This window comes from Salvelinus alpinus, chromosome 33 (assembly GCF_045679555.1).
Source record: "Salvelinus alpinus chromosome 33, SLU_Salpinus.1, whole genome shotgun sequence".
NCBI classification, from domain to species: domain Eukaryota; kingdom Metazoa; phylum Chordata; class Actinopteri; order Salmoniformes; family Salmonidae; genus Salvelinus; species Salvelinus alpinus.
Genome location: NC_092118.1, coordinates 2,748,575 through 2,877,039, shown reverse-complemented (window position 1 = coordinate 2,877,039; position 128,465 = coordinate 2,748,575). Strand labels below are relative to the sequence as shown.

Genomic DNA, 128,465 nt, shown 5'->3' with positions numbered 1-128,465 from the left:
CTAGTATCATATATTACTTCTTTAGCCTATATTTGAATATTAGGAACACATAATTATATAGGCTACGACATATGATTATCAATATTAAAATATGATTTTTCGTTTCCATAAAGCCTGTGTTAGTAAATGTTTTTTTTTTACAGGCTATACAGTTTGGTCTATACTGTATATTTATCAAAGATTATAAATATCCACATTAACAATTATTTACACCATTATCCTTGTACAACTATTTCTGAAGTGTGTGATGACAAAACCTGCAGACTGCTGCAACGTTTTTTTGTTGTTGAAGCCTCCAGGCTATATATAGGCTTTACTATGCTTCAAGGAATTTAAGCACACATGCGATATAGGGTTATACGTTTCTGTGTGCGTCACCGAGACAAGCACTGATCAAGTGTAGAAAAAAAGTGGGCGAGGTCTTCATGAAACGACTGAAGCTACTCATTTGTTAATCTTTTACGCAAGAAGGACACTTTTTTTAACACGTGGTCATTGAGGTATCGCGCTACACTGGAGGCGTTGGAACTTCCCCAGCACCACAAATAGCCTGCCCTAAAATACTGCATTGCGCACGGCATTGTTCAGCTTTTTCTTCTTCTTTGTTAACGAAATGTAGCCCTCACTCAAAATTGGTTCATTCTCGTGCGCAAATTATCCGACGAGCATCCTATTGTGTTGTTATTCAAACTGTTATGCAACCAACCCAAACCCTTGAGAAAGATAAAGAAATCATCCGAATAACACCCAACCCGGAAAAAACGGTCCACCGACCTCGCAGTGTCTATAAACGAGCGCGTCACTGTAGTCCGCGTGCCTTATTAAATGTGTGATAATCACCTGCACGCAAAGCTGCGCCCGTGTGGCGAGCGCACCTCGTAAATCTGGGCCATAACAGATAAGGGCCTCGCGCTGCAAAATTAGCTGGCTGCTCCAAGGTTTAATTACTTTGTCAACAGGGAATAATTGTAATTGATTTTTGCCTCTCTTTCCTTGTACTTCTCACACCTTCCCCAAGACACAGAATGGGAGACGGCAGGAGACGTACTTTGAGTTCCCACTGTGGGGGAACCTTTTTTAAATGTAGGGTTCCTCGAGGAACCTTATTGAAAATAAAAAAAAGGATAAAAATTCTTAATTTTTTTACCGACATTTAGCAATAATAATAATACAAATAATAGCCTAATAATAAATATGATCTAATGACACAAAACATCCATGGGTCATTTAAGATTTGTCAAATGTATATACCAATGTTGACATTTTAATTAGGTCTATTAAACATGAAACAACAATAATAAAATTGAAAACAATACATCCAAAACAAAACAACAAGCCCATACTTTGGATCAAACACTTTTTTTAATGAATTGATATTATCCATATATTCCATAGATATTATATTTGGAAAGTTTAAGATCTTGAAGTGGGTATGGCGTTACTTTAATGCAACACCTCACACATGGAAAGATTTGATTTGTGCTAATCCAATAATTCACCCTACGGCACACAAGAAGACATACATTTGCACAGGAGGTGTGACAGCAAAGTATGCTATAGTCCAAATTCTGATTTAAACCGATTACATAACCATTGGTTACCAACCACCACAGACAGATGAAGGCATGGTCTGGGTGATGCCCTGGAGAACGCCCTATTGCCAAAACGGTGGATGTTGGATTTGGAGATGATGAGATCAGAGGAGGCTGGTGGGAGGAGGTATAGGAGGTCAGGCTCATTTCTGGCCTCCACTGAAGGCCAGGCACTCTTTCTTGCCTTATATTTTGGCTCAGGCAGAAAACGTCGTTTGATGTAGTGATATTTCGGATAATCTGTAAGCAAGACGTGTCATAGAAATCAAGTGGCGTTGGCATGTATTTGTACTATTGTTAAAGTTTTGTTGGTGACCTGGTATGCAGAAATCACTGAGCATAGATATAATTCTATAATGCAACTTACAGTGCTTTCAGAAAGTATTCACACCCCTTTACTTTTCCCACAATTTGTTGTGTTACAGCTTGCATTTAAAATTGATCAAGTTGAGCTGTTGTGTCACTGATCTACACACAATACCCCATAATGTCAAAGTGGAATTTTGTTTCTAGAACATTTTAGAAATTAATAAAAAATGTCATGCTGAAATGTCTTGAGTCAATAAGTATTCAACTCGTTTGTGCTTAATACATTGCATAATAAGTTGCATGGATTCGTTCCGTGTTCAACAATAGTGGTTACATAATTTTTTAATGACTATCCCATCTCTGTAGCCTACACATACAGATAATTGTAAGGTCCCTCAATCAAGTAGTGAATTTCAAGAACAGATTCAACCACAAAGACCAGGGAGGTTTTTCAATGCCTCGCAAAGAGGAGCACCGATTGGTAGATGTGTAAAAATAATTAAAAAGCTGACGCTGAATAATATCCCTTTGAACATGGTGAAGTTATTAGACTTTGGATGGTGTATCAATACACCCAGTCACTACAAAGATACAGGCGTCCTTCCTAACTCAGTTGCCAGAAAGGAAGGAAACTGCTCAGGGATTTCACCATCAGGCCAATGGTGATTTTAAAACAGTTATAAAGTTTAATCGTTGTGATATGAGATAACTGAGGACGGCTCAACAACACTGTAGTTACTCCACAATGCTAACTTAAATGACAGAATCAAAATAAACAAGCATCTTGTTTGCAACAAGGCACTTAAGTAACACTGCAAAAAAATGTATGAAAGAAATGAACTTTTTGGCCTGAATACAAAGCGTCATGTTTGGTGCAAATCCAACACATCACATCATATTTTCAAGCATGGTGGTGGCTGCATCATGTTATCAGTATGCTTGTCATTGTCTAGGACTAGGGAGTTTTTAGGATAAAAAGAAACAGAATACATCTATAAGCACAGGCAAAATCCTAAAGGAAAACCTGGTTCAGTCTGCTTTCCAACAGACACTGGGAGACAAATGCACCTTTCAGCAGGACAATAACCTAAAACACAAGGCCAAATCTACACTGGAGTTGCTTACCAAGACGACATTGAATGTTCCTGAGTGGCCTAGTTACAGTTTTGACTTAAATCATCTTAAAAATCTATGGCAAGACTTGAAGTCTGGCAACTTGAAGAATTTTTTAAATAATAATGGGCACATATTCTACAATCCAGGTGTGCAAAGCTCTTAGAATTACCCAAAAAGAGTCACTGCTGTAATTGCCGCCAAAGGTGCTTCTACAAAATATTGAGTCAGGGGTGTGAATACTTATGTAAATTCGATATTTCTGTATTTCATTTTCAATAAATTTGCAAACATTTCTAAAAACATTTTTTCACTTTGTCATTATGGGGTATTGTGTATAGAGAAAATCTATTTAGTCAATTTTGAATTCAAGTTGTAAAAACAAAATGTGGACTAAGTCGAGGGGTATGAACACATTCTGAGGCACTGCACAATCTGTGGAAGTTGTGAGAAGATTAGCATATGTGCTAACGTGCATCTACAGGTACAGTGCTGCCATATTTAAAAATGCAGCAACTATTTTTTATTAGAACCATTACAAAGACTTTAGTAATGAGTTTAAACACAAAATCTGGAGTGAATCTGACGTATGGTTCATGAGAAGATGATTGCGGCTGTATTTTTAGCATTAGCGTTACATATGCAAAGAATTAGTTGTTACATTTTTTCTTTTTGAGATATCAATACCAAATTCATCGTGGTTCATCTCGGGGATGTCCATGATAGCGATGACAAGTTTCAAGTTGATAGGCCACTGTGGAGTGGATTTACACTGGTTTAAATGTACATGTAAAATCTGAGTATTGATTTGTCAATAACTCTGCCATCTTTTGACCAATCCCTTAGCTTTCAAATTTGAAAAAAGGGACCAATCTATGCTTGAGTTATTTGACTATGTAAAAAAAAAAAGAACAAATAAATTCTGACAATAACAATAGGTCTTCACAGCTTTGCTGTGAACCCCAATAAGACCATTTATTCATATCACACATATTGAAAGACCCGGGACACACAGAAGTGGAAAAATAGCTTTATTAAGCAAAACCAAATCCGAGGCGACAGTCGCCACCTGATCACGAACCAGCAATCCTTTCTTTTTCAGAACTTATGATTCATGTTCTGAGGGGAAGAGTGGAAAAGCATTCTGTTGTCAGCAGAGCTGCTCAATGGAGTATGCAGAGCGGGAGGTTTGTTAGATTATTTTTTACGACAAAATAAAACTCACTATGAATGTGTCCCAAATGGCACCCTATTCCCTACAGAGCTCTATGGGCCCTGGTCTAAAGTAGCACACTATATAGGGGCAAGGGTGCCATTTAGGATGCTCCCTTTATGCTGCGAGTAGTAGACCAGTCAATCTGGGAAAAAGTGCTTGTTTTTTATTTTTCTTGTTAAAGGCTGTCATCCATGCTAGATCAAATAGTGATCGGTGACAAAGTTAGGCCGGATATGTTAAATTTTGTTTAAGGCCATTTTCAATGGGTTAAAGGTCAAATCTGGTGAAAATGGGCATAATGGAAATTGTAATAGATTTAGGTCAAATATCCTGAAATTATCAACCAAACTGAGTCGATTACCAAACAAACACAGACTATGGAATGGATACGTTAATAGTTACTTTTCGTACAGTTATTATGCTTTAAGACATGCAAGTACACAGAACGGATGAACATTCAGATTTTTTCAGCTACAGTTGTGGTCTATAGCACCACAAAGTACACTTTTCAGATGACCTAGACCAGGGCTCTCCAACCCTGTTCCTGGAGAGACACTGTCCTGTAGGTCCTAATCTAGCACACCTGATTCTAATAATTAGCTGGTTTATAAACTGAACCAGCTTAGTTACAGTTGGGGTTGGAGTGAAAACCTACAAGAGAGTAGCTCTACAGGAACAGGGTTGGAGACCCCTGACATAAACCCTGTGAGAAAACTGCAGTTGACCCCACTGAACCAGGAGAACTTTACCTCGTAAAAATCCGACATTCTGGGCCAGAGATACTGAAACTGTAATGTCATTTTTAAGGGTTGAAATGTACATGCATGCAGCCAAATAGGATAGTCACAGATTGTGACCAAATTTACTGAACATATCAATATTAACCAGGGATGGGCAACTCCAGTCTTCGGGGACCTAGTTGGTGTCACACTGTTGCCCCAACACCTGATTCCAATAGTCAACCAACTCATGATCTTCAGCTTAGAATGCAATTAGTTTAATCACCTGTATTTGCTAGGGAAGGGTAAAATTACCACACCTCAGTAAACAGCACATGACAGCCCACTTGGAGTTTGCCAACAGGCACCTAAAGAACTCTCAGGCCATGAGAAAAAAAGATTCTCTGATCTGATGAAACCAAGATTGAACTCTTTGGCCTGAATGCCAAGCGTCACGTAGGGAGAACACCATGCTTCACCTTAGGGATGGTTTCAGGTTGAGGCAGCATCATGCTGTGGGGATGCTTTTCAGCGGTAGGGACAGTGAGACTAGTCAGGATCAACGGAAAGATGAACGGAGCAAAGTAAAGAAAGATTCTTGATGTAAACCTGCCCCAGAACGCTCAGGACCTCAGACGGGGGGGCGAAGGTTTACCTTCCAACAGGACAATGACCCTAAGCACACAGCCAAGACAATGCAGGAGTATCTTTGGGACGAGTCTCTGAATGTCCTTGAGTGGCCCAACAAGAGCCGGGACTTGAACCCGATCGAACATCTCTGGAGAGACCTGAAAATAGCTATGCAGCAACGCTCCCCATCCAACATGACAGCCTGAGAGGATCTGCAGAGAAGAATAGGATAAATTCCCCAAATACAGGTATACCAAGCTTGTAGCGTCATACACAAGAAGACTCGAGGCTGCAATCGCTGCCAAAGGTGCTTCAACAAAGTGCTGAGAAAAGGGTCTGAATACTTATGTGTGATAGTTTTTTATTTTTAATACATTTGCAAAAAAAAAATTGAAAACCTGTTTTTGCTTTGTCATTATGGGGTATTGTGTGTAGATTGATGAGAGAAAAAAAACAATTTCATTCATTTTAGAATAAGGCTGTAACGTAACAAAATGTGGAAAAAGTCAAGGGGTCTGAATACTTTCCGAATGCACTGTATGTATGCATGTAAATAATCTGTTTATATTAATTTAGTATGTTCAGTGAATTGTCAGTATTTGTAACTATCCTATTTGACTGCTTGAATATTTTATCCCTTAAAAATGACATTACATTTTCAATATCTCTGGACCAGAAAGTCAGATTCTTACGAGGTAACGTTCTTCTGGTTGAGTGGGGTCTCCTGCAGTTTTCCGAAGGGGTCTACATCAGGGCTCTCCAACCCTGTTCCTGGAGAGCTACCATCATGTAGGTTTTCATTCCAACCCTAATCTAGCGCACCAAATTCTAATTAGCTGGTTTATAAGATGAATCAGGTTCGTTACAACTACGGTTGGAATGAAACCCTACAGGAGGGTAGTTCCCCAAGAAGAGGGTTGGAGCGCCCCGGTCTACATCATCTGAGAAGGGTACTTGGTGATGCTACAGACCACAACTGTAGCTGAAAAAAATCTGAATTTTCAATCTTTCTGTTATTCGCATGTCTTAAAGCATAGACATTTATGAAAAGTAACTATTAATGCATCCATTCCATAGTCTATGTGTTTGTTTGATAAGCCACTCAGTTTTTGTTGAGAATTTCAGGATATTTAACCTAAATCTATTACTATTCCCATTATGCCCATTTTCACCAGATTTGACCTGTCACCCATTGAAAATGGCCTTATAAATCTAAAATGAACATGTTATCCAGCCTAATTTTGTATCACCCCATCATTGTTTGATCTAGCATAGATGACCGCCTTTAACAAGCAAACAATTCATAAAACATTTCCAGGTTGGTTGGTCTAATAGGGAAAACAGATGGCAACATTATGAAAAGTACGGCAAAATTGCAAGAATAATGTACATACAAGGGAGGGGGGGGGCAAACGAGGACAAAGTGGGAACGTCACAGGAAAATGTTGACCCTTGTGCATAACTGATTTAAAAAGTTTCCACATTTAAGTTTCCACAGCGAAATATAAACATTTTTAAGAAATGGCACTTTCCAAGAAATCAACTCAGGTTTTGTATGAGGGAATGTGTTTATTAACAGGTATGGCATTAAAATGCAGCGAACTCCACAGCTTGTTGTTCAAGCCCACTTCATACTCACCCTGTCACAGCACTTTATTTTTTTTGATTAATCCCACACACTTATATTATCTACATTTGCTGCTCCATATGAAGATAAGTTGTTTCTGATTCCATAAGCGTTAAACATTTCATAATAACAACCATAATACTACTATTTTTGTTTTGGCAAAGTATGGGGAATATTTCAGTAATATTTCAGCCACACTATTGATATGATGTCATCGTCGTCATGTGATCAGTGAACTCACTGCAGGGCTGTAGGTCTGCTTCCTGTCATGGAGGTCAACTGTAATGAACAGCGAGCGGGGGGCTCTTTTTGTTGTTGCGTACGGTCATCCGTCCCTGAAGCTCCTCCCCTAAAGAGGAAAACCACCAATAAAAGTGAGAGGCTGAGCACCAACCTTTGACTTATGTTCATCTGTGTTGGAGTGCTGCGGGGTGAAGTCTCCCATAGGAACAGATCTAGGATCAGCTTCCCCTCCCCCAACCGTAACCTCGACCATTAATGCTACACTGACCCAAAATCAATGTCCTGGAGCCGCACATCTCTCATCTGGAGAATAACCTCTCCTAGGCAATAGAGAGTAGGGCTATTCAGTTACAGTCCCAGAGTGCCACATCAACATCAGGCCAATAATTCAATAAATACATAATAAATACATTTTACTCTGATCAATGAATGTATGTACAAAAAGTGCTGTAATAAACGGTTCACCCAATATGGATGAAAATACCCTCAAATTAAAGTTTTCACAATCATTGTATCATTTCAAATCCAAAGTGCGGGAGTACAGAGCCAAAACAACAAGGGTGTCACTGTCCCTACACTTTTGGAGCTTCCTGTACAGTGCATTCAGACCCCTTGACCGTTTCCACATTTTGTTACGTTACAGCCTTATTCTAAAATGGATTAAATGGTTTCCTCATTTCCTCATCAACCGACACACAATACCCCAAAATGACAAACCAAAAAGGGGGTTTAGATTTTTGTGCAAACCCCCCCCTGAAATATCAAATTTACATAATTATTCAGACCCTTTACTCAGTACTTTGTTGAAGCACCTTTGGCAGCGATTACAGCCTCGAGTCTTCCTGGGTATGACGCTACAAGCTTGGCACACCTGTATTTGGGGAGTTTCTCCCATTCTTCTGTGCAAATCCTCTCAAGCTCTGTCAGGTTGGATGGGAAGTGTCGTTGCACAGCTATTTTCAGGTCTCTCCAGAGATGTTCGATAATTTTCAAGTCCGGGCTCTGGCTGGGCCAGTCAAGGACATTGAGACTTGTCCCAAAACCACTCCTGCATTGTCTTGGCTGTGTGCTTAGGGTTGTTGTCCTGTTGGAAGGTGAACCTTCGCCCCAGTCTGAGGTCCTGAGCTCTCTGGAGCAGGTTTTCATCAAGGATCTCTCTGTACTTTGCGCCGTTCATCTTTCCCCCGATCCTGACTAGTCTCCCAGTCCCTTCCACTGAAAAACATCCTCACAGCATGATACTGCCACCACAATGCATCACCGTAGGGATGGTAGTTTGGCCGGGCGGACAGCTCTAGGAAGTGTCTTGGTGGTTCCAAACTTCCTCCACTTAAGAATGATGGAGGCCACTGTGTTCTTGGGGACCTTCAATGCTGCAGAAATGTTTTGGTACCCTTCCACAGACCTGTGACAACACAATCCTCTACGAACAATTCCTTCAACCTCATGGCTTGGTTTTTGCCCTGACATGCACTGTCAACTGGGGGACATTACATAGACAGGTGTGTGCCTTTCATAATCATGTCAAATCAATTGAATTTACCACAGATGGACTCCTATCAATGGAAACAGGATTACCCTGAGCTCAATTTCAAAGTCACATAGCAAAGGGTTTGAATACTTATGTAAATAAGGTATTACTGTTTTTTCTTAATACATTTGTAAACATTTCCAAAAACCTGTTTGAGGTATTGTGTGTAGATTGAGAATAGTTTTTTTTAATCCATTCTAGAATAAGGCTGTAACGTAACAAAATGTGTAAAAAGGGAAGGGGTGTGTATACTTTCTGAATGCACTGTGTGTGTATGTACACTACTGTTCAAAAGTTTGGGGTCACTTAGAAATGTCCTTGTTTTTGAAAGAAAAGCAAATTTCTTGTCCATTAAAATAACATCAAATTGATCAGAAATACAGTGTAGACATTGTTAATGTTGTAAATTACTATTGTAGCTGGAAATGGCAGATTTTTTTTATGGAATATCTACAAGTTTATCATTTTAAAAGGCTTATTGATCATTACAAAACCCTTTGCAATTATGGTAGCACAGCTGAAAACTGTTGTTCTGATTAAAGATGCAATAAAACTGGCCTTCATTAGACTGGTTGAGTATCTGGAGCATCAGCATTTGTGGTTACAGGCTCAAAATGGCCTGTAAATAAATAACTTTCTTTCGTTTCGAAAGTCAGTCTATTCTTGTTCTGAGAAATGAAGGCTATTCCATGCAAGAAATTGCCAAGAAACTGAAGATCTCGTACAACACTGTGCACTACTCCCTTCACAGAACAGAGCAAACTGTCTCTAACCAGAATAAAAAGAGGAGTAGGAGGCCCCGGTGCACAACTGAATAAGAGGACAAGTACATTAGAGTGTTTAGTTTGAGAAACAGACGCCTCACAAGTCCTCAACTGGCAGCTTCATTAAATAGTACCCGCAAAACATCAGTCTCAACGTCAACAGTGAAGAGGCAACCCCGGGATGCTGGCCTTCCAGGAAGAGTTGCAAAGAAAAATCCATATCTCAGACTGGCCATTAAAAAGAAAAGATTAAGACGGGCAAAAGAACAGACACTGGACAGTGATATGGCTTATTATTTGCAACTCTGCCAAGAAGGCCAGCACTCCGGAGTCACCTCTTCACTGTTGACTTGGATTAGCTAACACAACGTGCCATTGGGTCACAGGAGTGATGGTTGCTGATAATGGGCCTCTGTACGTCTATGTAGATATTCCATTAAAAAATCTGCCGTTTCCAGCTACAATAGTCATTTACAACATTAACAATGTCTACATTACACTGAATTTCTAATAAATTTGATGTTATTTTAATGGACAAAAAAAATGAATTTCTTTAAAAAACAAAGAAAGGTCTAAGTGACCTCAAACTTTTGAACGGTAGTGTGTGCATGCATGCATATATATACAGTTGAAGTCGGAAGTTTACATAGACCTTAGCCAAATACATTTAAACTCAGTTTTTTACAATTCTTGAAAATTAATCTGAATAAAAATTCACCTGTCTGAGGTCAGTTAGGATCGCCACTTTATTTGAAGAATGTGAAATGTCAGAATAATAGTAGAGAGAATGATTTATTTCAGCTTTTATTTCTTTCATCACATTCCCAGTGGGTCAGAAGTTTACATACACTCAATTAGTATTTGGTAGCATTGCCTTTAAAATGTTTAACTTGGGTCAAACGTTTCGGGAAGCGTTCCACAAACTTCCCACAATAAGTTAGGTGAATTTTGCCCATTCCTCCTGACAGAGCTGGTTTAACTGAGTCAGGTTTGTAGGCCTCTTTGCTCGCTTTTTAATTTCTGCCCACAAATGTTCTATAGGATTGAGGTCAGGGCTTTGTGATGGCCACTCCAATACCTTGACTTTGTTGTCCTTAAGCCATTTTGCCACAACATTGGAAGAATGCTTGAGGTCATTGTCCATTTGGAAGACCCATTTGCGACAAAGCTTTAACTTCCTGACTGATGTCTTGAGATGTTGCTTCAATATATCCATCTATTTTGTGAAGTGCACCAGTCCCTCCTGCAACAAAGCACCCCCACAACATGAGGCTGCCACCCTCGTGCTTCACGGTTGGGATGATGTTCTTCGGCTTGCAAGCCTCTGCCCTTTTCCTCCAAACATAACGATGGTCATTAATGCCAAACAGTTCTATTTTTGTTTCATCAGACCAGAGGACATTTCTCCAAAAAGTACGATCTTTGTCCCCATGTGCAGTTGCAAACCGTAGTCTGGCGGGTTTGGAGCAGTGGCTTCTTCCTTGCTGAGCGGACTTTCAGCTTATATCGATATAGGACTCGTTTTACTGTGGATATAGATACTTTTGTACCTGTTTCCAAGCTGTTTACAGCCACAGTCAACTTAGTGTACGTAAACTTCTGACCCACTGGAATTGTGATATAGTTAATTATAAGTGAAATAATCTGTCTGTAAACAATTGTTCGAAAAATTACTTGTGTCATGAACAAAGTAGATGTCCTAACCGACTTGCCAAAACTATAGTTTGTTAACAAGAAATTTGTGGAGTGGTTGAAAAACTAGTTTTAATGACTCCAACCTAAGTGTATGTAAACTTCCGACTTCAACTGTATATACATATATATACTTTTTTCAGAATATACCTTTATTATTCCCCGCAAACCCTACCACCCTTCCCCCCAAAAACAATAACACTTAGGCTTCTACCTTCAGTTTATACATCTTATACACATTTTACAGACTCAATCTATTTTACAATAGTTATATTTTGTTTGTTTTTATTCCTTCCTCTATTTCTGATGTCCACCCAGTTTGATTTCTATTTGTAACTGTGCTATTTCACAAAATGTCTGAACCTACTGTATACTGTTGCAGGTGTATGAGAAGACCTGCAAAATTGTGCAAAAAAATGGGCAGAAATGGGGAGATTTGATTAACCATTGTCACATCCTAGATGATGGAGGTCAGATATACCCCCTTCCCCTGAAACACCCACAACATGGTCCCCCGTATTGACCATATTCCCATGCAGACTTTTGATTTTGTGCCACCAGGGCCACAATAATATACCCCCTCTCTGAATGTCCGAGTGTGACCCCCTCCCCATGGATTACTGCAGCTAATGTTGCCAACACTGCCACTGACTGAGTGGGGGCACCCCACCGGAATCCCCACCGGCTAGGTACAAGGTCGTCAAGGTTCTCATTAGCAGCTTTGAGAATTTCCTTGTATATTATGCTCTCCCTTTAGGGGGCTTTGGCTTTGCAGAACCAATCCTGCCAAGCAGGCTCAGAATCTTGAGGGGGCAGTGCTGCTCTAGGTCTCTGACTGCATTTTGGCTGCATACATACCGCTTACAGCAGGCCCATAAAACAGTTAGGGACTTCTCCTTAGTATTTGGGTCATTCAGGTGGGTGTCTAGGGTATAGGGTTGTGGACCGTTCCATCAATATAGGATCATAAATAAATAGATTAGATGTATAATTTTTTTTTTTTTATGTAGTTGCCCATGATAGGACAATAAATAAATTAAATGTATCATTTATTTTAAAACGCTGTTCCACCATGATAGGACAATAAACAAATAGGATGTATAATTCATTATAAAAAGTATATCCCTCATCTGAACAACATTGAAAGCGCTCTCACAACTCTTGCTCACAGCAATACATTGGTTCTGGGATACGCAACCATTTCCTTTCTCACTCAACGCCAGTTTCCCAATAACCCCCCCCAAAAAACACACCACACCATCCACACATACTGTGCCTTCTGTTTACTGAGTTTTTATCTTCACCATGTTGAATTAGTGCTTTTGTGTTCTAATTAGTCATATTTGAAGACATATAGAAAGCTATATTTTTTGTTGCATTATTACAATCCATAACCAGGCTAGAATTGTGTGTTTCGTTATTTGCCGCCTCTGAGAACTTTGTCATTTTTAAAATAGCCATGGAATAGTCTTTGTGTCTCTGATCAACAGGTTATCAATATATAGTTTATCGACGATGAGAGCTACTCGTTTCCCTTTTAATCTATTTTCCTTGAAAATTGGATACAGAACTTTACGCCGTTCTGCAATTTCCTTCAGGAACTGGTCATTCATGCCAATTTTCGTGCCAGCAAGTCTTTTACCCAGGCTTTTAACCATTATTTAATCTTTAAAGAAAGCAAATTTGGCAACGATTGGGCGTTCATACCTCTGCCCTTTCTGTCCGAAGTGGTCTACACGTTCTAGTTGGATTTTGTCGATGGAATCTGTAGCGCTGTAAGGAGGAACTCTAACTACAGATTCAGGAACTTCTCCTTCTTTCTCTTGGATACCTGTAATACCAGATTCTCTCTCATGGATCTAGTTTGTATGTCAAGTAAGGCTTCTCTCAGAGCGGTGTTCTCCTTTTCAAGTTCAATAACTTCGGTTTCAATCTTATTGACTGTCCCTTTTAGTTCGTGTCTTTCTCCAATGTCGCAGCTTTTTCATCATTCATCTCGAGGCTTGCCTTCAACTCTTTTATATCCTTGCTGACTAGTTCAAGTATACCCAGTTTGTCATTGATTTTAACAGATCGGTTTCGACCTTTACCATTCCCGGTAGTGAAAATATTAAATCGTCTGTCTGTAGAAGAGTCACGTTTCCGTTTTGAAATCGGTTCCCCTGTCTTACTCTCCGTCATGTTTGGGTGTTGCTTGTTTTCGTAATATTTGTCGATACATTTCTCTAGTCTTAAGATTTTTTTTTTGTGTTGTTATCCAGATTGAAGGTTATCACCCACCAGATTGTGTAGTGCTAAAATTTAGTCTAACTTACCGATATTGCATATTACGTTTTTATCTTGAGGTGCTCTACATAGCTACGTTCAGTCCGCCATCTGCTCCCCTCTATCTTGCATCATCAAGAAGAAGAGACTTGCTTGGGCCAAGAAACACGACCAATGGACATTAGACCAGCGGAAATCTATCCTTTGGTCTGATGAGTCAAAATTTGAGATTTTTAGTTCCAACCGTCTTGTCTTTGTGAGACGCAGAGTAGGTGAATGGATGATCTCCGCATGCGGGGTTCCCACTGTGAAGCATGGCGGAGGTGGTGTGATGGTGCTTTGCTGGTGACACTGCCAGTGATTTACTTAGAATTCAAGGCACACTTAACCAGCATGTCTACCACAGCATTCTGCAGCGATACGCCATCCCATCTGTTTTGAGCTTAGTGGGACTATCATTTGTTTTTCAACAGACAATGACCCAAAACACACCTCCAGGCTGTGTAAGGGCTATTTGACCAAGAAGGACAATGATGGAGTGCTGCATCAGGTGACCTGGTCTCCACAATCACCCGACCTCAACCCAATTGAGATGGTTTGGGATGAATCGTTACAAAATAGACTATTTTGACTTTGCAGCTGGCCTATCTAGCGTAAATCGTTTAGTTCTGGTGCCAGGGCAAGATTCATGACAAATGTCAACCTGCGAAAAATGTGCAGATACTGAACATGACCCATTTTTCCCCCCAGATGAATGACGAAGGGCTGGGAAAAGGGGCGGAAATGGAACCCAGCCTCACAACCCCTCGGGTATTGCTCAGAGCTTGAGGGGAGCCAGACTGGGAAGGGGGCTATGCAGGGGTAGGCTACAGTAAGTCTGTGTCCCAAATGGCACCCTATTCCCTTTTTAGTGCACCACTTTTGACCAGGGCCCATAGGGTTTTGGTCAAAAACAGTGCACCATATAGGGCAAGGAGTATTCAACACTTACCCTACGAGGTCCGGAGCCTGCTGGTTTTCTGTTCGAACTAATAATTAATTGCACCCACTGTCTAAATCAGTCCCTGATTAGAGAGGATCAATAAAAAAATGCAGTGGAACTTGCTTCGAGGTCCAGAGTTGAGTTTGAGGGATATAGAGAACAAGTTCCCATTTGGGGTTTAAAAAAGGCCAAAAGAGTAATTGCTTGACCTGCGATAGTCCTCTGATTAAACGCAACCCCTGCAGGGTAAATAAAACGAGTTTGGGATCAAATAAAAGAAAGAAAAAAAACTTGGAGGAAAACTGGGAGAAAAATTAAGCTATGCTATGCTAAGCTATGTTCGAATACTTATACTAACCACACTGACCGTACTATTTGTGACGTAAATTGAGTGTATAGTATGCTTTTTGGTCCTAGTATGGATAGAGTTAGTATTCCAAAAGTTCCCGGATGTCGTACTACATTAGCCAAAAAACAAAGTATACACGCAGTGGACACTATTTCCTTACTTTTAGGGCCCATAATGCATTTCTTCGGGAATGGGCGTGGCTTCAAAACGTTTCAGATTTGAAGAAAATGGTGGAAAATATGCAGCCAAAGTCCGACAAGAACGCATACAAATTCATTGCTTTAACTAATGACACATTAAGAAAATGTTGAGCAATGTAATAACTTTTTTAATAAGTTACGCTACACGTTATGTTGGCTACGCTATCCTTACGAACCGCATAGCATATTGTAATGACCTGACTAGATCATAAAGGAACAATTGTCCAGACAGAGGTTTGAGTTTACGAATTGACAGTTTATTAACCCAACTTCACACAGGGTACTGTTTGGCCGTAGCCCACGCCAAATAAACGAAGGATACCCCACAAACCAACAGTGACCTTCTCTTGTGAAGGCCAGACGTAAGAGAGAGAACAATGGCTAAACCTGGTCTTAACTTCCAATGCTCCATCCCCCTGCCCAACCCCCCTCCACGCCACTCCGCCAACCACCAGGATGCCCGGCATCAGAACATTCCAGGCATTCCCATGATTGGCAGATAGCAGGTTGATTGGCATGTCAGACCCCGCAAACACTGGGTACTGGTAGTACAACACAACTAACTAACAGCCTAACACATAACACACAGCTGTCTGTGCGGGTCGCTACACAGCCCCTCCCACCACAAAGTCCCTCGTCCCCGAGGGAACAAACAAAGTCTCTGAAGCGACCCGGAGGTCTCCTTTGCCTGCGTGGCCGTGATGGTCGCAGAGTGTCCCGATGTGAAACAGGGGGCTTCATCCGTGGCAGGGGGCTGCCCCTCTGGGACCCAGGGGATGAAGGCAAGGGATATGGGGGACAAGGAAGCGGGAACGGGGAATACAGTCTGTGGCTCCGGGGAACCACGCGGTGACACAGGGAGGGAAACAGGGGGAGTGGGCTGTCTGGAGCCTTGTCTGCGGCACCTGGGGGTGGGTGCCTGGAGAATGTCATTGCCAGAAAGGGTCCCGGTGCAGTGTCACCTTTCTCCCCCTGGGAGGAAGCTACACCCGGTAAACAACCTCCCCTACCCTCTCCAGGACGCTGCAGGGTCCCACCCAGTGACTGTCCAACTTGGGGCATCTGCCTTTTTTCCTTAGGGGGCTGTAGACCCAGACCAGCTCCCCAGCCACAAAGTGCCTTCCCCGGGTGTGCACGTGATAGTTCCTCTTCTGCCTCACACCTGCATTCACCAGCTGCTCTCTGGCGAAGGTGTGGGCTGTCTCCAGGCGGTCCTGGAGTCTCAGGGCATACTCCGGCCCCGAACATGAGGGCTATCCAGGGGCCGACCAAACACCATCTCCGCAGGGGTGCGGATCTCTCTCCCCAGCATGAGGAGGGCAGACGTGCAGGAGGTGGAGTCTTGGACAGCGGAGCGGCATGCCATGAGGACCATAGGCAGGTGCTTGTCCCAGTCACGCTGGTGTTTGGCAGAGACGATGGCCAGCTGCTGTCCAAGTGTTTTGTTGAAGAGCTCCACAAGGCGATCACTTTTTTTATTTTATTTTTTGTATTTCACCAGGTTGGCTAGTTGAGAACAAGTTCTCATTTGCAACTGCGACCTGGCAAAGATAAAGCATAGCAATTCGACACATACAACAACACAGAGTTAAACATAGAATAAACAAAACATACAGTCAATAATACAGTAGAACAAAAGAAAACAAAAAGTCTATATACAGTGAGTGCAAATGAGGTAAGTTAAGGCAATAAATAGGCCATGGTGGCGAAGTAATTACAATATAGCAATTAAACACTGGAATGGTAGATGTGCAGAAGATGAATGTGCAAGTAGAGATACTGGGGTGCAAAGGAGCAAGATAAAAAAAAATACAGTATGGTGATGAGGTAGGTAGATAGATGGGCTGTTTACAGATGGGCTATATACAGGTGCAGTGATCTGTGAGCTGCTCTGACAGCTGGTGCTTAAAGCTAGTGAGGGAGATATGAGTCTCCAGCTTCAGAGATTTTTGCAGTTCGTTCCAGTCATTGGCAGCAGAGAACTGGAAGGAAAGACGACCAAAGGAGAAATTGGCTTTGGGGGTGACCAGTGTGATATACCTGCTGGAGCGTGTGCTACGAGTGGGTGCTGCTATGGTGACCAGTGAGCTGAGATAAGGCGGGGCTTTACCTAGCAGAGACTTGTCGATAACCTGTGATAGACTGCATCCAGTTTGTTGAGTAGAGTGTTGGAGGCTATTTTATATATGACATCACCGAAGTCGAAGATCGGTAGGATGGTCAGTTTTACGAAAGTATGTTTGGCAGCATGAGTGAAGGATGCTTTGTTGCGATATAGGAAGCCGATTCTAGATGTAATTTTGGATTGGAGATGCTTAATGTGAGTCTGGAAGGAGAGTTTACAGTCTAACCAGACACCCAGGTATTTGTAGTTGTCCACGTATTCTAAGTCAGAGCCGTCCAGAGTAGTGATGCTGGACGGGCGAGCAGGTGCGGGCAGTGATCGATTGAATAGCATGCATTTAGTTTTACTTGCGTTTAAGAGCAGTTGGAGGCCACGGAAGGAGAGTTGTATGGCATTGAAGCTCGTCTGGAGGTTAGTTAACACAGTGTCCAAAGAGGGGCCAGAAGTATACAGAATGGTGTCGTCTGCGTAGAGGTGGATCAGAGAATCACCAGCAGCAAGAGCAACATCATTGATGTATACAGAGAAGAGAGTCGGCCCGAGAATTGAGCCCTGTGGCACACCCATAGAGACTGCCAGAGGTCCGGACAACAGGCCCTCCGATTTGACACACTAAACTCTATCAGAGAAGTAGTTGGTAAACCAGGCGAGGCAATCATTTGAGAAACCAAGGCTGTCGAGTCTGCCAATAAGAATGTGGTGAGAAATGCTTATTGAAATTCTCAATTATAGTGGATTTATCGGTGGTAACAATGTGTCCTAGCTTCAGAGCAGTGGGCAGCTCCATGGACTTTACAGTGTCCCAGAACTTTTTTGAGTTGGTACTACAGGATGCAAATTTGTGTTTGAAAAAGCTAGCCTTAGCTTTTCTAACTGCCTGTGTATATTTGTTCCTAACTTCCTTGAAAAGTTCACGGGGGCTATTCGATGCTAATGCAGAACGGCACAGGATGTTTTTGTGCTGGTCAAGGGCAGACAGGTCTGGAGTGAACCAAGGACTATATCTATTCCTAGTTCAAAATGTTTTGAGTGGGGCATGCTTATTTAAGATGATAAGGAAGGCACTTTTAAAGAATAGCCAGGCATCATCTACTGACGGGATGAGGTCAATGTCATTCCAGGATACCCCGGCCAGATCGGTAGGAAAGGCCTGCTCGCAGAAGTGTTTTAGGGAGCGTTTGACAGTGATGAGGGGTCGTCGTTTGGTCGCAGACCCATTACGGATGCAGGCAATGAGGCAGTGATCACTGAGATCTTGATTGAAAACAGCAGAGGTGTATTTGGAGGGCGAGTTGGTTAGGATGATATCTATGAGGGTGCCCGTGTTTACGGATTTAGGGTTGTACCTGGTAGGTTCATTGATAATTTGTGTGAGATTGAGGGCATCAAGCTTAGATTGTAGGATGGCCGGGGTGTTAAAGCATGTCCCAGTTTAGGTCACCTAGTAGCACGAGCTCAGAAGATAGATGGGGGGCAATCTATTCACATACGGTATCGAGGGCACAGCTGGGGGCAGACGGAGGTCTATAGCAAGCGGCAACAGTGAGAGACTTGTTTCTGAAAGGTGAATTTTTAGAGGTAGAAGCTCAAATTGTTTGGGTACAGACTTGGATAGTAATACAGAACTCTGCAGGCTATCTTTGCAGTAGATTGCAACACCGCCCCCTTTGGCAGTTCTATTTTGGTGGAAAATGTTATAGTTGGCGATGGAGATTTCAGGGTTTTTGGTGGTTTTCCTAAGCCAAGATTCAGACATGGCTAAGACATCCGGGTTGGCAGAGTGTGCTAAAGCAGTGAGTAAAACAAACGTAGGGAGTAGGCTTCTAATGTTAACATGCATGAAACCAAGGCTTTTACGGTTACAGAAGTCAACAAATGAGAGCACCTGGGGAGTGGGAGTGGAGCTAGGCACTGCAGGAACTGGATTAACCTCCACATCACCGGAGGAGAAGTTGGATAAGGGTACGGCTAAAGGCTATACGAACTGGCCGTCTAGCACGTTCGGAACAGAAAGTAAAAGGAGCAGGTTTCTGGGCACGATAGCATAGATTCAAGGCATAGTGTACAGACAAAGGTAAGGTAGGATGTGAGAACATTGGAGGTAAACCTAGGCATTGAGTAATGATGAGAGAGATATAGTCTCTAGAGACGTTTAAACCAGGTGATGTCATCGCATATGTAGGAGGTGGAACAGCATGGTTTGTTAAGGCCTATTGAGCAGGGCTAGAGGCTCTACAGTGAAATAAGACAGTAATCACTAACCAGGACAGTAATGGACGAGGCATATTGATATTAGAGAGAGGCATGCGTAGCCAAGTGAACATATGGGTCCAGTGAGTGGTTGGGCTGACTGGGGACACAGCGATTTAGCAGGCCGATGCTAACAAGCTAACAGTTAGTAGGCCGGGGCTAAACAAGCTAGCAGTTAGCAGACCGGGGCTGGCAAGCTGGCAGTTAGCAGACCGGGTTAGCAAGCAAGAAGTTGGCAGACCGGGGCTAGCAGTTAGCAGACCGGGGAAAGCAAGTTAGCCTTTGGGGGACGTTGCGATGGGGGTAAGTCTGTTTTTGCCTCTTCGTGCGGTGACGTTGATAGACCAGTCGTGGAATTAGTAGGGTTCCAAGTAGCTCTAGGTAGCTAGTAGGCTGCGGTTAGCAGAATGGGCCTTCAGCGGACATCGCGCCTGAGGGGCCTGTTGGAATCCTCGGGCAGATTATGTCGGTAGTCCAGTTGTAGAGGATATGCGGGGTTCCGTTCCCCATACCGGCAGTAGAAGGGGTCCGGATATTGTAGCCCAGGAGTGGGCTTTGGTGGTAGCACAGGAGCCCTGGCTGGGCGAGCTTCTCCCTCACTGTAGACAGTGTCCTCTCCTCTCCCATCTGAGATAGCTGGGCTGGGGGGGCGCGACCCGGACTCATGGAGGGATGTGTCGTGGAGGTAGCTGGGGGAATGCAACACACAGCCGTAGGTGACAGGGGGGCTGTGGAAAAGTCACACGCAGATGTGGGACACAGCCATGTGTCTCTGATGCATTAACTGTTGGAGTAAAGGGTTTGTTGGGTTGAGTGAATGTGACATTAGGGGGGCCATGGTGACTGCTGGCCCTCCCTGGAAGCTCAGTGTGCCCCCATTTAGGTCTAACTGGCTGCCTGTGCTCCTAAGAAAGTCCAACCCCAGGAAACAAGGGTCCTGCACAGCCGCCACCCACACAGGATGACGCACAGACCTGCCCCCTACTGTCAGAGTCATCATTCCCTTCCCTTTCATGGGTGCCAGCTCAACTCTGACTGTGCGGAGCTGCACAGTTGTGGGCTCAAACTGAGTCCAAACTGGCACAATATCCGGCCTCACCAGGGTTACTGTGGACCCAGTGTCCACCAGGGCAGAGCAGGGCACCCCCTCCACAGTGACATGACAAAAGTCCCCAACACAGGTCCGGCCCACCACAACAACAGGCTCCATACGTCTGCTTCTGGGGGAAGTGGAGCCTTGCTTCCCCGTCTGTGCCGGTGGGCTCCTCCTGAAGATGATGGTGGTTGGAAAAGAAAGCCAGGGGTCCGCACTACCCGGTCTATGCGGACCCCGAGCCGTTTCCCTGAGCTCTGGGGGACATGGGGCAATCCCAGCGCAGATTGCCTGGCTGGCCACAACTCCAGCAGACCCTGGTACCAGGGCATGTGTTTCGTGCCGCCTGTAGCGACACAGCACGAATGAGTTCAGTCATTTCAGCTACCCATGCAGGCTTTTCCGGCTCTGGGCTGCTCTGCCCTCTAGCCCACACAGTCTCCCTGCACCCCCATCAAAGCCCCAGCCCACACCAGCTCCCTCTCCAAAGCCATCTCCAAGGCTATCTGCAATGACTCAGGATGAGCCAGCTGGGTCTGTATGCGCAGCTCCGTAGGAGAAAGCGCCTGTATGAACTTGTCCCGTGCTAGCTCGCTCTGCACGGAGGGGGGCAAGTGATCATATGCTCTCAATGTCATTAGCTAGCACCGGTAGTGGCTCTCCAGGCTGCCTGCGTCTATTACTCAGTTCGGAGCGCAGCAGCCCGTGCTGTACACACTGTCCATAGCGCCTCCTCAGTGCTCCCACTAAAGCACCATAATCATAGTCTGTCCTCGGGGCGAATCAATATCAAACAGGCCAGAGCATCATCCGTGAGGCATAAAGCCAACTGCAGGGCTCTATTTCATTCGACCACCCCTTAGGGGGTGGTCAAACTGAGCATGTAAAGCTTCCCAATCTGCCTTACCGGAATACTTCGGGGTCTTCACAAATACGGACACAGCCATGTTTGTTTACATCCTGGGCCACAGATTCCTCGCCCCGCCGCGTCGACATCACCTCTTTGGTCCGCCCACCAGAATCCGCGCGAACCACAGTCGACGAAGCACTCATGCCCGCTTCAGCCGTCATCACTCTAACGTCCTCCCTCAAGCGGCATCTGGGCTCCGACGCCCTGGCGATCTCCTCAGCCAGATCCACCGACATCCATGCAAACACACTTCCTTGGCCATAATCGTCCCCTACCTCCACCTTCGGATTCCCTCGAAGCATTTTCAACCCCCGCTCTCACCTACGGTAGCTAGCCACGGAAGTCAGCTAGCTAGCTGGCTAACTTTTATCAACGTTTTTACTTCTGACACCAATGTAATGACCTGACTCGATCATAAAGGAACAGTTTGTTCAGACAGAGGATTGAGTTTAAAAATTGACGGTTTATTAACCCAACTTCACACAGGCTACTGCTGGTCCTTTCACAGAGACGTCAAACATCAACATGCCACGAACGTTAACCACGCACAGCCACAGAAATGCGCTATCCTAGTCCATTACACTCACTGGCGCGCTCCATACCGGGACTGCATCCCAAATGGCACCCTATTCCCTATAATGTGCACTACTTTTGACCAGGGCCCATCTTCCAAGGTAAGAGAAAAAACAAAGGTTCATGATATTTTGGTGGATTGAAGCTACACTCTTAGAGAAAAGGGTTCCAAAAGGGTTCTTCAGCTGTCCCCATAGGAGCACCCTTTTGTGTTCCATGTAGAACTCACTGCAGAAAGGGTTCTACATGGAACACAAAAAGGTTCTACCGGGAAACAGAAGGGTTATACCTGGTACCAAAGGGTTCTTGAAAGGGTTCTCCTATGGGGACAGAAGAAGAAACGTTTAGGTTCTAGATACACTCTTAGAAAAGAAATGTGCTATGAATTGAACAAACGCAAAAGACGGGATGAAAAAAAGAGGTCTTCCAAACTTTCAAAGAATGGTGGATTGACAGCGATTAATTATAATGAATGCCAAAACAAGCCAGAAGAAAGATAGTGGGTGAGGAAAAGACTTTCCATCAAGAGAGAGATGGAAGGATGACCAACCAGTAAAGTGTAAAGGTAAGAAGGCTCTAAAGCTATGATATCCACCTTCCCTCCTTGATGGTTGCCAAACTACAGGTTAAAATGTTTCTATTTTAATAATTAACTGTTTGGAGTTGTTTGGATACCTACAATCAGACCTAGTGTGTAAAGTGTGTGCTCAAAGTATTATCTTCAAAGAATGTGGATGTTTATTGTCTCTGTTCATCTCTCGCCCTTCTCCCTCTCATATTTCTCCAAACAGAGGGTGGCCACGGCCTCTCCAGCCCATCAGGTCAAACTGACCTCACATGGCAGAGGTAAGAACAAGACAAGGTACACTTCACTTGACACCTCTGCCACAGACCTATCATAAACACTGCCATAGTAATGACCGTAAAACATAAGAGCTTTCTTCTGAGAGAAACCTAACTTTACTTGCCCCCCCATCTCCAGGTCTGTCCATCCTTGGTCCCACTGGGGATAAGAACCGGTAGCTTGGTCCCAGATCTGTTTGTGCTATCATGTCAACTCCTTGTCATACCAAACATGACAAGGAGTGGCATGATGGCACAAACAAACTCGTACACAGGCTAAAGTACCAGGCTCATGTAGCGAATGTCAGCTAGCTTGATGAAACCCTTATTGGGTAAATAGACAATGGCAACAGGAGAATGCAGAGGTAAGAGTGGATTACTCAGATATACAAAGAAATGCACTTAACTGTCTTCACTATTTTTGACACAAATGTACTGTCTTTGACAGTCAACTGGATGTTCTGGTGCCTGGATTTTCTGGTGCCTCTCAGACATTTCAAAATATTGATTGGGGACCTCCTTGCTGAGGAATGTGATGGTTTTACTTGAATATTTGAATTATATTGGATATTATTTTGCATTTTATACATTGTGTATCAGGGCTCCCTTGCAAAAAGAGACCTTGGTCTCAATAGTGACTCCCTGTTAAAAGTTGAATAAATACATTGACGTATAATTCTCATGAATCATACTAACTAGTATGATCATAAAATGTTCATAAAATTTTTATTTTCAATCTTATTATTTTCTCACCATTTTCTATAATAAATTCATGTGTGCATCATATGAATAAAATGCATTTCTTAGCACCAAATGTTTGTGTGAGTGAAAATGATGGCCCGACCAAGTCCAATGCTTTTTGGACCAAAATACAGATGTGGCACTGACGTTATCTACAGGTAACTTTGCAAGTAGCAAATGTTGCATGCACACAAACAGTTTGTTTTTCAAGGACCACACTGAAAAAGGGTTGTTTAATGTTTTCATGCGTGATCATGTGCACTTTTAAGCAGTTTTTTTTATTTGTATATATATTTTTTTTTTCATAAATAAAATCAAGCACGCATGCACACACACACACCTCCCTTTCCAAGTTCTCCCAAGGCAGAACAACTTCCATCTATTCCACCCGGCACTGCAGTGATGTGCACGGCAGCAGCATTTCAATCTAGTCTCCCTCTCTCCCCTTTCTACATAACTCACTTTTTCAACCCTCCTTTCCTTCTGTCTAAGAAGAGGGGGATAGGTAGAGGAGGTGTGGTCAGGCAGTGTCAGGGGGTCGTATATCCTGAGCACCTGTCTGAGCAGTACATAAAGCAGGCCTGGGGAATTACACCCTGCTGTCTGCCCGATGCAGCTCAGCTCCTCAAGGACCTTCAGCACTAAAACACAGGGGGGGGGGGAGAAAGTGAGAGTTGGAGAGAAAGTGAAATAGAGAGAGATCATTTCATCAGTAAGAGGCACAAGAAGAAGACAGAAGAGTTATGGCAGGACACAGGGCACAGAGAGGACACTAGAGTTAAAGGGACGGAAGAAAGTGAATCACTGGCCTATCGAAATCCGCAGCAAACTCCCACCCAAGTTTCAGGTCTTCTGATTGGTCCGAGACACAGATAACCAGGCCTCCGTTTCATCTATAGGATCATGGGACATCCTCGCACAAAGTATGCCCTCGTTTCTTGAACAAACAAAAAAGTAGGCAACTGAAGAAAAAAAAAAAAAGGAAAAAAAAAAATCTGTAACCCTATGAAAATCCCACCTCATCCATTTCCTAGTCATACAAATCAAATGAGCATGATAAACGATGCTGCGTTTAATTTATTAACCTGCCAGCTCCGAGTAGTTCTCAGATGTTTTGTTCCGGCTCACTGTGTGCTGTTTTTCTCTCTCTAAACTCCAACATCTCTTTGTGTGTGTGTATGTTGACTCTCAGACTCCTGTGGTTAATTACTGCACTCATACAAACACATCTCATACGCTTCTGTCTCGCCACAGATACATCACCGGACGCAGGGAGTGGAGAGACATTGGCGTTGCTGCAGGTCAGGTTGTGTCTCTCATTCCTTTGTTTTAAAATCAGGTGTGTCTCTGACAGCATTCTGTAAAATAAATAGGGACAGAAGTGTGTGTGTGAAGGAAGGAAATGTGGGAGTGTGTGTCTTCAGGGTGACTTTGAGACGTTTGCCCTCACTGCACAGGACCACAGGGGAATGGCTGGTGTGTGTGCACACGCTGAGATGCATACCTGTGTGTGTGTGTGTGTGTGTCTGTGTGTATTAGTTATAAAGCAGGCTATAGAGGTGTCAGGCAGCTAGTTAATGTTGTTAAAAACTCAATTTCGGCTTTAACATCCCGCGAGGCGCATTGGGACTGCCAAGGTGCTGGGGTGTAGCGAACGAGTTTCGCCACTACATCATTAACCACCCCCTCTATCTTTTAAACTATTTTTATTTCTTAATTCCTTCTCACTTCCCAAAGGCTCTCTTACACGCTCTCCATCCTCACTTCTTAATCTGGTTCTCTTACACTTAAACTCCTCCAACTGCTTCTCGTTCTACGAGGCCTCTTTCCCTCTATCCTCTTAACTCTCTTGTCACTCTTTAATTCCTCACCTCTTTACTCTCTTTTCCCCCTCTTTAAAACAAAACATATTATTTTACCCTGGATCCATCCTAAATGGCACCCTAACTCCCTATAATAGTGCCCCCTACACAGTGCAAGTATTCTGACCCGTTGACTTTTTCAACATTTTGTTACGTTACAGCCTTATTCTAAAATTGATTAAATACTATTATTTTTCGCATCAATCTACACACAATACCCCATAATGACGACGCGAAAACACATTTTTAGAATATTTAGCAAATTTATAAAAAACTAAAATATATACCTTATTTACACACTGTAAGTATTCAGACCCTTTGCTATGAGACTCGAAATTGAGCTCAGGTGCATCCTGTTTCCAATGATCATCCTTGAGATGCAAAAACCAAGCCATGAGGGCAAAGGAATTGTCCGAGAGCTCTGGGACAGGATTGTGTCGAGGTATAGATCCGGGAAAGGTGACAAAACATTTCTGCAGCATTGAAGGTCCCCAAGAACACAGTGGCCTCCAGAACCCAATGGTCACTTTGACAGAGCACCAGAGGTCCTCTGTGGAGATGGGAGAACCATCCAGAAAGACAACCATCTCTGCAGCACTACACCAATCAGGCCTTTATGGTAGAGTGGCCAGACGGAAGCCACTCCTCAGTAAAAGGCCCATGACAGCTCGCTTGAGGTTTGCCAAAAGGCACATAAAGGACTCTCAGACCATGAGAAACAAGATTCTCTGGTCTGATGAAACCAAGATTGAACTATTTTTGCTTGATTGCCAAGAATCACATCTGGAGGAAACCTGGAACCATCCCTACGGTAAAGCATTGTGGTGGCAGCATCATGCTGTGGGGATGTTTTCACTGGCAGGAACTGGGAAACTAGTCAGGATCGAGGGAAAGATGAACGGAGCAAAGTAGAGAGAGATCCTTGATGAAAACCTGCTCCAGAGTGCTCAGGACCTCAGACTGGGGTGAAGGTTCACCTTCCAACAGGACAACGACCATAAGCACACAGCCAAGACAATGCAGGAGTGGCTTCGGGACAAGTCTCTGAATGGGAGAAACTCCCTAAATAAAGCTGTGCCAAGCTTGTAGCATCATACCCAAGAAGACGAGGCTGTAATTGTAGTGCGTGCGTCCTGGCAGTAGAGAAGTCAGGCGCAGAAGAGCAAAGACTGTTACAACGGCGCAGTTTAATGATAAAAATCACCGTGAACAAAAACAATATATACAATGGGACAAAAACCCCAGACATAACGTGCACAAGCACTTACAAAAAACGATACCGGACAAGGACATGTGGGGAAAAGATGGTTAAATACACAACATGTAATTGATGGAATTGAAACCAGGTGTGAGGGAAGAAGACAAAACAAATGGAAAATGAAAGGTGGATCGGCGATGGCTAGAAGACCGGTGACGTCGACCGCCGAACGTCGCCCGAACAAAGAGGGACCCACTTCGGAGGAAGGTGACAGTAATCGCTGCCAAAGGTGCTTCAACAAAGTACTGAGTAAAGGGTCTGAATATGTAAAGCGTCTGTGTAGCTGGTGACATGAGTCAGGCGCAGGACAGCAGATAAGAGTAATGAAAGCAATTTTACTCAATAATATCACAATACACGTTGTATAAATACAAGGCCACAAATACGGACCGCAATACAATAAACAATTACTCTCAAACAAACATGGGGGAACAGAGGGTTAAATAATGAACAAGTCATTGGGGAATTTAAACCAGGTGTAAGACAAAGACAAAACAAATGAAAAATGAAAAGTGGATCGGCGATGGCTAAAAGGCCAGTGACTTCGACCGCCGAACGCCGCCCGAACAAGGAGAGGGACCAACTTCGGCGGAAGTCGTGACAGAATACTTATGTAAATGTGATGTTTCCGTTTTTGCCCAAAAATAAGGCTGTAACGTAAGAAAATCTGGAAAAAGTTAAGGGGTCTGAATACTTTCCGAATGCTTTGTATAGGGGAATAGGGTGCCACTTGGGATGAAGGCCATCTCTCTCTCTATGAGGTCAGTACCGTTACCCTTTCCAGTCTTTAGAGACTCTCTAATTGTCTTCTGTATTGACTATTGGGTGTTGATTCCTGACGTTTAAACTGCAATTTTTTTGATAATTTTTCGTTAAAACAATAAGCAAAATTCATAAAATTCCATGTGAATTCAAAATGTTGCTGCGCTGCTGCCAGCAATGGTTTGGGTGTCATGGTGCGTCCGTTTCAAATGGTTAAGCACTGCACCTGTACTACCATTACCGTACCTCAATTCCACCTCATACATTTTCAAAGTCTTGCCATACAAGGACTTCGTTCATATTGTCGCTTGCCTTTCTCTGCCTTTTCCCCCCACTGTTAACGATGATGCCGTAGTGGTGAAGAGTAGACTCCAAAATAAGTTATCCCTTGACTTCTTGCACGTCAAGATTAGATTCCACTGGGAAGATGAAGTATGTTTGTAACGGAGGAGACTGATTAGTTGCCGTACTTCCAAGAACACAAACACGTGCATCTTTCATAGCGCGCTAGCAAAGGAGGGAGAGCTGGGAGGGGCACAGTATAGGCAGGTCAGCCACCAGAGACAGTCAGAACCGTGCACTATGAAAAACTGTATCTCGCAATGGAATACTGTATGGAGAGCGCGAGAGAGCGAGTGAGAGAGAGACGAATGAAGAGCGCGAGAGAGCGAGTGACGAATGAAGAGCGCGAGAGAGCGAGTGAGAGAGAGATAATCACACCACCATTGATGTGGAGCTGGCTTGCAGTCAAATGGCACTTTGTCTAACCATATTATTCCTTTTTCTATGCTCTGACCTGAGAGAGTAAAGGCAGTACTAACGTATTTCCTGCCACTTCCACTCTCTGTCTGTGTGCCAAATGTCCCCCTAATTCCGCTTTTTGGGGTACATACGCTCCCTCATGGGGTACTATAGACACACACCTCAAACATTTCATGTATGTTTAGTCTGTCCATTCTGTGAGACATTTAGCTTGTGATTATGGTTGTAATGTCACATCCATAACACTGTAATTGCCCACATATAACATATTTCTAGTTGAGTTGCTCTATGTTGAGAGTGTTTAGCATGCAGGGCAGGTCCCAATCCACCAGTGGTGAGTAATAACAGAGGTAGGTGTGTGAGTGTGTGTAGCTCATTTCAGTAGTAGTGAGTGTCGCAATAATAGTGAGCTACGTGTGTGTACTTGTGTGTGTGTGTAGGGCCCATTCCAGTAGTAGTGAGTGATCACAGCCTAACTCGGGGGTCTCATCACTCTGCTAACTGATGCCTAAGGAGAGCGGGTAAGTCCGCTAACGCCAAACACAGAGAGCATTGAGCTAAAACCTCATTTACCTTAGGGCTGGAAGGCAGTTGTGTGTGTCTGCTTGTTTTATAGAATGAAATGTGCATGCAAGAGGCCAGCAGGACGCGTGTGTGTATCCAGAGCGTTGATGGATACAGAAGCACCACCAGAGCACTGTAGATTGTACCAAACTGGTTTACTCTTCAATAAGAATAAATTAAGGCAAAAATAGAACAGTCACTCCAAATCTCTTCCTCACTCACCCACCCACTCCCACACACCAACAGTGTGCATATGGCAGCGGCTGCTGTTAGGAGTTGGGACAGACTGTCAGCAGATGCTAGTCGACCTTTCTACACACTCTGCAGGGTCTTAACCCATTTCAACACTGCAGTGTCTTAACCCATTCTAAAACTGTGTTGTCTCAACACATTTTAACACTACAGTGTCTCTACACCCTGCAATGTCTTACCACGTACGGATGTTTTACAATTTCTGGCAATGGTTTAATGTGCCTGCTTTTATGGGGGGGAGGGCTGTCGGCCAAAAGCAGTCTACACTGGCTAACGGACACACTGCTGCTCCGCACCGTCTTCACACATTTCAACACTGCAGTGTCTCAACTTATTCAAATGGCATTTTAAATCACCCAGAATAGTTAAGGGAAAACACATCCTAAAGCAGGACTGGCACTTAACTGACAGACGCATTGTGAACGTTGCGTCAACGTTGCGTCAATGTTACGGGGTTGTCAGTGGGATGACAGTCAACGTGGCTGTGGCTCTGGCCAGAGCCGAGTAGTGCTTTACTCAGGGACAGTGGACGTCCAGTCCCCAATACAGGCCATTCATTACACTGGCCTCCTATTGGACGGTAGTGGGGGAAGACTGGACAGCACGGAGCTACGGTCTCATCCATCCCAACATCACCGGACACATCCCTGATTCCCATTACGATACACACAGGCCATCAAATACAACACACAGACCATCTTTCACGAAGTATAGTACTGTATATACACAAAAGCACATGTTCTCAATGTACTGTACACACACACACACACACACACACATACACACACCATCGTTCACAACACTGTACACACTCACACCATTGTTCACAATGTAATGTACTGTACGTGTGCACACACACACACACACACACACACACACACACACACACACACACACACAAAATAATTCACATCATACACTTATATTCACTATTTACACACAGCTTTATACATATCACATCTGTAAAGGCATCACTTCATGAAATAACATTTTAATTGGCTTAGTTAAATGTTTTTACTTTATATGTTCCGTTCAGTTATAAACGCTATTTGTATCAGTACGCGAGTGCTTGAGGTAAGCTATCATATAAAGTTCAACATGGTGTTTTTGATGACTGACTGTTTAGATCTCACTCGGTCTCTCTATAGGTGACAGATAACTAACACAGCCTGACTACATCAGTACCACAGGCAGATTACCTGGCTCTCAGTAGGATGTTCGAGGAAGATCTGGTGTAAAAAATATCACAGGTGACAGTTGGGTGTGCATGCAGTGCAACCACAATAGACAAGGACAGACATGTCCAGACATGTCCATACACACACAAACATGCAGGGCCATGTTCCCACCAGCGGCGCACAATCACACACATTCAGGAAACCAGTGCTGTCTGGGAAACTGACCTGCTTGTACATGAATGGGATATTGTAGCAAGAATACTGTCTGTTTCCAAAGCGTCTTGGTGACCTGTGGCCCCGTGGAGAACATCACCTGTGATTCAAAAGCAGAAAACGTTATTTAGTCTTGGGCAACAGCAATCAACATGATGTATATGAAGCTACAACATTGAGGAATAACGACTCATTCCATTGTGACACTTCTATTTCTGTGGCTCATCTAATAATTCCACAACTGCAGTAGAACATTAACCGGTCCCACACTCTTAAACCTACTAAACCCATCTCATACAGTGGCAAGAAAAAGTATGCGAACCCTTTGGAATTACCTGGACTTCTGCATAAATTGGTCATCAAATTTGATCTGATCACCTACAGTTGAAGTCGGAAGTTTACATACACTTAGGTTGGAGTCATTAAAACTTGTTTTTCTGGGGAGCACGAGGCGGGGGACTGTGGCGAGCCGAAGGCGTGTCACGGGTGTGGCTCGGTAGCGCACCTGTGGCGGGACTGCCCGGCTCGCCAGAGGTCATATGCGTCTGTAGTTGGGGGAGGAGCGAGAGCGGGGGATGGGGGAAGAAGAGGAGAAGAGCAGGAAGAAGGTGGTAGCATAGGGGGAAGAAATGCACCGAAGGAGCCGGAGACAGAAGAGGAGAAAGAGGAGAAGAGGGTCGGGACAGAAGGAGAGATGGCCGGGACAGAAGGAGAGGTGGCCGGGAAAGAAGGAGAGGTGGTCGCGATGGAAGGAGAGGTGGTCAGGACAGAGGGAGAGGAGGGGAAGGAAGCAGAAGTGGAGGAGTTGGGACAGAAACAGATACTCCTCGGAATGCTGAAGGAGAGGATAAGGGTGAAGGGGCCGGTGAAGTGTTGGAGGGCAGGGGAATTTGAGAGGGTGTTGATGGTGTTCGAGAAGGAGATTAGGGAAAAGGGATTGTCTGGGGAGCAGGATGGTAGGGCCGGGACAGAAGGAAAGGTGGCCGGGACAGAAGGAGAGGTGGCAGGGACAGAAGGAGAGGTGGCAGGGACAGAAGGAGAGGTGGTCGAGATGGAAGGGGAGGTGGTCGAGACAGAGGGAGAGAAGGAGGCAGTTTCTTGTTAACAAACTATAGTTTTGGCAAGTCGGTTAGTACATCTACTTTGTGCAAGTCATTTTTCCAACAACTGTTTACAGACATATTATTTCACTGTATCACAATTTCAGTGGGTCAGAAGTTTACATAACCTAAGTTGACTGTGCCTTTAAACAGCTTGGAAAATTCCAGAAAATTATGTCATGGCTTTAGAAGCTTCTGATAGGCTAATTGGCATCATTTGAGTAAATTGGAGGTGTACCTGTGGATGTATTTCAAGGCCTACCTTCAAACTCACTGCCTCTTTGCTTGACATCATGGGAAAATCAAATGAAATCAGCCAAGACCTCAGAAAAAAAATTGTAGACCTCCAAAAGTCTGGTTCATCCGTGGGAGCAATTTCCAAACGCCTGAAGGTACCACGTCCATCTGTACAAACAATAGTACGCACGTATAAACACCATGGGACCACGCAGCCGTCATACCGCTCAGGAAGGAGATGCAGTCTGTCTCCTAGAGATGAACGTACTTTGGTGCGAAATGTGCAAATCAATCCCAGAACAACAGCAAAGGACCTTGTGAAGATGCTGGAGGAAACAGGTACAAAAGTATCTATATCCACAGTAAAACAAGTCCTATATCGACATTCCCTGAAAGGCCGCTCAGCAAGGAAGAAGCCACTGATCCAAAACCACCATAAACAAGCCAGACTATGGTTTGCAACTGCACATGAGGACAAAGATCGTACTTTTTGGAGAAATGTCCTCTGGTCTGATGAAACAAAATAGAACTGTTTGGCCACAATGGCCATCGTTATGTTTGGAGGAAAAAGGGGGAGGCTTGCAAGCCGAAGAACATCATGAGCATCGTGATTTGGGGCTGCTTCGCTGCTTCAGGGCCTGGACAGCGTGCTATCATCGCCGGAAAAATGTATTCCCAAGTTTATCAAGACATTTTGCAGGAGAATGTTATGCTATCTGTCCACCAATTGAAGCTCAACAGAAGTTGGGTGATGCAACAGGACAACGACCCAAAACACAGAAGTAAATCAACAACAGAATGGCTTCAACATAAGAAAATATGCCTTCTGGAGTGGCCCAGTCATAGTCCTGACCTCAACCAGATTGAGGTGCCGTTGGCATGACCTCAAGAGAGAAGTTCACACCAGACATCCTAAGAATATTGCTGAATTGAAACAGTTTTGTAAAGAAGAATGGTCCAAAATTCCTCCTGACCGTTGTGCAGGTCTGATCCGCAACTACAGAAAACCTTTGGTTGAGGGTATTGCTGCCAAAGGAGGGTCAACCAGTTATTAAATCCAAGGGTTCACATACTTTTTCAACCCTGCACTGTGAATGTTTACACGGTGTGTTCAATAAAGACATGAAAACGTATAATTGTTTGCGTGATATTAGTTTCAGCAGACCGTGTTTGTCTATTGTTGTGACTTAGATGAAGTTCAGATCAAATTTTATGACCAATTTATGCGGAAATCCGGGTATTTCCAAAGGGTTCACATACTTTTTCTTGCCACTGTAATGCTGTCCTTCTATCCTACTCATAGTCTTCTAAAGATGAGGTATTTCATTCACACACGTAACCTTAGTTCCCATTACAAATGGTGTAGCATTACATCTCAGCAGTTATGCTCAAATGGCAAGTCAAATAGGACGTGTAATTAAAAGACGTCGGCACGTTGCTCACGGAGCTTGGCATTGGCTTTTCCGAGTGGCTGGCTCCGGTGGGTGCTTACATCAGCAATCAGGAAACGCACCGGCGTCGATTGCCTCCCAAGGACGTGGGGAATGCCAAAGCGTGAATATAATTGGGTTGCCGTTAAACGGAAGGGCCGCCACGTGCTGCTTACCTTGTTGCCGCAGAATCTGTCGAAGAAAATGTCAAAGTAGCCCACGATGGCCTGGAAATGAAATATGAGAGGGTTGTTAGAATGTGACATTACAACAACCCGTGGGGGCCTGTTCCAAATGGCACCCTATTCCCTACATAGTGCACTACTTTTGACCTATGGGCCCTGGTCAAAAGTAGTGCACTATATGGGTCATTCTACAGAAGTGGTTGAAAGTGTTTGAAAACAAATAAGTTACCAGCTTAGGACATTTATTTAAATCATGACATTCATTCCAAGGCAATAACAAACATAGTAAAAAAAATCATTGTTTATACAGTGCATTCGGAAAGTATTTAGACCCCTTGACTTTTTCCACAATTTGTTACGTTACAGCCTTATTCTGCAGGGTAAAATCCTGAAGCATCTGGTGCGGGCTTCCACCCACCACAAAATATGGTGATAAGAGGAAGTCTAGTGGCAGGCAGAGGGAGAAGATAGAGCAAGACGGAACTGGGCCGAAATGATGCAAATGTTGTCATAAATGAAACATCCAACCTCAATACAGTCTGTTCCCAAAACTACAATGTTACAAACAGTTTTATAGACTTGATCCTTTGCTAAAGTTTTTTAAAATGACATTGTTTGAAGAAGTGCAGGAGTGAATTTGAATTATGCACACACACACACACACTTCAGAGAGTAGTCATTCCCCAATGGAAATATGCAAATAGATGCTAAAACATGCCGTCAGAAACAGACTCCATGAGGGTGGTATGAGGGCCCGACGTCCACAGGTGGGGGTTGTGCTTACAGCCCAACACCGTGCAGGACGTTTGGCATTTGCCAGAGAACACCAAGATTGGCAAATTCGCCACTGGCGCCCTGTGCTCTTCACAGATGAAAGCAGGTTCACACTGAGCACATGAGCACGTGACAGACGTGACAGAGTCTGGAGACGCCGTGGAGAACGTTCTGCTGCCTGCAACATCCTCCAGCATGACCGGTTTGGCGGTGGGTCAGTCATGGTGTGGGGTGGCATTTCTTTGTGGGGCCGCACAGCCCTCCATGTGCTCGCCAGAGGTAGCCTGACTGCCATTAGGTACCGAGATGAGATCCTCAGAGCCCTTGTGAGACCATATGCTGACACATGCACATTTGTTGCCTGCTGGAGGTCATTTTGCAGGGCTCTGGCAGTGCTCCTCCTTGCACAAAGGCGGAGGTAGCGGTCCTGCTGCTGGGTTGTTGCCCTCCTACGGCCTCCTCCACGTCTCCTGATGTACTGGCCTGTCTCCTGGTAGCGCCTCCATGCTCTGGACACTACGCTGACAGACACAGCAAACCTTCTTGCCACAGCTCGCATTGATGTGCCATCCTGGATGAGCTACACTACCTGAGCCACTTGTGTGGGTTGTAGACTCCGTCTCATGCCACCACTAGAGTGAGAGCACCGCCAGCATTCAAAAGTGACCAAAACATCAGCCAGGAAGCATAGGAACTGAGAAGTCTGTGGTCACCACCTGCAGAATCACTCCTTTATTGGGGGTGTCTTGCTAATTGCCTATAATTTCCACCTTTTGTCTATTCCATTTGCACAACAGCATGTGAAATTTATTGTCAATCAGTGTTGCTTCCTAAGTGGACAGTTTGATTTCACAGAAGTGTGATTGACTTGGAGTTACATTGTGTTGTTTAAGTGTTCCCTTTATTTTTTGGAGCAGTGTATATACAGTGGGGAGAACAAGTATTTGATACACTGCCGATTTTGCAGGTTTTCCTACTTACAAAGCATGTAGAGGTCTGTAATTATTATCATAGGTACACTTCAACTATGAGAGACGGAATCTAAAACAAAAATCCAGAAAATCACATTGTATGATTTTTAAGTAATTAATTTGCATTTTATTGCATGACATAAGTATTTGATACATCAGAAAAGCAGAACTTAATATTTGGTACAGAAACCTTTGTTTGCAATTACAGAGATCATACGTTTCCTGTAGTTCTTGACTAGGTTTGCACACACTGCAGCAGGGATTTTGGCCCACTCCTCCCTACAGATCTTCTCCAGATCCTTCAGGTTTCGGGGCTGTCGCTGGGCAATACGGACTTTCAGCTCCCTCCAAAGATTTTCTATTGGGTTCAGGTCTGGAGACTGGCTAGGCCACTCCAGGACCTTGAGATGTTTCTTACGGAGCCACTCCTTAGTTGCCATGGCTGTGTGCTTCGTGTCGTTGTCATGCTGGAAGACCCAGCCACGACCCATCTTCAATGCTCTTACTGAGGGAAGGAGGTTGTTGGCCAAGATCTCGCGATACATGGCCCCATCCATCCTCCCCTCAATACGGTGCAGTCGTCCTGTCCCCTTTGCAGAAAAGCATCCCCAAAGAATGATGTTTCCACCTCCATGCTTCACGGTTGGGATGGTGTTCTTGGGGTTGTACTCATACTTCTTCTTCCTCCAAACACGGCGAGTGGAGTTAGACCAAAAAGCTCTATTTTTGTCTCATCAGACCACATGACCTTCTCCCATTCCTCCTCTGGATCATCCAGATGGTCATTGGCAAACTTCAGACAGGCCTGGACATGCACTGGCTTAAGCAGGGGGACCTTGCGTGCGCTGCAGGATTTTAATCCATGACGGCGTAGTGTGTTACTAATGGTTTTCTTTGAGACTGTGGTCCCAGCTCTCTTCAGGTCATTGACCAGGTCCTGCCGTGTAGTTCTGGGCTGATCCCTCACCTTCCTCATGATCATTGATGCCCCACGAGGTGAAATCTTGCATGGAGCCCCAGACCGAGGGTGATTGACCGTCATCTTGAACTTCTTCCATTTTCTAATAATTGCGCCAACAGTTGTTTCCTTCTCACCAAGCTGCTTGCCTATTGTCCTGTAGCCCATCCCAGCCTTGTGCAGGTCTACAATTTTATCCCTGATGTCCTTACACAGCTCTCTGGTCTTGGCCATTGTGGAGAGGTTGGAATCTGTTTGATTGAGTGTGTGGACAGGTGTCTTTTATACAGGTAACGAGTTCAAACAGGTGCAGTTAATACAGGTAATGAGTGGAGAACAGGAGGGCTTCTTAAAGAAAAACTAACAGGTCTGTGAGAGACGGAATTCTTACTGGTTGGTAGGTGATCAAATACTTATGTCATGCAATAAAATGCAAATTAATTATTTAAAAATCATACAATGTGATTTTCTGGATTCCGTCTCTCACAGTTGAAGTGTACCTATGATAAAAATTACAGACCTCTACATGCTTTGTAAGTAGGAAAACCTGCAAAATCGGCAGTGTATCAAATACTTGTTCTCCCCACTGTATATTTCACCTTTATTTAACCAGGTAGGCCAGTTGAGAACAAGTCCTCATTTACAACTGCGACCTGGCTAAGATAAAGAAAAGCAGTGTGACACAAACAACAACACAGAGTTACACATGGAATAAACAAACGTACAGTCAATAACACAATAGAAAAAAAAGTCTATATACAGTGTGTGCAAATGGCATGAGGAGGTAAGGCAATATATTGGCCATAATAGCGAAGCAATTACAATTTAGCAAATTAACACTGGAGTGATAGATGTGCAGATGATGATGTGCAAGTAGAAATACTGGTGTGCAAAAAAGCAAAAAAGTTAATAAAAACAATATGGGGATGTGGTAGGTAGATTGGATTGGCTATTTACAGATGGGCTGTGTACAGCTGCATCGATCGGTTAGCTGCTCAGATAGCTGTTGTTTAAAGTTAGCGAGGTAGATATAAGTCTCCAACTTCAGCGATTTTTGCAATTTGTTCCAGTCATTGGCAGCAGAGAACTGGAAAGGCGGCCAGAGCAGGTGTTGGCTTTGGGGATGACCAGTTAAATATACCTGCTGGAGCGCGTGATACGGGTGGGTGTTGTTATGGTGACCAGTGACCTGAGCTTTACCTAGCAAAGACTTATAGATGACCTGGAGCCAGTGGGTCTGGCGACGAATATGTAGCCGAGGACCAGCCGACGAGAGCATACAGGTAGCAGGGGTTGGGTGGTATATGGGGCTTTGGTGACAAAACGGATGGCACTGTGATAGGCTGCATCCAGTTTGCTGAGTAGAGTGTTGGAGGCTGTTTTGTAAATGACATCGCCGAAGTCGAGGATCGGTAGGATAGTCAGTTTTACGAGGGTATGTTTGGCGGCGTGAGTAAAGGAGGCTTTGTTGCGAAATAGGAAGCCGATTCTAGATTTCATTTTGGATTGGAGATGTTTAATATGAGTCTGGAAGGAGACTTTACAGTCTAGCCAGACACCTAGGTATTTGTAGTTGTCCACATATTCTAAGTCAGAACCGTCCAGAGTAGTGATGCTAGTCGGGCAGGCAGGTGCGGGCAGCGATCGGTTGAAAAGCATGGATTTAGTTTTCATGACCAGTGTTAACATTCCTTCCTCAGTAACGTCACACACACTAGACAAGCATGGGTAGTGAGTTGTAAACACACTGTATATCTACATGTCCTAGCCTACGGACACCAAGGTTAAACCAAAATACATTATTTCTAGAGAGGGTGCTAAAACTTTGGCATCATCCCACTCCTACTGTGTGGGCAGTCGTGGCTCACTGGTGAGGGGCAGTACTCAATAGAACCAGGTGTTCCCTCTCCGCAACCTCCCACCTAAAAACATGGAGCCTTAAATTTGGCTGAGTCAACACACGGTCCCATGTGGTACACCTCACCTCGCCTCACAAAACAAATAAATTACTTTTTGGCCGTCCCTGACAATACTGGGCATATTTTGCTGACCGGCTAAATCCGGTGTGTTACACAAAATAAGCAATGTCGGCTTTTTGATGTGGTGGCTACTAGATCTAATTTCAAACAGAATAGACTAGGACTTAGCCCATGTATTGTAAAGTGAGAGTCATTTCATATATGTGTGTGTGTGTGTGTGTGTGTGTGTGTGTGTGTGTGTGTGTGTGTGTGTGTGTGTGTGTGTGTGTGTGTGTGTGTATAGGTCTTATTGTTTGCATTACTCTTAAAAGGGTAGGCCTGTGTGTGTATTTATACAGTGCATTCGGAAAGTATTTAGACCCCTGGACTTTTTCCACATTTTGTTAGGTTACAGCCTTATTCTAAAATGGATTAAATAAAACAATTTCCTCAATCTACACACAATACCCCATACTGACAGGCAGCAAAAACAGCAAAAACAGGTTATCAATTTTTGCAAATGATAAAAAAAATATAAAACAGAAATACCTTATTTACAAAAGTATTCAGACCCTTTGCTATGAGACTCGAAATTGAGCTCAGGTGCATCCTGTTTCCATTGATCATCCTTGAGATGTTTCGACAACTTCAATGGAGTCCACCTGTTGTAAATTCAATTGATTGGACATGATTTGGAAAAGCACACATCTTCATAAGAAACAAGATTCTCTGGTCTGATGACACCAATATCGAACTCTTTGGCCTGAATGCCAGGCGTCACGTCTGGAGAAAACCTGGCACCATCCCTACAGTGAAGCATGGTGGTGGCAGTATCATGCTGTGGGGGTGTTTTTCAACAGCACGGACTGGGAGACTAGTCAGGATCGAGGGAAAGATGAATGGAGCAAATTACAGAGAGATCCTGAAAAATGAAAACCTGCTCCAGGGCGCTCAGGACCTTAGACTGGGGTGAAGGTTCACCTTCCAACAGGACAACGACCCTAAGCACACAGCCAAGACAATGCAGGAGTGGCTTTGGGACAAGTCTCTGAATGATCTGCAGAGAAGAATGGAAGAAACTCCCCAAATACAGGTGTGCCAAGCTTGTAGCGTCATACCCAAGAAGACTCGAGGCTGCAATCGCTGCCAAAGGTGCTTCAACAAAGTACTAAGTCAAGGGTCTGAATACTTATGTAAATGTGATATTTCATTATGACATTTTTTATACATTAAAATGTCTAAAAACCTGTTTTTGCTTAATCATTATGGGGTATTGTTTGTAGATTGATGAGGAGAAAACGGTGTAATCCTTTTTAGAATAAGGCTATAACGTAACAAAATGTGGAAAAAGTCAAGGGGTTTGAATGCTTCCCGAATGCGCTGTACATGTAATGCCGTGGGTATTCTTAAAAGGGTATGTGTGTACAGTATAGATGCATATTGCACAGCCATTTGTGAATAGATCATTTCGTAATTATACTATTTCTATGAATTCATGGCGGGCGTTAATTTCAGTTCTAAGTAAATACATGACTGAGCCTTTGAGCCTTAAGCTATAAATAAACACTTGAGTGAAAAACAATTCACATAACTAAACAAATTGAAATCTCTCTCACACATACACACACGTCAGCCTGGAGGTGACTGTTTTCTGCAGATGTGTGAGGTAAAAATGACCCCCCCCCCCGGGCCAGTTTTCCTCTTGTTTCTCCCCCAACTGAAGGAAGAGAGTCACTATCAATCTCTGGAGCGCACTTGTAGTGGCAATGATGCAGAACTAATAGCTTTTAATCCTGACGCAGCTGACAACTTGGATGCCAGCTCTCGCAGACAAAGAGGTCCAGAATCAATGCAAGGGGAGAGAAAGAGGGAGAAAGGGGAGGGTGAAATAGACAGGAAAAGAGCACGGCCGAGAAGGAAAGCAGAGAGGGAAATAGAAAGAGTGAGTGTGAAATAGTGTAGGAGTCATGATAGCTTACTTCTGAGAGGGTGGTGGTTGAACTTGGTTGGCCATGAAGCTAAAATATCCCTCAGGTACAGCAATCCTTGAAATGAGCAAGACCTTATCTTTAGTATTTACACCACACATCAGTATTAAAAGGTAGGTTTCAACACTACCCGCTCAGCTATTTCATAGCAAGAGTGAATGTGTGCCCAGAGAAAAGGAGGTTGGACACACACACAAACAAATGGGGTTCCATACTTCATAATCACCGGGCCATCATCGACTCCATGTTCCACACACTCCTCAACACCGCGTTCCACAATCAGCCTTTATCGATTCAGACAGGCGGGGCGGGAACCTAGCACTAGCTCTAGCACTGAGCCAGACTGGGAGAAACGGCCCAAAGTGGGAAAAAGGAGCATGTCAACCCAATGCAATGCAATTATGGCTTTTAATGAACGCCACAGGAACGCTCAGTCGCAAGGTAATTGGGAAATTAGGCCTAATTGCTCGTCAGGCAGAGTGGATTCACCTCTCGCTGGTTTTCGAGGCAGAGATAACCCTCGCCTCTCGTCGCCGATAACAAAGCCTCATAAGCGGGATTGATTGTCACCTCTGCGTTGTTTTCAACTTTTTCGACGTGAGAGAATGTCCATGAAAACAATCCATCCATTAAAACAAACACCTCGGGTTTGGTTCTGTTTGGAAATGTCTGGTGAGTTGAGGGTTCAACGTTATAAAGTGTGAGATCACAGGTTGCGTCGGCAGCACTGCTCTTACGCGTACCCAAAAAGTCTCTAGAAAACTTTAATCATCCTGACAAATACACTCTGCCTGACCAAAACAAATCAGCAACCTCTCAATACAGACAACTCAACCTTAAACCTGGTAAACATACTGTCTAAAACGACTAATGATGAATTGCTCAACGCAAACTACTAAACCTAATTGTGTTAACAAGACTAGTCATATTCCAGACCATCGGTCGCCCTTCATTCAACTGGATAAGAGGACTGTTGCAACTGAGCAGTGATTTAGACTAGGCAGGATAGTTGCAGTGAAGATCTGGAGCTCCATAAGAGAGAAACATTCATCTTGACAACTAAAATAGCCTTTATGATCCATATAAAAAAGAAAATCACCTGATCATTAAAATAAAAAATAAACACTAGAAGGAATCAACTATGTCCACCTCTGAAAGAGACTGAAAAACAATTACTCACTCAGAATACGATTACAAAAAACAAATGGTACAGTTTAAATTCTATTGAAAACACCTACAGATACTGTATTTCTGAATTTTTATAGTATGTCAGTACATACAGTAAAATGGAATGGAAGAATGAAAAAGTGAAAAGGAAACGCTTCCAAACTGGGGAAATAATCAGCTCAAAGCTTCACTACTGTAATGTGAAACACCAAAGACTGAAGCAGAGTACAGGCTTAGTTAACCATGGTGGGCAGCCAAAAATAAGACACCCACAAGGCTGCTACACAACGATACTACAGCCTACCCACCTCTGCATAGGGTTAGGGAGAGAGAGAGGGAGGGAGGGAAATTGGAGAGAAGAGAAGGTGGGAGAGAGGCCAGGAGGGAGTGAGAAAGGGGGACGTTGAATGAGAGAGAGGGAGGACTTACGGGGGGGGAAAAAACACAAACTGCAAAAACGGGACAAATCAAATGAGCGCTTTTATTTTCATCAGCGTTTAGCCTTCGGCCCGGGATCTGTCGGGGATAAGTGATGACAGCAGGCTTTTCGGCGGCCCACTCTGGAATACCGCCGCACTCCGGACCCCGTTCCCAGGGAAGAGAGGGAGAAAATGTATAATTATCATCACGGATAACACCAACAGGGAGTAATTCATCATCACTCCCCTTTCACCCGACTGCGTGTCAGCACGCCACGTGGCTCGACCAGATACTATTATACAGCAGGGGGGAGGGGGGAGTGTGAAAGCAAGGGGGACAGGGGGAGTGGAAGAGGGGGAAGGGAGGGAGAGCTAATATGCTTTTGATGGGGTTTATCCAGGCGTGGAGTCTTCCTCCACAGCTAACTCAAGGGAGGGTTAGTGTTAATGTGCCCCGCCTCCTCCTCTCCTCCCCTCTATCCAGGCCCCAGTCAGTGCACTGCTTGCTGTGTTGTGCAGGCCACAGCGGACCTACCTCCCAACTCTACTCTCAGGCCTGCTCCCTTCTCCCACTGTTCCACCGCAGTGCCTGCCCACACACACACACAGTAGTTTAACCACATAGCGAGCGAGAGGTTGTGAGGCTTAGGGTGTGGGGTCCACAATAGAAATTACATGGGGTAGAGAGCAAGAAATGTGTGATTCCAGTGGCTCTCACACACACACTCACATTCTGAAGTGAGTATCGAGGAGAATGAGCAGTTTCCATGGGTTTGCTCTACTAGATTTATTCTTGGACCAACAATGTCAAAATAAAATAAAATGTGTAGAGAGAAGAGAGGTGTAGACCTTACAGGGGTGGCAGGTAGCCTAGTGGTTAGAGCGTTGGGCCAGTAACCGAAAGGTTGCTAGATCGAATCCCCGAGCTGACAAGGTAAAAATATGTTGTTCTGTCCCTGAAGGTAGTTGACTCACTGTTCCTAGGCTGTCATTGTAAATAAGAATTTGTTCTTAAGACTGGCCTAGTTAAATAAAGGTTAAATAAAAAAGTGAAATGCTTACTTACAAGCCCTTAACCAACAATGCAGTTAAGAAATATAAGGGTTAAGTATTTACTAAAATAAACTTCAGTAAAAAACAATGCTCTAATGACAGGAGTGTATAACGTGAGTGTTCAGGGGGGCCAAACAAATACATTTACATGTTTACATTTGAGTAAATTAGCAGACGGTCTTATCCAGAGCGACTTACAGTAGCAATTAGGGTTAAGTGCCTTGCTCAAGGGCACATCAACATATTTTTCACATAGTCGGGTCATGGATTCAAACCATCAATCTTTCGGTTACTGGCTGAACGCTTTTAACCGCTAACCTACCTGCTGTCCATTAAATTATACAATAATTTAGTGGAAGGTCAAAGGTCATTTTTTTATTTATATTTTAAGGGTTTGCAAATTTTGCATTTATACACGAGACTCAGTTGAGAACAAATTTTTTTTAAAGTCACATGCGCCAAATACAACACCTGAAATGCTTACTTACAAGCAACAATGCAGTTAAGAAAAATACATTGAAAAAAAAGAGAAAAAGTAACAAATAATTAAAGAGCAGCAGTAAAATAACAATAGCGAGGCTATATACAGGGGGTACCGGTACAGGGTCAATGTGCGGGGCACCGGTTAGTCGAGGTAAGTGAGTAAATATGTACATAGTTATTAAAGTGACTATGCATAGGAAATAACAGAGTATCAGCAGAGTAAAAGAGGGGTGGGGGGGATGCAAATAGTCTGGGTAGCCATTTGCTTCCTCTATACCAGGCGGTGTCAGAGGTCCCAGATGGCAGGAAGCTTGGCCCCAGTGATGTACTGGGCCGTTCGCACTACCCTCTGTAGTGGTCGGAGGCCGAGCAGTTGCCACATCAGGCAGTGATGCAACCAGTCAGGAAGCTCTTGATGGTGCAGCTGTAGAACCTTTTGGGGATCTGAGGACCCAAGCCAAATCTTTTCAGTCTCTTGAGGGGGAATATGTTTAGTCGTGCCCTCTTCATGACTGTCTTGATGTGCTTGGACCATGTTAGTTTGTTGGAGATGTGGATGCCAAGGAACTTGAAGCTCTCAACCTGCTCCACTACAGCACAGCCCATGAAAATGGGGGCGTGCTCGGTCCTCATTTTCCTGTAGTCCACAATCAATTCCTTTGTCTTGATCACGTTGAGGGAGAGGTTGTTGTCCTTCCACCACACAGTCAGGTCTCTGACCTCCTCCATATAGGCTGTCTCGTCATAGTCGGTGATCAAACCTACCATTTTTGTGTCATCAGCAAACTTATTGATGGTGCTGGAGTCGTGCCTGGCCGTGCAGTCATGAGTGAACAGGGGGTACAGGAGGGGACTTAGCACGCACCCGAGGGGCCCCCGTGTTGAGGATCACAATGGCGGATGTGTTGTTACCTACCCTTACCACCTCGGGGTGGCTCGTCAGGAAGTCCAGGATCCAGTTGCAGAGGGAGGCGTTTAGTCCTAGGGTCCTTAGCTTAGTGATGATCTTTGAGGGCACTATGGTGTTGAACGCTGAGCTGTAGCATTCTCACATAGGTGTTCCTTTTGTCCAGGTGTGAAAGGGCAGTGTGGAGTGCAATAGAGATTGCATCATCTGTGGATCTGTTGGGGCGGTATGCAAATGAGAGTGGGTCTAGGGTTTCTGGGATAATGGTGTTGATGTGAGCCATGGCCAGCCTTTTAAAGCACCTCAGGGCGACAGATATGAGGGACAGGGACTTTGGTGGTCTGCTTGAAAACATGTTGGTATTACAGACTCAGACAGGGAGAGGTTGAAAATGTCAGTAAAGACACATACCAGTTTGTCAGCGCATGCTCGGAGTACACGTCCTGGTAATCCGTCTGGCTCTGCGGCCTTGTGAATGTTGACCTGTCTAAAGGTCTTACTCACATCGGCTGCGGAGAGCGTGATCACACAGTCGCCCGGAACAGCTGATGCTCTCATGCCTGTTTCAGTGTTACTTGCCACGAAGCGAGCATAGAAGGCATTTAGCTTGTCTGGTAGGCTCGTGTCACTGGGCAGCTCGCGGCTGTGCTTCCCTTTGTAGTCTGTAATTGTTTGCTAGCCCTGCCACATCTGACGAGCGTCGGAGCCGGTGTAGTACGATTCGATCCTAGTCCTTTATTGATGCTTTGCCTGTTTGATGGTTCGTCGGAGGGCAAGCAGGATTTATTAGAAGCCTCCGGGTTAGAGTCCCGCTCCTTGAAAGCGGCATCTCTACCCTTTAGCTCAGTGCGAATGTTGCCTGTAATACATGGCTTCTGGTTGGGGAATGTACGTACAGTCACTGTGGGGACGACGTCATCGATGCACTCATTGATGAAGCAAGTGACTGATGTGGTGTACTCCTCAATGCCATCAGAAGAATCTCAGAACATATTCCAGTCTGTGCTAGCAAAACAGACCTGTAGATTGGCATCTGTTTCATCTGACCACTTTTTTATTGCCGAGTCACTGGTGCTTCCTGCTTTCATTTTTGCTTGTAAGCAGGAATCAGGAGGATAGAAATATGATCAGATTTGCCAAATAGAGGGCGAGGGAGAGCTTTGTACATGTCTCTGTGTGGAGTAAAGGTAGTCTTGAGATTCCCCCCCCCCACTCTGGATGCACATTTAACATGCTGGTAGAAATGAGATGAGGTAAAACGGATTTAAGATTCCCTACATTGATGTCCCCGGCCACTAGGAGCGCCGCCTTACCGCTTCCTGTTTGTTTATGGCCGTATACAGCTCATTGACTGCGGTCTTAGTGCCAGCGTCGGTTTGTGGTGGTAAATAGACAGCTACGAAGAATATAGATGAAAACCTTCTAGGTAGATAGTGTGGTCTACAGCTATCATGAGATACCCTACCTTAGGCGAGTAAAACCTTGAGACTTCCTTAGATATCGTGCACCAGCTGTTGTTCACAAATATACATAGAACATCACTCCTTGTCTTACCTGAGGCTGCTGTTCTATCCTGCTGGTACAGTGTATAACCCGCCAGAGGCATGTTATTCATGTCGCCGTTCAGCCGTGAAACATAAGATTTTACCGTTTTTAACCTCTTTGGGCTGCAGGGGCAGTATTGAGTAGCCTGGATAAAAGGTGCCCATTTCAAACGGCCTCGTACTCAATTCTTGCTCGTACAATATGCATATTATTATTACTATTGGATAGAAAACACTCTCTAGTTTCTAAAACCGTTTGAATTATATCTGTGAGTAAAACAGAACTCATTTTGCAGCAAACTTCCTGACAGGAAGTGGAAAATCTGAAATCGATGCTCTGTTCTAGGGCCTGCCTATAAATGTGCTTGATATTTATTAGTATACATGCACTTCATACGCCTTCCACTAGATGTCAACAGGCAGTGAGAGAAGAAATGGAGTGTATAACATCATCTGAGGTCGAATAAAAGCTCTTGGCATGACGTGACCCCAATTTCCTGTTTTCTGGAACGCGCGAGAAGTGACCTGGTATTGCCTTCTGTAAAGCTGTCGTTATAGACGACTAATATCTCCGGCTTTGATTTTATTTGATACATGTGACAATATCATCGTAAAGTATGTTTTTTCAATATAGTTTTATTAGATTATTGAAATTTTTTCGGGACGTTAGGCGTGTTGCTTTGTCTGCGTATGTTCAGGAAGGAGAGCTTCGCGCCACTTTGCTAGCTTTCCGTGCTAATTGACTGGAGAAGAGGACATTCTAAATCCAAACAACGATTGTTCTGGACAAAGGGCCCCTTGTACAACATTCTGATGGAAGATCATCAAAAGTAGGACCCATTTTATGATGCTATTTCATATATCTGTCGAACATGTTGTACTAGTAGTTTGCGCCCAGATTTTGGGCACTCTCTCGCTATAACTAAGCTGGATGTCGTAATGAAGTTATTTTTAGAATTCTAACACGGCGATTGCATTAAGAACTAGTGTATCTATCATTTCCTATTCAACATGTATTTTTTTGTCATGTTTATGAATAGTTATTTGGTCAGAATATGTGAGTGTCAGAAAAATATCCGGACGTTGTGGGAAAAAGATGCTACGTTAGCACAATGTATAACCACTGATTTCAGCTCTAAATATGCACATTTTCGAACAAAACATAAGTGTATGTATAACCTGATGTTATCAGACTGTCATCTGATGAAGCTTATCAAGGTTAGTCAAAACTTATATATCTTTTGCTGGTTTGTTACGATCGCTAACTTTTTCTGCTGGTAAATGGCTTGTGTTTCTGGCTATTGTGGTAAGCTAATATAATGCTATATTGTGTTTTCGCTGTAAAACACTTAAGAAATCGGAAATATTGGCTGGAATCACAAGATGCCTGTCTTTCATTTGCTGTACACCATGTATTTTTCAGAAATGTTTTATGATGAGTATTTAGGTATTTGACGTTGGTGTCTGTAATTACTCTGGCTGCTTCGGTGCTATTTCTGACGGTAGCTGTGATGGTAGCTGCAATGTAACACTGATTTATAGCTCAAATATGCAAATTTTTGGAACAAAACATAGATTTATTGAATAACATGTTATAAGACTGTCATCTGATGAAGTTGTTTCTTGGTTAGTTTGGTTGGTTCTTGGTTAGTTAGGTTGGTTTTGTGCATGCTACCTGTGCTGTGAAAAATGTCTGTCCTTTTTTGTATTTGGTGGTGAGCTAACATAAATATACGTGGTGTTTTCGCTGTAAAACATTTTAGAAATCGGACATGTTGGCTGGATTCACAAGATGTTTATCTTTCATATGCTGTATTGGACTTGTTAATGTGTGAAAGTTAAATATTTCTAAAAAATATATTTTGAATTTCGCGCCCTGCACTTGAAGTGGCTGTTGTCATATTGTGCCCGGCTTCGGGCTTGCAGCCCATTAATGTCTCATTTGTAGGATATAAGTGCTTTAAGTACTTTTATTATCCAGCGATTTTACGTTGACCAATAGTGCGTTGGCAAAGGCAGATTAGACACTCTTCGCCTCATCCTCACAAGGCAACCCGATCTCCTTCCGCAAAAGCTCCGTCTATTTCTCCTGCGAATGACGGGGATGAGGGCCTGTTCGGGTGTCTGGAGTAAATCCCTCTAGTCCGACTCATTAAAGATAAATTCATCGTCCAATTCAAGGTGAGTAATCGCTCTTCTGATGTCCAGAAACTCTTTCCGGTAATAAGAGACGGTAGCAGCAACATAATGTATAAAATAAGTTACAAAAAAATAGCACGGTTGGTTAAGAGCCCATAAAACGGCAGCCATCTTCATTATCAACATGTGACCTCTTTAGGATTAGCAAAAACTGGGATGGTCAGGTGTTCCACTATAACTTTCGTAGTAAATCAAGAGGGGCTGCCATTTTGGGTGATATTTTCTATATATAAGCAATTTATATTACCACTCAACAATTTCTGTTCAACAGATCATTACGAAGAACTACTTTTCTTCAGAAAATACTCAGACCCTTTGACTGTTCCACATTTTGTTACATTACAGGCTTATTCGAAAATGTATTAAATTGTTTTTTCCCCTCATCAAATCTACACACAATACCCCATAATAACAAAGTAAAAACAGGTTATACAATTTTTGCAAATGTATTAAAAACTGAAATATCACAAGTATTCAGACCCTTTACTCAGTACTTTGTTGAAGCACCTGTGGCAGCGATTACAGCTTTGAGTCTTCTTGGGTAAGACACTACAAGCTTGGCACACCTGCATTTGGGGAGTTTCTCCCATTCTTCTCTGCAGATCCTCTGAAGCTCTGTCGGGTTGGATGGGGAGCGTCGCTGCACAGCCATTTTCAGGTCTCTCCAGAGATGTTCGATCGGGTTCAAGTCCGGACTCTGGCTTGGCCACTCAAGAACATTCAGAGACTTTTCCCGAAGCCACTCCTGCGTTGTCTTGGCTGTGTGCTTAGGGTCGTTGTCTTGTTGGAAGGTGAAACATTGCCCCAGTCTAAGGACCTGAGCACTCTGGAGAAAATGTTCAGCAAGGAAGGATCTCTCTGTACTTTGCTCTGTTCATATTTCCCTCGATCCCGACTAGTCTCCCAGTCCCTGCTGCTGAAAAACATCCCCACAGCATGATGCTGCTTCACCGTAGGGATGGTGCCAGGTTTCCTCCAGATGGGACGCTTGGCACTCAGGCCAAAGAGTTCAATTCTGTTTTCATCAGACCAGAGCATCTTAAGGATGATCAATGGAAACAGGATGCACCTGAGCTCAATTTCTAGTCTCATAGCAATAGGTCTTAATACTTTTTTTGTGCAAAATGTTTTCGCTTTGTCATTATGGTGTGTTGTGTGTAGATTGATGAGGAAAAATGAAATTGAATTAATTTTTAGAATAAGGACGTAACATAACAAAATGTGGAAAAAAGGAAGGGGTCTGAATACTTTCCGAATGCACTGTATGCTATGTGTAAGGCTTGGCGTTTCCTACACCCTACAGATACAGTATTTTTTTCTTCTCTTGTTCATCAAACATGCAAAGAATTATCCCGAACCCCCAGAAATCTATTTATTATAGATGGTGATAGTTGAGGCCTAAAAGTTCCAATGACTTCGAATGAATTCCACAAAGTTGTCAACAGTGACACTCAAATCCGTAAAAGGTGTTGTTGATGTAAATAAAATCAATCTTCTAGTTTTTATTTTTCCTGTCAAAATTAGGGAAAGCTAGCTCTTACAGTGCCTTCAGAAAGTATTCACACCCCTTGACTTTTTCCACATTTCGTTGTGTTACAGCCTGAATTTAAAATGTATTACCTTTATATTTTGTCACTGGCCTACACACAATACTCCATAATGTCGAAGTGGAATTAAGTTTTTAGACATTTTTACAAATTAATCAAACATTTAAAGCCGAAATGTCTTGAGTCAATAAGCATTTAACCCCTTTGTTATGGCAAGCCTAAATAAGTTCAGAAGAAAAAATGTGATTAACAAGTCACATAATACAATGCCTGGACACTCTCTGTGTGCAATACTAATGGTTGACATGATTTTGAATGACCATCTCATCTCTCACACATACAGATAATTGTAAGGTCCCTCAGTCGAGCAGTGAATTTCAAACACAGATACAACCACAAAGACCAAGGAGGTTTTCCAATGCCTCGCAAAGGGCACCTATTGGTATATGGGTAAATAAAACATTTTTAAAAGCAGACATTGTATATCCCTTTGAGCAAGTTATTAATTACACTTTCGATGGTGTATCAATACACCCAGTCACTAAAGATACAGGTATCCTTCCTAACTTAGTTGCCGAAGAGGAAGGAAACTGTGGCCAATTGTGATTTTAAAACAGTTACAGAGTTTAATGGCTGTGATATGAGAAAACTGAGGATGGATCAACAACATTGTAGCTACACACTAACCTAAATGACATAGTGAAGGAGGGAGCCTGTACAGAATAATAATATTCCAAAACCATGCGTCCTGTTTGAAAGAAATGTGGCAAAGAAATTAACTTCATGTCCTGAATACAAAGCCTTATGTTTGGGGAAAATCCAACAACATGTCACTGAGTACCACGCTTCATATTTTCAAGCTTGGTGGTGGCTGCATCATGTTATGGGTATGCTTGTCATCGGCAAGGACTTGGGAGTAAAAATAATAAAAACGGAACATAGCTAAGCACAGGCAAAATCCTCGAGGAAAACTTGGTTCAGTCTGCTTTTCAACAGACACTGTGAGACAAATTCACTTTTCAGCAGGACAATAACCTAAAACACAAGGCCAAATATACACTATAGTTGCTTACCAAGACAACATTGAATGTTCCTGAGTGGACTAGTTACAGTTTGGACTTAAAGGACTTGAAAAATCTATGGCTGTCTAGCAATGATCAACAATAAACTTAAAAGAGCTTGAAGAATTAAAATAATAATAATGTGTGCAAATATTTCACATTCCAGGTGTGCAAAGCAATTAGAGACTTACTCAGAAAGACTCACAGCAGTAATTGCTGCCAAAGGTGATTCTAGCATATACTGCATCACTGCCTGTATTGCAATTGCTCGGCCTCTGACCGCAAGGCACTACAGAGGGTAGTGCGTACGGCCCAGTACATCACTGGGGCTAAGCTGCCTGCCATCCAGGACCTCTATACCAGGCGGTGTCAGAGGAAGGCCCTAAGAATTGTCAAAGACCTCAGCCACCCCAGTCATAGACTGTTCTCTCTACTACCGCATGGCAAGCGGTACCGGAGTGCCAAGTCTAGGACAAAAAGGCTTCTCAACAGTTTTTACCGCCAAGCCATAAGACTCCTGAACAGGTAATCAAATGGCTACCCGGACAATTTGCATTGAAGTCTAAATACACTAAGTTGACTGTGCCTTTAAACAGCTTGGAAGATTTAAGAAAAAGATGTAATGGCTTTAGAAGCTTCTGATAGGCTAATTGACATCATTTGAGTCAATTGGAGGTGTATTTCAAGGCCTACCTTCAAACTCAGTGCCTATTTGTTTTACATCATGGGAAAATGAAAATAAAATAAATTGTAGACCTCCACAAATCTGGTTCATCCTTGGGACCAATTTCCAAATGCCTGAAGGTACCACGTTCACCTGTACAAACAATAGTACGCAAGTATGAACACTATGGGATCACGCAGCCGTCATACCGCTCAGGAAGGAGAGAGATGAACATACTTTAGTAAGAAAAGTGCAAATCAATCCCAGTACAACAGCAAAGGACCTTGTGAAGATGCTGGAGGAAACAGGTAGAAAAGTATCTATATCCACAGTAAAACAAGTCCTATATCAACATAATCTGAAAGGCTGCTCAGCAAGGAAGAAGCCACTGCTCCAAAATCGCCATAAAAAACCCTGACTACAGTTTGCAATTGCACATGGGGCCAAAGATTGTACTTTTTTGAGAAAGGTCCCCTGGTCTGATGAAACAAAATTAGAACTGTTTGGCCATAATGACCATCGTTATGTTTGGAGGAAAAATGTCGAGGCTTGCAAGCCGAAGAACACCATCCCAACCTTGATGCACGGGGGTGACAGCATAATTTTGTGGGGGTGCTTTGCTGCAGGAGGGACTGGTGCACTTCACAAAATATATGGTGTCATGAGGGAGGAAAATTATGTGGATATATTGAAGCAACATCTCAAGACATCAGTCAGGAAGCTAAAGCTTGGTCGCAAATGGGTCTTCCAAATGGACAATGACCCCAAGCATACTTCCAAAGTTGTGACAAAATGGCGTAAAGCCAACAAAGTCAAGCTATTGGAGTGGCTATCACAAAGCCCTGACCTCAATCCCATAGAAAATGTGTGGGCAGAACTGAAAAAGCGTGTGCGAGCAAGGAGGCCTACAAACCTGACTCAGTTACACCTGCTCTGTAAGGAGGAATGGGCCAAAATGCACCCAACTTATTGTGGGAAGCTTGTGGAAGGCTACCCAAAACGTTTGACCCAAGTTAAACAATTTAAAGGCAATGCTACCAAATACTAATTGAGTAACCCTAGATTGTAAACGGTCATGGTCAAAACATATTGATGCAGTAGTAGCTAAGATGAAAAATCTGTCTATAATAAAGCGATGCTCTGCCTTCTTAACATATCATCAACAAGGCAGGTCCTACAGGCTCTAGTTTTGTCGCACCTTGACTACTGTTCAGTCGTATGGTCAGGTGCCACAAAAAAACGACTTAGGAAAATTGCAATTGGCTCAGAATAGGGCAGCGCGGCTGGCCCTTGGATGTACACAGAGAGCTAATATTAATAACATTCATGTCAATCTATCCTGGCTGAAAGTGGAGGAGAGATTGACTTCATCACTACTTTTATTTATGAGAGGTATTGACATATTGAATGCACCGAGCGGTCTGTCTAAACTACTGGCACACAGCTCGGACACCCATGTATACCCCACAAGACATGCCACAAGAGGTTTCTTCACAGTCCCCAAGTACAGAACAGACTATGGGAGGCGCACAGTACTACATAGAGCCATGACTACATGGAACTCCATTCCACATCAAGTAACTGACGCAAGCAGTAAAATTAGATTTAAAAAACAGACAAAAACAACAACACTGTATGGAAAAACAGGGACTGTGAAGCAACACAAACATTGGCACAGACACATGCACACACACACACGATAACATATAAAGTAATATACTTAGTAATGTAGATATGTGATAGTGGTGGAGTAGGGACCTGAGGGCACACAGTGTGTTGTGAAATCTGTGAATGTATTGTAACATTTAAAAAATGGTATAAACAGCCTTAATTTTGCTGGACCCCAGGAAGAGTAGCTGCTGCTTTGGCACCAGCTAATGGGGATCCATAATAAATACAAATACAAATACTTCACAGTCCCCGCTGCTACATAAGGTGTATTCTTATCAGTTTGTTTTCTTCAATCTGATTCTACTGATGTGGAATAGAGTTCCATGTAGTACTGTGCGCCTCCCATAGTCTGTTCTTGACTTGGGGTGATGAGACCTTTGGTGGCATTTCTTGTGGGGTATGCATGGGTGTCCGAGCTGTGTGCTAGTAGTTTAAACAGACACTTCAGTGCATTTAGCATGTTAACATTTCTTACAAAAGCAAGGAGTGATGAAGTCAATCTCTTCTCTACTTTGAGCTATGGGAGATTTACATGCATATTATTGTTAGCTCTCCGTGTACATTTAAGGGCCAACCGTGCTGCCATGTTCTGAGCCAACTGTCATTTTACGAGGTCCCTCTTTCTACCACCTGACCACACGACTGCACAGTAGTCAAGGTGCGACAAAACTAGGGCCTTTAAGACCTGCCTTGTTGATGGTGTTGTTAAAAAGGCAGAGCAGCGCTTTATTATGGACCATGACAGTTTACAATCCAGGGTTATTCCAAGCAGTTTAGTCACCTGAACTGGTCAATTTCCACATTATTTATTACAAGATTTAGTTGAGGTTTAGGGTTTAGTGAATAATTTGTCCCAAATACAATAGTTTTTGAAACATTTAGGACTAACTTATTCCTTGCCAACCATTCTGAAACTAACTGCAGCTCTTTGTTAAGTGTTGCAGTGATTTCACTCGCTTTAGTAGCTGACGTGTATAGTGTTGAGTCATCCGCATACATAGACACGCTGGCTTTACTTAAAGCCAGCGGAATGTCATTAATAAAGATTGACCTTGACAAGATGCCCTGGGGAATTCCTGATCCTACCTGGATTATGTTGGAGAGACTTCCATTGAAGAACACCCTCTGTGTTCTGTTAGACAGGTAACTATTTATCCAAAATATAGCAGGGGTGTAACGTCTGTTGTCTGAGATCCCCAAAGATTGGAAAGCTGCCGCGGTCAGCCCTCTTTTCAAAGGTGGAGACACTCTAGACCCAAACTGCTGCAGACCTACATCTATCCTACCCTGCCTTTCTAGGTTAAACCCCGCCTTAGCTCACTGGTCACCATAGCAGCACCCACGTGTAGCACGCGCTCCAGCAGGTATATTTCACTGGTCACCCCCAAAGCCAATTCTTCCTTTGGCCGCCTTTCCTTCCAGTTCTCTGCTGCCAATGACTGGAACGAATTGCAAAAATCCCTGAAGCTGGAGACTCATATCTCCCCCACTAACTTTAAGCACCAGATGTCAGAGCAGCTCACAGATCACTGCACCTGTACATAGCCCATCTGTAAATAGCCCATCCAACTACCTCATCACCATAATGTTCTTTTTTTCCTCCTTTGCACCCCAGTATATCTTCGGCACATCTATCACTCCAGTGTTTAATTGCTAAATTCGAATTATTTAGCCACTATGGCCCATTTATTGCCTTACCTCCCTTATCTTACCTCATTTGCACACACTGTATATAGACTTTTCTCTCTATTGCGTTATGAACTGTATGTTTGTTTATTCCATGTTTATGCCAAATCTACACTGGAGTTGCTTACCAAGAAGACAGTGAAGGTTCCGGAGTGGCTGAGTTACAGTTGTGACTTAAATCCGCTTGAAAATCTATGGCACGACCTGAAAATGGTTGTCTTGCAACGATCAACAAACAATTTGACACAGCTTGAAGAATTTTGTAAAGAATAACGTGCAAATGTTGCACAATCCAAGTGTGGAAGTCTTAGAGACTTACCCAGAAAGACCCGCAGCTGTAACCACTGCAAAAGGTGATTCTAACATGTATTGACTCATGGGGTTGAATACTTATCCAATCAAGATATATTTGTGTTTTATTTTTCATTAATCTTTTACAAATGTTAGAATTTTTCTTCCACTTTGACAGAGTATTTTGCGTAGATCATTGACAAAAAAATGACAATTAAATACATTTTAATCCCACTTTGCAACACAACAAAAAGTCAAGTGGTGTGAATACCTTCTGAAGGCACTGTACGCAATCATGAATTACTTAAATAACCCATCTTTACAGGAAATAATTTTAGCGCAGTGTTTGAGGATGAGACTTGGGGATCTGTGCTATATAGCAACAGAACATTCTCTTTTGGCGCTAGAAACAGCCTAATAAAATTCAAGGTGATTCACCGTATCCACCGGTCCAGGGCTAAACCTGGAAGAAAATTCTCAGATGTTGATCGATAAAATAAAATAGAACTAGCCAAACTATTTCCGGTTTTCATTTTCTGGAATGTAATATTTAAATGTTTCTCTGATATACACTAACTGTACAAAACATTAGGAACACCTGCTCTTTCCATGACATACTGACCAGGTGAATGCAGGTGAAAGCTATGATCCCTTATTGATGTCACTTGTTAAATCTACTTCAATCAAATCAAATCAAATCAAATTTTATTAGTCACATACACATGGTTAGCAGATGTTAATGCGAGTGTAGCGAAATGCTTGTGCTTCTAGTTCCGACAATGCAGTAATAACCAACAAGTAATCTAACCTAACAATTCCACAACTACTACCTTATACACACACACAAGTGTAAAGGGATAAAGAATATGTACATAAAGATATATGAATGAGTGGTGGTACAGAACGGCATGGCAAGATGCAGTAGATGGTATAGAGTACGGTATATACATATGAGATGAGTACTGTAGGGTATGTAAACATAAAGTGGCATAGTTTAAAGTGGCTAGTGGTACATGTATTACATAAAGATGGCAAGATGCAGTAGATGATATAGAGTACAGTATATACATATGAGATGGGTAATGTAGGGTATGTAAACATTATATTAAGTGGCATTGTTTAAAGTGGCTAGTGGTACATAATTTCCATCAATTCCCATTTTTAAAGTGGCTGGAGTTGAGTCAGTATGTTGGCAGCGGCCGCTAAATGTTAGTGGTGGCTGTTTAACAGTCTGATGGCCTTGAGATAGAAGCTGTTTTTCAGTCTCTCGGTCCCTGCTTTGATGCACCTGTACTGACCTCGCCTTCTGGATGATAGCGGGGTGAACAGGCAGTGGCTTGGGTGGTTGTTGTCCTTGATGATCTTTATGGCCTTCCTGTGACATCGGGTGGTGTAGGTGTCCTGGAGGGCAGGTAGTTTGCCTCCGGTGGTGCGTTCTGCAGACCTCACTACCCTCTGGAGAGCCTTACGGTTGTGGGCGGAGCAGTTGCCGTACCAGGCGGTGATACAGCCCGACAGGATGCTCTCGATTGTGCATCTGTAGAAGTTTGTGAGTGCTTTTGGTGACAAGCCGAATTTCTTCAGCCTCCTGAGGTTGAAGAGGCGCTGCTGCGCCTTCTTCACAACGCTGTCTGTGTGGGTGGACCAATTCAGTTTGTCCGTGATGTGTACACCGAGGAACTTAAAACTTTCCACCTTCTCCACTACTGACCCGTCGATGTGGATAGGGGGGTGCTCCCTCTGCTGTTTCCTGAAGTCCACAATCATCTCCTTTGTTTTGTTGACGTTGAGTGTGAGGTTATTTTCCTGACACCACACTCCGAGGGCCCTCACCTCCTCCCTGTAGGCCGTCTCGTCGTTGTTGGTAATCAAGCCTACCACTGTAGTGTCATCCGCAAACTTGATGATTGAGTTGGAGGCGTGCATGGCCACGCAGTCGTGGGTGAACAGGGAGTACAGGAGAGGGCTCAGAACGCACCCTTGTGGGGCCCCAGTGTTGAGGATCAGCGGGGTGGAGATGTTGTTACCTACCCTCACCACCTGGGGGCGGCCCGTCAGGAAGTCCAGGACCCAGTTGCACAGGGCGGGGTCGAGACCCAGGGTCTCGAGCTTGATGACGAGTTTGGAGGGTACTATGGTGTTAAATGCTGAGCTGTAATCGATGAACAGCATTCTCACATGGGTATTCCTCTTGTCCAGATGGGTTAGGGCAGTGTGCAGTGTGGTTGCGATTGCGTCGTCTGTGGACCTATTGGGTCGGTAAGCAAATTGGAGTGGGTCTAGGGTGTCCGGTAGGGTGGAGGTGATATGGTCCTTGACTAGTCTCTCAAAGCACTTCATGATGACGGAAGTGAGTGCTACGGGGCGGTAGTCGTTTAGCTCAGTTACCTTAGCTTTCTTGGGAACAGGAACAATGGTGGCCCTCTTGAAGCATGTGGGAACAGCAGACTGGGATAAGGATTGATTGAATATGTCCGTAAACACACCAGCCAGCTGGTCTGCGCATGCTCTGAGGACGCGGCTGGGAATGCCGTCTGGGCCTGCAGCCTTGCGAGGGTTAACACGTTTAAATGTTTTACTCACCTCGGCTGCAGTGAAGGAGAGCCCGCAGGTTTTGGTAGGGGGCCGTGTCAGTGGCACTGTATTGTCCTCAAAGCGGGCAAAAAAGTTGTTTAGCCTGTCTGGGAGCAAGACATCCTGGTCCGCGACGGGGCTGGTTTTCTTTTTGTAATCCGTGATTGACTGTAGACCCTGCCACATACCTCTTGTGTCTGAGCTGTTGAATTGCGACTCGATTTTGTCTCTGTACTGGGACTTAGCCTGTTTGATTGCCTTGCGGAGAGAATAGCTACACTGTTTGTATTCGGTCATGCTTCCGGTCACCTTGCCCTGGTTAAAAGCAGTGGTTCGCGCTTTCAGTTTCACGCGAATGCTGCCGTCAATCCACGGTTTCTGGTTTGGGAATGTTTTAATCGTTGCTGTGGGTACGACATCGTCAATGCACTTCCTAATGAACTCGCTCACCGAATCAGCATATTCGTCAATATTGTTGTTGGACGCAATGCGGAACATATTCCAATCCGCGTGATCGAAGCAGTCTTGAAGCGTGGATTCAGATTGGTCGGACCAGCGTTGAACAGACCTGAGCGCAATCAGTGTAGATGAAGGGGAAAAAACAGTTTAAATAAGGATTTTTAAGCCGAGACATGGATTGTGTATGTATGCCGAGACAACTGAGACATGGATTGTGTATGTATGCCGAGACAGCTGAGACATGGATTGTGTATGTATGCCGAGACAGCTGAGACATGGATTGTGTATGTATGCCGAGACAGCTGAGACATGGATTGTGTATGTATGCCGAGACAACTGAGACATGGATTGTGTATGTATGCCGAGACAGCTGAGACATGGATTGTGTATGTATGCCGAGACAGCTGAGACATGGATTGTGTATGTATGCCGAGACAGCTGAGACATGGATTGTGTATGTATGCCGAGACAGCTGAGACATGGATTGTGTATGTATGCCGAGACAGCTGAGACATGGATTGTGTATGTATGCCGAGACAGCTGAGACATGGATTGTGTATGTATGCCGAGACATGGATTGTGTATGTATGCCGAGACAACTGAGACATGGATTGTGTATGTATGCCGAGACAGCTGAGACATGGATTGTGTATGTATGCCGAGACAGCTGAGACATGGATTGTGTATGTATGCCGAGACATGGATTGTGTATGTATGCCGAGACAACTGAGACATGGATTGTGTATGTATGCCGAGACAGCTGAGACATGGATTGTGTATGTATGCCGAGACAACTGAGACATGGATTGTGTATGTATGCCGAGACAGCTGAGACATGGATTGTGTATGTATGCCGAGACAGCTGAGACATGGATTGTGTATGTATGCCGAGACATGGATTGTGTATGTATGCCGAGACAACTGAGACATGGATTGTGTATGTATGCCGAGACAACTGAGACATGGATTGTGTATGTATGCCGAGACAGCTGAGACATGGATTGTGTATGTATGCCGAGACAACTGAGACATGGATTGTGTATGTATGCCGAGACAGCTGAGACATGGATTGTGTATGTATGCCGAGACAGCTGAGACATGGATTGTGTATGTATGCCGAGACAGCTGAGACATGGATTGTGTATGTATGCCGAGACAGCTGAGACATGGATTGTGTATGTATGCCGAGACAGCTGAGACATGGATTGTGTATGTATGCCGAGACAGCTGAGACATGGATTGTGTATGTATGCCGAGACATGGATTGTGTATGTATGCCGAGACAACTGAGACATGGATTGTGTATGTATGCCGAGACAGCTGAGACATGGATTGTGTATGTATGCCGAGACAGCTGAGACATGGATTGTGTATGTATGCCGAGACAGCTGAGACATGGATTGTGTATGTATGCCGAGACATGGATTGTGTATGTATGCCGAGACAACTGAGACATGGATTGTGTATGTATGCCGAGACAGCTGAGACATGGATTGTGTATGTATGCCGAGACAGCTGAGACATGGATTGTGTATGTATGCCGAGACAACTGAGACATGGATTGTGTATGTATGCCGAGACAACTGAGACATGGATTGTGTATGTGTGCCAGTCAGAGGGCGAATGGGCAAGACAAAATATTTAAGTCTTGTTGAACGGGGTATGGTAGTAGGTGCCAGGCGTACCGGTTTGAGTGTGTCAAGAACTGCAACGCTGCTGGGTTTTTCACGCTCAACAGTTTCCCGTGTGTATCAAGAATGGTCCCACCCAAAGGACATCCAGGCAACTTGACAACTGTGGGAAGCAGTGGAGTCAACATGGGCCAGCATCCCTGTGGAGCGCTTTCAACACCTTGTAGAGTCCAAGTTTAGAGATATAGAGCTCTCTAAACTTAGAGAAAATGTAACTCAGTACATGTGTTTTTTGGGTTGATTATATTGTATATATCGTGTAGTCTAATTGTGTGAGAGTGGGGTGTAAAACTAAATAGTAGATACTCCATGTGAAATCATACAAGCAGGAATTCATCATTAGTAAGGTGGGAAAAACATCAGATGTGATTTTAAGTAGAACTCTGAGGCCCTGCATTCCTGCCCAGTTAAAAACTCTGGTAATGCACACAACAGGGGCGACTGTAAACTCATTAACACACAGGGGGTTATGTTATGGGGGCTGCACCTAGGGGGTAAGGTGTTTGGTGTGACAGTTACCTGGGGGACAACGAGTGATGCTGACAAATAACCAGGGATGGGAGTTCAATAATTTTGCTCTTAATGTGCTCCAAAATGTCCCTGAAATTTCAGAGAACGCCTTCTGTCTGACTGGAAGGCCACTTTTTCCATTCAATTTAAATTTGATGGAGAGCAGGGGAAAGACGAATCAAACAAAAGTGAGTTTCCATCAACCTCTTCAGCAGTGAGAGACACTGGTGATAGAATAAATAAAACATATAGGTAACCCTTCTCTTTCCAAACCAGATCTTTGAGGCTTTTGAAGTTAGGGATAGTTTTGGGGCTTCTTGTGTTAATTATTTCCCACAACTCAACTTGGGAATATAATGCATCACATTCTTTTTTTCACAGCAACTAGGGCAATACTCTAGTGGATATTATCAGCAAATAATGGCTTTGGGAGAAACACAAGTCTTAAAACTAGTCTAAAGTAACTAGTCTTAAAAGGGTCAATGAAGACTATTTTATCTCACCAAGGGGAAAATGGGTTACTTGGACTATAAGCTACTGCATAGATAGTGAATCACAAGTCTGAATTAAATTAAAGTTTAAAAATACAAAAATAAAAACAAGACAACCCCTTGAGGTAATATCCTTCTGACTACAAAACAATGCAAAACCTTTAAAGCACGACAGAGGTTTTCTGGGCCTACATATACAGGGAAAGGAGGAGTGATAAGAGTAACAAAAAGGGGGGGGGACACATAGGGGGCGCAGACGCAGGGGTTGTGCTGTTCATTTAATGCAAGGTTAGGCAGGCATCGCTGATGAATGGACTGTCGACAGGAGAACAAAAGCAGACGCTCCATCACGGCGGACGAACGCTCACGCAAGTACACGCGCACACACGGTCCATTCTCTCCGTCACACATGTGGTCCACACGCAGGGTAGAAGTTACCGATAGTAAAATATCTAGGATTTAAGCACCTCTAAAATCCTAACTTTAGCCCATAAGGGGGAAAACACAACTGACCAGTATCTATGGGAAATTTCATCCAAATCCCAGTCTGCCAATATCCACAATACCCCTGTGAAATACTGGTCAAACACAGTGACCCAAGAGCCCCCCTTAACCTGTCATCAGAGATTCCGTTAATTGTAACATTTTCAGTCAAATGTTCAGTCACACAGATTTTTAGAAGATTTGAAGGAAAAATCTGCCTGACATTTGTTTTTACAAGAAAATGAACACAAAAGCACTACAAAGTGAGATTTATAATTTCATTGCACCAGGCAATCCACACACCAAGAAATGGAACAAATAAAAAAAGTGGATATTTTAAATTATGGGGCAGAGAGAAGACAAAAAAAAAAACGAGAGGATGTTTACAAATTCCATTAGATCCACAGGGCCGACAGAGCAGAGGCAGATAATAACCAGCTATTGATTAACTTTTTAAATAGTGGAGAGAGACACTGGTGCCACACTGCACAATGCTCTCAGAATACAATGGGCCACCAAAGACAAATCACTTGCCGGAGTCCACCAGGGCTATTTCTGATCTATATGTTCTCTGTGTGTAATTTGCAAAATGGCACCCTATTCCCTTCATAGTGCACCGCCTTTGACCAGCGCTCTATGCCGATCAGTCCGAGAGCTTCCCAGAGGGGGAGACATGGTGACGAGTCGCAGTGGGAGTGCCTGCCAGCACAGCACAGAATAGACTAGCTGATAGGTGGATGATAGCTCACCGTACAGAGTGAACTATCATCCACCCCCTGCCTAGTGCCTAAGATTGGTTACAGAGAAGATTTAATCAAGGGGTCTCTGATTACAGTCTTAAAAGCGACTGGAAGTGTGGGCTTTTGCTGCACTAAGACAAATGTTTTTTTAAATGATCAACTAATCACGGTTATCACCAAAAGACCAGTTTTATCAGGTGTGTTAGAGCTGTTAGTTTCTTAATTTTGATTCTCCATTTGGTTAGAACGTACATTTTTCTTCTGCCCCCCCTCCCACAACCCAATACACACAAAGCTTGTTGAGAGGCTCAGGGTCAGCCACATTGCAGCACACCTCAATGTAGAGCAATTTTGGGTTTTAGTGCTCAACGACAGTGGTTTGTACTTGGGATAAGAGACAGACGTTCCCAGTGGGAATGAAATGGCACAGAACATTTTGAAATGGGGAGGTACTACCTGGACTTGTCCCATAAGAACGCTCAATTTCTGCTGCAAAATGCCAAGTTGTGCCATATTGAACAAGACCCAAATGTCCACCACCCAATCTGTAGTTTTGACCTCATTAGAAATTGTAGAAGGCACCAAAATGTGCATATTTAACAAAGATTAAATATGCATTAAATGTTTATATTCAAGGTACAGAAAGAACACGATCATAAGTAACACGATCTCCCTGGTGTGACAAACTCCTTTCATACGCGACGCAACCATGCATGTAATCAGCCACACCTGGGGATCAGGAGGATTTTCTATCAATCACACTAGTGTACCACCCACCTGACCCTTCCTAGCCAATTAGCTGGCCCCATTTATCACCACACCTGTGATCAATCCTCACAGCTGACAGCCTTGATTAAATCAGAAGTTTGAGTTAGGCGTGCGTGTGTCTGTGTGTGCGACTCACCGTGCAGTCTGTGCTGTCTGTAATCTTCAGGCAGAAGTCTGATGCAAACTCCAGCTCGGAGAGACACACTGTGTTACGATCAATCCCCTGGGAAGAGCAGTCCACAAACCAAAGATCAATACACACACAAACACACTTTCAAATTCTGTGATCAAACAAACCAGGAAATTAGAACATGCTTTTGGTCTTATCAAGCAAGAAACAGAAGAGCAGTGAAGAAACAGCAACACAAGACAACTAAGCACTTGAACCTCAAGGTGATTGCTTTCCCCCTGTTCTTGAGTGTAATTCACCAAAAACCCAATACTTACCACAACAGAGGCCAAAACAAGAGGTTTGAACCCAAACAAAGGACTTTCGTGCTTTAAAGAAAGTTGGTACATTACACAAGTACAATAACTAGGGACAGTTTCACACCACTTTTCAATTTGACTTTCTAAAGCACATTCCTTAACATTCTGAGAAAAAAGCCATAGCTGTTTGAACAGGGATTCCCAATTCCCTGAGACAGGCTTTTAATTTTACGCCGTTCCGACCATCCTTAATGGAATGTTATTGGATCGTAACAGAGGGAGGCAATGGATGAGAATCCATGCAATTTGGGCCGAGGGGGAGCTGTCCATTTTTCACTGGAGGGGAGAAACTATCGATTAGAAGATTCAAATTCCATTATTTCACCCGCTCCGCTCGTTCATTATGGGAGAGACGTGGGAAAGAACATGCTACTTAACAAAAAGGAGGATGGGTAGAGGAAGGAGCGTCCACGGAAATGACAGAGAATATGACAAAAAAAGGTTTAAAAAGGTATCCATGCCCCCATTTGTGTGTGTGATATAGAATGTCTGTTAGGAAACGCAATGTGTGTGTATACGGTGTATGTAAGTTCAGGATCTCAGAGGATGATTGTGCTTGTAGTGTGTGTGTATTACTGAGTGTGTTGTACTCTCCCTGCAGTGTGTGTGTGTGTATGTGTAGTCTCTCTGCAGTGTGTGTGTGTGTGTGTGTGTGTGTGTGTGTGTGTGTGTGTGTGTTTTCTCCATTAGCTCAGTGAGTGCCTCTCCATTTGCAGGGGGGAGAGAGTAATGAAGTTTCCTAAAGAGGAACTTAAACAAGGATTAGACTTATCAATCACCCAGCGCTACAGCTCTGCCACACACACACACACACACACACACACACACACACACACACACACACACACACACACACACACACACACACACACACACACACACACACACACACACACACAACCAGGGACCTCTCTCTCTCTATGACTAACTCTCTCTCCCTCTCTCTGTATTCACCCTCTACACCCACTCAATTTCTGTAACCTTTTGCCTTTCTATATACCTCTTGTGTGTGTGTGTACCTGTATGACTGCAGGCTTAGAGATGAGTGTCTGGCCGGAGAATCTGCACCACGGCCTCTGGCACCACGGCCTTCTTCATGCACGCCATCTTGAACCCGTATACGTCATCCCAGAATGCAATACGGCCCTGGCGCTTCTCCGTGTCGCCCACTGCAGCCAGGCTGATGGTGCAACGATCTGGGTAGACTAAAAAGTAAGTAAGAGGGTGAGATGTATGGATAGACTGAACATAGAGGAGAAGAGTGATATGGGAGTAGGGATGGGCATTTGACATTTTCTTCCGGATAGTCAAAATTCAGAAAAGTAAATAGATACATCCTTTACTCTCATCACCAATCAAAATGCCACAACAGCAAACCGTGTGCATTTGTTTTCAGGGTGTTATATCGGTAGTTTTGACTAACAGTAGCCTAGGCTAACAGCAACAGTGAATGAAAAGTCTGACCTTTCGCCATCATAGAACTGATTCTGAGTGTTTTGCATTGATCTGTTTCTTATGTTTTGGACCCGCTGTTGGTTCGTACCAGTCCTGGGCTAATCGCTATTTGAAGTGGGGAAAATGTGCTATGATATTAAAATGCCTTTACATGTAAAACACAACCCATAAACCATAGCCCATGAGATAGAAAATTAGCATGAAAATAATACAATCACTTTGTGTGTCCTCAGAACTGTAGGCTACTTAACAGTGTGCAACTGTAAACAAAGCCACGTGACGTCTGAAGCAGCAGTAACTCAGTGCGCTGTACATAACACAATACCTTCTAAAGTTTGTTTTATTAAATTAATCATTTCAAATGTCATGGTATATACTTGTGTGTAACAATGTAACATTGATAATTTAATTTAGACAAATCTTTTTAAAAATTGTTAAAATAGTCCTAAAGAAAATACAAAAAAAATGTATACTCACAGGTGTTGAAATTCTAACGTCTGATATTCTATAACTGTGCCCATCCCTATAGGGGAGGGAGTGGAGATATGTGGCCAAGTCCGGATACCCGTACTTGCATCCTAAATAGTAGGCTGTTTGGGTATGCCTTTTCTCCCTGATTCCACTGCTGAATCTGAATTTCTGACTTGGTATCAACGCTGTGGTTGCGTGCACTATCGGGACCTTTAATCATACTAATATGAATTGCTAGTCTGGTGTTGTGTGGGAAATCCTGAAGAGTCAGGATCTGGGGCTGACGCCCCAGATATTTTTGCCATCTTTTACTTCACTACATTCCTAAATAAAATAATGTACTTTTTACTCCATACATTTTTCCTGACATCCAAAAGTACTCGTCATATTTTGACAGGAAAATGGTCCAATTCACACACTTATCAAGAGAACATCCCTAGTCTTCCCTACGGCCTCTCATCTGCCGGACTCTGTAAACTGTAAATGATGTCTGAGTGTTGGAGTGTGCCGCTGCTATCCATCAACAACAAGAAAAGAGACAATTGTGATTTGATTACTCGTTACCATATTTAGCTTACAATATGTGTACCAATTTCTCATACCAGTTATAAATGAGGAAAGGAGGCAAGGAAGTTATTGCAAACATTACGAAACACATTTGACATGAATTTCACTCCCATAATAAGAGACTCTGGTGTCCTAGTTGTTGTGGGTGTTGCATTTCATAAAGCACCAGTAACGAGGATATCCATCAAATACCAGACCCGTATGGCCGCTCTGTCCTACTTTTTACACTTTCTGTCAATACCGACCTTGTTTGTGACTCATGTTTATGACTGCGACAAAAAATACAAAACCAGGCTTGTTGTAGAATCTGAGCCAAACCAGGCAAAAAAAAAAAAAAAAAAGAAGACAATAACCCCATCTGAACGTATTCTATAAACATTAAACCATGAATTTGAAATAAACAAACATGAGTCTTAATGTGTTTTGTAAAAGTTAAACATCTAAAATGTGTTAATCTGAGTGGTTAATTAGCTTGGTGATTTGGCCGAGGCTGAAGCGCTTGGGGCCACGGCTGTTCCCCCCGTGGAGGGACATTACAGCCATAGGCTAAAGTGCTAGAAAGACAGAAAGACATAAAACCACTTCAGAATTGTCACAGAATAATCTACTGTCACAAACACAATCTCAAAGAGTAGACTGTAGTGTACATGACACACGCACACACACTGACTGGCGGGAAGCTACGGACATCAGAATGTCTCGTTTTTAATAAAACAACTGTTGTTCACTGTAGAAGTCATTGTGAAATACGTGGACGAGAAACCATATACCATGTGTACACAGTGAGTGCCGAGGAAAACAGTGAACTCCTGACAACTATATACTGCTTTTGTTCCATGCTTTGGTGCTGCAAATGGATACATGCACATTATTTTAAAAAGAAAGGAAAGATGACAAGAAAACAGTAGTACGTAGTTGGGTTGGGTGGCAAGAATGCTTCAAGAGATAGAATTTACAATGCAACATTTTTTTAAATGAATTTAAATGAAAACGGACGAACTACAGTTGAAGTGAAACTTTTTGAACCGAACTCACAGTACCATTAAGGGTATTAATTTTGTTATTTATTAATTTGGTCATACTAATATATGCAACTAAAACATGTCGTACTACCGTAATTCTGAATTTGTTTTAATTGACACATTCCTAAATAATAATAATTAGACCAAAAGGTGTTAAGAAACACCTGAAACGATGTCAAAATGTTTTTCCACATTTGTTTTACTATGTTTTAAGCTGCATCTCACGAACAAAATCCATCAAATTCCTGTAATTCAACATAAAACAACACAATCTGTTATTGTGACTGCTGTATATTTCCTACCCTAGAACAATAACAACAAAAAGTTGGCACTTAACAAACTGTACGAGGCTATAAACAAGCACCACCTTGTTGCTGGTGTTCTTAATTCCGCGACATTAAGACAATTAATGCCCAACTTTCATCAACACGTTTCCTTCGCAACTAGGGGCGATAAAGTCCTAGATCACTGTTACTCTACCCACAAGCAAGTAACAAACCCCTCCCTCGTCCCCCCTTCTGCAAATCAGATCATGACTCCATACGGCTGCTTTCTGTTTACAAGCAGAAGTGAGAGATATAAGAAAGATCAGGTAACTATTATAAAAACATGTTATTTTTTTTACATGTATTTATTACCTTAATTTACTAAATAATAAACTATCTCCATTTCTTCTACCATTCATTTTTAACTGGCGTCCTAGAGGAAAACACATAACGCCATTGTTAGAGTCTCATCTTTCAATAGAGTGGTCATGATACTTTGTAGGACAAACCTTTCAGATGCTACAGATGTTTTTGTGAGAAGACAGATTTTTGGGATGTCTCATGGTCTGACAAACGCCGCTTTAGCTTTTCCACCGTTCACCGCAGACACGGAAGGGGTGGTGGATTGAGACGCGGCCCATGCAAAAAAAAACGGATATCTCTCGCTTAAACAGGTGGATTTTCATGGGGATTTTTGTATTATCTTAATTAGATTTACGCAGGGGAGTGGAAATTGTAAGCTAAGGGTCAATCGGCTTCTTCATATGCCACACCAGTCAGGTGGATGGATTATCTTGTAAAAGGAGAAATGCTAACTAACAGGGATGTAAACAAATTTGAGAGACATGGAACATTTCTGGGATCTTTTATTTCAGCTCATGAAACATGGGACAGACAATTTATATGTTGTGTTTATATTTTTGTTCGGTATAGGAACAGGGTGGAATCCTATTACACAAGCTCCGACGTATGTGGCAGGGGCGACAGTCCATTGCAGAATTACAAGATATCATCCTAACCAACCTGCCCTCCAAATACACCTCTGCTGTCTTCAACCAGGATCTCAGCGATCACTGCCTCATTGCTTGCGTCCGTAACGGGTCTGCGATCAAACGACCACCCCTCATCACTGTCAAACGCTCCCTAAAACACTTCAGCGAGCAGGCCTTTCTAATCGACCTGGCCCGGGTATCCTGGAAGGATATTGACCTCATTCCGTCAGTAGAAGATGCCTGGTTATTCTTTAAAAGTGCTTTCCTCACAATCTTAAATAAGCATACCCCATTCAAAAAATTTTGAACCAGGAACAGATATAGCCCGTGGTTCACTCCAGACCTGACTGCCCTTGAACAGCACAAAAACATCCTGTGGTGTACGGCATTAGCATCGAATAGCCCCCGGAATATGCAACTTTTCAGGGAGGTTAGGAACCAATATTCATAGGCAGTTTGAAAAAGCTAGCCTTTGCTTTCCTAACAAAAATTTGCATCCTGCAGCACAAACTCCAGAAAGTTCTGGGACACTGTAAAGTCCATGGAGAATAAAAGAACCTCCTTCCAGCTGCCCACTGCACTGAGGCTAGGAAACACTGTCACCACCGATAAATCCACAATAATTGAGAATTTCAATAAGCATTTTTCTACGGCTGGCCATGCTTTCCACCTGGACAAACCTACCCAGGTCAACAGCCCTGCACCCCCACAGCAACTTGCTCAAGCCTCCCCCATTTCTCCTTCACCCAAATCCAGATAGCTGAAGTTCAGAAAGAGCTACAAAATCTGGACCCCTACAAATCAGCAGGGCTAGACAATGGACCCTCTCTTTCTAAAATTATCAGCCGAAATTGTTGCAACCCCTATTACTAGCCTGTTCAAACTCTCTTTCGTATTGTCTGAGATCCCCAAAGATTGGAAAGCTGCCGCGGTCATCCCCCTCTTCAAAGGGGGAGACACTCTAGACCCAAACTGCTACAGACCTACATCTATCCTACCCTGCCTTTCTAAGGTCTTCAAAAGCCAAGTTAACAAACAGATCACTGACCATTTCGAATCCCACCGTACCTTCTCCGCTATGCAATCTGGTGTCCGAGCTGGTCATAGGTGCACCTCAGCCACGCTCAAGGTCCTAAATTATACCATAACCGCCATCGATAAGAGACAATACTGTGTAGCTGTATTCATCGACCTGGCCAAGGCTTTCGACTCTGTCAATCACCAAATTCTTATCGGCAGACTCAACAGCCTCGGTTTCTCAAATGACTGCCTCGCCTGGTTCACCAACTACTTCTCAGACAGAGTTCAGTGTGTCAAATCGGAGGGCCTGTTGTCCGGATATCTGGCAGTTTCTATGGGGGTGCCACAGGGTTCAATTCTCGGGCCGACTCTTTCCGCTGTATACATCAATGATGTCGCTCTTGCGGCTGGTGATTCTCTGATCCACCTCTACGCAGACGACACCATTCTTTATACTTCTGGCCCTTTGGACACTGTGTTAACTAACCTCCAGACGAGCTTCAATGCCATACAACTCTCCTTCCGTGGCCTCCAACTGCTCTTAAATGCAAGTAAAACTAAATGCATGCTCTTCAACCAATCGCTGCCCGCACCTGCACGCTCGTCCAGCATCACTACTCTGGGCGGTTCTGACTTAGAATATGTGGACAACTACAAATACCTAGATGTCTGGTTAGACTGTAAACTCTCCTTTCAGAGTCACATCAAGCATCTCCAATCCAAAATTAAATCTAGAATCGGCTTCCTATTTTGCAACAAAGCATCCTTCACTCATGCTGCCAAACATACCCTCGTAAAACTGACTATCCTGCCGATCCTTGACTTCGGCGATGTCATTTACAAAATAGCCTCCAACACTCTACTCAGCAAATTGGATGCAGTCTATCACAGTGCCATCCGTTTTGTCACCAAAGCCCCATATACTACCCACCAATGCAACCTGTATGCTCTCGTTGGCTGGCCCTCGCCAAACCCACTGGCTCCAAGTCATCTATAAGTCTTTGCTAGGTAAAGCCCCGCCTTATCTCAGCTCACTGGTCACCATAGCAGCACCCACACGTAGCAAGCGCTCCAGCAGGTATATTTCACTGGTCACCCCCAAAGCCAATTCCTCGTTTGGCTGCCTTTCCTTCCAGTTCTCTGCTGCCAATGACAGGAAATAATTGCAAAAATCACTGAAGCTGGAGACTCATATCTCCCTCGCTAACTTTAAGCACCAGCTGTCAGAGCAGCTCACAGATCACTGCACCTATGCATAGCCGATCTGTAAATAGCCCATCCAACTACCTCATCCCCATAATGTTTTTGTTTTTTTGCTCCTTTGCACCCCAGTATCTCTACTTGCACATTCATCTTCTGCACATCTATCACTCCAGTGTTTAAATTGCTAAATTGTGATTATTTCGCCTCTATGGCCTATTTATTGCCTTACCTCCCTTATCTTACCTCATTTGAGTAAGTCGCTCTGGATAAGAGCGTCTGCTAAATGACTTAAATGTAAAATGTAAATGTAAATTTGCACACACTGTACATAGACTTTCTTTTCTATTTTGTTATTGACTGTATGTTTGTTTATTCCATGTGTAACTCTGTGTTGTTGTTTGTGTCGCACTACTTTGCTTTATCTTGGCCAGGTCGCAGTTGTAAATGAGAACTTGTTCTTAACTAGCCTACCTGGTTAAATAAAGGTGAAATAAAGAAATAAATTAAACAAAGGAAGTCCCAGCTGTGATCTGCCCAACGATGCCTCTCGACCAGACAAACTCAATGTGTTTTATGCACGCTACGACAAAAACACCACAGAGCCGTGCACAAGGGCCCTCGCTGACCCAAGGGACTGGGTGATCTCGCTCTCAGAGGCAAAGGTTTTTAATCAGGTCAACACTTGTAAGGCCACGTGGCCGAACGGTATTCGAGGGCGCGTTCTCAGAGCATGCGCAGAACAGCTGGAAAGCATGTTCACGGTCATCTTCAAACTCTCTTTGTCCCAGTCTGTTATCACCACGTCTCAAGCTGACCACCATCATTCCTGTTCCAAAGAACAGGGAGGGAGGGAGTAGCCTCACCGCTACTCCATCCCTCCCCTCTGACCATCAGATGCAGGCCATCATAATAACAAAGTATATATTACCAGTGTGATCATATACAAATCATTTTTAAATATAACTTCAAAATGGTCTGAGAAGGACAAAATTGGCAGGACAATTCAAGCATAGCCAATATGCAGTGATAATGCGTTTGGCCTATAACTACTGCACAAACCTCATTGCTACAGAACTGTTTTAAAATGGTTAATGTTGCATAGGCTTACGTTTAAGTCATGATTAAAAAATCTGAGCTGTAGATCTCTGCTTTCATTTTGACTCAGAAAAGGTTAGTGACTACTGCCCTAGACCCACTCCAATTTGCAACCGCCCCAACAGATCCATAGATGACGTAATCTCAATTGCACTCCACACTGCCCTCACCCACTTAGATAAGAGAAATACCTATGTGAGAAAGCTGTTCATTGACTACAACTCAGCGTTCAACACAATAGTCCACTCCAAGCTCATTACCAAGCTTGGGACTGAACACCTCCCTCTGCAGCTGGATCCTGGACATCCTGACGGGCTGACCCCAGGTGGTGAGGGTAGGCAACATTACCTACGCCATACTGACCCTCAACACTGAGGCTCCACAGGGGTGTGTGCTTAGTCCCCCCCTGTGCTCCCTGTTAACCCACTGCGTGGCCATGCACGAATCCAACGCAATCAAGTTTGCTGATGACACAAAAGAGGTAGGCCTGATCACCGGTGACAATGAGAAAGCATACAGGGAGGAAATCAGTGACCTGGCATTGTGGTGCCAGGACAACAACCTCTCACTCAACATCAGTAAGACCAAGGAGCTCATTGTGTACTACAGGAAACAGGGGGGGGGGGGGGGGGGAGCACACCCCATCCACATCTGCAGTGGAGCGGGTCGAGAGCTTTAAGTTCCCCGGTGTCCAAATCACTAAGGACTTAAAATGGTCCACACACATGCAAACAGTCGTGAAGGCGGCGGGACAGTGCCTCTTCCCCCTCAGGAAGTTGAAAAGATTTGTCATGGGCCCACAAATACTCAAAAAGTTCCACTGAGAGAATCTTGACTGGCTGCATCACTGTTTGTTATGGCAAAGGCACCGCCCCCGATCGCATTGCGCTACAGAGTGTGGTGGGAAAGCCCAGTACATCACTGGGGCCGAGCTACCTGACATCCAGGACCTCTATATCAGGCGGTGTGAAAGTAAGACCCGGAAAGTTGTTCAAGACTCCAGCCAACCAAGCCATAGACTGTTCTCGCTGCTTCCGCACGTCAAGCGGTACCGGAGCATCAAGTCTGACACCAACAGGCTCCTGAACAGCTTCTATCCCCAAGCCATAAGACTGCTAAATAGCTAACAGAATGTCTACACGGACTATCTGCATTTTGACTCTTCTATTTTATAAAAACTGCACTCAATTGCAGACTCAATCTATGTACATTTTACATACTCACACTGACACTCCAACACACAAACACACTCACTTAATTTGCACACATACATAAACACGCACACACATTCATTCTGACTCTACACAGGCACAACACTTACATATAGTACAATCATCATATATGCTGCTGCTACTCTGTTTATGATATATCCTGATGCCTAGTTACCTTATCCCCTATACATACTGTATCTAATCCTACCACTCCAGTATCCCTGCACATTGTAAATATGGTATTGGCAGTGGCCCTGGAACTGATCCTATATATAGCTTACTTACTTTCTCATGTTCTTCTTATTTCTATTTGTCATGTGTTTTGTTCTACTTGAATTCTTCCTAACTTTTTTTCTCCATAGCACTACTGCAGACTTAGCTAGTGCGTGAACAGTCGCGGGCAGGACCTTGTTGATACTGTTCGCTAGTGAGAGTGCAAGACCAAGAAACACAGGCAATAGTCAAACATTGAGAGATGTGTCCAGCAATGTGCTTAATTAGTCTTTTTTATCTGCCTGAAAGCTGACAATTACCTGCTAAGGGAAACACTTGGCAATGGTCAAGTTCGTTGTTGTGGTGCTCATTTCAAATTGTATTTTTTGACAATCCTCATATAAGATGTTATGGAACTTAATAATAAACTATAATCCTGGACCTCATGTATCCCCCTAGCCCTGCCTCTCCGGCAGCACGCACGCACCTTACATAAGATATTGCTCTAATTTATTCATATATCATGCGACAAGGCCACAGAAGAGAATCATACAGTGACAGGAGAAGCCTGAGAAGCCTTGTACAGACTGCTCTGTCTCTGACTACCATCTCAACAGGCTTGTATTTTTGAGGTTGCGTCCCAAATGGCACTCTATTCCCTACGATGCCATTTTGGATGCAAGCCAGAGAGATTTCCAAGCTTTCAGAGGAGACTCTGTGGCAATCACCATAGCAAGTTCGAGTACCTTAGAGCTCAATTCAACCTAACCTGCATTGCAGAATAGAGCATTTTAGCGAATGAACATACTCCCCTCACAACAGAACTAAATGACTATCGCACCATAGCACTCACTTCTGTCATCTTGAAGTGCTTTGAGAGACTAGTCAAAGATCATATCACCTCCACCTTACCTGTCACCCGAGACCCACTGCAATTTGCATACCGCCCCAATAGGTCCACAGACGATGCAATCGCCATCACACTGCACACTGCCTTATCCCATCTGGATAAGAGGAATACCTATGTAAAAATGCTGCTCATTGACTACAAGCTCAGCATTTAACACCATAGTACCCTCCAAGCTCATCATTAAGCTTGAGGCTCTGGGTCTCAACCCCGCCCTGTGCAATTGGGTCCTGGACATCCTGACGGGCCTCCCCCAGTTGGTGATGCAAGGAAACAACATCTCAACTTCGCTGATCCTCAACACTGGAGCCCCACAAGGGTGCGTGCTCAGCCCCCTCCTGTACTCCCTGGCCACCCATGACTGTGTGGCCATGAACGCCTCCAACTCGATCATCAAGTTTGCAGACGACACAACAGTAGTAGGCTTGATCACCAACAATGACAAGACAGCCTATAGGGAGGATGTGAGGGCACTCGGAGTGTGGTGTCAGGACAACAACCTTTCACTCAACGTCTACAAAACAACGGAGATGATCGTGGACATCAGGAAACAGTAGAGGGAGAGCCCCCCTATCCACATCGACGGGACAGCAGTGGAGAAGGTGGAAAGATTTAAGTTCCTCGACGTACACATCATGGACAAACTGAAATGGTCCACCCACACAGACAGTGTGGTGAAGAAGGCGAAACAGCAGCAGCGCCTCTTCAACCTCAGGAGGCTGAGGAAATTTGGCTTGTCACCTAAAACTCTCACAAACTTTTATAGCTGCACAATTGAGAGCATCCTGTCGGGCTGTATCACTGCCTGGTACGGCAACTGCACCGCCCACAACCGCAGTGGTACGGTCTGCACAACGCATCACCGGGGGCAAACTACCTGCCCTCCAGGACACCTACAGCACCCGATGTCACAGGAAGGCCAAAAAGATCATCAAGGACAACAACCACCCGAGCCACTGCCTGTTCACCCCACTGCAATCCAGAAGGCGAGATCAGTACAGGTGCATCAAAGCTGGGACCGAGAGACTGAAAAACAGCTTCCATCTCAAGGCCATCAGACTGTTAAACAACCATCACTAACACAGAGGCTGCTGCCTACATACAGACTAGAAATCATTGGCCACTCTAACAAACGGATCACTAGTCACTTTATTAATGCCACTATAATAATGATGTTCACATATCTTGCATTACTCATCCCATATGTCTATACCGTATTTTATACCATCTATTGCATCTTTCCTATGCCGCTCAGTCATTGCTCATCCATATATTTATATGTACACATTCTTATTCCATGCCTTTACTTAGATTTGTATGTATTATGTTGTTGTTGTGGAATTGTTAAATTACTTGTTAGATATTGCTGCACTGTCGGAACACAAAGCACAAGCATTTCCCTACACTCACAATAACATCTGCTAACCATGTGTATGTGACCAATAAAATTTGATTTGATGGTCAAGAATACAAGCTATCCACCTCATGTTCGAACGTTGCTATGGGCACAGCCAAACAACAGAAGTGATGGATTTCCGCAAATTTGCCAGAGTCAATTATTTGAAAGAGTCAATTCATTGAGTATGAAAGTCAAGTAAACGAGTAAAAGTGTAATTGTATATTCATTTCGTTCGTTCGCTAACATTGGCTAGACTTACTAGTAGGCTAGTAGGCTAGGTCTGTTGTGATCATGTCAGTCGTGTTGTGTCAGAAAACAGGAAGACTCAATGGATGGTGACAACTATGTGATGGTCGTCTCACGGGCTCCTCTGATTGGCAGGTGTCACCGTGGCTGAAGAGCCACGCACACCATCACCCATGATGACAGATTTGTCACTTCATTTTTCCCCTGACTACTGGAGCAAGTGAGTAATTATGAGGGCTAGGTGAGAGGAGGGGGATGCTGACTGGGCAGGAATGAAACAGGCCTGTCAAAGAAAGGGGGGGAGAAAAAGAGAAAGAGGGGTGGGAGAGAAAGGAGGGGGTGAGCGAAGTAGAGATGAATAGGAACAAAATCGAGAGGCAGGAGGAGGGGTGCTGTACTGTAGACGGAGAGAGAGAGTGAAAGAGAGAACGAGTCGGGGAGGGGTGTATACAGGTATCCCCAGATTCATGGCTTTGACATCTGTGTCCTTCTCGACTCGCTGCTCACGGCCCGTTTGTCAACCCCCCCCCTCCTGGTCGGCCATGAAGGGAGGAGGAGGGGGTGGACGGACAAGAAAAGATCCCTTATCCCTTGACACTGGACTACTCTGGTGAATGGGGACACATTTAGGGATGAAGAGGAGGTTAATGTGCTGGGTAGAATGAGGGAACTTCTGAAACACACTCATGTAAAACACACACACTACTGCAACCCAAGAGATGGAGAAATAACACACATGAAAGCACACACGCACACGCCCATCAGTGAAATAAGAAACCCCCAAAAAGAGTTATGAGAGAATGCTTGACAAATAATGGCTTCCAACCAAGAGAAATCAGAGATGGGGATTCAGTATCTTACCTATACTCTTTATCCTTCATTCTTTCTCTCCGTGCCCTCTGCTCCCCTCATCTGGCTCTGCCCCCTCTTTCCTCTTCATCTCGTTTTCTCTATCCATCCCGCTCTCTGCCCTCACATTATCTCATCTTCATTGCTCTTTCCTTCTCTCCCTCTAGTCTGCATCCTCTTCTCCCCACATTCTTCTCTTTCTACCCCCCCCCCTCCCCCCTTCACTCTCCAGGTGTGTGGTCTTTCTGCAGCAAAAGGCAGCATCTCAGAACTACTCTCGGACATGCTCATGTGTCAGGCCCTGTTTGTCACAAATCATTAAGCTTGGCCAGTGACAGACAGGAGCTGACCCTGAATATCCATATGCTCTCTCACACATGCCGGCATGGGCTACACACGCACACGCGGTAAAAGGTACAAAAACACACAGGCAGAAAAGCAGTGAAATACTGTACTGTGTACCATCTGTTAACACGTGTACACACTAGAGCTGGGCGATATGGACAAAAAGTCGTATGTCAATAAACTGACCCATTTTGCTCGATAACGATAAACACAACGATTTGTTCCACTTTTAATGCACAGTTAATTTCCATTCGCGGCAGGGTTCTGGACTAACTTTTCCCAGTGCCTTTAAGAAGTAAGACAACGGAGATGGGATGGTTAAAAAAAATAGGTTTGCTATTTCATCTAACGTCCGGAGAATGCATGATTTACATTTTGATGTACAACCTGTTAAAATAGGATCTAGAATGATATGATTTCTTTTGAACTTTTTAAGCATGATCTGTCCAAACGGTCAAGTGAAGAAAAATCTGCGCACCGGAACAAAGTTATTCGGTAGTTGTCGCATCCCAGTCTGTTGACAGACGCTAAGCTACAATACCAGTTGTTATGTGTTTCTCTCCACGAGAGATTACTTCCGGCATTGCTCAATCAGTATGCAAATCGAGAGGGGGGAAAAAATGTGGTGACGTAAGAAAAGTTGCTTCGGTAAGATGAAGACAATGTTGGTGTCTAATTTTCGATTTATCGTCTGTGTTCTAGTGTGCTTACACATACGCACATCAAAGAAAACCATACATAAGAGAACAGACCTTTGCAATGCATCAACTGCAGTGGCTTCGCGCTTCAGTAAAAACTAAGGCAGTCAAGTCTCCCACAAGTGATTTATCCTGTAATTTAAAACTCCACTTGCTTTCACCCCTTTTCGAATTTAAATCGATACACAGTAAAATGCAAAGCGGCATGCGCGGCCGGAGATAAGGCTCTGGAGACAGGCATGCACAATAAAATGTTGTAAATGGACATATAAAACCACACCGAACTGGCATTGGACGGCTACTGCCTTCTACTACACTTCCTACAGGGAGCATTCGGTGGACCAGTACTGAAGTGTGTGTGCGTGTCCATTCCTGTGTGTTTGCATCCGTGTCCATGTGTACCATGTGTACCAGAAAAACAAGCTGCCTGATAGCTCTGCTCAGGTGTTGTGGTCACATGACGGTCATGCAACATCTAATGCCAGTTTAAGCTCCACCCACAATAGCATCAACCACAATAGGTAGGGCAAAAGAGAGAGACGGTAAAAAACCTGATCTAGCATATTAACAAGTATTTTTTATGTTCTTGTTTGTTTAGTTTTTTTGTGGTGGGGGGGTATGATATTTATACAGGCATTTAGACTATAAGCTATTTGCATAGGAGTGTATTATTAATTTTATGAGGGTATAGGGTCAATAAATTCAGTAAGGTAAAGTGTGTGTCTCACCTGAGCCCCCCTCGGCCAGGTGGAGGTCTCTGGCGTAGAGAACCGAATCCAGCATTGACTCAAACAGCATAAAGTAACCCTGGAAGAGCGAGAGAGGACAGATCAGTACAATACAATGGTCAGGGAGACATGCATCGGAGGGTTGCTGTACCGATGTGCCCCTAAGTTGACCCTGTGCTGCTCCCAGACTTTCGCAGACTTCCCCAGAGAAATTGTGTGGTGGGGATGGGTACTGTGACAGCAAGTACTAACACATTTCCGTTGTCTCTGTATAATGGATCGATACAGATTTGATTGCACTGTATCACATTCAAGTCTTCACATTCGTTTCTTAGAAAGTAGTACAATTAATTCAACGAAGGTTGTATTATTAGTTAGGCGGTCTTGTACACATTCGCAGCTAAAAGCTGAATTGCAGTATGCAGACAAAAAAAATACAAATAAACGTAGTTTAAAAAAAAGTTTAAAAAGTGTCAGATGGCTTCTATTCTGCTGCCAGCCGATGGATGGTACTAGGAAGGACAGGTAATGGTGTTGCTGGAGTTGGCTCACCGGTCATGATAAAAACAGAGCTCAAAAATGTATTTAGTAAGCCTATAACCAGTAGTTCGTACATTTAAAAAAAAATAACATCTTAATAAGAATGATAGACTATAAAGTTAATGGAGTCTATATTCATATGACTCGTCATTTCATCAATTAAAGATCCAATATCGAATCAAACTTCAAAACAAACTATATTTGAGGTGCATTTAAAATAGCAACACACTTAAAACAATACATTTAAAAAAACAAACACAGAATCAAAGAACATGATTAAAGGCCAAGCTAAAAAGGCAGGTTGTCAAATGGGATTTAAACACCTCGTATTTCAAAAACCCTCACAATAAGAATGAAACTATAAAGCTATTGGGGTCTATCCCAGTCTGGGATCCCCACATGCTTCAAGATGGCCACCATTGTTCCTGTACCAAAGAAGGCAAAGGTAACTGAACTAAATTACTATTGCCCCGTAGCACTCTTCTGTCATCATGGGGCGATAGGCGCTGTTGCGCCTCTTCATCACACTGTCTGTGTGGACGGACCATTTCAGATTGTCAGTGATGTGTTTGCCGAGGAACTTGAAGCTTTTCACCTTCTCCACTGCAGTCCCATTGATGTGGATAGGGGCGTGCTCCCTCTGCTGTTTCCTGAAGTCCACGATCAGCTCCTTCGTTTTGTTGACATTAAGGGAGAGGTTATTTTCCTTGCACCACTCCGCAGGGCCCTCACCTCCTCCCTGTAGGCGGTCTCGTCATTGTTGGTAATCAGGCCTACTACTGTTGTGTCATCTGCAAACTTGATGATTGAGGTGGAAGCGTTCGTGGCCACGCAGTCATGGGTGAACAGGGAGCAGTATTCTTACATACAGTTGAAATCGGAAGTTTACATACACTTAGGTTGGAGTCATTAAAACTCGTTTTTCAACCACTCCAAAAATGTCTTGTTAACAAATTATAGTTTTGGCAAGTCGGTTAGGACACCTACTTTGTGCATGACACAAGTAATTTTTCCAACAATTGTTTACAGACAGATTATTTCACTTATAATTCACTGTATCACAATTCCAGTGGGTCAGAAGTTTACATACACTAAGTTGACTGTGACTTTAAACAGCTTGGAAAATTCCAGAAAATTATGTTATGGCTTTAGAAGTTTCAGATAGGCTAATTGACATTATTTGAGTCATTTGGAGGTGTACTTGTGGATATATTTCAAGACCTACCTTCAAACTCAGTGCCCCTTTGCTTGACATCATGGGAAAATCAAAAGAAATCAGCCAAGACCTCTGAAAAAAAATTGTAGACCTCTACAAGTCTGGTTCATCCTTGGGAGCAATTTCCAAACGCCTGAAGGTACCACATTCATCTGCACAAACAATAGTACGCAGGTATAAACACCATGGGACCACGCAGCCATCATACTGCTCAGGAAGGAGACATGTTCTGTCTCCTAGAGATGAACGTACTTTGTTGCGAAAAGTGCAAATCAATCCCAGAACAACAGCGAAGGAAATTGTGAAGACGCTGGAGGAAACAGGTACAAAAGTATCTATATCCACAGTAAAATGAGTCCTATATCGACATTCCCTGAAAGGCCGCTCAGCAAGGAAGAAGCCACTGCTCCAAAACCGCCATAAAAAAGCCAGACTACGGTTTGCAACTGCACATGGGGACAAAGATTGTACTTTTTGGAGAAATGTCCTCTGGTCTGATGAAACAAAATTAGAACTGTTTGGCCATAATGACCATCGTTATGTTTGGAGGAAAAAGGGGGAGGCTTGCAAGCCGAAGAACACCATCCCAACAGTTGAAGCACGGAGTGGCAGCATCATGTTGTGGGGTTGCTTTTCTGCAGCAGGGACTGGTGCACTTCACAAAATAGAAGGCATCATGAGGTAGGAAAATTATGTGGATATAATGAAGCAACATCTCAAGACATCAGTCAGGAAGCTAAAGCTTGGTTGCAAATGGGTCTTCCAAATGGACAAGGACCCCAAGCATACTTCCAAAGTTGTGTCAAAATGGCTTAAGGACAAAAAAGTCAAGGTATTGGAGTGGCCATCACAAAGCCCTGACCTCAATCCTATAGAAAATGTGTGGGCAGAACTGAAAAAGCATGTGCGAGCAAGGAGGCCTTACAAACCTGACTCAGTTACTCCAGCTCTGTCAGGAGGAATGGGCCAAAATTCACCCAACTTATTGTAGGAAGCTTGTGGAGGCTACCCAAATCGTTTGACCCAAGTTAAATAATATAAAGGCAATGCTACCTAATACTAATTGAGTGCATGTAAACTTCTGACCCACTGGGAATGTGATGAAAGAACTAAAAGCTGAAATAAATCATTCTCTCTACTATTATTCGGACATTTCACATTCTTAAAATAAATTGGTCATCCTAACTGACCTAAAACAGGGAATTCTTACTAGGATTAAATGTCAGGAATTGTGAAAAACTGAGTTTAAATGTATTTGGCTAAGGTGTATGTAAAGTTCCGACTTCAACTGTAGTTACTAAATTATATAAAATACGATACTGTATATATCCTCCTGGCAGAGGAAACCAGGTTTTTGACTAAAATGTCTTGGTACTTGTTAAAGTTCATGTTATGTGGCTGAGAGTTTCCTTTTGTGTGGGTGGAGATTATACTTTTTCTGAAACTTCTACTTCTAACAAGTATGACCACAGAAGTTAATCACGCAGCTCAACAAATTCAAATTATGAGAGATTTTACTTTTGGGTTAACAGACATTAACCCATGTCGCAAAGATTACGCAAAGGTAAACTTTCAAAATGTTCTGGAAAATGAAAATAAGCATGTCTCATTAGACAAATCCAGGTAGTCCCTCCCTGTTTCAAATGAACACATTGACCTTGTCCAGTGTGCAAAGCATCATGAAATCAGCAGATTATCAGGTGTTTTGTAGTCCAATGGTCAACCCACTGTCCAAAAACTGGGTCTCCATTTAAGGTTGTGGGTCTTCCAGCAGGACAACGACCCCAAACACCCATCAAAAACCACCCAGGGATGATTAAGAGCGTTCTGGGGGCCAGCAAAGAGTCCAGATCTGAATCACATCCAAAATCTATGTCAAGATCTGAAAACAACAGTTGGTGGATGGCACCCCTCAAATATTGCTTAAGAGTGGGCCAAACTGTCTAAAGAAAGGTGCAGCAAGCTTATTGATTGCTACAAGAAGCTTTGTACAGTATATATCAGGGGCGTAGGCAATACATTCTTATTAAAAAAAGAATCCTCGGCACCCCCACCCAGGCCAACCCACCAACACATTTTTGGCTACGCACCCGGTATACATAATACAATACAAAATGTTTGTACCCTTTTTTTTTTAAGTATCTGTCACCAACATTAGGGTCTAAGTAGTTTCTTTCAATTGACTGATTTCCTTATTTGAACTGTAACTCAGTAAAAAGTTGTAAATTGTTCCATGTTTCATTTATTTTGTTCAGTGGAGTTCAGATAAGAGATGTGCTGGTATCAGTCGTATTCCCCTCACACACCCCCAGTGCAGCGACGTGGAGATGGCTCCTGTGTTTCTGTGTTTTGCTAATAAACAGTGTGTGTGTATATGAGAAGGGCGTAGAGGGGTCGGATTGTGAGTCACGCTGTCAGACTTGAAGGGATAGTCCCAACGCATCATGGGAGAAAAAGGGAGGCGTAAACTCTCCTTCCAAACATTTCTCTTCCTCTCCGTCTCTCTCCCTCCCCCTCCCTCTCTTTCAGGTGAGGCAGTGTCCCTTGAAATTGGGCTCTAAATTAAGAGGTTGGGGTACGTTGCAAGAGCGTTTTAACAACGACCTGGTCCTGAGAAAAGGATAGACCAGGACTAAAACAGTCAGCCAGTCAGTAGATAGGGACTTTGGTTCTGGAGTGGAAAAGATTGGGTTACTGTTGGGCAGGGGAGACGACGAATGTAGACCCGAACACATCGTCGAATCACGAGAGAATCACCACCATCTTTTAAGTTCATGCATGGGCCATGAGATGGTGGCAATTGCAGTCGGAGTGAGTTGTAAATTAGAGCTGGCTTCTTGTTTGTCTCCCTCCCTTTCTTATCTTCTCCCCTCTTTCTGCTGAAAGGTTGTCTTCATTTGAATAATAATCTCTTTGAATTATTATGCAGCAGACCAAAGCCATCTCGCTCGCTCTCTCCCTCCCTTTCTCTGCGCCTCTCTACTACACCTCTCCTCATCTTCCTCCTTTCCTTGTCTCAAAGAGGTTCTGGCCCTAGCCCATTTCCTGACATTTGGTATGCACAGATCTGAAAGGACTGGATTGATGTAAGCAATATGGGGATTGTTCCATTTTGCCCTCTCTGAGGCCATATTGCTTTCGCCTATCCACCTCATTACTGTTTGAATATCTGGATGAAAGCAATATGGCCTTATGGAGGGCAAGGGTGAGCTATCCCCATATTATTTACAGCAATATTTTTGTCTTTACAGATCTTTGAACAGGAAAGGGTAACAGTAAAGGAGCTAGGGGTTGAGGTGGAACCGAGCCAAACGAGAAGGAGTTAGGCCTATAGGAAGGGTTGCATGCTGGCTGGGAGAAAATGCCATTTGTCAGCAGTGGACATCAGTCAGAATGAAGCCAACAAGATGCAATAATGGAAAAATACCCGGGCTACTGTGCTATTTAGTGGAGCAGAACACAGGGCCACGCCAGGGTCAGACCTTCCCCTCAACACAGGGGCTTCTGAGTAGCAGAGGACGTGGAGAGTGCTCCACGATGAGTCATTGTAAATTGTTCTAATCGAAGTGTGGGAAGGAAAGAGGGTCATAAAATTACAATTAGTAACCCCCTCCCACTCTTCATAAATATGGTGATTAGTTATATTTTTGGTTGATCATTGCCTTGAAATATTTTGTCAAGGGTTGGCATGGTGCTGTAATGGCAGCATAGTCTGAGAGCTCCTGTAAATATTGTATATATTTAGTTGACTTAAGTGTTGTTGATTTTTTATTAGGTGTGCATGCAAAGTAATGCAGTACTCTAGATTTATTATGTACTCTAATAATTTGATTTTTTAAGTGTAGTTCAGATAAGAGATGTGCTGCTATCAGTAGTATTCCCCTCACACACACCCAGTTCAGTGACATGGATAGATGGCAGCATTCGCGCAAAACTGAAAACGCGAACCACCGCATTTAACAAATGGCAAGGTGCCTGGTAATATGGTTGAATACAAACAGTGTAGTTATTCCATCCGTAAAGCAATCAAACAGGCAAAACGTCAGTACAGAGACAAAGTGGAGTCACAATTCAACCGCTCAGACACGAGATGTATGTGGCAGGGTCTACAGACAATCACGGATTACAAAGAATAAACCAGCCACGTCGCGGACACCGGCGTCTTGCTCCCGGACAAGCTAAACACCTTCTTCGCCCACTTTGAGGATAACACAGTGCCACCGACGCAGCCCACTCCCAAGGACTGTGGGCTCTTGTTCTCCGTGGCCGAGGTGAGTGTGGCGTACAGCAGGTCAGCCACCAGGGGGAGACTCGTCGAGGCCTGGTAACAGATGGAGTATACATCACGAGGCGATGGCTCCATCTGCTGGACGTGCCAGGTATCGACGGGCTCTCCAGCCAGGACTGATTGGGGCTGATTGGGAGCTGGTGAGTAATCAAGGGCGGATTGCTCACCAGCTGTCAAGGCCCATAAAGCTGCCAGAAGGGTAGCACACAGAGAGAGTGGGGGAAGAAAGGACTCCCGTGTTATTGTTGACGTTTGCAGAGGTAATCTTCTGAGTTCAGTTTTGTGCCCGACAGGATACAGCCAGAACCAGAACCCAGAAGACGGTGTCCCGGAGAGGGTCTCATGGAGGAGACCTATCCTTTTCTTTTTGATCTATTATTTAAATAAACACCCCTGAAACTGAGCTAATCCTTCTCTGTCCGTGACTAATATGGGTAAACGTCTTGACCAAACCCCCTGGTCTGCCACAAGTGGTGAAGAATGCGGGCACGTCTGATAACGTGGTCAGACCAGGATTGACGTTTACACAGTATCAGCATGGACGAGTTGATAGCTCAGTTCGTCCGGGCCCAACAAGCACAACAGGCGGTTCAGGAACGAACGCTGGAGGAACAGCGACTACAAAACGTCCGCCTCGTTGAGGAAGTCAGGAAGCTGCAAGGAGGAGCGTCTCCTGGGTCATATCCCAACCAGTTTTAAATCAAGCTAACGGAAGATGATGACGTCGAAACATACCTCTGTACGTTTGAACGGACAGCTCTACGGGAAGGATGGCCAAGGCCGAAGTGGGCCAGTCTGTTGGCCCCGTTCCTCTCGGGGAATGCCCAAAAGGCGTATTGGGACCTGAACGACGAACAGGCGGCTAATTACGACGGATTCAAACGGGAGATACTCAGCCGCTATGGGTACAGCCTGGCCCAACGCTTCCACGACTGGAGGTTCGTAGCCGATGCATCCCCCCGAGCACAGATGAGCGACCTACTGCGCCTCATCAGGGCATGGCTCCTAACCGACCTATCCACCCTCTCCATCCTCGACAAAGTGGTCCTGGATCGCTTCTTACGGGCGCTACCTTACGACATGAAGAGGGCAGTGAGTCTATGCGCGCACCAGACCTTGGAGGGCCTCCTGGAAGCAGTGGAGACGCATCATAACATGCAGGCCCTGCTGAGTGGGAGATGGGACGAATCGGCGACCCGTCCAAGGGGACGGAAGGACAGCCCCACCGCGGTGTACCGCGAATCGACAGTCGGCAGGGCCAAAGGACCGCAAACCCGTGGAGAAACGGCTGGGGTAGGGCCGACCCGTCCCCGATGACCCTAGGTAGATGGAGACCAAAGGAGGTGTTTTCAGTGTGGCGCTCGGGGGCACATTGCCTGGAATTGCCTGGCTCGAGAGGAGTCGATGCCATCAGCTAGCCCCGGCGGCGAGGTGGGTAATGCCGTGAACTATGTCACCTCCTGTTGGGCGCACCCCAAATCAACTGCACCCATGGTCCTGGTGAAGGTGGACGGACACGACACAGAAGCGCTATTGGACTCCGGAAGTATGGTTACACTCGTAACAACGAGCCTGCTGATCCAGGAGACCGAAAGGGGTAGGGAGATGTCCATTTCCTGTGTTCACGGTGACACAAAGTAGTATCCCACCGTATGGACCAACATCATGACACCACAAGGGAGCTGCCAGATTACGGTGGGTGCAGTGCCAGAGTTGCCGGTACCTCTCCTAGTAGGACGGGATTGTCCGCTGTTCGCGGCCCTATGGGGGCACGAGTTGAGGAAGAAGGTACGAGCCGGCCGAAGAAGAGAGCGGGGACGACCAATAGCCTGTGCGGCCCAGAAGCAACCGGTTAACCAGCAGGTGTCTCCGGCTCCGGAGTCGGAGTCAGAGAGGGCGCCGGAACCCGAACCCCTGGAGGAGGAGTCCAGCCTCCCCCTCCTCGATTTCGAGGGGCCAGTCGAGACCCCCGCTGGGGGCCAACTGAGGGGACAATTCGGGACGGCCCAGTGAGAGGATCTGATTTTGAAAGCTGCCGCCGCCCAAGTGATAGCGGTGGATGGACAGCTACTTCCGGGGGTGAGTGACTGGCGATACCCCCATTTTCAAATTAATAATAACCTTTTGTATCAGGGGGGAACTTCGAGAGGTAACAGATGTTGCGGAAGGTCATCGAGCAGGACGGGAAGAACTGGGACCAGCTACTACCCCAGCTAATGTTCTCAATCCGAGAAGTACCCCAATCCTCCACTGGGTTTTCCCCATTTGAACTCTACGGGAGGAGGCCACGTGGCCTACTGGACCTCGCCAAAGAGGTGTGGGAAGCCGAACCGACCCCCTTACGCAGCATGGTAGAGCACGTGGAGACGATGCGGGAGCGGATGACAGCCATATGGCCAGTCGTGAGGGAATATATGGAGAAAGCCCAACGCGCCCAAGCCCAGGTCTACAATCGGGGAGCCCAGCCCCGAGAATTCCAGGTCGGAGACAGGGTGTTGGTATTGATCCCCACGGCCGAAAGTAAGTTCCTGGCAACATGGCACGGGCCATACGAGGTGATCGAGAAGCTGGGACCTGTCAATTACCGTGTACGACAACCGGGGAGACGGAAACCTCAACAGATTTACCACGTGAACCTGTTGAAGAGGTGGCACGAGCGGACAGCCTTGGCCGTGTTATGGTTGGGACCCAGGACGCCAACGGAACCACTGGTGGTCCCGAGCATTGAGGACTTCGACCCGGCCCAGAAGCAAGAGCTCAGGGAGCTTGTCGATCGGAACACGGCGGTGTTCTCCGAGAAGCCGGGCCACACGACCCTCATTGAACACCATATCTGTACCCGGCCCGGGGAAATGGTAAGAAAGAGGCCGTATCCGATTCCGGAGGCACGACGGAAGGCCGTGAAACAAGAAGTGGAGGCTATGCTGAGGATGGGGGACATTGAAGAGTCCCACAGCGCATGGTGCAGCCCCATCGTGTTGGTGCCCGAACCGGAGGGTAGCCTCCGCTTCTTTAATGATTTCCGGGGTGTGAACGACATACGCGTATTCGACACCTACCCCATGCCGAGGGTGGACGAGCTCATCGACCGATTGGGAAAGGCTCGGTACATCAGCACCCTTGACCTGATCAAAGGATATTGGCAGGTACCATTGGCAGCCTCCTCCCGGGAGAAGACGGCGTTTTCGACACAGACGGGTTGTATCAGCACCGGGTGCTCCCGTTCGGTCTCCACGGAGCCCCGCCCACATTCCAACGGCTGATGAACAGAGTGCTTCGACCCCACCAGCAGTACGCAGCAGCATATCTGCATGATATCATCATCCACAGCCAAGGTTGGGAAGAGCACCTGACGCGCCTCCAGGCGGTGCTGAACGCGCTCAGACAAGCCGGGTTGACCGCAAACCTGACCGTTTTGTGCCCGATAGGATACAGCCAGACCCGGAACCCAGAAGACGGTGTCCCGGAGAGGGTCTCATGGAGGAGACCTATCCTTTTCTTTTTGAAATATTATTTAAACAAACTTGAAACTGAGCTAATCCTTCTCTGTCCGTGTCTGATATGGGTAAACGTCTTGACCAAACCCACTGGTCTGCCACATGAGTAAGACATTTGAGTGTTAACCCTTGCAAGGCTGCCGGCCAAGACGGCACCCCTAGCCGCGTCCTCAGAGCAGGCGCAGACCAGCTGGCTGGAGTGTTTACGGACATATTCAGTCACTCCCTATCCCAGTCTGCTGTACCCACTTGCTTCAAGATGTCCGCCATGGTTCCTGTACCCAAGAAGGCACACATAACTGAACTAAATGATTATAGTACTCACTTCTACTTGATTTTGCAGGCGAAAACCTGAGGAAATCCAACCCGGAAGTGCCTTTTATTTGGAAGAATCCCTGTTCCGTTGCCTACCCCTCCTCCATTTAAAGGGGTATCAACCAGATTCATTTTCCAATGGCTTCCTGAGGCTGTGACCAGGCTTTAGACATAGTTTCAAGCTTTTATTTTGAAAAATTAGCAAGATTTTTCAAAACGCGTCAGGTGTCCTTTGATTAGTTCCTGCGTGTGAGAGATGTAGCTCGACATTTTCTTTCTCTGTAGTATTGAATGGGTTACCATCCGGTTGAAATATTATCGATTATGTATGAACAACCTGAGGATTGATTATAAAGAAAGTTTGCCATGTTTCTACGAACATTACGGATACTTTTTGGAATTTTCGTCTGCCTTTCAGGACCGGATGAGCCTGTGGTTTTCTGAACATAATGCGCAAACCAAATGGCGGTTTTTGGTTATAAAACTAATCTTTATCAAACAAAAAGAACATTTATTGTGTAACTGGGAGTCTCGTGAGTGCAAACATCCGAAGATTATCAAAGGTAAGCGATTAATTTTATTTTGTGTGGAAAAAAATATTCTGATTGGTTGGGCTTGGCTCCCCAGTGGCTGTGCCCACCCATGGCTGTGCCCCTACCCAGTTATGTGAAATCCATAGATTAGGGCCTAATGAATTTATTTTAATTGACTGATTTTGTTATATGAACTGTAGCTCAGTAAAAAAATGTTTTTGCATTTATTATTTTATTCAGTATATATTTAGTGTTTAATGTGTTTTATATTTTATTATACAGGGTGCATTTGGAAAAGAGACTTCGTTCTCAATATGTATTGCATGTCAAAATGAAGGTTAAATAAAAACTATATATACAGTGGGGAGAACAAGTATTTGATACACTGCCGATTTTGCAGGTTTTCCTACTTACAAAGCATGTAGAGGTCTGTAATTTTTATCATAGGTACACTTCAACTATGAGAGACGGAATCTAAAACAAAAATCCAGAAAATCACATTGTATGATTTTTAAGTAATTAATTTGCATTTTATTGCATGACATAAGTATTTGATACATCAGAAAAGCAGAACTTAATATTTGGTACAGAAACCTTTGTTTGCAATTACAGAGATCATACGTTTCCTGTAGTTCTTGACTAGGTTTGCACACACTGCAGCAGGGATTTTGGCCCACTCCTCCCTACAGATCTTCTCCAGATCCTTCAGGTTTTGGGGCTGTCGCTGGGCAATACGGACTTTCAGCTCCCTCCAAAGATTTTCTATTGGGTTCAGGTCTGGAGACTGGCTAGGCCACTCCAGGACCTTGAGATGCTTCTTACGGAGCCACTCCTTAGTTGCCATGGCTGTGTGCTTCGTGTCGTTGTCATGCTGGAAGACCCAGCCACGACCCATCTTCAATGCTCTTACTGAGGGAAGGAGGTTGTTGGCCAAGATCTCGCGATACATGGCCCCATCCATCCTCCCCTCAATACGGTGCAGTCGTCCTGTCCCCTTTGCAGAAAAGCATCCCCAAAGAATGATGTTTCCACCTCCATGCTTCACGGTTGGGATGGTGTTCTTGGGGTTGTACTCATACTTCTTCTTCCTCCAAACACGGCGAGTGGAGTTAGACCAAAAAGCTCTATTTTTGTCTCATCAGACCACATGACCTTCTCCCATTCCTCCTCTGGATCATCCAGATGGTCATTGGCAAACTTCAGACAGGCCTGGACATGCACTGGCTTAAGCAGGGGGACCTTGCGTGCGCTGCAGGATTTTAATCCATGACGGCGTAGTGTGTTACTAATGGTTTTCTTTGAGACTGTGGTCCCAGCTCTCTTCAGGTCATTGACCAGGTCCTGCCGTGTAGTTCTGGGCTGATCCCTCACCTTCCTCATGATCATTGATGCCCCACGAGGTGAAATCTTGCATGGAGCCCCAGACCGAGGGTGATTGACCGTCATCTTGAACTTCTTCCATTTTCTAATAATTGCGCCAACAGTTGTTTCCTTCTCACCAAGCTGCTTGCCTATTGTCCTGTAGCCCATCCCAGCCTTGTGCAGGTCTACAATTTTATCCCTGATGTCCTTACACAGCTCTCTGGTCTTGGCCATTGTGGAGAGGTTGGAGTCTGTTTGATTGAGTGTGTGGACAGGTGTCTTTTATACAGGTAACGAGTTCAAACAGGTGCAGTTAATACAGGTAATGAGTGGAGAACAGGAGGGCTTCTTAAAGAAAAACTAACAGGTCTGTGAGAGCCGGAATTCTTACTGGTTGGTAGGTGATCAAATACTTATGTCATGCAATAAAATGCAAATTAATTATTTAAAAATCATACAATGTGATTTTCTGGATTTTTGTTTTAGATTCCGTCTCTCACAGTTGAAGTGTACCTATGATAAAAATGACAGACCTCTACATGCTTTGTAAGTAGGAAAACCTGCAAAATCGGCAGTGTATCAAATACTTGTTCTCCCCACTGTATTTATATATATTTCAACTCAATTAGAACAAGAACTTCCCAAATGAATCAATTGTGCTCTTTAAGTTGCGTTCGTCCTAACTACTAAATAAATAAACAGTTCTTTACATTTCAAAGTTTTATTTCCAATTAATAATTGTATAGTGAAGATTTCAAAAGGGAGCATTGTGCTCCCATCTGCTTCTTACTCATCCTTGAGCTTCTCTGCCAGCTCCTAAACCAGCAGGGCTTAAAGGTACAGTGAACTAACCAACAGACCAGTTTAACTACCACGACATTCTCAGTAACTGTTACGTAAACGTTTCACATGTGGTTGTTCATCTACCTTAGTTGAATGCGCTGACTGAAGTCAGTCTCTGCTAAATTACCAAAATGTAAACATACAAATGTGTGGTTGCAAAGCATGGTGGGTATTATTCTAATGAGCGCTGCCCACCCAAAAATAATTTTGTGGGGAACAAACTAAATTTGGTCAGTTAACTTCTATATGAATGAATCTGGTGCATATCAAGTTCCACCGAGTTAAGTAATTCTACAAGAGACAATTACATTCTGCCATAAAACATGTTGTGTAATGTTAACCAAATATGATCAAGAAAAACTTAAGGGCAAAAAATATTTTGTGTTGTTTAGAGCCAGTATTATTTTTTCCTAGTCAGTTAGAATGCCTGAAGCTTTAACAGTACAGCTGTGTGTGTGTTTGTGTGAGAAAGAGAGAGCTGTGAGCTGTGAGCAAGTGTTAAACTTCAAGAACATTGATGAGAGGGAGTAGGCCTACTTGAACACTGGGAGCGAAACTAGTTAGCTGTATTTTACAGTTAGTTACTTTTGTGTTGTTTAAGGCGAAAATGCCATCAAAACAAAATGTGGTGTTCCCATTCCTTACAATCAAAGCCTCTAACTCAATGCACTGCATTATCAATGAAAACATCTTTCTTTTGGGCCATATTTGAGCATTGATTAATTGCGATTAACTAATGATATTAACCCCTTACACTCGTGGGAATTGGCCTATATGGATAGGGCTACATTTAAATGTTTCTTACAGGAGAAATATGGAAACCATATGCATAAGCATGGTAGCAATTAAAAGGGAACAGTTTGGAGATTATGGAAAAAGTATTAGACTAAAGATGAGGACAACAATTCACCTGACAAGACTGAATCCAAACATTACACTTTTTATTTTATGTGTACTTTACATTTACTATACTTTTCTTTTTTGTTGAAAACAAAATCTAAAAATACTCTGGATACATTCAGTAACATGACAAGAATATTAGTGAAAAAATTTGGGGTAGGTGCAATATGAGACAAAGAAAATGACAAGGGTTTGAGTGAGAGGTCTAACTGGTGTTTCCAAGTAGCCAAACACCTCTCCAAAGAGTGCACAGTTCCTACGTAATTTCAATTCACTTTTATGACTCAAAGAAGAGTCTTCAACTATGAGGTGCTTTTTTTTTTTTGCTCTCTGAAATGTGCTGTATAAATAAAGCTTGATTTGATAACCTAAAGTTGGTTAAGGTCAATTCAACTACCACACCCAACTACCTCATCCCAATATTGCTATTTATCGTCTTGCTCTTTTGCACCCCAGTATCTCTACTTGCACATCATCATCTGCACATCTATCACTCCAGTGTTAATGCTACATTGTAATTATTATGCCTCTATGGCCTATTTCTTGCCTTACCTCGCTAATCTTCTACATTTGCACACACTGTACATAGATGTTTCTATTGTGTTATTGACTGTGCGTTTGTTTATGTGCAACTCTGTGCTGTTTTTGTCGCACTGCTTTGCTTTATCTTGGCCAGTTCGCAGTTGTAAATGAGAACTTGTTCTCAACTGGCCTACCTGGTTAAATGAAGGTGAAACAAATAAAAGAAATACAAAATAATGTTCAGTTTGTGTGTGTGGATGTGCATATGTTGGTGTTTTCAACTGTGTGTCTCTGATGTGCATATGTTGGTGTTTTCAACTGTGTGTCTCTGTGTGAGTGTGTATGTGTCACCATGTGTGTATGTGCCTATGCATGTGTGAGTGACTGACGGTCAGTCCGACTGGGCGACAGGATGACTGATTACTGCTGTCCTCTACTTGGGCAGGTGAGACTCCTATTACTGATAATGAGGCTAGAGAGGAGAGGCTGCCATTAATTTGTCTCCACAGATCTAACGCACACAGTCAGTGTGTTCGTGTGTTCGTGTGTGCGCCCACCCACAATTGTTGAACTCTCCCCAAATAAACTCTGGTGCCCTCCAAAGTGGACGTCTAGGCAAACTTTGCACACTTCAAGACAAATCCTTGTAAAATACGATTTAAAAAACACTGTCAAATCTACAGATCACAACCGTTAAGCCAAAGTCTTCTTTTTGCTTCATAAGTTATGAAAAGTGCCTTTTCCTCAATTCAATTACAGTTTAAGTCGGAAGTTTACATACACCTTAGCCAAATACATTTAAACTCAGTTTTTCACAATTCCTGACATTTAATTGTCTTAGGTCAGTTAGGATCACCACTTTATTTTAAGAATGTGAAATGTCAGAATAATAGTAGAGAGAATTATTTCTTTCAGCTTTTATTTCTTTCATCACATTCCCAGTGGGTCAGAAGTCTACATACACTCAATTAGTATTTGGTAGCATTGCCTTTAAATTGTTTAACTTGAGTCAAACGTTTTGGGTAGCCTTCCACAAGCTTCCCATAATAAGTTGGGTGAATTTTGGCCCATTCTTCCTGACTGAGCTGGAGTAACTGAGTAATGATGCCATCTATTTTGTGAAGTGCACTAGACCCTCCTGCAGCAAAGCACCCCCACAACATGATGCTGCCACCCCCGTGCTTCACGGATGGGATGGTGTTCTTCGGCTTGCAAGCCCACCCCCTTTTTCCTCCAAACATAACGATGGTCATTATGGCCAAACAGTTCTATTTTTGTTTCATCAGACCAGGGGACATTTCTCCAAAAAGTACGATCTTTGACCACAAGTGCAGTTGCAAACCGAAGTCTCGCTTTTTATTGGTGGTTTTGGAGCAGTGGCTTCTTCCTTGCTGAGCGGCCTTTCATGTTATGTGGTCCCGTGTGGCTCAGTTGGTAGAGCATGGCGCTTGCAACGCCAGGGTTGTGGGTTCATTCCCCACGGGGGGACCAGGATGAATATGTATGAACTTTCCAATTTGTAAGTCGCTCTGGATAAGAGCGTCTGCTAAATGACTTAAATGTAAATGTTATGTCGATATAGGACTCGTTTTACTGTGGATATAGATACTTTTGTACCTGTTTCCTGGAATTTTCCAAGCTGTTTAAAGGCACAGTCAACTTAGTGTATGTAAACTTCTTACCCACTGGAATTGTGATACAGTGAATTATAAGTGAAATAATCTGTCTGTAAACAATTGTTGGAAAAATTACTTGTGTCATGCACAAAGTAGATGTCCTAACCGAGTTGCCAAAACTATACTTTGTTAACAAGAAATTTGTGGAGTGGTTGAAAAACAAGTTTTAATGACTCCAACCTAAGTGTATATAAACTTCTGACTTCAACTGTACCTACCGCCTTCCAGAGAGAAAAAATGTATTTTATGAAAGCCTTCTTTCCAAATCAAGCTCACCCTTCTTCATTTTCTATTCACCGTTATTTGATAATCACTTCCCAGTGACCTAGGCCAACCAATGGAATTAGGCTTTGCGCTCACATTGATGAGACCTCAATGTGGATTTCCATATTAATACTTCAGCCCCGAAAGTTTCTCTCCAGTACCATTTCACTACACCTAAAGCCTGAGGGTTCAAGGCTACAAAACTGATTCTAAAAGCCAACTTCACTCATGAGAGTCCCACCCCCCCTCTCATCATAAACAGTCACCTAGACCCATCAGACCTCATTGATCTCTAGGTGACAATCTTTATTTAGCTTCTCAGTAATTCAGCCCCTCCTCCCCCCAGTCAGAAGTCTCTTAACTCTGGCTTCATCCCAAATGGAACCTTGTTCCCTACATAGTGCACTACTTCTGATCAAAGCCTTGTGGCCACTGGTAAAAATTAGTGCACTATATATGAAATAGTGTGCCATTTGGGACACAGCCTTTGTGAGAGACAGAAGAAAGAGTAGAACAGAGAGAGGAACAGATCAATGCTTTGAGTTATGAAACAACAGTGGCACAGCTAAAGGCCATCTCTCAAACAAAACCCTGGCTAGGTAGACAGGCGACTTGTTTCACAAAATGAACCCCGCCTCCACCCCACCCCCATTAATCACCAGCCCGAGTGATCCCCCTATTGTCTAGTCTGAAAGTGGGAGACTGCCAGAAGTTCGGACATTTTCTGATGGAACTTGTCGCTTCTCCCTCGGGGTAGAGAGACTTTACTGGATGGATCACTTTACATCACCCTGTTAACTCGTAGAGTGTGTATTACTGAGTAGAGTTCACCTAGGGCCAATATTTTCAATCAAACACTACGAGTAGTAGCATATGACAATTGTTCTCTTAACATAAAGGAGGCTTTCTTTGCCATTTTTGTCCAAATGTTGTGATTATCTCAGAGATAAAACATATTTCTCCATGGTGAGTCAAATATTTGTAAAAAGTACTCCAAGTCAAACTGAAGTAAAACTGTGTTATGTGCCTTTAATATTCTCTGATTACTTCAAGAGTAAAAAGAAGCGGTCGTGTTCTCCAGAAGTGTCTAGTTTGAGTGATGTCCCACCCCTTTGGCTGGTTGGCAGAGGTATGACCCATATTCCCTGTCCCTTGTTGGAGGCATTAGGAGGCTCAGGGTACCTAGCTGGCACTGCTCTCCTTTTTCTACCCCTGTGCTCTTTGTGTGTGTGTGTGTGTGTGTGTGTGTGTGTGTGTGTGTGTGTGTGTGTGTGTGTGTGTGTGTGTGTGTGTGTGTGTGTGTGTGTGTGTGTGTGTGTGTGTGTGTGTGTGTGTGTGTGTGTATACTCTGTGTGCTGGACAGCGCTGGGGGGCATAGGGGGCCAGTTTAGTGATATATTACAACGTTCACAGCCTGACACCTTGGCATGGGGATCAGCATAGTCCTAGGTTCTGCCAAAATCACTCTAGTCTATGAGTAAAGCCACTACACAAAGTCATCAAAGTCAAGCCCCACACCCAGGCATTTGTTCAGATGTACAGTGCTACACACTGGTGGTTGGCTAATATGGCAAATTGATAAGTTAGTAATATTGGTAGCCTATAGATGAATCAAAGTCATGATGGCAAGAACAACTTCCTGAGGTATTAAAATAAGTGATTTATATCACTCTGTCGGTAAATACTTGCATCAGATCACATCTATAAAAGGACTGGTATTCTGATTAAAATCCATTGATGACAACTTGAAGACAGACCTTGTTGAGACTAAACCGCTGTAAGACATGGGGCTACATCAGTCTCTTGCTGTCGGGACTCAGACTTACTTCTACTTACCGCCAACAAGGTCGCAGACTCAATTAATTTACGACTCGGCGAGGGCTGTCATTTCTCCACTTTACACAGGCAGATCCTAGGGCAGTGTTTTGGGGCCCTGCACTCTTTGAGAAATGTCCACAGTCGCTGCGGTGATGAGGAGTGACAGAAGGATTCTCAGACTTATTAGCGTTCTGCGAGCCGGTGTCATGAGAGATTCGCGTCACGCTGTGAAATTCTATTTCCCCTGGTAACGGCGGTGAGCATCCGTGCCGGTGCGAACCGCAATGCTCTGTTCTGTGACCCCCCCCTCCGTGTGACCCCGGGTGTTCGGGGAAGGCTGGGGTGGGACGTGAGTGAGGACAGATACGGCCTGCTCATGAATTAAGGATGACTTCAGCGGTGTCCAACTTTCAACCCCTACGTCCGTATCGCCGGCGAGGATCTGGCTGACGAATGGGCATCAGTGCTCAGAGCGACTCCAAGTAACTCTGCTTCCCTGGTTAAGTATTCAGGAGGGGACATGGCCGGGGCTAATTCTATACATGCCATGTTTAAAATAGTCACAGCTGCTACTACTGATGGGGAGGTTTCTATAATGTATGTTGAGATATTGTTCAAATTTTTCAGGGTTTGGGGAATTTCCATTTAAATTCAAGCCGATTCAGGAAATATTTAGAAAAATATACAGTATCTCTGGAATGTCCATCACATTTAAAAAAATAAAAAATAAAAATAATAATGAGTGCGAACAGTGAACTGACCATCCATTCTGAGATGATGATGCCCACCTTCACAAACGGGCAATTTGACCTCCTCTATCCTGCCCTTTATCAGAGTGACCCTGTCCTGCAGCTGGTTCGACCTGAAAGGAAATGAGGCATTAAAAGAAAAAACATGTTATCTTTCCTGTTCAAAACATTTGTATTGCAATAATGAAACAAGACACTATGCGATAGTCCAAAATTACAGCCAGAGAGATAAATGAAAAAGTACATTATTAAGATAAGGAAAATTTAATCCAAAAATAGCAAATGAAATGTTAAATAACATAAGTGTTGAGTGATGCTTTCAGCAAATAGGCCAAAACCATGGATCAGGCACAGAGTTCTACTCAACATCAGTGGTACTTGTACACTTGCATTCAACTCTAGAATAGAATAGTTGTAATCATGGTAACAAATCAATAGCTGTACTATGGTCTCCTAACAAACACACGGCTTTTGTGTAATATTCTAAGGTTAGGACTTTAAAGGATGAGCTATTCTTATTAAGTGGTCTATTATCTCTCACAAGTGTTAAAACAAAGTCCCCGTAGTTGAGGCACAGCAAACAGTGAATTTGTTCCGTCATATACCCAACCTACTACTCTAACATTGGTCAAAAGCTAAGCCATTTTGGTAAGTAGGACAAATATGTTCGTCCCCTATGGCCTTTTCACACAGAGGTTTGTGTGTTAACAAACACCCAACCTGACCTCTCTCTGTGTGTGTGTGTGTGTGTGTGTGTGTGTGTGTGTGTGTGTGTGTGTGTGTGTGTGTGTGTGTGTGTGTGTGTGTGTGTGTGTGTGTGTGTGTGTGTGTGTGTGTGTACAGATGCGGTGTGTGTATACACAATACATGCGAGTCCGTACTGATGTGGTGACTACGAGAGCGCACCCTGTTTAAATGATCCTTCCTTTTTTCTGACTGGCATCCCAGGGTATCAATCTCTGTGCATATTCCATTATCGTGACAGCTAATGTTACTGGGGACAGAATAATTACTCACAGCCCAAGAGTGCATTTCTGCAGCGCTGATCCTTATCTCCCGCTCGCTCTCTCGCTCGCTATCACATTCTCCCAGAATCACTCTCTAACGTTCTCTCTACCTCCCTTCCTTTTTCTCCCTCCCTTCAGGAGTGGGAAACACTGTAATCTCATTATTGGGGTAATTTAGAGGACAATGTCAGGACACTGGGGGAGGGGAGTGGTGGGTGGGGTGGGGTGTAAAGGGGCCTTGAGAGGTAGAAAGAGATATAATGACCAAAAGAAAGAGAGCGAAAGAGAGAGCGTGTGTATGTGTTAGAGAGAGACCGACATAGATAGACATTCTTCCAGACATTCTGGTTGCTTGCTTATTAATCCTGCACCCCTTGTGGGTTAAAGACACACGTCTCATCATCCTAAATCCATCTGTATCGGAGTAGCAGGATTATGCCACAACTCCCCCGGGGGTACAGGGCTCTACAGCGAATCTATTTAACTCGCATAGGCACCTACATGTTTTGCTGTGAGACCTGGATTTTTTGCACCTAGAATAATGTTGGATTCTAGCTTTATTACCTCAAATATTTGTAATTGTGCTTCTAAATTTCTTTGTGTGCGCCTACATTTTTCAACTTAGGTGCACACGTGCTCCTTATAAATAAAGCGGAGTTGATTCCCCAATGTCCTACAGCCCCCCAAAAAAATCTATGTTATATACACTCAATGGCTAGTTTATTAGGTACACCACCCTGTTCACAAAAATGGTTCGGTCCAACAGACAGGCCACTGAGTGTATAGTTAAGGTATTTTCTAATTTTATTGACAAATGTAGGATAGTAATGTAGATTGGGAGATCGATGAGAGGTATAAAGCAGAGAATGTGAGTTGAGGAATGGGGGATGGAATCGTTGCCTCCAGTGACAAATGTGGTCTGGGGGCGGCAACACTACAACTAGACCAGCCAACGGCACAGTTCGATAGCATTTTGAGTGGAACATTCCTTTAAAAACCAATATGGTTCACTCTTCAAATCTCCATCAGGGTGCCGTCCCTAAAGTATTCCTATCTGTGAGCATGGCTTTCAGTGCAGCTGGTTGAAGAATTAAACAACAGTCTAGCTCTTCATGCAACACTCGACTAATCAGACAATTCATCTTAGATTATCTGTATAATAAAATGCCTTGTAATCCATCAAGAATCTCCCATTTTTCAAAGGCACTGACTGTAACTTAACTCATCCTGTTTTCTAATTTAAACATATGAGCGCGAGATTCCTGTCTGGCGTACAGCAACCATTTTAATTAGAGCCCGAACGATATTATCAGTTCACAAACATTATCGGTCGATATTGGCCTTTTAAAGCTATATCGGTATCAGCCGATAACCGATATTCAATAAATAGGATGGAAAAAGGAAATCTAATGCTTATCTGAACACTTATCTGAACCATAATCATGATGTGTCATTATTGTCACAATGTATGAAATCAACATTGGAAGCATAGTTATTGGATATTTGCTCTTTTGGATGGCAATTTATTAGAATTCAGTGTTGAAAAATGTAATTTTGGGCCTCCCGGGTGGCCCAGTGGTCTAGGGCACTGCATCGCAGTGCTAGCTGCGCCACCAGAGTCTCTGGGTTCGCGCCCGGGCTCTGTCGCAGCCGGCCGCGACCGGGAGGTCCGTGGGGCGACGCACAATTGGCATAGCGTCGCCCGGGTTAGGGAGGGTTTGGCCCGAGGGGGCCAGGTGCACGGTGTTTCCTCCGACACATTGGTCCGGGTTGGAGGCGCGCTGTGTTAAGAAGCAGTGCGGCTTGGTTGGGTTGTGCTTCGGAAGACGCATGGCTTTCGACCTTCGTCTCTCCCGAGCCCGTACGGGAGTTGTAGCGATGAGACAAGATAGTAATTACTAGCGATTGGATACCACGGAAATTGGGGAGAAAAGGGGATAAAATTTAAATATAAATAAATAAATAAAAATTTAATTTTAAAATATTTCATTATATATACAGTGGGGAGAACAAATATTTGATACACTCCCGATTTTGCAGGTTTTCCTACTTACAAAGCATGTAGAGGTCTGTAATTTTTATTATAGGTACACTTCAACTGTGAGAGACGGAATCTAAAACAAAAATCCAGAAAATCACATTGTATGATTTTTAAGTAATTAATTAGCATTTTATTGCATGACATAAGTATTTGATCTCCTGACTGGCTGGCGGCTCTAGCGGCTCCTGACTGACGGACGGCTCTAGCGGCTCCTGACTGACGGACGGCTCTAGCGGCTCCTGACTGACGGACGGCTCTGACGGCTCGGGACAGACGGGCGGCTCTGACGGCTCGGGACAGACGGGCGGCTCGGGACAGACGGGCGGCTCTGACGGCTCGGGACAGACGGGCGGCTCTGACGGCTCGGGACAGACGGGCGGCTCAGATGGCGCTGGGCATACGGATGGCTCAGATTGCACTGGGCAGACGGATGGCTCAGATTGCACTGGGCAGACGGATGGCTCAGATGGCGCTGGGCAGACGGATGGCTCAGATGGCGCTGAGCAGGCAGGCAGCTCAGATGGCGCTGGGTAGGCAGGCAGCTCAGACGGCGCTGGGCAGGCAGGCAGCTCAGATGGCGCTGGGCAGGCAGGCAGCTCAGATGGCGCTGGGCAGGCAGGCAGCTCAGACGGCGCTGGGCAGACGGGCAGCTCTGACCTGCTGAGGCGCACAGTAGGCCTGGTGCGTGGTGCCGGAACTGGTGGTACCGGACTGGAGACACACACCTCAGGGCGAGTGCGGGGAGAAGGAACAGTGCGTACAGGGCTCTGGAGACGCACAGGAGGCTTGGTGCGTGGTGCCGGAACTGGAGAGCTGGTGCACTGAGCTGGCACAGGACGTGCAGGGCTAGGAAGGCGCACAGGAGGCCTGGTGCGTGAGGCTGGCACAGTCTTCACCAGACGGCTAGCCCGCACCTCAGGACGAGTATGGAGAGCTGACTCAGGTGACATCAAATCCCCGACATGCTCCGTCGGGCGGATGTCGTGCCTCATGCACCAAACCAGCAAATCCCTCATTTCTCTCTCCTCCAATTTCCCCATTAGATCCTTCACAGTCTCTACTTCGCTCACCTCCAATACCGCCCTCACCGGCTCTGGTTCCATCCTTGGCTCCTTACGGTAAGCAGGGGGAGTTGGCTCAAGTCTCCTACTTGACCCAGCTACACCCCCTTTATCCCCCCCCCCCCCCAAGAAATGTTTGGGGGAGCCTCTCGGGCTTCCAGCCGCTCTGCCTTGCTAGCGCCTCATAATGCCGCCTCTCTGCTTTTGCTGCCTCCAGCTCTGCTTTGGGGCGGCGACATTCCTCTGGCTCTGCCCAGGGTCCTTTTCCGTCCAGCTCGTCCTCCCATGTCCATTCCTGAACTCGCTGCTGCTGCTGCTGCTGCTGCCCGTAGCCACGCTGCTTGGTCCGAGTTTGGTGGATGGTTCTGTAATGGCAGCCTTCCCTCTCTTCACGAGAAGAGAAGGTGTAGCAAGGATCGGACCAACACGCAGCGTAGCCAGTGCTCAACATGTTTAATACGAAACTGTGAACACTTACAAATAACAAAATAATAAATGTGGCAAACCGATACAGTCCTAGCTGGTGCAGAGAAAACACAGAGCCAGGAAACAACCACCCACAAACCCCAACACAAAACAAGCCACCTATATATGATTCCCAATCAGAGACAACACAAAACACCTGCCTCTGATTGAGAACCATATTAGGCCAAACATAGAAACAGACAAACTAGACACACAACATAGAATGCCCACCCAGCTCACGTCCTGACCAACACTAAAACAAGCAAAACACACAAGAACTATGGTCAGAACGTGACAAACACAGTAAATCGACAGTCATTTAAATGTTGTTATTTTAAAGTAGTTTTTTTTAACATCCATTCAAAATATAATACTCCATACTTTCATTGTCAATTCATTATCTTATAGCCTACTTTCAGTAAAGAATAAGGTAAGCCTTTGTTTTTTAAAACTTTTTTAAGGAAAGAATAAATATTTGCTTGTGTGTCTGACATACTGTACGCTGGTGGCTTTGATTAAAGGGTGCTTTTACAGCGGTGTGCGTGTGTGAGTTAGCCTATTCTCTCTATATGCCTACATGTCCATTCAAAAAATGTTCCTAAAGTAGCCCGTCTGGACTCCATCTCTTTATTTAGACTCAAATGCTCCTGTCATGATTTAATCTTGTAAACCGCCTCTTCAAGTAGCTTAGGCTACATTATTTCATTAAGACGTCCTCTCTTTGAAGAAAATGTGTCAACGCCACTGCTATCGAAAGACCTCAGCATCATGGTTTGTGACGTCATACAAATATTTCGGGAAAAGTGGGAGAAAAACCATTGGACTTCATTTGAATGGTTTTGTGTGTACAAATGGGATCTGCATTTTAAAAAAATGTGCAGAAAAGCCAACAGACAAGGTAAGCATATATCTTTATTTTCACTCCATTTTTGGGGAGGCAGGTAGCCTAGTGGTTAGAGCGTTGAGCAAGTAACCGAAAGGTTCCCAGGGGGCTGAAAACATGATTGTCGATTAAGGCAGCCCTCCGCACCTCTCAGATTCAGAGGTGTTGGGTTAAATGCAGAGGACACATTTCAGTTGAAGGCATTCAACTGACTAGGTATCCCCCTGTATTTATTTAACTAGGCAAGTCAGTTAAGAACAAATTCTTACTTACAATGATGGCCTACCCCGGCCAAACCCTAACGACGCTGGGCCAATTGTGCGCCTCCCTATGGGACTCCCAATCACGGCCGGTTGTGATACAGCCTGGAATCGAACTCGAGTCTATAATGAGGCCTCTAGCACTGAGATGCAGTGCCTTAGACCGCTGCACCAGTCGGGAGCCTAATGTTGTGTCCATTAATGTTGTGTCAATACAAAAACGCAACAGATCCTTTCCAGACTGGCATTTCTTAATTTGTTGAATATTTATTAGTAATAACCTGAATAATAATAATAAATGATAATAACGAAGTGTAATGGTTTGTTTCATGTAGGTTTTTTATTGAAAGCATATCCATGTAAACTTGTGTACAAACAGAATTGTGACCTCCCCTTTTTTGACCCCCCTGAACAGCTATGTTGGTGACCGTGTACATTGGCCTGGCCAATTACCGTAAACCTCAAATTCCAAGACCGTCACAGCCCTAATCGGTCGGGCTCAATTTTTAATTACATATCCTTATATTCAGGGATGCAAACTGTTGAGGGACCAAAAAGGTGACACTTTTTTTTTGCACTGAAACAAAAAACAAAAAAATCCCTGCGATGGGGAAATGCAGGTTTTAACTAATTAAACAACAAAGAATGTGATCTACATGATCAGTCTGTGTGTAAAATAAAGTGTGAACCTAACTCAAAGCTAAAACATGTAAGGAAAGCAATCCAATGTTATTTGTTGCCTAGACTTTACTGCAAATGACACTCAAGTCTTGAGAGAAAACAATACACTAATATTGCAGTTAGCCATGACAGCCTTTATAATAGAACGCTTGTGACCACACATATCTAAATATTGCACTTGGGTAAAAAACATCTTAAAGTTTAAATAGAACGAAACAAACAGGAATTCTATTTTGCTCTATTATAGTGGCCATTATAGTAGACATCGATCAAGTGCACAAGGCTACATGTGTGCAAAAATAACGTTCACCAAGTAAAAAATGTAATAACCCCCCCTCACTCACACGTGTTACTATCAAGTTCAACACAACAAAAGCAATCTCTTTGGGCTACACATTATTACATTGTACACTTTCTGCCTGTGGACATCTGTTCTACAATGTGCCAGCAGAGCATAATACCCTTTGTTGGCATAATTTTTCTCTTTCAGGCAGACAGTACACCTGGCATACCCCTTTTTATACACTGACTGAAAAAGGGAGAAAGTATGTGGTGTTTCTTTCACCTCTATGGTGGCATCCAGCTTAAGCCAGGCCCAGCTCCAGCTCCACTTCAACCCTGACTCCACTTGTTTAACAAGCAACACCTCATTTTCACATAATTCTCTCATTCTGAAAATTAACCACATTCTTTAGAGGGAAAATATCAGTTCACGGATAGTTTGTTAGCTAGTTAACATTTCACACAGATTGCCAGGGTCCAATAAGCAACTAACACGATGTAACTTGAGGAAAGGCAAGGAGTCGTAAACCAGTTAATACTATAGCGAATTGGTTAGGTTACTAAGGTTAGCTAGCTAACGTTACAACATCAGATGCGCTAACGTTAGCTGTCTATTAGCCAGCTAATTTTCACACTAAAAACTCAATTATTTGATCAGGTAAGTTTTCTAATGTTGCTCAACATTTCTCTGGCTAGCTAACGGAGAATTCAATCCAGTTGGCAAGATAGCATTAACTAACAATACTTGTTCCACCACACTTTTCACTCACCTCAAACTTTCCAAATGCCAGTTGTTTTTCAGTTATAGCTCATGAAGTACACTTCATCATCTTCTCACACCCGTCTCCATGGTCAGGCTTCTCACCTACCTGTTCGTTATCGTGCAAGCGCTGATGATGTAACTAGCAAATTGGTTGTCTTTTCTCTCTTCAGTCCCGTGCTGCATTCTGTTATGTGAACGATTGGCTGAGCCTTGGATACAACCAGTATTGCTCCAAACGCTCCCCTACCCAAAAAAATTATCATCGGATCTACAAGAAGGACGTAGGTCACCTATTTTGGATTCAAAAAGGCGAATTTCGCCGAAAAGGTGACAAGTTTACATCCCTGTACATTAACTTTTACGGTGGGGTAGTGACAGATACTACACACAGGCACTGTGATTACACACACAAACACGTCCACACACCAGATGAGCGGTTCTGAGGAAAAGAGTGGGTCTTGGGAGAAGAGGAAGGGGTTTTGAGGTGTGTGTATGTGTCAGTATAGGTGTGCATCTGGAGTACAATGTCATGTTCTCACATCTTTGTCCTGCCGCGCTGGGAGGCCTAGTGTGACACTGCCTGCATGCCAACACACACACCCCGACAGCGAATCAGTGGGCTGTAAAATTAAAAAGTCCCCTCTCTTGCAATCCCAATGTTTTGCTTATACGACACTCCCGTCCATAATGGTAATAACAACACAGACAATAATGGCCCCTAACTCAAAGCTACATTCAGGCATATGCCGATTGAGGACAGTGCCTGGTGGTCTAAGGGTGGTAAATGAGTTTGGTTTGGAAGCACTGTCCATTCATTGGTGGTGCTAGTGAAGAGCTGGTATAAAACGGGTGTAGGTGTTATAAAACACACAGCAGGTGAGTGTGTAGTAGCCCCTTACACTCGTACCTGTATGCGGGTTAAAAATGGCAGATTTGGGCACTGATAAATGCCTAAATTGGAATGCAGTGGCTGTACAGTAACATGCTATAAATGAAGTCAGCGCTCTGGCTCTGTGCTTCACAGCATTCTATGGGTTTTGACGAACAGACGATTTGAACCTGAGCACCTCGCACAATAAGAAGTTTCCCCCATCCCTCCTGCTAATTAAGCAACTTTTGCTCATGTTTTGTTGTCTGAGTAAGGGAAATGCTGTTAATTAAGAAAGAGGTTGCACCAGCAATAGTTTAGGGAGCAGCTGTGGAAGAGCCGAGAGGCAGGGGAGATCAGAGTCAGTCATGGTGTACTAAATTATGTGTGTTACGGGCCAGGCCGACTGACACCCGCTTTATTGAACTCAACCACCTGAAACAAATAAAAAGGTGGCTGGAGGTCACAGAGACCTCTACTGAGAGAGTCCATACTACACTGGGGAAGGGAGTGTGCTAGCCCACACGCTACTGGAGAGGGAAATGTGCTAGTCAACATACTACTAGGGAGGGAGTACACTTCCAATATACTTTCCAACTGAAAATATATTTCAAATGTGTTTGCTGAAGCAAAGACTCAAATGTGTTTCCTAACAAATCACAGCAATCATGTGAGTACAACATCAGAACCAAATTTGCTGTGAGAGAAAGCATTTTGATACTCTTGTTTTGTGGGTCTGTGGGTCCGTGGTGCCCCCCCCCCCCCCCCCCCGGATAATTTTATATTGGACAGAGAAGCTCAGTTCTGGTCACTTGTTAAATAGGACATTCTACTCCAAAATTATCATTTCTACATCCAGAAATGAGGCCAATTACATATTGGTAAAATAATTTGTTTACATTATTTTAACATATTGGACAATGCACCATAGCCCATATTATCAGGTATGATATTAGCAAGAAGCATTAACACCTACAGCCCAACTGATGCAGCATAGTGGCTAGAAATAGTCTGAAGCATGCTGTTGCCAATCTTTTAACTAGTTAGCATCCTACTGATGAATTTTATGTCCCAAAACTCTTGCATAAACACAGTGAATATAATGTAGCCCGACCTGTTAGGGTAACCCGCCACCCTGCCTGTACTTCTCACAAATCAAATCATCAAATCAAATGTATTTATATAGCCCTTCGTACATCAGCTGATATCTCAAAGTGCTGTACAGAAACCCAGCCTAAAACCCCAAACAGCAAGCAATGCAGGTGTAGAAGCACGGTGGCTAGGAAAAACTCCCTAGAAAGGTCAAAACCTAGGAAGAAACCTAGAGAGGAACCAGGCTATGAGGGGTGGCCAGTCCTCTTCTGGTTGTGCCGGGTGGAGATTATAACAGAACATGGCCAAGATGTTCAAATGTTCATAAATGACCAGCATGGTCAGATAATAATAATCACAGTAGTTGTCGAGGGTGCAGCAAGTCAGCACCTCAGGAGCTTTTCATAGCCGATCATTAAGAGTATCTCTACCGCTCCTGCGGTCTCTAGAGAGTTGAAAACAGCAGGTCTGGGACAGGTAGCACGTCCGGTGAACAGGTCAGGGTTCCATAGCCGCAGGCAGAACAGTTGAAACTGGAGCAGCAGCACGGCCAGGTGGACTGGGGACAGCAAGGAGTCATCATGCCAGGTAGTCCTGACGCATGGTCCTAGGGCTCAGGTCCTCCGACAGAGAGAAAGAGAGAATTAGAGAGAGCATACTTAAATTCACACAGGACACCGGATAAAACAGGAGAAGTACTCCACATAAAACGAACTGACCCTAGCCCCCCGACACAAACTACTGCAGCATAAATAATGGAGGCTGAGACAGGAGGTGTCAGGAGACACTGTGGCCCCATCCGATGATACCCCCGGACAGGGCCAAACAGGAAGGATATAACCCCACCCACTTTGCCAAAGCACAGCCCCCACACCACTAGAGGGATACCTTCAAACACCAACTTACCATCCTGCGACAAGGCCGAGTATAGCCCACAAAGATCTCCGCCACAGCACAAACCAAGGGGGAGCGCCAAACCAGACAGGAAGATGAGTCAGTGACTCAACCCACTCAAGTGACCACTCCTCATAGAAACCACTTTATGTCACCATTTCCCCCCCAACACCTTCCCTGGTTGCCACTACTCTTGCTCAACTAAAAATATAATCTGTCTCATTACAATTGTGTCAATCACCCCACCCCCCCAAAAAGTGAGGTAAAAATGGCATTTTACCCAGTATTGCATTTAGCCCCACTACCCCTTATGCATTCATAGCAAATTGCTGAGCGGTAACATGCTTAACATTGCCGCTGCTAAAAACTCTGGGATTAAAATGATGTAGTTCACACATATTTAAGAGTTGAGAAATAAATCAAGTAGGAATGGAAAGCTGGGATCCCCCTCTTTATAACAATGGACATTAAAACTGCTGTTTTGCCTACAATTGTAAGAATTGGTATGCATTGACTGCTTGTCAATGTTTATTTAATGCATTAATAAACATTGGGGGAGGTGTCCTGGTAGATGAAGAAGCTCTGTCCTTGAAAGCTCAGAGTGGTATTGTGGGCTCGTCGGAGAATCTCCATCTTCTGATGGATAAAGTGCACTCGAAGAATTATGCCACGGGGCCTCTCACCACCCCGGGGCTTTGGGCGCAGCGATCGGTGCGCACGATCAATCAGGGGCTTTTCATCTAAGGCAAGAACATCCTTCAGCAGCCCAGAAACGAAATCCGTGGCGCGAGGCATTTCCGCTGACTCTGGGACCGATACAAGTCTCAGGTTATTGCGGCGAGAGAATCCCTCTAAAAACTCACACAGCTCTCCTTCACCTTTTTCAAATCCACAGCCAGGCGTTTCAAGTCAGCCTCCAGGGATGTAGTTAAATCGGAGACATGGGTAGCGGAGGTCTCCAGTGCTGCAATCGTTGTAGTGTGCGATGCTGTTGTTGTTTTGAGTGATGTGATTTCTGGCACCGTCTCGTTCCGCAGGATGGTTAGATCTGCTTTTAAAGTATCAGAAACCTCCTGTATTTCGGGCCTCAATCGTAGCAACCACCTCTATTTTCATTTCAACTATCTCAGAGCGTAGTAGTTTGATGGCCTCAAGAATGTTAATTTCAGCGCCGCCAGGCCAAGCCGCACCCCCGGGTAAAGTGTGAGTCCCCGGGCCCTCAGACTCAGGAGAGGGCGGTGATGAGAGTGGGTTTTGTAGGCCGGGTTTTCTCAGTCATGTTTTTGGCCTTATGTTTCGTCGACATGCTGACATGGACCCAAAATATCGATGTTTTGTTTTGCCTTATGGCAAGGTGCTCCATCATGCTGTAAAAGGCATTGTCCGTCACCAAACTGTTCCTGGATGGTTGGAAGAAGTTGCTCTCGGAGGATGTGTTGGTACCATTCTTTATTCATGGCTGTGTTCTTAGGCAAAATTGTGAGTGAGCCCACTCACTTGGCTGAGAAGCAACCCCCACACATGAATAGTCTCAGGATGCATTACTGTTGGCAAGACACAGGACTGATGGTAGCGCTCACCTTGTCTTCTCCGGACAAGCTTTTTTCCGGATGCCCCAAACAATCGGAAAGGGGATTCATCAGAGAAAATGACTTTACCCCAGTCCTCAACAGTCCAATCCCTGTACCTTTTGCAGAATATCAGTCTGTCCCTCATGTTTTTCCTGAAGAGAAGTGACTTCTTTGCTGCCCTTCTTGACACCAGGCCATCCTCCAAAAGTCTTCGCCTCACTGTGCGTGCAGATGCACTCACACCTGCCTGCTGCCATTCCTGAGCAAGCTCTGTACTGGTGGTGCGCCGATCCCGCAGCTCAATCAGCTTTAGGAGACGGTCCTGGCGCTTGCTGGACTTTCTTGGGCGCCCTGAAGCCTTCTTCACAACAATTGAACCGCTCTCCTTGAACTACTTGATGATCCGATAAATGGTTGATTTAGGTGCAATCTTACTGGCAGCAATATCCTTGCCTGTGAAGCCCTTTTTGTGCAAAGCAATTGCTGCTCAATAGAACTAATAGGAGCTGGCAGGGTGAAGAATGCCCTAAAATAAGGCCTGTTTTTTTGTGATTACTTCAAAACGACGGCAAGCAGCTGGGAAATCTGGTCATATTATGAAACTGGGCTCTACGGCGCATGCAATGAACTATTTTTTATCAGAAAAAAGCGTTGTTAAAAATGTCCTGTGTCCAGCCTTCCACCATTAGCTCTGACAAATTGAAAACCCTAGTCATTGGTGACTCCATTACACACAGTATTAGACTTAAAAGGATCATCCAGAGGGCAGGGCCACTGCCCCTCCCAAAATATATAATTTGGAGATAATTGTCCCTCTTTCTGGGACTCACCAACAAACAGGACCAAGCCTGGCCTGCTGAGGAGTGACGGACTGCATCCTAGCTGGAGGGGTGCCCTCATCCTATCTATAAACACAGACAGGGCTCTAACTCCTCTAGCTCCACAATGAGATAGCCAGTCTGCCAACTTAGTGGAGTCTGCCACTAGCACAGTCATTGTAGTCAGCTCAGCTATCCCCATGGAGACTGTCTCTCGATCTAGGTTGGGCAAAACTAAACATGGTGGTGTTTGACTTAGCAATCTCACTGGAATAAAGACCTCCTCCATTCGTCGTGCATATAATATATTTATTAGAACATACCGTTTAGTAGCAATGCATGCAGGAAGCAATGAATATCAACATACTAGGCACACTCATACTGAGAAGCCATTTTCTAATGCGTAATTGTTTTTTTCAGCTATTGCCAAACACGCGGGTCTAAAATTATGATTCTATTCCTCAATATCATGGAGTGAATTCGTACTAGATGAAAATCTGAAATGAGTATGACATCCTGGCAAATAAAGCATACAAAATGTTCTACATTTCACCAATGTGTCGGAGGACACACTGTCCAGCTGGCATCGCGATGGTACAAGGAAATCCCGGCCATCCAAAACCTCCCCTAACCCGGACGACACTGGGCCAATTGTGTGCCGCCTCATGGGTCCCACGGTCACGGTGGGATTTCAAAAAGGCTTTACGGCGAAAGCAAACCATGATATTATCTGAGGACAGCACCCCATCAAACAAACACATGACAATCATAATTCAACCCGCCAGGCGTGACACAAAACTCAGAAATAACGATATAATTCATGCCTTACCTTTGAAGATCTTCTCCTGCTGGCACTCCAATATGTCCCATTAACATCATAAATGGTCCTTTTGTTCGATAAATTCTGTCGTTATATCTCCAAAATGTAAATTTATTTAGCACGTTTGAATCAGAAAAACACCGGTTCCAACTCGCGCAACATGACTACAAAATGTCTAATAAGTTACCTGTAATCTTGATACAAACATTTCAAACAACTTTCCTAACATAACTTTAGGTATTTATTTTATGTAAATAATAGATAAAATTTAAGACGGGATAAATTGTGTTCAATAGCGGATGAAAACAAAGTGGAGCGAGCTTTCAGGTCCCGCGCCCCAACCACAACAGTACACCAGACTCGACCCTCGTTCTGAACAGCCATACTTCTTCATTACTCAAAAGAAAAACATCAACCAATTTCTAAAGACTGTTGACATCCAGTGGAAGCGATAGGAACTGCAAGCAAGTGCCTTAGAAATCTAGATCCATATAGAAACCACTGTCACCTCAAAAAAAATATTCATGGATGGTTTGTCCTCGGGGTTTCGCCTGCCAAATAAGTGCTGTTATACTCACAGACATAATCTTAACAGTTTTAGAAACGTTAGAGTGTTTTCTATCATAATCTACCATTATATGCATATCCTAGCTTCTGGGCCTGAGTAGCAGGCAGTTTACTTTGGGCACGCTTTTCATCCAAAATTCCAAATGCTGCCCCCTATCCCAAAAAAGTTAAGCACAACAAAGTCAAGGTATTGGAGTGACCATCACAAAGCCCTGACCTCAATCCTATAGAAAATTTGTGGGCAGAACTGAAAAAGCGTGTGCGAGCAAGGAGGCCTACAAACCTGACTCAGTTACACCAGCTATGTCAGGAGGAATGGGTCAAAATTCACCCAACTTATTGCGGGAAGCTTGTGGAAGGCTACCCAAAACGTTTGACCCAAGTTAAACTATTTAAAGGCAATGCTGCCAAATACTAATTGAGTGTATGTCAACTTCTGACCCACTGGGAATGTGATGAAAGAAATAAAAGCTGAAATAATCACTCTCTCTACTATTATTCTGACATTACACATTCTTAAAATAAAGTGGTGATTCTAACTGACTTAAGACAGGGAATTTTTCCACGGATTAAAATCTAGGAATTGTGAAAAACTGAGTTTAAATGCATTTGGCCTAGGTGCATGTAAACTTCCGACTTCAACTGTAACTAGAAAAGGATTGGCTGATTAGCGTGTTCAGAAGGGTAGATAGAAATGTATCTAACAGGGGTGTAGACCAGGGGTGGCCAATAATTTAGTCCCGAGGGTCACATAGGGCCGCATAGATTGTTTTCGGACCGATTTGTTCATCAAAAGAAAAAAGGGCAGGTATTTGAAAATCGTATCCTGTAGGTCCATTATAATTTCGATATACTTTCTATAAAAGTTAAGAGACGTTCAAGAGTGGCCTGGAGTGGCCAGTGCAATCCAAAACGCAATGTTTATATATACTGTGAAAATTATGGATATGCCCTTTTAGTGTAAGCCTTTTGATATTTCTGCCTGTTTTGGTGGGATGGAGTTTTGGCCTACCTGGTGACATCTGAGAAGGGGCTACGAGAAAAGGATTGCGCTACACACAAAACAGCAAACCCATAGCCCTCGTAATACAATCCATTTTCAACTTCCCTCACGAATATTTCTCCCTCTCATATCCTCCTATCCTCTGGTCTGGCTGGTCTGTGACATGGGTTCAAATCCAGCCAACAGTCCTTTGACACAATCTCTCTATCTTCTCCCACTGTCGTTCTCTTTCACCATCTGTTCAATGAAATCAGAAAATATATTTTTAAGAGATACTTCTTTCTGGTTCGCTGAATGACCTGAGGGCGAGGTGCAGGAGAGGAGCCAGAGTGTTTATCACCATGACAGGGTTTGCGGCAGGTCAACATAACCCTCATCCACCGCCACCCCGATGACAGGGATAACAACACCCAGTCCAAACCCTGCTTTTCATCTTCCTCCAACCATCCCGTTTCCTACCCATTCTCTCCCATCCTTAACCCCTTTGACTGGAAAATTCCTCCACCCCTCTTCACCATCCTCTTAAACCGTTTCCCCTCCTCTCCCCCCAGTTATCCTCTACCCCCTCCCTCGGGGCCTACCCGGTGGCAGCACATAAGGGATGGCCTTGGAGATGGACGCTGCCTGCTTCCAATGACAGTGCAGGGTTGGGGGAGGAAGAGGGGCAAAAAGGGTGTGCGCCCGTTATCAGCACTCCACAGTCCCCGGCCGAGAGGCGCTACAGCGCGTAATGAAGTCGCAGTGTTTTAAATCAAGCGCCGTCACCGCCATAGCAATTGTGAATTTATATTTTAAAACCCGCACTGCCGAGTTCTTTTGCTCACCTTGTCCTTGAACACGTTCGGGTACATGAAGTCCCCGTAGCTTTCTGTGCGCACTTTATCCTGAAAGGAAGGAACAAAGGACATTCAGGTCATCCGTTACCACGGGCATAGAAAACATAATCATAGAGCACGTCTTCAGAAACAACATAACACACTGAAACGAATGATCCAATCACCCGAGACCAAGGTGTGTGTCACAGCTGGGCGTACGGTTGTATGTCTATGTGATGGAGAGTTTCCGTGAAAACTAGAGGGGAGATGACCACAGGATTCTGGAGTGCCATATTTGTGTTTGTGCGTGGTCATCTCGTTGAAATGAGAGCTGACTGGGGGATTTGACTCCACGGAAAACGAGTACAATGCTTGCTCGGCGTAGAAATCTAAAGAAGAGTAGACTCATTCTAACATAGAAATAGAAAGGACTGGCTTCCTTTCAACCATTCCACATGGAATCTAGCTGGTCAGACTGGCTAATTAACCTGCCAATCAAATCCTTACGCTTTTCAGAGGGAGGCCCTTTACATACCCATGAAACACACATTTATCTCAAACTCATAACTTATCCTCACTCACTTCGGATGATGCCTTCGCATGCTTTTGATGAGGCGACAGAAACCGAACAAAGTGATAAAATCTTTTGCCAAATTACAGTTAAATCCCATAGGAGCGGTTTCCCGGAAACAGAGATTCTCCATTGAGCTTGCTTTTAATCCAGGACTAGGTTTAAAAGCGTCAAGGAAACCACCCTCACCCCATGGTATTGAAATAAATTAATTGTATCTGTTCCAAAGACTGATCTGACATGACAGCTGACCTCATATTCATTAAACTAGGCTGACATGAGGCGCGAAGGATCCTTGGAGCAAGGATGATTGAAAACCAGAGCTTCTAGTAATAGAGAACTGATTCTTCCAGATTTATCTTCAATAACTTGACCAGAGATGCAGATTCAACATTGATGATGGGTCAGGGAAGGAAGTGGGAGGGTTAAATGGTGAGACTACATTTCTCTCTCGCCCTGTCTTACGCACGCTCTCTCACACACACACACACACACATACATACAGTGTGATCCACTTTATGGCAGCCCGTAAAAGAGTTGACGATCTTCTACCGCAAACCTGTCACGTGGTTCCCCTTTCCTCCGAGGAAGGGTTTTTGATGGAGTTTAGTCTGACGTATATATAGTGCTAAGCACCAATCAGAGAGAGGCAAAGAATCATGTCGAAGCACTGCGGTAAGTGAGAGAGGAAGAGAGGGTTGACCACCTAGCATTCCTACCCACACAACTTCGAATGCTTAAGAAGTGTGAAATATAATCACCACATCTCAAAGCTCCACCATGTTATAGTAATGCTGATGTTTCACATGAGAGCTCACTCCTTATTGCTGATTTGTCACTTTGAGAAAAATGTCATGTTATCAACATCGTAGTTTGCATAGAGACGATCATTTTAATTTAATGCTACATCGAGCCTTTCAGATAAACCGCACTGCTAAACCTGCGTCCCTCCTCTCTCTGCAGTGGCTACTGAAACAGCGGTTTAATAGAGGGCATGAGTGTATGCATATGTGCAGGCATGCCATTGTGGCAGCGGACCTTAAGCATCTCTTCGTGGATGCTGTAGTGGCCATATGAGCTGAAGTAGGCCTCGTCCTCATCCTCCCGGAGCTCAGCCACGGCACCCAAGGCCCCGCTGCCCCGACCCACATCTGCAATTAATACTAGACCCTGGGCCAGCAACTTGAAACAAATACCATAGTATTTTACAACAGAGTAGGATGAGGTTGCCCCTAGACCCTGATCTAAGGTCAGTTTTGCATTCCCCCCCATGGTTTAAGGTTCGGATTGGCTGATCCTAGATCAATGCGTACGGGCACCTTCTATCAGGAACCTATTGGAACAGATTTACAGCAGCACAGTCACACACGTACAGCACCAACTGCACAACCTTCCAAGAGGACATAGCAGTAAATGGAAAGAGAGCATCTATATCCCCCCATCCTCTCCACCCCCCACTCTATGCAGTATTGGAATTTTCCCTCCCTTCTCCTTTTCCTCCTAGTCAAAGGAAAGGCCTCTCCAATACTGAGTTCACTGAGTCCCCCTGCTGGCCGCAGGTGGGAGGTGCAAGTGTGAGAATGAGAAACACCAGTGCCATCAAATGCAGGGATCCAGAGTGTGACCATTTGGTCGCAATATGCGACCATTTTGACTTGACTGTGCAAGTAAAAAATGTATTGGTCACATCAGTGCCAGCTGCAAATTCTAGGTGGTTACTTCACTCAAACCTTTGTATTTTTGTGGCAGCTAAAAATGTTAAGTCCATTACCCTGGCCTGATTCCTTAATGAAAGTGTCTGCCCTGCCCCTGTACCAGTTTCACTGGTAGCTGCTGTGATGAGAGACACTCTCACTCCCACCGAGCACCCCAAGGAGAGGAAGAGAAAATGTGTCCTGGAGTAACACACTATACTTTACGTCAGAGGTAAATCTTTTATTTAAGCAACTAATTAAAGTTAAATTAAAAGAATGTGTTTTCAACGGCGAGCGAGTGTTGTGTCTTACCCTTTTCAATGATGATCACATTTTTGGGTTGCACCTCAACTCACACTGGTTGAGCACCATCCACCCTTTCGATTGCTACCACAGTGGTGCGTATGCTTCTAGTATTTCTTCTGTTAGAAACATTTCAATTTGACACTATCCATATTGGCCAATTCCCTCGAGTATAAAGGGTTAATGTAGTATTTGTATTTCTTTTTTATTATATCAGAAATGGTAGTGGTGATGCTAATAACAGTAGTAGTCGCAGTAATTAACAGTAATGTTAATAGTAGCCTGGGCAGCACTGACTTGAGTTTGTGTTGGTCATTCATTGCTCTGGCCAGGGCCTCCTCTGTGCACTGGGCCCTCTCCTCTGCAGCCTGGGCCCTCTGCAGAAGAGCAGCAGAGGAGTAGCAGGCTTCACACTGGCCCCTAGTAGAGGGGCCAGGCAACATCCCCATCCCCTCACAGTTCTTCCAGATCTAACAAAAGGGAAAGAGAAAAAGAGAGGGGGGGGGACTCACTTGAACACATTCAAAACACAGGAAGATAAGACTGCCTACTCTAACAGTACTGTGTACAATTGCATCTCTGACAAACATGCAATGCTCCAAACCTCCTTTGTCTGAACCATGCCAGTGACGTCACCCCATGCAAATAATGCTAGAGAAAAGAAAACAGCACTGCAGTTTCACTCTGTTTATAGGAACAGCTCGCAGGCTTTGTTGGTTTTAAACAGATTCAAGTTCTTCTTTCAAACAACATTGGATATTGATGCAAAACGCCACATCTGGTGAAAACATTCTAAATATACCCGTAATGCGGTTACCCTTTATCTGCACTTGATTAAATTGAGGCCTTTTGAGTTGAACAATGAACCTGTGAATGCCAGTACCTATCTGCAGGTAAGGGGTCATCCTGTAAAGCTGGCCTCAAGTACTCATCACTCTCCCAGGGAATTGAACACTCCGATATCGTAGACAGGCTCTGCCCACTGCACTTCTGCAAACACAGTCATAATTGTCCATGAACTTGGAAAACCAAGGATGTACTTGGATAGAAAGGCGATCTGTTTTTAATGTTAAGAAGTAACTGATTCATTTCGGAGGCTCGAGAACCTAAAGTTCATGATTAATGAAATCATAGCTATAAAGAACACAATTGCAAATTTATAATTATGTTTTTGTTTACATGTGTGTTGGAGAAGGCTCCTGCACACTGTATGCTTGCAAAAATTATCAGCAATGGGGCTTTCCACACAAGATATAGGCCCAAGGATAATTCTGAAGTTTTGGATCTTCCTGAAATGAAATCCCTGGAAAGGTCATTTGGGGGAAGGATGTTTGGCATACATTTGAAATCCTTTGGGGGGGGGGGGGGGGAAGCATCACTTATTTAATAAAGACACTACAATGATTTGTTTGTAGATACTACAAAGCCAGTGTTGGTGTCATTTGAAACCGTATCGGACGATCTGAGATATGAGTACTGTTAAGATTAAGAATACAATTACTTTAAATAAATGTATGGCTAATTAAAAAACGACCCTTTCTGATTATATTCCTAACTTGAATTATTTCTCAGTAATTATTTTGGATACTGATTTCAAAAGCATGCCAAGCAATCGTACCGCAAATACCCTTTCTATGGATTTCCTTTCAGGAAGATCCGAAATATTATACACTGAACAAAAATATAAACGCAACATGAAACAATTTCAACGATTTTACTGAGTTATAGTTCATATAAGGAAATTAGTCAGTAGAAATAATTCAATTAGGCCCTAATCTATGGACTTCACATGACTAGGCAGGGGCGCAGCTTGGGGGCCAACCCACTTGGGAGCCAGGCCCAGCCAATGAGAATTAGTTTTTCCCCACAAAGGGTCCTTATTACAGAGAGAAATACTCCACATAAACCCCCCCCCCCCCCCAGACGATCCCACAGGTTAAAAAGTCAGACGTGGAGGTCCTGGGGTGGTGTGGTTACACGTGGTCCTCGGCTGCAAGGCAAGTTGGGCGTACTGCCTAATTCTCTAAAACGACGTTGGAGGCGCCTTATGGTTGAAAAATTAACTAAATGTTATGCCAACAGCTCTGGTGGACATTCCCGCAGTCATTCCTCAAAACTTCAGAAAACTGTGGCTTTGTGTTGTGTGATAAATCTTACAGTTGCTCCAGCACCTGTGTAATGACCATGATGTTTAATCAGCTTCTTGATATGCTACACCTGTCAGGTGGTTGGATTATCCTGGTAAAGGAAAAATGCTTACTGACAGGGATGTAAACAAATACGTGCACCAAATTTGAGAAAAATAAGCTTTTGTGCATATGAAAAAAAATAAAAAGAATTGCGTTTATATTTTTGTTCAATATAACTAGCTTTGGGCACAGAATTGCCCAAAAGGTATTTCTAGCAGGTAGTCTAAACACCTTCTGTTCTTTTGCAATGACAATTTCTATAAACTGTCTAACCTCAATCTCAGCTTCGAGACAACTACACTTCCAAATGACAAGCATGAGATCTGGGATGAAATCCCTGGAAAGGTAATTTGGGGGAAGGATGTTTGGCATACATTTGAAATCCTTTTGGGGGGGGGGGGGAGCATCACTCATCAATATGAGATCTGGGTCATTACTATTTTACCTGGACCATTACTATTTTACCTGGAACTAAAATAGTAATGACCCAGATCTCATATTGATGAGTGATGCTCCCCCCCCCCCCAAAAGGATTTCAAATGTATGCCAAACATCCTTCCCCCAACAGCCAAAGGTCTGAAGTCACTCTGTACCAAAACACAAATTTTCGGTTCAGAACAAAATGTTATTTACAATGACTGCCTAGGAACAGTGGGTTAACTGCCTTGTTCAGGGGCAGAACGACAGATTTTTACCTTGTCAGCTCAGGGAGTTGATCTAGCAACCTTGCGGTTACTGGCCCAATGCTCTAACCACTAGGCTACCTGCCGCCCCATTAATTAAGGGATGGGATATGTACCACTGTCCGTATGTAGTTGATCATTCTTTTAACGTCAGATGTGAGGAGGATGGATAATATCAAAACAGAAAACAATGATAACTCTTTATAAGAGAAGTTTACAAACTTACTGTGTTTCTTAACCACTTCGACAAGCTCAACTTGATGCTCTACTAGACAGTGTTGTAGTGTTTCTGGTACAGAATTTGACAACCTGAGAAAACATGAGGGACAAGACTTATTTTAACCAGCAACACTTTCAGAGAGACTTAACTATTTCAAACCAGATTAAATGTATCAGTGAGTTGCTTAGAACAGCAATGACAGACTTGTCACAGAATAAGCAAGTAACTTGAAAGTTGTTGTCATTGGCCTCCTCCATCCACAGCTCCTCATTATCACTGTCTGAGAGATCGGGCTCCACCGTCCACCGTGATCTGTCACAGTGTCAACGGGGGATAGGTAATCTTTGGTGTCAGTGTTAAAACATTGCATGAACTGGCTAACTAGATAGATGTAGCTAACGGGCATTGCCATTATGTGTGCCTAACAAGTTCAACCACTTTTTTTCAGTGCCGGTTTCGTTTACTTTGAGTTATCTGAATAACGTGGTAATCCAAAAAACTGCATGGTGTATGATCAATAGAAGCTCAGCTAGCAAGCTAAGGTTACTTAGTCAGCATAACGTTAAATTACCGGTATAAGAAATGCATTAGCTAACTAGCCACAAGCAACATTACAAGACTTCAAATGTACACACTAATTAACAATTATACAAAATATTCAAATTATGTTCTCTGTAGTGCACCATTCAGTATTTAAATTATCATAGTTTTACACGCACTATTTACATATCTCACGTGTACCTGTTTATTCCGCCATGCTGTCTCCTTGGTTTCAGCTGTGTACACGCTGCTTCCGAGTCTAGTTCCAACGTGTACTTACAGACAATGGCCACTAGAGGTCACCAACTCAATCTTTAAGGGAATTACATTCATACCTTTTTTTTTATTGCAACAATAATATTTTTTTGCATTTAACCTTTATTTAACTAGGCAAGTCAGTTAAGAACAAATTCGTATTTCCAATGAGAGCCTACCAGGGAACAATGAGTTAACTGCCTTGTTCAGGGGCAGAACAACAGATTTTTACCTTGTCAGCGCGGGGATTCAATCCAACAACCTTTAGGTTACCGACCCAACGCGCTAAACACTAGGCTACCTGCCACCCCAGATGTGTAATATAACAATATTACACATCAATACAGGGACATTCCTGTGAATACAATGAAATAATAGATAATAATAGCATTTCCTTTAAATTGTTTAACTTGGGTCAAACATTTCTGGTAACCTTCCACAAGCTTCCCACAATAAGTTGGGTGAATTTTGGCTCATTCCTCCTGACAGAGCTGGTGTAACTGAGTCAGGTTTGAGGCCTCCTTGCTTGCACACGCTTTTTCAGTTTTTCCCCACAAATATTCTATAGGATTGAGGTCAGGGCTTTGTGATGGCCACTCCAATACCTTGACTTTGTTGTCCTTAAGCCATTTTGCCACAACTTTGGAAGTATGCTTGGGGTCATTGTCCATTTGGAAGACCCAATTGCGACCAAGCTTTCACTTCCTGACTGATGTCTTGATATGTTTCTTCAATAATATATTTCCCTCCCTCATGATGCCATCTATTTTGTGAAGTGCACCAGTCCCTCCTGCAGCAAGGCACCCCCACAACATGATGTTGCCACCCCCGTGCTTCACGTTTGGGAGGGTGTTCTTAAGCTTGCAAGCCTCCCCCTTTTTCCTCCAAACATAACGATGGTCATTATGGCCTAACAGTTCTATTTTTGTTTCATCAGACCAGAGGACATTTCTCCAAAAAGTACAATCTTTGTCCCTATGTGCAGTTGCAAACCGTAGTCTGGCCTTTTTATGGCAGTTTTGGAGCAGTGGCTTCTTCCTTGCTGAGCAGCCTTTGAGGTTATGTCGATATAGGACTCGTTTTACTGTGGATATAGATACTTTTGTATCCGTTTCCTCCAGCATCTTCACAAGGTCCTTTGCTGTTGATCTGGGATTGATTTGCACTTTTCGCACCAAAGTACGTTCATCTCTAGGAGACAGAACGTGTCTCCTTCCTGAGCGGTATGATAGCTGCGTGGTCCCATGGTGTTTATACTTGCGTACTATTGTTTGTACAGATGAACATGGTACCTTCAGGCATTTGTAAATTGCTCCCAAGGATGAACCAGACTTGTGGAGGTCTACAATTTTTGCTGAGGTCTTGACCTGATTTCTTTTGATTTTCTCATGATCAGAAGCTTCTAAAGCCATGACATCATTTTCTGGAATTTTCCACGGTGTTTAAAGGCACAGTCAACTTAGTGTATGTAAACTTCTGACCCACTGGAATTGTGATACAGTGAATTATAAGTGAAATAATCTGTCTGTAAACAATTGATGGAAAAATGATCCGTGTCATGCACAAAGTAGATGTCCTAACCGACATGCCAAAACTATAGTTTGTTAAGAAGAAATTTGTGGAGTGGTTGAAAAACTCGTTTTAATGACTCCAACCTGGAAGTGTATGTAAACTTCAAACTTCAACTGTATGTTTTGTGCTCTTGTAGAAAGCAATCCGGCCCCTATTGCTGACTACAAATGATCTATAACTGGGCTAATAACTCAGTAACTAGCAAAGGATATGAACAAAATGTGCACACGTGGCTATATGCAGCTCTCGCTTTGATCTCAAAACAAGAGCATCTACCTCACGACCACTCATGCGTGGTGTTGTGCTGTTAGTTGCACATCAAAAGGTTAGGGTTACTTTTAATCCATTTACCAACGTCTTAGTTTTTTCCTTGCGGAACTTTTTTCATTAAAATGTTTCACCCCGGACGCTTTATCTGGACATGTTTCTACAGGACCTCCACCAGCTGAAAAAGCTAAGTCGTAACATTAACACTATGCCATCTAATTGCAGTCGCTGTACTCATAATATACAGGAGAACTATCGCCTTATGGTGAGGATAGCCGTGTTGCAAGCACAGCTTCAGACGCAATCGCTAGGCAAGGGTAATTTAAGTGTAGGTAAGGATGAAACAGCGTCTGTGCCACCAGTAAGTACAGATCGTAGCATAATTGCCCCCTGCACAGTCCCCAGAGCCGGAAAATGTTTTCAAGGCTTCTGGAAAGAAATGCTGTTGGCATGCTCAACCGGTGTCGCTCATTCAGCCAACAGAAACTTTCAACATGGTTCTCCCCATAAAAGCAACGGGTTGGAGTCAGAGGCCGAGCCTTCTCAGGTCTCTCCTCCACCCGTTGCAGGGTCTGAGCCGCCGAAGCCTCCCACGATTAGCTCTGACAAATTGAAAACCCTAGTCATTGGCGACCCCATTACCCGCAATATTAGACTTAAAAATAATCATACACTGTTTACCAGGGGGCAGGGCTACCAACGTAAAGGCTAATCTGAAGATGGTGCTGGCTAAATCTAAAACTGACAAGTGTAGAGAGTATAGGGATATTGTCATCCACGTCGGTACCAACGATGTTAGGATGAAACAGTCAGAGGTCACCAAGTGCAATATAGCTTCAGCATGTAAATCAGCTAGAAAGATGATTCGGCATCGAGTGTGTGCAAGATGGCGCTGACAGACATGGCAACTCTGCTTCTAGCTCCTAAACAACTCCGCCATCAGCGGAGAAGAGGTATTCGGAGTGGACTTCTAGTCCGACTCAGGAGGCGTGAACATCATCCACCGCTTCCGAGTATATTACTCTCTAAATGTTCAGTCTCTTTGGCCAATAAAGTAGACAAGCTCATGGCTCTCTCGGGATATACTGTCCCCATCCATACAGCCAGCTGGGTTCTCAGTACATTGCGCAGACAGGAATAAAGAACTCTCCAGGAAGAAGAAAGGCGGGGGTGTATGTTTCATGATTAACTACTTATGGTGTGATTGTGATAACTTACAGAAACTCAAGCCCTTTTGTTCACCCGAGTTGGAAAACCAGGAAAATAACCTCTCCCTCAACGTCAACAAAACAAAGGAGCTGATCGTGGACTTCAGGAAACAGCAGAGAGAGCACACCCCTATCCACATCAACGGGACCGCAGTGGAGAAGGTGAAAAGCTTCATGTTCCTCGGCGTACACATCACGACGATCTGAAATGGGCCACTCACACTGACAGTGTGGTGAAGAAGGCGCAACATCGCCTCTTCAACCTCAGGAGGCTTTGACTAGGCCCCTAAGACCCTCACAAACTTTTACAGATGCACAATTGAGAGCATCCTGTAGGGCTGTATCACCGCCTGGTACAGCAACTGCACTGCCCGCAATCGCAGGGCTCTCCAGAGGGTGGTGCGGTCTGCCCAGCGCATCACCGGGGGCACACTGCCTGCCCTCCAGGACACATACACCACCGAATGTCACAGGAAGGCCAAAAGGATCATCAAGAACATCAACCACCCGAGCCACGGCCTGTTCACCCCGCTAACATCCAGAAGGCAAGGTCAGTACAGGTGCGTCAAAGCTGGGACCGAGAGAATGAAAAACAGCTTCTATCTCAAGGCCATCGGACTGTTAAATAGCCATCACTAGCAGGCTACCACCCGGTTACTGAACTCTGCACCTTTAGAGGCTGCTGTTCCTATCGGACCTTGTAGTCATGGCAGATAATATTCACATTTTTGGTGACTTTAATATTCACATGGAAAAGTCCAGACACACTCCAAAAGGCTTTCATCGACTCAGTGGGTTTTGTCCAACATGCCTCCGGACCTACTCATTGCCACAGTCATACCCTGGATCTAGTTTTGTCCCGTGGAATAAATAATGTGAATCTAAATGTTTTTCCTCATAATCCTGGAATATCGGACCACCATTTTATTACGTTTGCAATAATCTGCTCAGACGCCAACCAAGGATCATCAAAAGCCGTGCTGACAACCCAAAGATTCCTAGATGCCCTTCCAGACTCCCTCCACCTACCCAAGGATGTCGGAGTACAAAAATCAGTTAACCACCTAACTGAGGATCTTAATTTAACCTTGCGTAATACCCTAAATGCAGTCACACCCCTAAAAACAAAAAACATTTGTCACAAGAAATGTTCTCCCTGGTATACAGAAAATACCTTAGCCCTGAAGCAAGCTTCCAGGAAATTGGAACAGAAATGGTGCTCCACCAAACTGGAAGTCTTCCAGCTAGCTTGGAAAGACAGTACCGTGCAATGTCGAAGAGCCCTCAATGCTGCTCGATCAGCCTATTTTTCCAACCTAATTGAGGAGAATAAGAACAATCCAAAATATATTTTTGATACTGTCGCAAAGCTAACTAAAAAAACAGCATTCAACAAGAGGAGGACAGCTTTCACTTCTGCAGTGATAAATTCATGAACTTCTTCAATGAAAAGATCATGATCATTAGAAAGCAAATTACAGCCTCCCGGGTGGCGTAATTTCACTGCATTGCAGCGTCAGCTGCGCCACCAGAGACTCTGGGTTCGCGCCCAGGCTCTGTCGCAGCCGGCCGCGACCGGGAGGTCCGTGGGGTGACGCACAATTGGCCTAGCGTCGTCCGGGTTAGGGAGGGTTTGGCCGGTAGGGATATCCTTGTCTCATCACGCACCAGCGACTCCTGTGGCGGGCCGGGCGCAGTGCGCGCTAACCAAGGGGGCCAGGTGCACGGTGTTTCCTCCGACACGGCTGGCTTCCGGGTTGGAGGCGCGCTGTGTTAAGAAGCAGTGCGGCTTGGTTGGGTTGTGCTTCAGGAGGACGCATGGCTTTCGACCTTCGTCTCTCCCGAGCCCGTACGGGAGTTGTAGCGATGAGACAAGATAGTAATTACTAGCAATTGGATACCATGAAATTGGGGAGAAAAGGAGGCAAAAAAAATAATAATAAAAAAATTAAAATAAAGCAAATTACAGACTCCACTTTGAATCTGCGTATTTCTCCAAAGCTCAGTTGTCCTGAGTCTGCACAGAACTGCCAGGACCTAGGATCATAGGACGCACTGAAGTGTTTTAATCCTGTATCTCTTGACACATTCATGAAAATAGTCATGGCCTCTAAACCTTCAAGCTGCATACTGGACCTTATCCCAACTAAACTACTTCCTGTGCTTGGCCCTCCTATGTTGAACATAATAAATGGCTTCCTATCCACCGGATGTGTACCAAACTCACTAAAAGTGGCAGTTATAAAGCCTGTCTTGAAACCTTGACCCAGAAAATGTAAAAACAGCACGAGACAAAAAATAGATAAAAATGAACACAAGGCTTTTACCGTCTACTAGGAATGCTTCGGAGAGTCGATCGCGATTGACCGGTTTGTGACTGCTGCTCTAGAAAGTTGAGTGAAGTTCAATCTCATGTTGATATTTCTGCGCTGACTGCTGCACAGCAGTCTCTGGCTACTGCACACGCAACTTAGCGGGAACATTGCTTGGAACTCTGAGTTCCCCCCAATGTTTTCCTATGGAGAGGTATGCTGGTCTATTTCGTCAACCATCTCACAAAGTGTATATTTTGATTTGTTCAAGTCGACACCATTTTCAAATCTGGATAATCTCCTCTTTCTAATAACATAAGGTTGAGCAGCGTACTCTGCTGTCATCGATTGCTAGACCAGAAATAGTTGTTGCCTTTTTTTTTCTACTTCCTCCTTACGCAGACATAAGCACACTTGACACCATCGAGGTGTAGATGTCTACTTTCTACACGAGTTGTTATTTTTCATTTCCCTCCTAAGAACAGATTGTAGTGGTAAAATAAAAAGGTAGAAATGTTTGTGCCATTTAAGGGAAATGGAATTCTAAGCATCACTCCAGTCAGAAGAGGCTCAGCGAAGTTTCATTTCAATGAATTTGCTATGGCCTCACTCTAGTGTTCCAGCACAGTCAACATTATTTGGCAGTTTTTCAGCTTTGGGTGAATTTTGACTCATTCTATTGTCCAGCCAACTACTGTACAGGCCCGCTAGCCTGGCGCTGGCTGTGTTCTCTATGTGGTCTTAAGCATTAGCATGTAGCATGCAGCCCTGGGTGTATGTGTGCCATGTGTGTATGTGTGCCAGAGAGTGAATGGGCAAGACAAAACATTTAAGTGCCTTTGAACGGGGTATGGTAGTATGTGCCAGGCACACCGGGCTGTGTCAAGAACTGCAACGCTGTTGGGGTTAACACTCACCAGTTTCCCGTGTGGATCAAGAATGGTCCACCACCCAAAGGACATCCAGCCAACTTGACAACTGTGGGAAGCATTGGAGTCAACATGGGCCATACCATATGTGAATGAACTATTAGGATTGTCAAGGGAGAGTGTAAAACTGTTCATTTTTGATTGCCAAAGCAAGTGGAATAAACAATGTTAACATATGTTTGACTGTAGGCTACAAATGCAACCTTTTTTTGGGGACATTAAATGTACTGTTCGATTAATACATGGCTACTACTATGAGTACTATGTACCTCCCTTCCTTCTCTTGAAAAGTAATAAGTGAACGTTAATTGCTACATTTTACCTGGGATATCAAATATTTTATAAGTTACATAACGAAGACAAAATTAGATTTCATGATATGACTTTGTCTTTACAAATCTATTCACTATTGGCCAAATGCAGTCACCATCTACTTCAGCTAGCATTTCCTGTTTGTAGGCCTGTTTAAAAATGTACGGTAAAGCACTTTTGATGAAGTGTAAAAAATGACACTGGCTGTATTATGATGCATGTGCTGGTATTTTATGTACAATAAGGTTTCCAATATTCTTAAATCTGACATGGGTTTAAGTTACCATTATTATTATTATCTCATATGGCTGAATTGTAGTGTACAGTCGTGGCCAAAAGTTTTGAGAATGACACAAATATTAATTTTCAAAGTTTGCTGCTTCAGTGTCTTTAGATATTTTTGTCAGATGTTACTATGGAATACTGAAGTATAATTACAAGCATTTCATAAGTGTCAAAGGCTTTTATTGACAATTACATGAAGTTGATGCAAAGAGTCAATATTTGCAGGGTTGACCCTTCTTTTTCAAGACCCTTGCAATCCGCCCTGGCTTGCTGTCAATTTACTTCTGGGCCACATCCTGACTGATGGTAGCCCATTCTTGCAAAATCAATGCTTGGAGTTTGTCAGAACTTGTGGCTTTTTGTTTGTCCACCTGCCTCTTGAGGATTGACCACAAGTTCTCAATGAGATTAACATCTGGGGAGTTTCCTGGCCATGGACCCAAAATATCAATGTTTTGTTCCCCGAACCACTTAGTTATCACTTTTGCCTTATGGCAAGGGGCTCCATCATGCTGGAAAAGGCATTGTTCGTCACCAAACTGTTCCTGGATGGTTGGAGAAGTTGCTCTCGGAGGATGTGTTGGTACCATTCTTTATACATGGCTGTGTTCTTAGGCAAAATTGTGAGTGAGCCCACTCCCTTGGCTGAGAAGCAACTCCACACATGAATGGTCTCAGGATGCTTTACTGTTGGCATGACACATGGTAGCGCTCACCTTGTCTTCTCCGGACAAGCTTTTTCCCGGATACCCCAAACAATTGGAAAGGGGATTCATCAGAGAAAATTACTTTACCCCAGTCCTCAGCAGTCCAATCCCTGTACCTTTTGCAGAATATCAGTCTGTCCCTGATGTTTTTCCTGGAGAGAAGTGACTTCTTTGCTGCCCTTCTTGACACCAGGCCATCCTACAAAAGTCTTTGCCTCACTGTTCGTGCAGCTGCACTCCCACCTGCCTGCTGCCATTCCTGAGCAAGCTCTGTACTGGTGGTGCCCCAATCCCGCAGCTGAATCAACTTTAGGAGACGGTCCTGGCGCTTGCTGGACTTTCTTGGGTGCCCTGAAGCCTTCTTCACAACAATTGAACTGCTCTCCTTGAAGTTCTTGATGATCCGATAAATGGTTGATTTAGGTGCAATCTTACTGGCAGCAATATCCTTGCCTGTGAAGCCCTTTTTGTGCAAAGTAATGATGACGGCACGTGTTTCCTTGCAGGTAACCATGTTTGACAGAGGAAGAACAATGATTCCAAGCACCACCCTCCTTTTGAAGCTTCGTGTTAACGAGAGAATCACTGACATGATGTCAGCTGGTCCTTTTCTGGCAGGGCTGAAATGCAGTGGAAATGTTTTTGGGGGATTCAGTTCATTTGGATGGCAAAGAGGGACTTTGCAATTAATTGCAATTCATCTGATCACGCTTCATAACATTCTGGAGTATATGCAAATTGCCATCATACAAACTGAGGCAGCAGACTTTGTGAAAATTTATATTTGTGTCATTCTCAAAACTTTTGGCCACAACTGTATTTACAGAATAACCTGTGTTGTACCATTTTTCATCCACTCGATGGCAGTAATGTGCTACCACTTTCAAGAGGTCTACTGTGAGAGTTTTTCTACTCACCCTTCAAGTACAGAGCAAATGTCCAAATGAATGAAATTCCCTGAATGTTGCTTTATGGATGTTAGCTATGACTGGTTGTGATCCAGTCACGTGACATGCAAAGTCATATGTAACAGATGTACATCGTACTCTCCTTGCGTTGTGTTTTGTCCAAATAAATCAGTGGTCCCAGTTGAACATTATTTATTGTCTGTTGTTAAATAGGAAACAGCACGTTAGTTGTGCAGGGTTTAACGATGTTGATGGCTGTCGATGGTAAAATCTGTAGCATGACAACAACTTGTGTTAGCAGTGGGCTTATTTGAACATTACATCGGTGTATGCTAGCTAACACACTTATTTACAGCAATCATATGCCAAAGCACATCCCAGAAAGCCCCTGTAAGAAATTGTATAAGATACTGGTAACTTGTTTTAACCACTTCTCAACATAAGCTATTCTTGGCACAACATGCACCCATCCCCACTACTTTGTCAGACCCACACACACATCCCCTCCCCCATGAATAGGGCCTGTGAAAACAAACGCACATGCAGGATGCCTTTGGATGTGAATAGGACAAAGAACTGTGTGAAAAGCCAATGGAATGTCGACATCAGGCCGAACAGGACTACCCACGACCCAGATCGACCAATCGGAAGGCCAGACGACAAGATCAACCTACTTTGCTTGTTGCCTATATAATCTGTATGTACTGTTTAGAGGGCCTTCTTCCGACGATTCCATACGAGTCAGACAGAAGGAGCCGTGATGCACGATTTACTAAGATATTTTTACATATTAATAAAAGGCCTTATTATATAATAATCCACCTCGTCCTATGTCTCTACTTGATCTCCTGTCTCCAGTAAACGTTTTACTAACACCCCTCAATCCCTAACAGGTACCATATACCCACACATGTATAAATCAGTAATGTACAGCAAACTTGTACACATTGTAAAATATAAAATAGCAAACAGTATTCAGAACGTGACCTACCCCTTGCGTCACATTTTCATACTGGGGAGACCTGACGTTCACGATCTCCCCCTATGCGGGGCCAATCACAACACGCCTTATTGTCTTCAAAGTTGAACCAATCAATAAGAATGCCTGAACATTGAATACACCTTTCTTTAGACGCAAGTGGAAACATAACCAACCCTGTTACACATACAAAGTGGGTAATGTTGAGCCCCCACCTCCTGTCTGTCACTCACATCCATTAAACATCTTAAACATATAGTTGAAGGTGTGGTCTGTACCTTGTGAATATTCCCTTTTGATTGCACAAATATTCC

At 44.0% G+C, this 128,465-nt stretch overlaps 1 long non-coding RNA gene and 1 pseudogene across 2 annotated transcripts; both read right to left on the bottom strand.

The window, feature by feature from the left end:
• Positions 1-7,180: 7,180 nt before the first annotated feature.
• LOC139562842 (protein arginine N-methyltransferase 3-like) lies at positions 7,181-96,718 on the bottom strand (annotated as a pseudogene).
• A 9,082-nt stretch (positions 96,719-105,800) lies between these two features.
• On the bottom strand, positions 105,801-125,012 carry LOC139563324 (uncharacterized). 2 transcript variants are annotated; one of them, XR_011672534.1, is made up of 5 exons: positions 124,949-125,012; positions 117,884-117,966; positions 115,669-115,775; positions 115,083-115,255; positions 105,801-112,286 (listed from the first exon to the last, which is right to left on the bottom strand). It is a non-coding gene; the product is annotated as an uncharacterized lncRNA (long non-coding RNA). The 2 variants fall into 2 exon arrangements; XR_011672535.1 differs by lacking the exon at positions 115,669-115,775.
• Positions 125,013-128,465: the final 3,453 nt, after the last annotated feature.